The sequence below is a fragment of the Urocitellus parryii genome, chromosome 5, assembly GCF_045843805.1.
Source record: "Urocitellus parryii isolate mUroPar1 chromosome 5, mUroPar1.hap1, whole genome shotgun sequence".
Taxonomy (NCBI): Eukaryota; Metazoa; Chordata; class Mammalia; order Rodentia; family Sciuridae; genus Urocitellus; species Urocitellus parryii.
This window is the reverse complement of record NC_135535.1, coordinates 49,010,319-49,154,497: the sequence shown is the minus strand read 5'-3', so window position 1 is coordinate 49,154,497 and position 144,179 is coordinate 49,010,319. Positions and strand designations below refer to the sequence as shown.

At 39.0% G+C, this 144,179-nt stretch overlaps 1 protein-coding gene and 1 pseudogene across 5 annotated transcripts; both read left to right on the top strand.

Annotated features, from left to right (window-relative positions):
* The first annotated feature begins 37,680 nt into the window (after positions 1–37,680).
* Positions 37,681–85,598, top strand: Dyrk2 (dual specificity tyrosine phosphorylation regulated kinase 2). Of its 5 annotated transcripts, none has more exons than XM_026386689.2 (3): positions 37,681–38,111; positions 38,738–38,886; positions 45,677–53,742. In XM_026386689.2, exons 1-3 carry the CDS (start codon positions 38,063–38,065, stop codon positions 47,282–47,284), a joined length of 1,806 nt encoding a protein of 601 aa, XP_026242474.1. In that variant the 5' UTR covers positions 37,681–38,062; the 3' UTR covers positions 47,285–53,742. The 5 variants fall into 5 exon arrangements, 4 of the variants coding, with proteins under 4 accessions (XP_026242474.1, XP_026242475.1, XP_026242476.1 ...); XM_026386691.2 differs by lacking the exon at positions 37,681–38,111 and adding an exon at positions 42,248–42,284 and having other exon boundaries at positions 38,856–38,886; XR_003300572.2 differs by lacking the exons at positions 37,681–38,111; positions 38,738–38,886; positions 45,677–53,742 and adding exons at positions 66,540–66,813; positions 83,171–83,269; positions 84,150–85,598.
* LOC113181255 (small nucleolar RNA U3) lies at positions 84,604–84,689 on the top strand (annotated as a pseudogene).
* Positions 85,599–144,179: the final 58,581 nt, after the last annotated feature.

The window sequence follows — 144,179 nt, the reverse complement described above, 5'->3', positions numbered from 1 at the left end:
ATCTGCATGAACATGCCTTCTTCCCCACAAAAAAGATAGAGTTGTACCCCCTCCTGGAGTAATCAAGGCTAAGGCTAGATAAAGACAGAGAAAAATATGGAGACCTTTACTGCTGTGAGTGTCTGGGACCCAAATGGACCATGAAAGCCTGTTGTGATGAGGGTCTAAAAATGAGAAGCTTCCCAGCTTCTATTGGTATTTAATTCCTCAGGAAGACAAAAGGGATGGGGAAAATGGTGGACTATTAGGCCCTTATAACAGCACTCCAGGGTTTCCTGGTGCCTTGGAGACTAGTTTAAAACTGAACTGTGAACCTGGGAACTCACATGAGGGGATCCTGGCCTACAGATCCATCTGAGGAAGAGAACTAGTCTCTTGTGCAGATCCAAAATGGTAGAACAAGCTTTCTCAGAGGCTTCCAGCTTCTTCCATCTACCACCATAGACCTGGCCCAGAAACATTTCCCATTGCCCATTAGATTTTATGATACAAATTGTTTTCAGTGACACTACGTGTTGGTGGGAGAAGCTGTGGCAATAAATGTCTGACCTTGCTTATATGTGGAGGTCAGACAGGTCCTCTATTAGACTGTGCTTGCTCTGGGGGTTCTTTGATATTGCAAGAGAAAGAATAGTCTGAAGAGTAAGAGACTGAACTTTTTTGATAATCTGGTATGGGGGTGATTTAAAAAGCTGATGTTTAAATTTAATCTATAAAATAGAAGAAATGTATATGCATCACTGTGTGCATAGTAGTTATAGTCAGATATTCTTTAAGGCCAAATGGACTATGGTTTAGAAAGAACTCATGGTCTGTGTTCTTTTTCAAGGTTACTGATAAAAAAAATTCTTTTCCAAATGATGAATATGTTGTTCAATATAAAACTAAAAGAGACTGAAAATAATGAAATTCATTTCTGTATTTGATCTATTTGGGAACATCTCTTAATTCCTCTCTCAAATTACCTTCACAAATGAAATAAACAAGAGAAACATGTAAGATATAATTTTGCAAAGGAAGAGAGTTGATTTCACTCTCCATTTATGAATCTCTGTGAAAATGAAATATCTGAGAGCAAATGCAGTCAGGTTGATATTCTGATGAACAGGCAGGTATAAAATGTGGATACTAATGGACCATATTAATATACCCAATTATGTATTTTAAGATGGAAGTCAATTATGTTTTCTGCTGTTAAATGATTTGAACTATAATTTTTTTCCTCACCTTTGTGAACACAGAAACATTTCCAGATTTTATAATATTTCCCAATGAAAAGGATTTGGGGCTCTATTTGCATCTTCTTTTTATCTTTTGGTCTTTACAGTTTTTCACTTCCTTCAAATACACCTAAATCCCACTCCATAGCCCTAACTATTTTAAAGAAAATTTGTTGATCCATTAAAGAAGCATATATGGATTTGAATTATACTATGAGTAACCTTATAAGACCCAAAACATACATTTCTTATGCCTTTAAAACTAATCTTCTTGGCTGGATATGGTGGCACATGACTGTAATCCTAGCAACTAGGGAAGCTGAGGCAGGAGGATCATAAGTTCAAAACCAGCCTCAGCAATTTAGTGAGGTTCTAAGCAACTTAGTGAAAACCTGTCTCAAAATAAAATAAAAAGGGATGGCAATATTGCTTACTGGTAAACTGCCTCCAGGCTCAATACCAGTACAAAAAAAAAAAAACAATTTCTTTCCCAAGATTTAAAAATTATACATGTATTATTTATTAGATTGTCCATTTCTTCTGAAATGGCTCATTTTCACACATTGAAATAGTGTATACCCACAGTTGGCAAGGAATAAATACTGAGCTTTGTTGTTAAAACTCAGATAACCTATTAAAATAAGGAATAAACAAAGGAATAAAAAATTAAAACTTTCTGTTCTTTCTAAAAATCCATGTTTTCTTTACTATTTTTTCTTGCATTTTGTAGCTGGTGAAATGTTTGGCAATTGTAGATTTGGACTCAATAACTATATTTAGTACATGAAGGCCAACTGTACATAGTTAATTGTTGGACTGTTAACAGTAGTCTCATTTCTAACTGGAAAGGGGCCCTGGAAAATATTTTCAGCATCCAAGGAGACAACATTTTATTGTAGAACATTTAAAATAAAATATCCTTTTGTATAGATTATTTTTTAGTATAGCCTAAGCTAGGATTTACTCTCTGTAACACCATTAATGACAAGGTATCTTGAGCTTCCTCTTACATATTGGAAATGTCTAGTGGCCTTGATGAATCAATGTGATGTTTGATGGTGATTGACAGTTTACCCTGGTGCTGCGTTTTGCATACCTTTTGCATAGAACTGACCCACTGTGCTGTTTCTGCTTCCTCATGGGTGTCCCCTCAGGTGGTGAGCTCCTTGGTACTAGGCACTACACTTTATCCTGTATGCTTCTGCCTAACACGGTCTCTTCCTGCAGATATGTATTTGATTTTCTTTAAACATTTATTGAATATTAAGTGTGAGGCACAGTGCCAGACCTTTTATTTTGAGTTACTTCCTATCATCAGAACAACCTAATAGCATAGGCATCTAGTTATCCTCTTGTTTCAGGTAAGGAAATGAAGGCATAGAGTAGTCAGACCATGACAGCATAAGAGGCAGAGCAAGGCTCCAACCCCAGGCAACCTGGCTTGGAAGCATAGTTCTTCCTTACATGAAAAGTAGTCGAACGAATGATCTGGCAGGAAGATAAATGAGACCACAGTGTGAAGGAAAACCTCAAGACAAGTGGATTATAAGACATCTTCCCAAATCTTTAAACCAGATCTTTGCAAATTGCGGATTGCTCAGCCCTAGTTTTCATTCTTCCAGTCATTTTTTTATATCATCTGTGATTTATTTGAAATATCTGTATGTCCTCATTACACTCCCCAGGGGAACTTAAATAAGATCTGAAGTGCTTCAATCAGAGATCCATAGTCCATAGGCAATTAGTTGAAACTGAAAGGATCCTAATGAGTCTGTACTCCAGTAGCAAATGCATCCAATAATACCATACACACACACACACACACACACACACACACACACACACACACACATACAGATACTCCCAGAAGGCTGATTATGTAGCATATGGATATTAGAAATTGCTTTTTTGAAGGGTGGAGGGTACCAACAATTGAACTCAGAGGCACTCGACCACTTAGTCACATCCCCAGCCCTATCTGGTAGTTTTTATTTAGAGACAGGTTATCACTGAGTTGCTTAGCACCTCAATTTTGCTGAGGCTGACTTTGAACTTGTGGTCTTCCTGCCTCAGCCTCCCAAGCCACTAGGGTTACAGGAGTGAGCCACTGTGCCCAGCTAGGAATTGCTTTTTATTGGTGAATTTTTTATTATGTCTATAATAGATGATTTTATGTAAAGATTTATATTGAAAACTTCCTCCCTTGTATGCATAAGATATGTGAATCTGAGTAGCCCTGTAGCCAAATACCTTTGATATAGTCCCTACATTTAGAATTCCAGTAAGGCCTATGTCCCCTACTCCATCTCTATTGGAGGATTTTCTTGGGTGATCTACCTGGCTGATCCTGCCAACAAAATGTGTTGCATTCATATAGAGGAGCTATTTGCACACAAGGTGCTTATCTTTACTCCCACAAAGGTAGAGAACCATTACTTCTCCAAGCTAACAAGAACTGGTTGTAGGACTAGGATTTATACACATGTCAGAATCCAGTCTGAAACTTGTTGGTAGGGAAGTTGTGGAGGAGGGAACTCTGTTTCCTATCTTCCTCTGATTGTCTGAGGCATCCAACAATGATGAATTGTAAATGGCCAAGGTGGATTAAGACATTTCATAAAGCCTAACTTTCTTCTTCTACTGTCTGAGATAATAAAAATTGCCTCGGGCTGAGGTTGTGGCTCAGTGGTAGAGCACCTGCCTCGCACATGTGAGGCACTGGGCTCAATCCTCAGCACCACATTAAAATAAATAAAGATTAAACACAAATTGCCTCTAGCATTTGTGATGTTTTTTGTTGTTAACTATTCAAAAAATTAGCCATTACATGATGTCATTTACTATTGCTGAAATTCTCTTATTTTGCACAAGGTCCACCATCTTGTCTATGTATACAGAAATTTTTATGTATGTTATTTGCAAATATAAACACATGATATCAGACTTGTCCAGAAGGGTCTACAGAAAACATCTTGAGACTCAAATGTGCCGTTAAGTGACTCTAAAATGAATCAGGGTTAGACAGCTGCAAATTCAACCACTGAATGACAGAATTTCCAGTGTCGCCAGGAATCTTTCCGAGTTCCCTTCTCACAAATTTGATAGTAGAACACAAAGAAGGAATTTGAAATCTAGGGGTTTGATCCCAGTTGGAGAACTCCCCACCCATAAGATAGTAGCAGACACATTGCAATTTGCTTTTCATTTATAAATCATTCCAGGGATTAAGATTTTAATTGAGAAATTAGAAATTCTTATAGTTACTAGAAAAAAATAATATAGACTTCCAGAAAAATAATTCTCAAAAGAAAAAAATCTATGGTGTTCTAATTATTGACTACTTATTTGAGAAAGTCTTTAGAATTTGATCTTTTCTTTTAATGGGAAAGCCTTCAGGAGACTTAAATGGCTAAATTTATTCAGTTTCCCTGGCTTAGAACTCAATGCTAAGGAAGACTTTGAGACTCCTCCTTGTGGGCTTCTTTCTAAGGTCAAATGAAAAATATTTGGGAAGGATTGTCACTGACACTTCCTAAAGTGGCGTGCTGTATCCTCCTTTTATACCTGTAGAGAAGTCATATTATATGCCTGCTGTTCAGCTCCACTTTGACTCCATTCAGTGTCCAATTTTAAACTATGTCTCCATAAACTTGGACTGACTTACTGTCTGGCTTCAATTAGGTTGCATCAGGAAGAGTTTGCAAAGTATCTGCAGAGCTGTATTACTCAGTATTTACCAAGTAAACTTAAACATTGTATGACAGTGATGAGCTATGTGATCCAACCCACGTTTAGCAAATGTCTGTTAAGTACCAGGCACTCTGCCACACAGGGATAAATTGAATGTATCCCTGGCTTTAAAAAGAACATCCCTGTTGGTCACCAGGAAAAGGCTAAAGTCTGAAGTAAACAAATCCCACCAAGTTACGTGGAATGACTACATTTTAGCCAAAGAAACGGCAAACCGGCTTTTCAACATGCCAGTGTACATGTCTTGCTTCATAAATTTTTTTCTCTTTCTACTTGGCTAAGAGGAGAAAGAAGAACAAACTGAGAGCAGAGAATATAGAGCTAAGAGAGTACTATGGTTTGAATATGTTCCCCAGAATTTGTAGTTGGAAAATTAGTATTAAGAGTTGGTGGGGCTTAAGAGGTGACTGGGTCATAGAGGTCCCCGTCCTCAGGAGTGGATTAATGCTGTTCATGAGGGCTTGGATCAGTTACCTCAAGAGTGGGCTCTTATAAAACAACTCCATCCCTTGTTTTCTGTCTTCTGGATGCAAGGCTTGACATTCATTTTTCCGCCATGTTATGATGCAAAACAAGGCCCTCACCAGAAACCAAGAAGATGCCAATACTGTGATCCTGGGCTTCCAGCCTCCAGGATCAGGAACCAAAAATAAAATCATGAGGCTATTAAATTTTAAATATAAATTTACTAAAGTTAGATGAAATATTCAATTCCTCTACTATTCTATCCATATTTCACTGCATGGAGCTCCACATACAAGGGAGTCATGACTACTGTATTGTTGAACACAGGTCATAGTACACTGCCACCCTCACAGAGAGCACTGTTCGACAATACCATGCCACATCAGGCACTTCCCAGATGTCCTTATTTGAAGAACAAGGTGGCTCTGCTCTCCTTATTGCTCATTTGTGAGTGCAAGTCTCATAAATGAGAGACTGACACTAACATTTCCTTTTATGGTGGGTTCCAAGTATTATCTATGGAAAGGTGAGAAAGTGGAACACCTCAGAAACTGTGAACAGTGTTATTTTTCTCCCATGTCTCAGTTATTGAGGAGAAGACAACCCACTATCACAATGGCCCAAATAATTATCTTTGTCTCCAACTTCCCAACCAATACAAAGCTTGGATCCTCAGTCCATTCTATGTCAACATGGCTCACAGATTTATTGCAATAGCCACCAAAACTGCTACTTTCAATGTTGCTCCCATAATTACCCAACTCATGTTTCTATAGATCCAGAAATTGGTTGCTCTTTGATGTCAGAGGTATAAAAATTATTAAACTATTAGAACCACGAGAATAATAAATATTAAAGATATCCATAAACCTGGGTGAATGAGAGATATACCGGAGATTTGTGGCATCCTTTGTTCTCATTAAAATTCACCCATTATTTCAATTCTCTGGTGACTCTGTCTGGCATCTTAGCAATATTGTTTCTTGATCAATTTTGGCAGTAAAACATATCAAAATCTCCTTAGCAAAATGTATAAATATTCATAAAAAATGCAACAGAGAATAAAGGTTGCTTTTTATGTCCATTCAGATCAGGCTTTTCCATAAAATGTTATCAAGATTAGGCTGATTTTCTTACCAAATAACTTTTTATTAAAAAAAAAAACTTGATTTTTAGAGCTTTTGGATTTTGGAATTGTGGAGAAAGGACTGAAGACCAGTAGCTCTTTCCTATTTTATTTCAATATCTCTTCCTCTAAGAAACTTTTCCTGGGCTGAGGGTATAGCTCAGTGGTAGAACATGAACTTAGCATTTGAGTACAAAGGGATTCAATTCCCAGCACAAAAATAAACAAACCAAACAACAACTACCATAATCTGAAATCAGGAATTCTTTCATTTTTCTTTCATAGGTTCTCATCAGCCAAGTTTCTTGAAGGAAGCAAATCAGTTTCTTTCAGCTTCCTGCAATATTCCTCATACCCAGTTCAATGCTGGCAAATATAGAGGCTTTTTATATATTTATATACAGGCTGCCTAGCAGTGGACTCTTTCCTCTAGTATCTTTGTACTATAAGTTACCAGGGCAAGGACTGCTATGTGTTTACTGATGTCTGTTTTCTTTAGCCCAGACACATGGACAGCCTATATTTCCCAGATTCTCTTACAGTTAGGTTTGGCCACTGACTGACTTCTTACCAAAGAAGTGTGGGCAGATGACATGTCTGTTCCATAGAATCCCATATGACCTTCCATATGTTCTTCTTCATCTACTGGCCAAACACAGAAGTAAAGAACCCTGAGGTTATAGGTAATGGCAGAGCCACCAAATGAGAAGATGGACCTATGAGGCCATGCATTCATTTGGTAGAAATGCCAAAGAAGAGTGTCATAAATTGGGTGGCTTAACAGAAACTTACTACCTCATGGTTTCAGAGGCTGGAAGTTTGAAATCAAGGTTTTGGTGGAATGAGTTCCTTATGAGGGCTGTCTAGGCCTCTATCTTAACTTATAGGCAGCCATCTTTATGTTCATATCACATATTCTCTGCCTGTGTCCAATTTTATAAGGAAAGTGATCTTATTGGATTAGGGACCCACCTGCTTCAGTTTGACCTCATCTTAACTAATGACATCCATAACAATCCTATTTCCCAAAAAGTCACATTTGAAGGTACTCTACCAAATGAATGCATGGCCTTTAGCACATGAATTTTTTAATCCATAACAGACCACATGGAAGACCACCTGCCCAAGAAGGACACCCGCTTTAGACTTTGGTACTAAGTCACTGAAATCTTAGGGTTTGCTCTCATAGCACCTGGTATCTGTTATCGTTAACAAAGATACCATCTCACACTAAGCTCAGCCTTGAGAGTAACAAAGGTGATAATCTACTCACATGTTGTGCTTTGGGAAATGTTAATTTTTTTTAAGTAAGTTTAAAATTGTCCCTCAGCCTCCACACTTAAAATTTTCTCTGAAATTCCACATCCGATTGCTCCAGTAGAGGGGTCATTGAATGAAAAGAGTCACTTTCATTTGAATTGTGGCTGGAGAAAAGACCTTAAAGATGGAGAACCCAGACTTCAGTTCTGCCATTGCCCTTAAACAGCAGTGTGACCTGAAGATACATCATGTTTCCCTGTAAGCCATTATTTGTTCATTGGCAGAAAGAAAACAGTATTTCTCTCTTGTGGTTATTGGGAGAATTGATAATGTTTAATTAATCTTCACAATTAGTGCAGAGTCTAACATGGAGAGACAGATTTCTTATCTGGGAATTGTGAAGTCACCCTTCCTCATTGGTATTCAGTGTCCGAGGTACATAGGATTTGGCAGCTACATTGATGAAATAAACCGATGGGCTGCTATTTGAAGGAATGGCTTGTAGAATAGGAATTATCTGTATTATAGACGACTCTGAGAGACAGCTAGGAATTTTAACTCAGTAAGGAATTTTAACTCAGTAAGAAGAACTTTCTGTCACTCCCAGGTATCCAAAGGTGGGCAGCATTTTAAGGTGGAGAGTTTTCTGTTTCTGAATGTGTTCAGATAATAGGATCGATTGATGGAGATATATGGGGGGATTTAATCACAGAATGAGCAGTGGAAATAGTTTAACACATGAATTTTCATAATTGTAAGAATATCAAGGCATATTAATATAGAATTAGATATAGAAAAGGTACATTCTTGTGGGATATGTAGGGACAGAACATTATCATGAAAATATGCTCTGGGGAGAAACTCATAGTGGGCTATGGCCAGATGGTAATGAGGGAAAAGAGGAAAGAAACCTTCAAAGTGGAAGAAGAAGGTAATGAAGGAACTCAAAAATACAGTTAGACTGTCTTTCCTTTTTGTCCTAGTACTGGCCCTGCATCTGGCTGAGAAGTGACAGATTTTTTTTTTTAAGTTGTGTTCACTGTCATTGCCCTGCTCATAAACCATATGTTCTTCTTTAGTAATCATCACCCCGCCATTTAATGGAATAATTTATCTGTGTGTCCCCTACCCTGCCATGCTCAGCACCCAGAAAGCTGTCTACCACCCACCAAGGCTTGGTATGACCACTCTTTGAGCCATGGTCCAGGCTGCTGGGCACCAGGCTTCTTCCCTGCACCAGCTTCCTCCCTGAGCAACCAGAGAGCATGTTGTTGACCCCAGACTTCAAGACAGAGTGGGACTGTCTCCCTCCAACACTTGCTGGGGGCTAGTGGGGGGCATTCTTTGAAAACCCATCATTCCTTGCGCTCACTTTATCCTTAATTACTAGATGATACATAAGCTTCTCTGGTTTCTGTGCTTATCCATGATTTGCTTTGTGCTTCCTTTCCCCTCTGCAACTTCCAACTGCTCCTTTTCCCCTCATCATTTTTTCCTCTGTACCATATGGATCCTCTTACAACATGGCACATACAGTATGCTCCCCTCCTCCAGCTCCTTGGCCTGATAGGACCCTGGCTCTCAATAGGCCCAGCACTCCTCTTGCAGTTGTTCACTCTTGCACAGGGCACATAACACAAGGGAGGTGTGTCTAGGCACCAAGCACCACCCTCAATTCCACTTTCAGATCATTGCTCCACCGTAGGATAAGCAACCTTACTCCTGGGAAGGCAGATGCCATCTGGCTCTTCTTTCAGCTACATACTTAATTGCTCTGCAAATGGTAGAAAGGACTATTTTTAGCATTTCTATCATTTAACAAGTCACAAATTTAGCAGCATGAATTATTCCTATTTAATCTAAGTTAGAATCTTTGCCCCTGACTAGCTATTTGACCTTTGGAAAAGCTATTTAACCTTCCTGAGCTTCAATATCTTAGAAATTGAAGATAAAAATTACTATGGGAGAAGAAGACTGTGTGGACTGAATGGCGCAGTATATGTGAATTCAGCCCAATATGCATAAAATTTGAATTGAATTTGAATAGAAACATCTTTAATTGTGTAAATGCAACTTGCCCTGAGGTAGAGAGGGGTTAGTTATAGCTATTTCCATCATACACATAACATAGCAACCTTCTGGTCAACAAGCAAGCACATATATGACTGTGTCCTATAAGTTTATAATGGGGCTGAAAAATTTCTGTCACCTAGTGACAAAATAGCCATTGTAATGTCACATGCATTACATATGTGTTTATGGTGATTCTCTTGTAAACCAACCTACTGCGCTGCCAGTTGCCTAAAAGTATCACACATACATTTATGTACAGTGCATAATACTTGATAGAGTGACAACTATTCTACTGATTCATGTATTCATTAGACTATACTTTTTCCAGTTTTAGAGTGGACTCCTTCTCTTTTTATGCATAAAAAATGTTTATTGTAGAATAGTATGCAAGGTACACAGACAGAATATAGTATAGCTCATTATGCACTATATCCCTTGACTTCATGTCCAATGATCGGCCTACATCATCTAGGTTTGTATAAGTAATTCTATGATATAGGTACAATGCAAGAATGCATTTCTAAAAGTATACTTGTCGTTAAGCAAGACACAATTGTATTTTAAAAATTCTTGGTAAAACTATTCTGTATGATATGGCAATATATTTGTCAAAACCCATAGAAAGCACAATACAAAGAGTGAATCCTAATTTCAATTGTACTGCTTCAATATTTGCTCACCAATTTTGTAACAAATGTTTCACACTAATATGCAATATTAATAATAGAAAACTGGGTGGGGAGTATTTTAAAACTCTGGGCTTTCCATTTAATTTTTCCATGAACCTAAAAATAATCTATTAATTGAAAAAAATCTATGAAAAGTAGGTTTGTCCACGAGTTGATAATTATTGAAGCTGGTAATGGTTACATGGGAATTTGCTATACTTCCCTCTAAATCTTCCATGATAATGAAATTTTAAAAAATTCATTTGCTTAAACGGAGTCTCTTAGTAAGTAAATGAACTAGAAAGAGATATTTAACAACATATCCAAGTAAAAGGGATTCATTTCAAGTCATCTACTATTTTTTTTATTTTACTTTGGTTTTTCCCATATTTTTATTGGTGTATGATAGTTGTATATAATGGTGGATTTGTTGTCACGGATTTGTGCAAACACATAACAAAACAGTCTAATTTGCCCAATATCATTCCCCAGTATTTCCCCTTTCTCTCCCCTCTTCCCTCCCCAAGTCCCTTACCTCTATTCTACTAGTCTCCCTTCAAGTTTCATGAGACACCACCCATCTTTCTTTTTAAAGTCATCTAGCATTTATTAATGGTCTATCCATTATCTAACTTAGTTGTAGCCATAGTGGGGTTCGAGAACACTATGTGACATGGTAGAATCCTCTTTCAAACAGTTAAAGTCTTGTCACAGAGGCAAGAGTAGAGTACTTGTGAAATGAGTGGCACCAGAAAAGAACATACTGGAGAATTTGAATCCATGGCAACAAATAAAAGTTTTAGAAGTGGCCTGGGGAAAACTGAATACAATAACCCCAAAGTTCCAAATGTCTGAATGTCAGGAGCTCTGCCAGCAAAAATATTGGAGTTTTGACTAACTTCAAGGCATAGGTTGTTATATTCTGCTCAGCTGGGTTTTGTGTTTTGTTTTTTTTTTTTAAATCCCAAAGTAAAAGAGAAATGATGCTGAAACTATGCAGTAAGATCTCATTCTGGAATGGAAAGTAAGGAAAAGATGAAGCAATATTAAAACTTGCTTTAAGGGCTGAGCTGTGCCCAAATTTGGGCTGGATGCTGTCTTCTGAGCACAGAACAGAGCCAACCCTCGAGTTCTGTATGGAATGGTTGTTCGGGTGGTTGCCAGCCTTAGGAACATTAGTGTGGGCTCTGGGAAGAGTACAAATATGGAAAATGATTTTCTTTTCAAGTAGTTTAAAATAACATCATGTTTATGTGCATCTATGCTTTACAGATTTATTTTGGGCTTTATAAAAATCCTTGAGCTCTTATAAAGTACTTATGGTAAATTTTGCCTTCTTGGCAGATTAAATAATGGTTCTGCATAAGATTTTAATGTTGATTTTCAGAGAATTTATATAAGTCATTTATCAAAAATAGGAATGAAAGATTGTATATTTAGATTTTCATAGAGAAGTGCTGAAATTACAACTCCTTGAGAAACCCAGAACATTTGGGGCACTCTGTGTAAGGCTATTTGTTATTCTAAAATTAGATCTCAAAATTAAATTTCCTGAAACATAAAGTCAAAGGGGTTGTAAATTTTAAATTTTGGCAGCTTTTGCAGCACACAGGTATCTTGTGATGCCTTTTAATTTAGATCTTGGAAAAAGAGGGTAGGGATTTGAATCTAATTAGTTTCTCTCTCTTTCAACTGTGCAGTCTTTTGAATAGTAAATACACTTTTGAGAAGAGAAAGAACACAGACAATCCCTACTTTGGAATTGCCTTCTCTGATTTGGAGGAGTGTTTAAATCATTCTCTGTGTTCCTAACTGCTGCCAATTCCTAGAAATTTATTTGGTTTTAAGAAATAAATCTAGGAGGGGCTAGAGATTTAGTTAACTTGCCTAGCATGCACAAGGCTCCAGTTCAATCTCCTGGAAAAAGGAAGGAAGAAAGAAATGAAAGAAGGGAGAAAGGAAAGAAGGAATTAACCAATCCAGGAAACCCACATCTTCAATCTGAAGGGGGAGAAAGAAGGTACACTTGCTGAGCACACTTTCAAACCAGATGCAGTAGTCATGTTGAACACCAGGTGTGGTTGATTCTTTTACCAGTCCTGATTCATATGGTCCTATGACTGCTCTGTCAAAGAATTGACTTTATTTTTAGAGGAAAAAAAAAAAAACTGGTGCTCAGTCTGTAATGTGCTAAGTAGAGCTAGTATGTGGCTAAGGATCTGAATCTCATCTGCCCCAGCTTCACATCATGAGGCTTTCATATTACTCTGACCTTCATGGTCTGGGTCAACAATTTTAGCAGAGGAGGAAAAGTGGGATTTTTGTCTCATTCCATGAAGTCATTACAATTATTATTAAAAAGAGCCTCTGTGCACAAAGCAAAGATGGGGGCCCTCCTGGGATATCTTAAGAGACACCCTCTCCTGGTCCTAAATATCCTTCTTCCCCCCAGCCGTTGAAAGTGTTATACAGATGTACTGTTAGGCATTCTACCATAGCAAACTCAATTCTTTGAATTAAGTACTGTTTTTGCTCAGTTCCTCTTTTTAAAAGGGAAATATACCCAAGAAAGTGATACCACGTTATTAAGACCATAGTGTTAACAGTTAATCATGTATCTTTTCCCTTTTCCAAGTAGGCTGGGTACTCCAAAGCACTTGAAGAGGAAAATATGCTGTGGGTTACTAAAGGCACAGGAATAAGGCATCTAGGGAAAAAAAAAAAAAGGTGTTAGAAAACCAGTTCAATGTCAGAACAAAAATTGTGTGTTCACTCACAAAGGCTTTCACACGTTTAACAAAAGCCCTATTATTGCTTAAGTTGAAAAAACTGTGCAGTGAATTTTGTCCTACATCCTGGTGGTGAACACTGAGCACCCAGCTCACACAGGTGAGCTCAGAAGGAAAAGGGCTGCTGCGTGTGCAGTGAGCACCAGTGCCCTGACACCATGCTAGGGCTTTCTAGATTTAGTCACAGACCATTGTTACAATTAGATCTCAAAATCAAATTTCCTGAAACATAAAATCAAAGGGATTGTAAATTTTAAATTTTGGCAGCTTTTGCAGCACACAGGTATCTTGTGATGCCTTTTAATTTAGATCTTGGAAAAAGAGGGTAGGGATTTGAATCTAATTAGTTTCTCTTTCTTTCAACTGTTCAGTCTTTCGAATAATAAATAAATTTTTGAGAAGAGTAAGAATACATACAATCTCTACTTTTGGATTATAGCTAAACCCCTGTCCTCTGAAGGAGAGATTATTGAACCCTCTATAAAGATACTATTAACCTGTAGCCATGAGCATCTTTGATTTTAAAGTTACAAAAGGCTATATTATTCCTTAAGTAGTATATGTTATTTTGTACAAAAATAAAAACAGTGTTTGTTGGGGTGTCACTGGCATATGAAAAAGAACTGAATTTTAAAACAGCAAATTTATTTTCAAGCCTCATATTTTCCATTAACAATTTAGGCAACTCTAAGCTAACTGTTTTAATTTCAACCTCATTTTTCTTGTCTATGAAAAAGGAAGATTAATAACCTATCTTAACTTCCAGAGTTTTTCTGATAAATTGACTAGAGCAGTTTGCATGATTCTTATAGGAGTCCTGGGGGTGAGGCCCAGGAAGAGGGAAGCAGATTGTGAAGTATGCAAATTGAACCCCAGAAGAAACCCTTGACAGACCTTGCAGTCAAGGCCTGTTCTCTTTTACCTGAAATTATTACTATTATGTTTCCTTATTTGGCTTTGTCAGATCTCTATAAAAACATCATAAATTATAAGATTTTTTTAAAAAGCACACACTCTTGGTATTAAGATCTCTAAATTGTGTGAGCCACATTGTATCATCACTTTGAAAATCACAGTATCTCCAAATTAGCTGGAGGGAACTTCAGGTAAACATAAGCAAAACACCTATGAATAGAAATAGAAACTATCCATTTTATCAGTGTAACTGTATTATGCTGAGTGTCTTGATTCTGCACCAAATTAAAAAAAAAAGATAAAAAGAGGAGATAACCAAAAGGGACATGTTGTAAGATCAGCCAAAGGCTGGGGATGCAGCTCAGTGGTAGAGCATTTGCTTAGCATGCCCAAAGGCCTGGATTTGATTTCTAGCACAGCCAAAAAATAAAAATTAAATTAAATTGAAAATTTTAAAAAAGAGCAGCCAAACACTAGATATTTTCCTAGTACAAAGTAGACAATGTTTGATGAAATTTATAAGCAATGCTGAGGCTAGCACCTTTACTCCTGAACATTTAAGGCTTATAGCTAAACCCCTCTCCTCCATGTCTTCCCTGTGAATAACAGAAAGGAAAGTTTATTTCAAATACTTCCTTGTTGGATTCCCAAAGCATGCAGCTCCATGTAGGAGTCTGAGGTGGCTGCAAAGCATGCAGCTCCATGTAGGAGTCTGAGGTGGCTGCAGTGATATAAAGTTGCCCCTTTGTATCCAGACCTGGCAATTCTAAGAGGCCATTTAGAAGGTGAGCATGTCACTAGTCAACTAGCTGCAATCCTGGCAGCAGCAGGGATGCAGTCACCTGAGGAGCAACCACAGCTGGAGGATCTGCTTCCAAACTTGCTCATATGGCAACTGATTCATATTCCAAATTTATTACAGACTGGCTCTCTGCAAAGAAATTAGGAAGTGTGATTTCCAGGCGAAGTAAGGAGTTTAACAGAAAAATGTTTTTCTCTCCTTTCCCTTCCCTTTGGGTTGTTATTCATTAGCATTGTGTCTGCTTTTGACTTAGGGGTGCTCTGAGGTGTGAAGTATCTTGCTAGAGCTGGTGTAGGATTCATAGTGTGGCCTCCAGAGAATGAAAGACCTAAATGTCTGTGTGACAATTAGTAAGAAAATCTAATGTCCATCCCAACAAAAGGAAGACTGAAACAGAATAGCAAATTTGTATCTCATGCTAATTCCTGAGAGAGGAATATTCCAAAAAATACTTAAAAACACCTGCAGGGCAGAGCAGGATGAGAAACAAGCTTTGGAAGAAGAACTGCTCACCTGGGTGAACTAAGTGAGCACTTTAAGGAAATTATCTTTCCAAAGAATGCAGCAGAAGTCCTGCAAGTGTTCAGATGGCTTTGTTTCAAGAGCCTCTTCAGATTCCCTGCATCCTTATCACCAGGCTTCGACATCCACTCCTCTGAACAGCAATTTGAATTTCCACACTTTTAGCTTGTTTTTTTTGTGGAAAACGTTGAACAACTTGGTGTTTTCACTTTTTACATGGGCCACCAAGGTGCAGAAAAGTAACCCAGCCCAGAACAAGTATCCCTGAGAAAAGGCAGCCTCTCTGGGGATGCTTCAAACTCATTGAGCATAACTGCCTCATAATGAAATGGAGCACTAAAGACACTGATTTTCCAGAGTTTCAAGAGCAAAGACTTAATCGAAAACAAGGCAAAACATGTGTCCTTCAAATAACCAATGCCATTTTTTCCTAGTAATAAAATTAAACTGTTTGCCTTTAAAAAACTAGAAAGCCTCCGTCAGAAAAAGAAAGAAGATATTACTTATTTGTATTAAGCCTGACATTAAGACAGGATATCATTTAACAAAATAACAGAAGGACGGAATACCAAACTGAAAGGAAAAACAATAAAGGTGCAATGCTTATCTGCACAAATTTGCAACTCTAGATAGATTTGCTCAAATTTCTTTTCTTGCTTCCTGCAAGGTCATTTGTAGGTATATAAAATTTAGATTCTTACACTTACCTCCCTTTTCCTTGTTGTTTTTTATTTTTATTTTCTTTTTTCCCTTGCAGTGTTGGGGACCAAAGCCAGAGACTCACACGAGCTAGGTAGGTGTTCTCATCACATTGCCAGCCATGCATTGTTGACCTACTTGAACTATTTATCCTATTCATCTATTCCTTAATGACACCACTCTTAGGGCTTGGCCTATCTTATAGGTTTCCCAAAGCCACTTTCACTAATAATTTGGTAAATATTAAACTACCTAGCAGTTAGCCCCAGATAAACTGTTACTGATTCATTCTAGCCAGAGCAACATCAGACTAATGCACTGGTTTGACATCTAAGAAATGGAAAACTATCTTTGATTAGGAAAGATTTTACTTTTCTTTTTTACTGCTTAGCCATACTTAATATATTTTTATGCCATTTTAAAATAATTTTGGCAATTTGCATACTGAAAATCATGAATGATTCATATATTAAAATACATAATTTATATTAGAATAAAAACAGTAGAAACAATATATGTGGTATTTATTATAAATTCATTGCATTAAAAATATAAAGAAAAGTAAAAATTTGTATAATTTCAATATTCAAAGATGACTACTGTTACAAATTTAGTGTATTTCCACCCAGATTTTGTTTCTAATACATATTTTTATATGCCTGAGACCATGTGTCCAAACCATGTTTCATTGTGCATCAAAATATCTTTTAAATGTTTTCCCAAATCATGAATCTTTGTGCAATAGTCTTAAATATTTTAATGCACATTTAAAATATTTTAACTCCTATTTAAATTGGTTTTAAGGAATATAATTTGTTTGTATTTCTTTGATTACCAGTGTAGTTAAATATTTTTATAAGGTTTATTTGCTTTTTAATTTTCTCATGTAAACTATATTCTCTGGTTTACTTTTGAAAAAGCCTTAATGTGACTTTCCTTTTTGGCCAGTGACTAAACATTTCTAGGACCAATTCCAATAAATGGATACATTCCCTTTTGATTTGGTAAAAACTGACAAGAACCCAAAGTAATGTTTTCTCCACTGTTGATATGGTTCCAAAGGTCCACACAGAACATTTGATTCTCAGGTGCAGAAATGTTTCTTAGGATCATTATGCAGCTATAATTATAACTCTTATTCCAAAGCATAAATCTTGTGTCCTTCTTATAAGAGCTCATTTTGAAATAGTGTTAAAAACAGAATTTAAGTTAAATGTTTTTATTCAATTTTATGGCAGTATCCTAAAAATCAAGTTGGCTGTGAATTTGAGGGAAACCCTATTCACAGGTCATAATGTTCCTGTGTGCCAAGATTACTTGGCTGAAAGTCATTGGATAAGATTCAGATGTATAGGATACGATTTTTAATTTGGCACAGAAGTGACTCACAAGAAAATGTCCAAGGGATGTGAAAAAGGAAACTATCAATTAAGAAAGATCATTTTCTTGTTTACCAAAATAAAGCTTATTCCCCAAATAGTGCTTATCTATTCCCAATGTAAGCCAAATCATGTTACTGGAACTAACTAAGCAAACTCTCTAGGCTTTGCATTAATTCTTCTTTTTGTCTAAATGCTCTTCCCCTAAAACATCTGGGCACAACTTTGCTCAGTATTTCAAACACTCAGATATTGCCTTTTGGAGAGGGCTACTTGACTCCTTTATTTAAAATTGCAGCCTGCCCTCTTTCCTCTGTGAATAGTAAGTAAAAGTAACTCACATCTGTTTTCTCTTACTATATTATCAATGCATATCACTTCTGGTCACCATAATGGGTTAGGTTTTTTCTACACCAAGCAATTTTTCAATGAATATAACCTATGTGTCTTATAATTCAATTCAATTCTGACATTAACCAGAGTTAACTGCAGACTCCATAAGTTAAGGGCTCAGTTCCATAAGAGTGTCCCCCACTTAAATTCCAATCACAAGTTCCAAGTTATGAGATATAATTCTGATTAACTGGCCATAATTCTAGAGTTCCCACAGTCCCTCCCCTCTAGTTCAATAATTTGCTAGAATGGCTCACAGAACTCAGGGAAACACTTTACTTATGTTTACTCATTTATGAAAAATAAAATCACAAAGGATACAATGAACATCCAGATGAAAAGGTACATAGAGCAAGGTATGTGGAAAGAGGTGTAGAACTTCCAGACCCTCCCTGGGAAGGCCACCTGCCTGATAACCCCATGTGTTCAGTAGCCCAGAAGCAATCTGAACCCTATAGTTCAGGAACTGTCATGGGGCTATGTCAGAATATTGACTCAATAATCTATACCTATCTATCCATCTAACTATATTAGTTCTATTTCTCTGGAGAATTCAAACTAATAAATACTGACTAATACAGATATTGGTACTGAAAGTACTTTTAGAGGAACATAATTTTAAGGATGATTGTTCTGAATTGGTACTGTGGTTCCTGGAATTGATTTTTCTAATCTGATTAAAGATGCTAATGACTATTTTTAATAGTAAAGATAGCATTGATAACCATTCGCATGGTTTTTTATAGATATATGCAAAACACCTGCAATGGATATACCTAATTGATCCTTTATAAAAAGCCAGGAGTTAGGAAGCTTTATTTATGATAATTTCCAACATTTTTGTAAAATTAATGAGTATAGCAACATTGGTTCATTATATCTAATGTTGCTAGGAAAAGCTGTGAAAGGAAAGAATGGGGCCAGGAGTTTAAATTTCCAGTTCAAATGACATACAAATGACCTAAGAACTTCTGTTTGCACCCTGAAGAAGTGCCTTATCTCCTGAAGCTATAGAGCTGAAATTTCTGAAAATCAAATGCAGAACCTCATTGTGCAATGGCTGAATTACAATGCAAGTTGAATTCCCAGTCTTGAAGGATGTCTGCTGTTAAAGTGAAGGAATTGATTGGGATACAAAAGAATCCTATAAGTTGTGATATGGATACGTGAAAATATGAAAATATCCTTGACAAAATTAGGGAATTTAGTCCCTAAATTCTAATAGGACTTTTTATTCCTGTAGAAGAGGTTCCCCCAACCCAAGTGACATTTAAATATCAGATAGTGAGAAATCAATCCAACTAAAATTTAAAAAAACTTCTACCTCAGTGGAATCTCTAGAGGTCCCGTGACATGGTGGCATAAGAAGATATTCCTTCTAAGCTGAAGGATAATTTATTGTATCTTACAACAATCTTGTATCTTGTTTATCCTGCAACCTAGAAATAAGCACAATACCAAATGGGTATCTTCAGGTTTTGTAAGCAACATATCAAGTGTGTCACTCTGGCCCATTTCCTGAGCGATCTGAAAAGCTCCTAGTTTGGGGTGGGACCTGGAACAGGAAAAGTTTCTGCAATAGGTCCATACTGCTTAGCTCCTTGGGCCATATGGTCCAGCAGATACAATGGTACTTAAAGTGGCAGTGGCAGGGTTACTGTTTGATGCCTTTGGCTAGTTTATATAGGTGAATCACAGTACAAAGCTTCATAATTTTGGAGCAAGTTTCTACCATCACCCACATATAACTATTCTTTGAGGAATAACTCTTTGCCTGCTATGGGGCCTTAGTAGAGACTAAATACTTGACCGTGAACTGCCAAGCTAACATGTGACTTGAACTTTCTATTATAAGCTTGCTATTATCTGATATACCAAGTCATAACAATACTCCATTATCACAGCGAAGTATGATCTATCTATTAGATAGATAGATAGATAACCAGGGATGAACAAGCACTAAAGGTACAAGTAAGTTACATGAAGGGATAACCCAAATACCCATGGTCTTTACTTCTGCTACATTTCTCTCTCCCATCCTGCTTCTTTGCATCCTGAGAAGTTCCCTGTAATCAGTTGGCAGAGGAAGAGGATTGAACATGGTTTAAATGCAGTTGTGCACACTATGCAGGTACTATCCCCAAATGGAAAGCTGCAGTACTATGTTTTCTCTCTGGAAATCTTCAAAGGATAGTGGTGAGGGAAAATCTCCTAGTGGGCAGAACTTTGGGCAGTGAACCTGGTTGTGCACATTGCTTGGAAGAAGAAATGACTAGACACACAATTTATTAGACTGTGGCCAATAATTTGACTGAAAGATCAGAGACTTGAAAAGAACAAGATTAGAAAATTGATAACAAAGAAACCTGGAAGAGACTTGTGTGGATATACAGGGTTTGTGAATATATGCATATTGCATGTGAATGCTTACAAAAGGGTGACCTTAAAGTTGGGTGTGGTGGCACATGCCTGTAATTCTAAGGGCTTGGGAGACTGTGAGACCGAAGGATTGCAAGTTCAAAGCCCTTAGCAACTTAGTGAGGCCCTGTCTCAAGATATAAAAAATAAAAAAGGCTGAGGATGTGGCTCAGTGGTTAAGTTCCTCTGGGTTCAATCCCTGGTACCAAAAAAAAAAAAAAAATGACCTTAGTAGAGAAGGATTTTAATAATCAAGTATATGGGAAAACTTATCCTAAGGATACTGTCAGCTTCCTTCTCCAGCTACCCCAGTCACTACCCAATGGACTCATTAACAAAGCAGCCAGAGTGGCAGAGGTGGAGATTATACATGGATTTCAACTCACCAATGCCAACTTGGCTACAGTCATCACTGAGTGCCCAATCTGCCAACAACAGATCCTCTAACATGGCACTATTCCCCAGGGCAATTAGCCAGGAATCTGGTGGCAGGTTGAGTATACTGGACAATGTCCAGCATGGAAGAAGCAACATTTTTCCTTCCTAGCGTATGCCCGCCTACATTTATATGCAAAATTTGCCTTCTCCACATGTAATGTTTCTAACAAAACTACAGTATAGACTCACAGAATGCCTTATTCACTATCATGGTATTATTCAACATTGATGCTGATCAAGGAACTTACTTCACAGCAAAAGAAGGGTCACAATGCCCATTCACTGTTCTTACACACCATGCTGGGGTCGCCAATTTGATAATGGCAAATTGACTCCTTAAATACACAGTTGAACCATCAACTTGATGGTAGTGTGTTTCAGGGCTGGGTTAAGGTTCTACAGAGTGTGCTCTGAATCAGCATCCAGTATATGGTGCTGTTCTTCTGATACCCAAGACTCACAAGTCCAGGAACTAAGGGCTGAAGTGATACCATTCACTATGAACCCTGGTAACTGTCTAGCAAAATTTTTATTTCCTGTTCCCATAACTTTATACTCTGCTGACCCAGAGGTCTTAGTTCAAGGGGGAGAGATTCCTTCCAGAAACACATCAATGATCCCATTGAACTGGAAGTTAAGCCACTTTGGGCTCATTCCTCTGAATTAACAGACCAAGAAGGGAGTCATAATGTTGCCTGGGGTGACAGCTCCTAACCACCAACAAGAAATTGGCCTATGGCTCCACAGTGGAGGTAAAGAAGAGCTTATTTGCAATACAGAAGCTCCCCAGGGCTTGTCTCTTAGTGTTATAGTACCCTGTGATTAAGGTCAATAGAAAGCTACAAATTCAATGCAGGCAGGACTATGAATGGCACAAATCCTTCAGGAATGAAGATATTGGTCACCCTCACCAGGTAAAGCACCATGACTAGCTGAAATGCTTTTCTAAAGGCAAAGGGGAAAAAGAATGTATAGTAGATGAATGTGGTTATAAATACTAATTACTGCCACATGACCAGTTACACTAACAAGGACTATAATTGTCATAAGTACTGCATCCTTATTTTGAACATATTTTTGTGTGTATATAATAGATTTTTTTGTTTTCTTTCCTCTAATATTCCCTTATCTTATAATTTAAGATGATTTGACCTTAAATTTGTATGTAAGTATTGTTGATTTTACTCAAATCAACAAATCAAATCAAGGAAGAGTAAATATCACTGTAGAATTTTACTTCCTTTTCTGGAGAAGTGGTTTGTGCACTTTTGGTTGTATACAGGATAGTTCTATCATATTAGGTGAAACCATGATCTTTCTATAGTCATTATTCAGAGATTAAGTATGTTTAAAGATGTGCCTATATCTATATAAACTAACTTGGCAAGGCATGGACTTATCATCATTGATTTTATGTGTCAACTCAATTGGGCTAAGGGATACCCAGATAGCTAGGAAAATATTATTTTGGAGTGTTTTTGTGAGGGTATTTCTGGAAGAACTTAGCATTTGATCAGCAGACTGAGCGAAGATTGCTTTTACCAGTGTGGGTGGGCATCATTCAATCTGTGAGGTCCTGAATAGAGCAAAAAGGCAGACAAAGGGGAAACTTCCTTTCTGCTTGAGCTGAGATATCCATTTTCTCCTGCCTTCAGACATTGGCACTCCTGGTTCTCAGGTCTCTGGACTGGAACTGGGAATTACATCATCTGCCCCCCCCCACACCCCTAGTTTTAGGCCTTTCTGTTTGAACTGGAACTGTATCACCGGCTTTCCCAAGCCTGCAGTTTGCAGATAGCAGATCATGGGACTTCTCAGCTTCCATAATCACATGGATGAATCTATATAATAAATCTTTCTCTGTAACGATAGAAATATCCTATCCTATATTGATTCCACTTCTCTGGAAAACCCTGACAAATATACATCTAATCCAGGAGGGAGAAGTCAGAAAAGATTGAGATCTCCCCAGTGAGACCTGAAGGAAAGGGAAGTATCCAGGAGAAGGGGTGGGGAAAGTGTGCAGAACACATTTTGGTGAAGGAGGTAGCACATTCAAAGATCTGGAGCAATGTGACTCCTGCTTACCCCAGTTCTATGCTAAGGAATCCAGACTTCATCCTGAGAGCAGCAAGCAGGGAACCATGGGCCATTTAAGTGGACATATAACATGGCTAGATTTACATCTTAAAAAGAGCATTATTTCTGCTGATTCTCAAAGTGTGTGTTCAAAATAGGGAACACTGAATGAACCATTATTATCATCAAAATATTCTTCCTTTGTGCTTTGGGGAAAATTAGACCTGTGATATTTTTTTTTAAACTACACTGTCAACCAATGAGAACAGAAGTATTTAAAAGTTTTGAGTTTTCAAAATTAATTGTAATATGTTTACATTGGACACTAAAGAAAAATATTCCAAAAGCTTGCTGAGAAGGAAATGGAATACATTTACAACTTAAAGTGTTGGGAGACTTTGTTGTTGCTTCATAAGTGTGCAGCATAAGCACACTTATGTATCCTGAAAGCATGTTTGAGGCATGTGACTAGAATTTACAATGAGGCAAATCTGTGTTCTTTAGGAGCTCTGGGTCTTTCCTGCCTGGGAAGGACAGCTGTCCTGTCATGTTGGCATCGGTGCAGCTGGGGTGTGGAGAGCAACCCTATGCTGTACTCTTCCATGTCCAGTGGTATCTTTAGAGACCTTGTACTGACCGTCATAATAAGTCTCTGGGGAAGAATATCTAGAATATCCTACTATACCCTTCTGCCCTTTTTCTGATGTTGTATGATATCTAATCACTTCTGGAATTGGAGGGAGATGAAAGGCATTTTCATAAAAGCTTATGTTGCTTGGGGTTAAATTTTTGCATTCTCAAAGGATCTTCGTCTTCAAAGGTCGTTAAATTCTCAACAGTGCTTTTGACTCTGCAAGACTGGATTTTCTTATCTTGCATTTCCTGCAGAACTTGAATAAAAAGTTATAAATACTCCAATTATTTGAGTGCTGCTTATTATCCTCTTAAAATAACAAAAACAAAAACAAAAAAAACCCTGCAATAGTTAAGAAGATGAACTCAAAGATGATCGGTGTTCAAACAGCCACTGCAACTAACCAGGTGTGTTAACAAGTTATGTAACCTCTTTCTGTCTTAGTTTCTCCATTATTAATGGAAATAATCACATTCTCTTCCTCATAACACCATAGTCAGATACTACAGAAAAGCCCGTAGAACAATATCTGTACAGGGTGAACAGTTTGCAAATTGTTCCCCAGGGTTTTAAAGAAAAGTCAACATGAACATAAATTCCACAAAATGGGTAAATGCCAACTCTAGAGTTAATAATCAGATTGGACAGCTGATCACTTCTTGTTTTAACACAACTTCTTTGATGGCACATACAACAGTGACTACAGCCCTGTCTAAAGCAGCACTAACAAATCAACAGCGAACAGAGGCCTTAATGTGGCCAATGTGTTGTCCACTTTGTTTTTGTTTTATTGTTGTTGCCACTAAAGTGGCAGATGTTTCTGTTGTATTTGGCTTTTGTCTTTTTTTCCCTGAGGTTTTATTTGTTCAAGTTCAGAAGCAACATGCTACGTTTTAATAATCTAGGGCCAAGAGTTGGAACTTCTTAACCCACCGGCAGATTTTAAAACAAATGCAGCAGTTCATGGTGCTATCAAATTGACAGAGTAGAACTCAGACCCAGAAACAGCCAAGTGGCCTCAGCACTCCTCCTTTAAAGGCCCTATTTAAGACGCATTCAAATCCTGGATGCCTCTGACAAAAGTGAGCAGAGTCACCCAAAGATCATAACAGAACTCTCTGCCTTTATGGCATATCTCAACGTAGAGAACTTCCTTATAGAACCTCATGTATAGGGGTTCCACACCTTTGGAATTCAGCCCACAGGCTTAGTTTTGATAAATCAGGACTCGTGGGTCCTGTCCAAAGAATGTAAGAAATAAATGTTTTTATTTTGTTTCCTGTTCTTTTGAAGATGATATAAAGATGCTCCAGATTGGAAGCATGCCTCCTCCTTTAAAGAGTTTAATTCTGAAAATAGAGTTTAAATTGATGGCATTTCTACCTAATTTATTCATCAAATATTTATTGTGGGACTCTCAAGTCCCAGTCACTGTTCTGGGTATAAAACAACAGCAGCAGAACAAAGAATGACAAAAGTCCCTGTTTTCAGAAAGCATATATTCTAGTGGAGGGAGATAAAGAGAAAACAAGTGAGTAAAGATATATTGCAGACAGCAGTAAGTATATAAAAAAATACAAATAGGCTTCACAATTATAAATAGAGTGTCAGGGTTGAACTCACCTAAAAGGGGACCTGTAGGAGTGAGGCTTTCCAGAGGAAGAGCATTGCAGGGAATGAGATGAGTGCATGTGAGGGCATGTCTAGAGTGTTTGAGGTTCAGCAGCAAGGCCAGGATGGGTGAAAGGGTGAGCAAGGGAGGGTGGAACCAGACAGCATCAGAGAAGGACAGGAGCAGCAAGGAAATCATATAGGAGATTCCGGCTATTCCAGGCACTTTGGCTTTTACTTGGCTGATGGGAAACTAATGGAAAATTTTGAGATGAGGGTGACATAATCTTGTGTTTGAAAGAGATCTGTATGATTACTCTGTCAAGTTTAAAGGAGGCAATGGGGACCAAGTTAGGTGTCTATTTCTGTAATTCAGGAGAGTGTGCCTTTGATTGTGGAATATTAGTGACTGCAGTGAGAAATAGGTGACTTATGGATATTTTTGAGTGCAAAATTAACAATATTTGCAGATGAATGGGATGTGAGGTATAAGAGCAAGAGAGAAGTCAAGAATGTCTCAAAGGTGTTTGGCCTGAGTGATTGGAAGGCTGGAGACGCTATGTGCCGAAGTCTGGCTGGGCACCAAATAACGGAGCCACCACAAAAGCCTTGTAGATTCAAACAGCAACTCTTTATTCCTGAACTCTCACCGGCACTCTACACGCATGTTCTGGGGAAAATCCACTACCTCCACCAGGCTCTGCGTACCAAAATACCCTCTGAATCCTGAGAGAACTCAAGGGAAACTCAAGGAGCAGGCGCCTGAGGCAGCAGGATACGCCCTATTCCCAGCAGGATCCACCTTAAACCTGGAACCACCTTAAACCCTGATCGCCCTAAACCTGGATCCGCCCTAATCCCTGAGCAAGGTCACCTTTCATGCAAAGTCACTGCGAATGACCTGGGTCCAAGGCAAGCCCATTTCCACAGTGGAGAGTCCTCCCTCTAAGCAACATTGGGTAGGCTGACAAGGAAATTGCCATGCGTCATTCCTACTTGGCTAAGGCTCTCAGCAGCTATGTGCTGAAACACAAAACACACTGGGAAGAACAGGGAAGGAAGGGTAGAACTCATGCATTCAGTATTAACTACATGGCATTCAGGATATTTATTAGACATCTAAGTTGTGATGCTGAATAAGCAGTTTGCTTTAAGATTCATCTGTGTCCTGAATGTATTCCTTTCAGCTGAGTGCTACTGTAGCACTGAGACACATGTGAATCACTGCTTGATCCAAACCATGCTTATGAAATTCTACATGAAGTTGAAGACCATAACTACTTTCAGAAAAAAGAAAAGAAAATTAATAACTGTAAGAATATCACTTATGTGCTTAAATGTATAAAGAGTCCCAAAATAGAGCTAACTATCTACAGTAACTTTGTATTAGGTCACCAAAGGGCAGAACAGTGCATATATCACTGTATTAGCTTTTGTATAGGCAGTGGTCTTAGTGTCTGAACATTTTGGTACTAAGTAGAAACTGATTTGATTTTCAAGTACAAGAGGAAAACAATGTTTCTTGTGCCAGATATGTATCTATGCCCAAAACTAGTTGGAAAGGTCTCGGCATGAATACCCAAATCACAATTGACTTCTGTTCATTGTGACAGTAGTATCAAGAAATGGAATATAAGTGATAAAAAGGAAGAAGAGCAAGAATAAATTTAAAACCATAGAGTAGGTGACAAGGGCATTTCAGGAAATACAAAATTCATTGTAGGGTTTTACCAAAGTGCCTGGTGGAGAAAGGCAGGTAATGTCGATAGGTAAAGTTAGCCTAAGACACACACAATAACAGGAAGTGGTAAGGACTGCGGTGATCTGTAGGGCGCAAGGTTGAGGTGGGGGTTGAGGGGTGCAAGAAGGTGGAAGGGAGGGGAGGGTCCTTCACTGCCTTGCAAGACTGAAAGGGAGGACAGCACAGCTAGATTTTTGCCTTATTTCCAGAAAAGCCAAAATTGGTATTTATATTAAGTCTCACTTTCAAAATATTGGCATTGAGTTCACATTTTCAAAAGCCTTTTATAAGGCAAAGAAAACTTATTTATAAGCTTGCTTTGGGTCTATAACTTCTAACTTTGCCATTTGCACACAATTTTAATTATTAACTAACTGAACCATTAAGTTCCTACATAGTTATGACAATTACTTTTCTTACACAGGGGAAGCCATTCTTTTTGGTATATGATCTGAAATTTCTGTTTCAATATATAGAAGTCTTAATATTCAAAGACAAAAGTGCAAAAGCAAAATAATAATAGAAAAAAAACAAGTCCTTTTTTCAGAATTTAAAAATGACAGTTATCAATGGTTATTATTTTTTGCATAAATCTTCTCAAATTTAAGTTGTCAGCATTAAATTGAATATGATGTGGAATAAAATAGAGTCATGCTCTGCTGCTTCCAAATAGGTTGATATTTTTTTGTAAGACTCTCCTAGAATCTTTTTGGAAAAGACTTTGACCTTGGAAATTACACAGACTAATGGAAAAAGACTGGCTCTGTCCGAAATAAACACATGGAGAAATTTTCAACATGACTCTATTTTTCATAGTTTTTCCTAGTAACTAATTTTCTCTATCATTCTATCTGGAAATTTTCATTGATAAGCAAGAGTTTGGGAAGTATTGGATCAATTTAGCAGAACAATGATACTCAACTCATGTTGATATGCTAAGCAGGCTGCTGGACCCTGGTTCAGGCACTGTGATGGGAGAAGGATCTAGGAAGAGATATATCTTCCAGAGAACTTCCTGAGAGTTTCTTGCTCTGTGTGATTTCATTTCCACATATGCCCATAGATTTGAAGGAGGTGGGTCTCCATTTCCCTCTTCTAAAATAATTGAGAGTAAACAAGAAACACAAATGGCCAAGAAATACATGGAAAAAAAAGTTCAACATCATTAGCAATTAGGGAAATGCAAATCAGAACTAACACTGAAATTTCATCTCACACCACTCAGAATGGCAGTCATTAAGAATAATACTAAAAGCTGGAGAGGATGTAGGAAAAAAAGGAACACTTTTACTCTGTTGGTGGGGCTGTAAATCAGTCCAACCACTATGGAAATCATTATGGAGTTTCCTCAAAAGACTAGGCATGGAACCACCGTATGACCCGGCTATTCTACTCCTCAGTATTCATCCTGAAGACTTAATCTTATTACAGTTATACATGGATACCCATGTCTATGGTAGCACAATTCACAATAGCCAAACTACGGAACCAACCTAGGTATCCATAAACAGATGAATGAATAAAGAAAATATGGTCTATATACACAATGAAATTTTATTCAGCCATAAAGAAAAATGAAATTTTGGCATTTATAGGAAAATGGATGAAAGTAGAGACCGCCATATTAAGTGAAATTAATCAAACTCAGAAGGTCAGGGGTTGTATGTTTTCTCTCATGTGTAGTCACTAGAGAGGAAAAGGAAAAGAAAGGTGGGGGTGAATCACCTAAAAATTGCTGGCTGTGATGCTCTATGGCTTGAAGCTGCTATGCCTTCTGGATTCTTGCGTACTTTTGGAAACTTCTCAGTCTCTTTATGAAGTGCGAATTATCAAGGGACCTTTTACTAGTACCCTTCCACCTCTCCCGATTTACTAAAGCTAATAGACAATTGCCTGGGAATCCAGACTTCCAGGTTTACTAGAAAAGTATATAAAATAGTATTTACTTGTGTGTAGTATATACTTTCTATGTGCTAGGTTCTGTTCTGTGCATTTAAAGTAGATCATCTTATTTAATCTTATAGGAACCCTAATGGAGATAGTACTTTATGGATTAGAAAACTGTGATACAGAGAGGTTGAGACATTTACCAGTGGTCACACAATGAGTACACAGCAGAGCTTCGATTGGTACTAGGCCATCTGATCCTTGTACCATGTTGTGGATTGTTTTTGAACAAAAGTTTGAATAATTCTTCTATCAATTAAATGTCTGGATTATATGCTGCATGTGTTTTGCTACACCAGTTGTGTATATGTAGAATAAAACATTCCTTTCTTGTCTTCTGCTGTGTTCTAGATTGTTGACATTACCACTTGAAAGTCATCATCATAATATTTTAAATGTAGGAAAACATTTCCATGTCATTTTCTCAAGATCACTTTATATATGGTCCCTTAAGGCACAAACCAAAATTTCATCAGTTTCTTTAGGGAATTTTAAAAGTCTTCTATTGCTTGAGATGGAAATAAAAATCAATTTGGGGTTTAGAGAGATGAAGGAGAATTTTAGTTCGCAGTTCCCCACTCCTGCTTCATAGATAATTCCAAATCAGGAAAAATTTTAATGATGGAAATGATCACTGGAATACTATGGAAGAGGAAGAGAGATAAGAAAAACTTGACTCAAAGGCAAGCTGATGAACAGGTACAGTTGTCAACCCTTCAATTCAGTAGGCATTACGTCAACTTTGAGGAGATTTATTGACATAGGGTAGGAAGTCATAAGCTGCTCTTGAAAATTTGATCTTCAGCTGCGGTGGGCCCTGCTGCAGAGCTGGCTAGCCATATATGCTTTCAGTGATTTCTTGGGCACTTTGGAAGACCTTGCAGGATTTCAGAAAATCAGTGTTTCATAACAATCCCTTTAGACACCCTTCAGTGCCAGTTACTCCATGGAAAAGTCCTTTTATGAATTAAAAAAAAATGGAGTCTTTCTCTTTTCCATTTCTTTTTTTGAGGACCATTGTATTATTTTCTTCTTGTGAAATAACTGGATTATAGCTGTTCAGTCATCTAATGGGATCTGTGTTCTCAACTTACAACAACTTTACATAAAGGCTGTTTTCATCAAAAAAAATTGTGTTGATTTTTCATTTCTCAAGGAAGAAAAACTCAAGCAAGACCATGGCATAAAGATTTTTTGTTTGTTTGTTTCAAATATCTGAAATATGCAATAATGTCTTGGCCTTGGATCATCTTTCTCTACCAGGTTAGTTTATTCATCCATGTGCCCATTTGCAAATATGATGGTGCTTGAGTGAGTCTCAGCAGGAATATGCAATTCTAGTCTAGCTCACATGCCTGACATAGTATTTCTTTGCATAAATTCTTTGAGTTTTCACGTTTTCCCAGCTGCTGTCTTGATAGCTGCATAATTAGAAGAAGCAATTCTGTTCAAGAGATAGGCACATAAGGAAAAGCCAAATAAGGACCAAGTTGGGAAACAGCACCACAGAAACAGGCCTTCACTAAAAGAGGAAGAGCCTCTGGTTTCTGCTTGGATCAGCCATGCTGATGCAGCTCTGTATTGAAGGGACTCCTTCTCTTTTCCACTTCTCAGCCTTGGGGGAGGTGCAAAAGTATCACCAGAGAAACTGTAAGTGCCCCTGCAAGGTCAGATGAAAATGTGTGGCCAGAGAGTAGAAGACAGTGACCTGACCAACCTCCATGCCCTATAGCATAATGCAATCTGTTCTGGCTAAGGAGCCCCTAGATAATGTAAGCGTCAGGTATAAAGATGTGCATTATAAGAAAATAGCTTGTCTGCAGCATTCCAGTGATATTTCTTTCTAAGTTTTGTTTTCACCTTTATCTCATGCATGGCCTTACCTCACATTTTATCATGTTCCTCTTATAAAAATTTTTAAAGTTTCTCTCATTTTCTTCTCTCTTATTCTTGTTCTCTCTCCACACCAATTTTCTTGCTCTTCATTCTGTCTAGCACACCATGATTTATTTATCCATTCCTATTCTATTAGAGCATTATTCTCTCCAGTCTGCCAGTTACTTTATTTTTTGTTCCTTCCAGGTTATAATAAAATTGTTTTTTTTCCCTTTTCTCTAAAAAGGAATGATCACTTAACAAATTCCCTCTTACTCTCTTCTTCATATCCGTTATTATCTGCCGATCAGTAGTTCATTATGTCCTGGTTAATTTTTATTATCTGTGCCAGTTGAAGAGGCTGATCAAGGGCCATTCATCTGCACATGTGCTAAGCACAAGTGTTTGCTCTAGAGTTTTTGTATTTCAGAACCTTTGTTGGAGAATACTGCTGTGTGAACAATGAATCGATCCAGTACCATCTTATGAGAGATACTAACAAGCACAAGGTATTGTCTATAATAATATTTAAAGAGGCTTTTCATCAGTCAAAGATATTTTCTAAAAATAGTCCAGGACTATTTAACAACAATTATCCAACCTAAATGAACCAATATATGGTCAACCTGGTCTTTAACTTGAATAAGAGTATAGATATGGCTAAACGTCTGATTTAATTAAAAGCAATTCTCTCAGGTCCTAGGGAAATATGAATTACCCTAGGGGGTAGTCATGTTTAGAAGAACCCCCACTTCAACTGCCATGGACACTTCTTTTTGTTATTGTTGTTCTTTTTCCATTCCCCTGAGGCAAAGGGGGCAGATTAGCTATAATAAAACAAAGAGAAAACAATAAAATTGTATTTAATTTTTTTTTTGTGAATCTGGCCACGTTTATTCTTAAAGACCAGACTATAATCATTCCTGTGGCCACAAGAATTTTCTCCCCAAATCCCACAATATCAAAACTTGATCATCCTATGGTATATGTTTTTATAAGTACCTAAAGGAAATTTTGTAATAATCTAATTTGGGAGAGAGAAAAAAAAAGAAAATTTTGTTGGCAGTCAACAAATCTGAATTCTAAATCCACTCCTATCTATTGCAGGTCACTTAGCTCTTTTCATCTCACAGTTCTTATTTACAAAGTAAGCTTGCCCTGGGTCATAGACTGCTGAGGTTGACTGCACAAACATGAGGGGCTTTACCAAAGAGTTCATTTTGCGATGTGAAAAGTTATTGGTGGTGATAATGACATTGAGAGGATTATGGTACTGATCTGCCTGGTCAAATCTCTACTTAGTGCCCCAAACAGCAACTGCACAGATTCTAAAGACAGAACATTTGCATTGACATTTATTTGTGTTATGACCTTGGGTAAGTTGGTTAACCTGTCTGTGCTTCAATTTCCTTGTCTCTAAGATAGGACTAATAGTACCTACTATACAAAATAGAGAATTATATGTGTTTACATGAGTAGAGTCTCTAGAACTTTACCTGACGCAATAAGCACCACACATAAATGTCAGTTATTACTTTGAGAGGTCTCAGGCAGGTAAAGATGTTAGTGAAGACACTATTACTCTTTGGGAGGATTCCTTAGCCTTGATTCCTGCTATACCTGTTCCATCTAGCCCAAGTCTAGAAATCCCTCAGACCAGGCATAGTTTAGCAGAGCTATACTGATCTGGACTTTTCTGAACTTTCCTCGTAACAGATCTATATCTTAACATAGAATAAAATTAATGTCCTGTTTTTGTCCCACAGAAGCCTAGAGCTGGAGGGACTAAAGATGTAAGGATGGCTCATAACCCCAAACTGTATGGGGTTAGGGTTAGACACCTAGCCGGCATAAAAAGCAGGGGGTGGGATACACAGCCAGGGAGATAAACAGCCCCCAATCATTGCCAATGACTCCTTTGATCTCTTGCTGGTACCTTCCATTGGCCAAATCCAGCAAAGGAAGGTGGGTAAGAAAACCCCCTGCTTCTGTCTGTAAAGCCTCCTGTGGCACAGAGTGGGATGAAAGAGTAGAGAGTAGATCTGGGGGGCAAAAAGAAAGCACGCTGCACATGACCTTCACTGGGCTGTGGACATGTTCCCTGTACTATTGTGTTAGTATGTTTTCCCTCGCTGTGACAGAATACCCAAGACAAATAACTTAAGAGGAGAAAAGTTTTATTTAGGTTCATGGCTTCAGAGGTTTCAGACCATGGTTGGTTGGCCCATTGCTTTTGGGTCTGTGCTGAGGCAGCAGATCATGGTGGGGAGCAGCTGGTAGGCCAAAGCTGCTCATTTCGTGACTGCCTGAAGGCAAACAGCAAAGGGCTGGAAGCCCAATATCTGCTCTAAGGACATACCCCAAATCATATAACTTCCTTTCACTAAGCCCCACCTCCTAAAATTTATGCCATATTCCCCAGTGCTACAGGCTAGCAACCAAGTCCTTCGTGGGCCTCTGGGGGGCATTCAAGACCAAAATACAGCACCTACTTTCTAGTTTTCAACACTAATCCTGTCTTTGGAATGCAGCTGGAAAAACAAAACAAACAAAAAAGCAGATGAACTGATCTCAAGAAATGATGGAATAATTCACTGACATTTCCAAATATTTAACTTACTATAGGAAACAAATGCACTCTCTTGCATTTCCAGATAAAATTTAAGTTAATTCCTAATCTGACTCTTGCACTTAGTTTGAAGGAAACTGGCTCTGTAAGTGTGCTGACCAAAATACAGCCAATCTGCCTGGACACTTTAGATCACCAACTTTCTAATAGTACAGAAATCTTCTAGACTTACACATCAGGAGTGGCCATGGATCTACCCTCCAGAGGCAAGATGCCATTGGCCACTGGGTTCTGACATCTCTACCTTCTACATCTGAGGGGTTTACATTAAGGGACCCTAGGCCACGAAATCTTCATGTTCTCTAAGGGGTGTGGAAGGTACCATTAATTAATAGTGTTCTCCTAAAAAACATTAGACTCACATTACCCAGAGTCTGTGTTCCCCTAACACAGCCAGTTCCTTAGCAATTTACTTAGTTGCTATAAAAGTCCTTGTACTTTGTTTCTACATTTCCAGATAAAATTTAAGTTAATTCCTAATCTGACTCTATTCAGACCCATGTAGACTCCTTATCATCACCTTGGCAGGTAGGATGTCAATATAGACCCTTCAGATAACTAACTTTCTAGCAGGACAGAAATCTCTTCTGGACTTCCATGCCAGCTGTGGCCATGGACCCACCCTCCAGAGGCAAGGGTAGATACCACTGGCCATGGGTTTTGAACTCTATGCCTCCTCTCTCTGAGGGGTTTCCATTAATAGACACTAGGCTATAAAGCTTGGGAGGGACACAAAACATTCAGACCATAGGACCCCACTATTAATAATTAGATGCTTATATTTTTTTATTGCTTAAATTAATAAAAGAAAAAGTTGTATTAGATTGCCAGACTGAAGCCTAGCCCACTACATCTGATGATTCATTATATCTCCTAGGCCTAGACATACTAAATTCTTTGTAAATGTTTTGGGGATAAGGGAATTAAATGAGTGAGTGTGGTTTGAAGCCAGTAATTTTCTTGTTCGTTTCCAATTTTCTCTGTGATCAGTACTTTCCTTAGTGAAAAATCAACGTCCTTCCACAAGTCTCAATTCTGAGTTTCCCTAAGTTTCTTTCTCTCTACTTCTGCTAATTCCTGCCTACCTACTTACTATTTGAATCTGGATTTCATAAACATTACAGAACAGATACAGGATTTACAACAGGCAAGAAACAAAGAGCAGACTTACTAACTGAATGGAGCTCTCAAGGGGGTTGCTATTTAAAGACAAATCATTTCTGGTTATTTAGCAATTATGAAGATTAAACATGGTAATATTTTTGAGAGCACTTTATAAAGAGATAGTGTACTATACAATTATATTATACAGTATACTATGCAATCATAAGTGTAGATTATAATAATACAGTTTGAGGAAAATAACTCCCAGAATTTACCCAGTTCACTCTTCCCTAAATGCCCAAGAACATTTGTATATCTTTCTACTAGATATTAATTCAGGCTGAGGTCAAGAAATCCAAGCAATGGTTAATACTAGTTTAGAAGTCAGCAAGAATTAATATAATTTTCAAAGGTATGCTATTATAATAAAAATACTTAAGAACTAGGAGGCTGAGGCAGGAGGATTGCAAGTTGAAGGCCAGCTTCAGAAACTTAGCAAGGTCCTGTATCAAAATAAAAAAAATAAAAGGACTGAGGATGAAGTTCACTGATAAAGGGTCTGTGGGTTTCATCTTAAGTACAAAAAAAGAAAAAAAGGTTAACAATTGGGTTAACTGCCAATTTTCATTATGTTCGGTAAGCAAATAAATAAAATTGAAATTATTCTTGTAATTTAATGAAACAACATACCAAGAAAAGTTTCCTAAACAACATGTCTCATGTCTCTTTTAACTTAGTGATTCTTTTTTTTTTTTAATACCAGGGATTGGACACAGGGGCACTTTACCACTAAGCCACATCTCCAGTCCTTTTGATTTTATTTTTTGAATTTTGAGACAGGTCTTGCTAAGTTGCTGATGCTGGTCTTGAAGAGTGTACCACCATGCCAGACTTAATTAGTGATTCTTTATGTTTGTAAAAAATAAAACTTCATGTTTTTTTCCACATGTTTAATATACAAATTAATATTATTAATTTAAAAATCAAAGTAATCAAACACTACTAGTAATTAGTGTTTTTCTTATTCATGAAAAAGCAGTATACTCAGCTTCCATTGAGGTATTGTACAGATAACCTGCATACAAATGTCAGTTCATATTAAAATTTATTTATTTAATTTTTAAAATTTGAACATCAGTAGTATGGAATACTCATTTTTAAAAAGAGGAAAACAGGGGCTCGGGTTATATGTAGATCAGGGGTAGAGCACCTGCCTCACATGTGTGAAGCATTGGGTTTGACCCTCAGTACCACATATAAATAAATAAAAATATTGTGTCCATTTACAACTAAAAAAATATTTTTTTAAAAAGGAAAACAGTATAAATATAATTATTTTGAAAGGAGGAAGAAAGAACTTTCTTGAAATTGTAAGGTGGTATGATAGCAAGCATAGGGATAGCAGACCAGAAGTGAGGAAACCAGTACTAGTTTCATCTCTGCTACTTAGTAAACCTTTTCTTTCAGTTAATTCTGAACACTAAATACGTTTCCCCAAGTGCATTTAAATGTAATAGCCTTCAATGATAAGCATAGGGAGATATTCCTCACCAGGACCAATTTAGGTCAGCTTCTACAGCTTGTGGTTAGACTGATTGTTCTGCTGTGGTCTTACTCTCTTAGGAGGAAGCCCCAAGAGAATTTTTTGGAAAGACGTATTAGGCAAAATTCTACTCTTTGCAACTGATTCCCTCTGCCAAGCCCCCTACTCTTAATTCTATTAGAGGAGCCCAGAGACACTGGGAGGATCACATTACCTTGAAATACTCAACTTTTGGCTTTTTATGAAGCTGAAGGTGATCTCTGTGGGAGGTTGCTATGACAATTTGCAAACAGTAGAGGCGATGGAACTCCGCAGGAGATGGCTCCCTTCTCTTTGGAGTCTGCACTAGTTTGGGCCTGCAAGCTGGGTCCTGCAAGGGGCTTGAAGACGCACGCTGCTGGGTGGAGTGGAATGGACCTGTATCCCCAGGAGAACTTCAAAAACTAGATACCTCTCAGAAAAGAAATCCACAGCATAACTTTCTGCCCTGTCATCTGAGATTTGCCCAGCTTTCCTCTCACGTTCGTAACTGTTGAAATGGCAAAACCGGTGACCTTTGGACAAAAGCATACAATGTGCCACGCAGCACAAGGCGCAGGTGTGAGATGGGCAAGCAATTTTTTTGGTACTCATGGGAAAGAGAAGTAGTACATGGCCAATTAAAAGGGCAGAGAAATTTTTCACGTGTCTTGGAAGGGAAAGAATCATACCAGAGGACGAGAGAATTTAGAGGTGTCGCTCCCTCGCAGCAGAGAGCAGAGAGGAAGGTGTGTCTCTCCCAGTGGCCGCGTGGGGAAAAGGCTTCCAGTTGTAAGGAAATGGGAGGTGTCTCTGATGTTTATTTTTGCCTAGCAACCCACAGCCAACTGCTTCCCCAGATGCCGTCCACAAGCCTCTCTCTGCCTCCTCTTGTCCTAGCGACTGGAGAGCGGTCATTTGGTGTCAGTAAAATCGGGGAGGGTGTGTGTGGCTGAGGTTGAGGTGGGAGGGCAGCCCATCGCCATCGCCCACGCTCAGGGTCACCAGGCTCAGCAACGGCTTCTCCTCGGGGCTTGACTCTCCAGGGTGACCCTAGCACAACTAAGTTATATACATGACAAACTGGAGAGGAGGGTGGTTAAGTCTCTGGGACAGTGGAGTAGGGGACAGTATTGTTTGTGAGCAGCCATTAGAAACTGAAAATGCATTTGTGTTTAGGGGAGCGCTTGGATGGGGAGGGGTCTCTGCGGAGATTTCGGTAGGAGAGAAGCAATGGTAGGTGGAGTAGAAAGGCAAAAGAGGGGCGTTGCGGGGGGGTTAGAGAGGCCAAGGAGGGGAAAAGATCCTTGGTGGGGAAGCCTGCGGGAACAGGGCAGATGGCCGGAGGGGCAGGAGGAGGGCAGGCGGGGGCGGCAGAGTTTTGCAGGAGTAGAGGGGGTAGCTATGCAGAGGATCTGGTGTGGAACTGGGACTCCTGTGGGTGGCTGGGTGGGGGTGGGGTACGTGAGTGTGTGTGGCTAGGGCCGGGGGGAGTCCGGGGAGGGGCCTACGGCGGGGGCGGGGCTGCCCTCCCGGGCCGCGGCGCGCGCGGGCGCTGGTGTGTGAGTGTGCGCGGGGGCGCGCGCGCGAGCCCGGGAGGAGGCTCCCGAGCTAGTGGGTCCTCGCGGCACAGCCCGCTCCCCGCGCCCCTATGTGAGGGAAACGGGGAGCCAGCGGTGCGCAGGGGAGGGCGAGGCATGTGCACGGGCCGGGGGGTGCTGCAGCCGCCCGAGGAAGAGGAGGACGGCGGCGGCGAAGAGGAGAGCGGGGGGCTCGCGGTGGCGGGCCCGGGCCGAGGGGATGCAGCGGACTGTGTGTGTCTGGCTGTAGCTGACGCGAGGCGGCGAGGAGGCGTCGGAGACCCGCGTAAGGGGCGGCCAGGAGGCGGCGGCGGCCGCGAGAAGTAGCAGTGGGACCGGCGGCGGAGACGGCAGCCCTGAAATGCATTTTCCTCTCCAGCGGCCATGTTAACCAGGAAACCTTCGGCCGCCGCTCCCGCCGCCTACCCGACCGGTAAGGAGGGCCGTCCCGCCGCGCCGCCCCAGCCGGCCCCCACCCGGCTCCCGGATCAGCCCTGGCGGGGCGCGCAGCCGCTGCCCGCGGGACCTCGAACAAAGTCGGTGGTGAGGTGCAGGAGAGCTCCGGGCAGACCGTGCGCCCTGGCCTCTGCACCGCTGCGCTCATTGTTGCACGCGGGCCCAGGGCGGCCTCGAAGGGAGCCCTCCTCCCCGGCCTGGGTTCGACCTGCGAGGGCTCTGGCGGGGCCGTCCGGGCCTCCTCCCCTCTGGTCCCAAGCTTGGAGAGGCCGTTGCGCCCTCCTCGGCCAGCCAACCCCCCCTCCTGGCCGCTGGCCGCCTGCAACGTGGGCCGCGAAGCTCAGGCCCAGCCCGGCTTCCCCGCGGGTCGCGAACTCGCGCGCCAGGGCCCGACTTAACTTTGCAGCTGCCTGAGCCCCGCCCGTGGGTGCGCGCTGGGGAACCGGTCCCGACGCCCCCTCACTCCCCTGATGCACGTTTTTGCTGTCCCATTCTCTCCCTCCGTCTTCTGGGAAAGAGGATTCGCTGCCCATTGGGGTGGGGGATCTGGATGACTCTCTCCCCCCTGACCCTCTTTTGTCTCCTCCCGCGTGTGGCTCCCAGGCCGAGGAGGGGACAGCGCTGTTCGCCAGCTTCAGGCTTCCCCGGGGCTCGGTGCGGGGGCCCCTCGGAGCGGAGTGGGGACCGGCCCGCCCTCCCCCATCGCCCTGCCTCCTCTCCGGGCCAGCAACGCTGCCGCCGCAGCCCACACGGTGAGACCCAGCCCATGGGTGGCCAGGGGGGTGGGCGGCGGGAGGGCCCCCGGGAGAAGCACCGGGCTTGTGGGGTTCTGACTCTGGGACAAGTGAGGGCGAAGTGCGGGCAGCTCCACGCCCCTGGCCTGTGGCCTGTCCTCGACGCCGCCCTCTGTAACTTGGGTGAGCCAAAGCTGCAGCCACAAAGGAATACTTGTGGCGTGGGCCCCTCACTTCGCCTCCGGAGCCCGCCCACCCCTGAGATCCTCTTCCTTGGAACTTCCTCCTCGCCGCTTTCCTTCTGTCTTCCCTCTTTTTTTCATCCTTGCTTCCCAGAGCTCCCTTCCCTGACCCGATAAACAGCCCCCCCCCTCCCGTGGGTAGTGGGTATTTATAGAAACAGATATGTTAGGGGACAGCCAGGCCGCCTTGCCCGGAAAATCGATCCCCCAAAGAGCCTCTGAGGCCTGGCTCCAGCCAGCAGGGAGCACCACCAATTGTCCCCCGCGTGTGTAAGCATGTTTTATGAGTGCTACAGGTTTGAGCGCAGCAGAAATTGTAATTAACATTAACAAAAATAAGAGCCACAGCAGTAGTCAAAACAAAACAAGCCACCCCTGTAGGATTCTCTAGTTGGACATTATTCAAAAGGAAAGGGCTAGCTTTGTTTTGTAGGTGGCAAGGGAAGGGTGCCTGACAGGTGCTGTGGCCCCTCTGAGGGCTAAGAGGGAGTGGGGAGCTCAGCTTGGACTGGTGACTGCAGAGATCAGCAAGCTGGATTGGACTTCAACATGTACCTCTTCTCAGCGCCCAGCGATTGCCCTTGGATGGTGACTGGCAGCTTAGAGGAGGTGTGCACTTGAAGGAGGTGGTGGTTTCATAGATCTTTTTACCAGTTGGATCTTTCAGAGGAGCCCCCTAAGGTGATTAGGTGTGAGGGATGCATGGTAGGAATATGGTTTTGTTTGCCAAGTGAAAGTTTGAGTTCCTGTAGAAAAGGCCATTTGTAGCCTGTAGGGGATCATCATGTGTTCTGGGGGAACCTGTTTATTCCAGGAAAAATTGTGAGTGAATGTCTGGGTTGGAGTTATGCCTGTGTGTGTGAGAGAGAGAGAGAGAGAGAGAGAAGGAGGCACATTTCAGAGGAAACATTTTCTTGTTATTCATATTCTCTCTCTCTCTCTCTCTCTCTCTCTCTCTCTCTCTCTCTCTCTTTTCATGACATGTCTAGTCCCAGGGGCTAGGAGTTCACTACACAGATATTAACTAATCTGTATTGGACTGTTGATGGAAGGGAGAGAATCTGCAGGTAGGATGGATGATTCTGTGTATTGCCCTTGAATGTTATTGTCACAGATACTTCAGTTAAGGAACTACCATTGGTTTTAGGGATTTGGATTTTTTTGTTTAGTTTAGAATCATCTGACAGTTTGGAAAATATAACATCCAGTTTTTTTCCATGTGTTGATGTAATCACATGACATGATGTGAACTGAGAAAGAATACTTGGTTTGCATCTGGATTCCAGTTTTTTAAGGATGGGCTTGCTTGATCAGAGCCTCTTTGCCATTGAAATATGTGATGAAATTAGAGAAAACAAAATCACCACTGGAGGAGTAACCTGTGGTGTACCAGAAACGTGAATATGTGAGTGTATTTCCCAGTGCTTCTAATGATAAATATCTGTGTTTTGCTGTCTAAGTATGCGCAGTTTACTTGTTTTTAACTTAAGTGTAAACTTCAGTATGCTGTTAATTATTAGATGCTTCGTTTTGAAAATGTGAATTTGGGTTTGAATGTTGTTTAGTTTTGATACTATATGTATAACATCACAGATTTCATAGAATAAGGAAGTTTAAAGGACCACTGAATTTATGGGATTCTATTCCTTCATTTTTAGTTGAGGATGCAGACTCTACAAAGTAACTGGTTTGGTCAAGATTCCCTAGCCAACTCATATCAATACATATTGTACAGCCCCAAACCCTCATGAGACTGGTTTTAATATACTGCCTGGCACTATTAAGTCTAGGAAATTGTATTAGCTGTATTATAAATGCAAGAACCTTTGCAGATTCATATTCCCATATGTCTGTCAGGTTTTTACAAGTTTTTTTGATTTTAATTCCAGAGCAGTTACACCTGGGAAGAATTATTTTAGAATGAGTGGGGAGAAAAGGGCATTAAGGAGAGAAAAATGGCCTTGTCATAGGAGCTTGCCCATATTTTCCCTTATAAATGATATAGTAGACAGGTAAATAAGTGATTATAAAGATTATGATTCTTAGAATTTCCCATTGCCCCTTGTTTTCTGTCTCCTTTTATCTTTTTATACTTATTTAGTTTATTTGTCATTTAAAGTATGCCCAATATCTATCTTGATTCCCAGTAGCTCTTTTTAAAAAAAAAAAATATATATATATATATATAGTCAGGGAGATATTAATATATTTCATTTATAAAATTCCAAAATACTAAAATCTATCACTTTCATGACTTAATGCTTAAAGCACTCTCCAGTTACCTTTATGAAATAATTTGGAGTAAAGAATTAAAGTTCATATTTTAAAAATAATAGTATTTGGAAGAGGAACAAGTTGATATTGTGTAGACTCAGGGCTACATGGGCTGTCTGTGCTGAGGAGGAGCTAACATCCTTTTTAGACTCAGATTTATTCCCATAACAGCACACACAATAGTTTTAGGATGATTTTGGAGAAGTTTGTAAAACCCTGGAAGATATTAACACAGTAAAAAAAAATTGTCAAACTTGTTAAAAGACTATTGTTCTTACATAATTTTTAATACTGAAATATTTCATGGTCAAAGGGAGCTCTTGTAGGTCCTCCTATTTTAAATCCTCACTTATGGATATTTTAACCACTGCATTCAGCCTATGTTTTTAAATGTGACACACACTGTGCTAGACATTAGCAAATCAAATAGGAATAAGCCAGGTTCTCAGCCTTCAGAGGCTCGAGTGGGAGTGAGAGTTTTTTAATAAGTTTATGATGTAGTCCTGGCATAGTATTCTGGAAATGTTCTGGCTTTTCTAATTTTTCATACCCCCTCCACCCCACCTTTATAGATCAGTTAATTGCGCTTTTGAGTTTGGTTGTGATTTCAGAGTCCTGCAGTGTTTGAGGCTCAAATTCTTCTTTGACTTGAGCTCTCACATGAATCCCTTCAATGTCTAGAAAGTTTAAGGTTCTATGTGTGGCTTTTAGGTGTTTAGGTGTCTGCTACAGGTGTTTTTTAACCAACTGTCCTCAGCCTACAAGTCTCTGCTGATGTACTGAGAGCGTAACATCTTGAGACTTAAGTCACCAAGGGACATGTCCTAATGCCCTGGGTATTGACTTCATGTTTTCTTTTGAAGGTACAAAATATATTTCTCAAGAAAACCCCCAAGAAAGGTGAGAATTAATAGCAATTTATTGACATGTATTCTTGTATTCAGCAAATAAGTGCTTATTGTGTATCTGAGTTTATGTTAATAGGGACTTACAAAGATAAGAGGTGGACCCTGCCTTGGAATTACTTAAAACCAATTCTAGGTGGGTACATCTGATATTAAAACAATTACAGTAGAATGAAGTAAGTGTTATTAATTACATGTCAGCACATTTTAAGTACAGAAGGAGCTATATAGTAGGTCAAAGGAGAGTTGAACTAGGCATTGAAGGGTGAGTAGCATTTTATCACCTAGACAGTGGAAGAAGAAGATTCCAAGCAGCATCTGAAATGAACAGTCATAATAGTCTTGATGAAGTAGCTTTGTTACCTTCTCTCTGCAGACAACAACAGTAAGGTTCAGAGAGATTAATTGCCCAAGTTCACATGGTTGATAAATGGTAGAGGTGGGTTTATTTCATGTTTGTCTTACTAGAAATCCCTGGGCTTCTATAAAATGTGACCTCATTGAAAGCAAAGGAATGTAAAAGTGCTTGGTGTTTACATGGGTCTTGGGAAATTCAGTTTTCTTCCTTTTAGTCTAGTGGCAGTGGTAATTGAGACTAGAAGGGCTTAGATTATTGAGGCTCTACATTTTAGGGCCTTGTGTTCTCACTAGTAAGTTGCATTAGCTGTGGTAAGGGGACATAGTTGTGGGCCTTGAGCAAAAGCAAGAACACTCAGATTGACATGTGTAAATGTAACTCTAAAGACATTATGAAGAAGAGACTTAGAGAATTCCAGACTGAGAAACAAGGGTGCATATTATAGAGCTGCTTTAATTGTCCCAGTGAAAGGCAGTGGGTATGTAAGATGCTTATGGAAAAGGTATGCAAAGATAAACATGACTGGACCTCATGGTGGTTTGCGAAGATGGAGGGGGATGCCAAGAGGGTGTTCCAGCTGTGCCATTTCCAGGGCAGGAAATGAGTGACTGTGGAGGTTAAGACTTTTGTTTGTCAAAAATTGAGAATTATGAAAGGATGAAACCATTTTGGTAGAAAAATCACAAGTTGGGTTTGATGTGCCTCTGGATGAGAGAGCTAGCAGTTTGATGTGGGTCTTTAGCTCTGGAGACATGTATTCTGCAGGTCTGAACTAGGGCAGATAGGGCAGACATCAGCCCAGGAGTGATGCTGAAGCCTGACTGAGGTCAGGATGAACCAGGGAATTGTGGGAGTGAGCAACCAAGAGAACTGAGCCTTGAGCCCTGAAGAACCCTGGAACCAACTTAAGGACAGGCAAACTGACAGTTGATACTGCCAAAGGAGACCAACAAGAGAAAGCAGTTGGAGAGGTACAAGATGGTCTGGTTCATGGGGAAACTGTCTAGTTGACTAAAATGTTTGTGATCAATTTTTGAAATATTCCAAACATAAAAATTGCTATAGCAAAAATTAAAGTGAATTTCTGATGTTCAAAAAAAAAAAAATGATGGCTATTATTTTAGAAATCCTTAAACCTTCAAGGTTGATGTGGCTTTAAGTTTAATGAAGCATTTCTTATAGCATGTATATAAGTAAGGTGTACTTTCATCCTGCCCTTAAGAGAACAGTTGTGTAGGAGGGATATGTTTTGAATTCCAGGTGTTTTACTGCTAGCGTTTGACAGACCATAGTGGGGAGGAAGGGATGCAGAGAAACAGGTTTGGGAACAAAAGCAGTGAAGACTGTATTAATTTTATATATGCCAAAGGCTTTCCTAATGCATTTTTATGGACTGTCCTGCTTTTGGTGTAGAATGAAGATAAACTAACCTGTCCAGCCACCCTAATATAATACAAGGTCACCTAGCATGGAGTATCAGTATCATATCTGAGTTTAATAAAAAAGATCAACTATAAATCTTAGGAAAATCTCTCTGAGAAATAAGATCCCTGAATCTATGAAGTCATAGACAGGTCCAAGTACTGCCTTCTACTTTGCTTTAGAAGCAAGCTGAGAGAAGCCTCAGTTTGCAGATAATCGTAACACATGGTATGTCTGTCAGCTTAAGAAAAAAGGAAGGGCTTGATCTTCTAGTAGGAAGGATTTAAAATTTCATTTTATAATTCTGGTGTCCCAGAGCATTTCTTGACTTCTTATGTTACAACTACAGGCACTTTTTTCCCCCCCTAGTGGTATAAAAAGCCCCAAAGGTAGACTTTAGCAGGGGATAATAGAAAAAAATACTGATGACAAAGGCCTTCAGCTAGTTTATTGTAAGCTCTTAAAGGGCATCCCACCCTCCCAGTTTTGTGGCTAGACCTCTGGCAGTACCAGGTGAATAAATGAGGTGAATTGTGAGTGATAAGTTGGTGTTTGAGATTTCATATAAAAATCACTAGCAGGCTGCTTTGAAGGAAATCAGGCATGTTCTCAGAATGCCTAGCCTCTTGGTTTCCCAGACCAATTTTGTTTAGACAAGACAGTTCAGGGGTGCACCTGTGCCTGAAATAGCAGTTGCTTTTTTGTATTCCCTATTAGAAAGTCAAGTGTCCCAGAAGCCCATAGAAATAAATGTCTTCTGAGGGTAGAGCCATTGACCAAAGCAAGGCCCCAGACATTGTGGTGGTTGCTTGGTTTGTTGAGCTGAATGGCCTTAAATGGTCATTACAGTTAGTAAAGCCCAGAAACTTTTAAAAATAGATCAGAGGCTTACAAGATAACCGTGGTACATATCTTTGTGAGGATCTTTCAAGCAGAGTTTTGCTTTGTCACTGAATCATATATATGTTCCTAGATTTCCAAGGAGAAGGGAACACTGATGATTAAGCAGTTTGGGACTAGATCTAGATATTGGAGAAAGAGTATGTAACTCTTGTCCTCATGTTATAAAGAAACTGCTGTGTAAGGTATGGAAGATGCTGTGATCCCAGGGTTGGGAGCCAGTGTAAATTCTGATGTGCTAATGCTTTTCCAGCGTCCACTGTCATTTTTATGTTAAGTATGAATTGAGTGGAACACCTTTGATAGGCCAGACGTGGTATTAAATGTTAGGGGATAATAGAAAAAGATGAACAAGAAAGATTGGTCTCTGCCTCACAGAAGAACTTACTATAAGGACTCTAGCTTTGCAGAGCAACCTGCTTATCTGTTAGATTTCACAGTTGTGAGGTCCCTCTTTCCTGTGTTTTCTAGCCTTACTCAGTCACCTGATTGCTTTTTCTTTTATTGTATCAGAGCCTGTTAGCATCATCTCCATTCTCTGTCAGTGTGTTCATGGGGTCTCTCCATTTAGTAAAACTAATTCTGGCTATGGATTCAAACCAAAGTGGATTTTTGTAAAGTTAGGGGATGGTGACTGACTTATAAAATCTCACATTTGAACAGGCAGAGCTCTTGCATTCTATTTATGTTTCCTGTCTCAATTCCAGATTGGTGGCAGTAAGCACACAATGAATGATCACCTGCATGTTAGCAGCCACAGCCACGGACAGATTCAGGTTCAGCAGCTGTTTGAGGATAACAGTAACAAGCGGACAGTGCTCACAACACAACCAAATGGGCTTACAACAATGGGCAAAACCGGCTTGCCAGTGGTGCCTGAGCGGCAGCTGGAGAGCATTCACAGACGGCAGGGGAGCTCCACCTCTCTGAAGTCTATGGAAGGCATGGGGAAAGTAAAAGCCACGCCCATGACTCCTGAACAAGCAATGAAGCAATACATGCAAAAATTAACAGCCTTTGAACACCATGAGATTTTTAGCTACCCTGAAATATACTTCTTGGGTCCAAATGCAAAGAAGCGCCAGGGTATGACAGGTGGACCCAACAATGGTGGCTATGATGATGACCAGGGATCATATGTGCAGGTGCCCCACGATCATGTGGCTTACAGGTACGAGGTCCTCAAGGTCATTGGAAAGGGGAGCTTTGGTCAAGTGGTCAAGGCCTATGATCACAAAGTCCACCAGCATGTGGCCCTGAAGATGGTGCGGAATGAGAAGCGCTTTCACCGACAGGCCGCAGAGGAGATCCGAATCCTGGAACACCTGCGGAAACAGGACAAGGATAATACCATGAACGTCATACACATGTTGGAGAATTTTACCTTCCGCAACCACATCTGCATGACATTTGAACTGCTGAGTATGAACCTCTATGAGCTCATCAAGAAGAATAAATTCCAGGGCTTTAGCCTGCCTTTGGTCCGCAAATTTGCCCACTCGATTCTGCAGTGCTTGGATGCTTTGCACAAAAACAGAATAATTCACTGTGACCTTAAGCCCGAGAATATTTTGTTAAAGCAGCAGGGTAGAAGCAGTATTAAAGTGATTGATTTCGGCTCCAGTTGTTATGAGCATCAGCGTGTCTACACATATATCCAGTCACGTTTTTACCGGGCTCCAGAAGTGATACTTGGGGCCAGGTACGGCATGCCCATTGATATGTGGAGCCTGGGCTGCATTTTAGCAGAGCTCCTGACAGGTTACCCCCTCCTGCCTGGGGAGGATGAAGGGGACCAACTGGCCTGTATGATTGAACTGTTGGGCATGCCTTCCCAGAAACTGTTGGATGCATCCAAACGAGCCAAAAATTTTGTGAGCTCCAAGGGTTATCCCCGTTACTGCACTGTCACGACTCTTTCAGATGGTTCTGTGGTCCTCAATGGAGGCCGTTCCCGGAGAGGGAAACTGAGGGGCCCACCGGAGAGCCGAGAGTGGGGAAATGCACTGAAGGGATGTGATGATCCCCTTTTCCTTGACTTCTTAAAACAGTGTTTAGAATGGGATCCTGCAGTTCGCATGACCCCAGGCCAGGCTTTACGGCACCCCTGGCTAAGGAGGCGGTTGCCAAAGCCTCCCACTGGGGAGAAGACTTCAGTGAAAAGGATAAGCGAGAGCACTGGTGCTATCACATCCATTTCCAAGTTACCTCCACCTTCCAGCTCAGCTTCTAAACTGAGGACTAATTTGGCACAAATGACAGATGCCAATGGGAATATTCAGCAGAGGACAGTGTTGCCAAAACTCGTTAGCTGAGCTCAAGTCCCCCGATGCTGGTAATCTGAAAGATACGACATAGCTGAGCCTTATTGGGTTGAAAAGGAGTAGCTCAGACCTGTTTTTATTTGCTCAATAACTCAACTCATTTGTATCTTTTCAGCACTTAATTTTAATGTAAGAAAGTTGTTTGTTTTGTTTTTATAAAATACATGGGGACAATGCTTTAAGTTTTTATACTTTCTGAAACTTTTTGTTTTCTACAAGTACGATGAGCCTTACTGTATTTAGTGTGGCGGAGTAATAACATCAGTGGCAGGCCATTGATTACTTCATGACTGCCACGCATTTACAGATTGGTCAAAGACATTCACTATGTTTTTATGGTTCGTATTCTCCCCTTCTCTCTCCACACTCCAGGTTCATGCACAGGTGTAGCATGTCCTGCTTCTTTTTTCCATAAATAAATCTGGGTGGTAGTGGTGGTGGGAGGACAATGGTCAGGATGAAAATGATATTCTAAGAAAAACTGCACCTTAGAGATTTTGTTCCTGAAGTAATGATCAAACAAATACAAAATAAGATCCCCAAGTTTTAAATTGCCCAGTTAGCATTCTGACATTTTAAAAGCTGGCAAGGCAGCATTTTGGTGGCTAAGTGGAAACGGAAACGTGTGTGTTCCTCCAAATTTTCTACTCTGATCGGCAAGCTGTTTTGTCAGGAAGCCTCCTATTTCAAGATTGGTTATGCACCTAATTTTAGAAATGTATTCCATGACTGTTCCTCACTTCTCTGCTCTTCTCTCTGTTCCTCTTTCACCACACATCTGTTATCTGCATTTAGTTTGTCTTCTTTCTTCAGCTGTACATCCCAGACTGTTAATTCAGAAAGAGACATCTCAGCTGTGTGATTGTGACCACCACTTCATATTCCAATTTTTAAAAGAACAGCAGTCCAGCTACTGAAGGTGGGGATTTCCATAGTTCCAAAGAAGATTTAGCAGGTTAGAGTGAGTTCACACGTTTCAGGTGCCACTGCAAGGTTCCCTTAGCCTGGGAAAGTATCAACTCTCTCTTTAAAGAAAGAAAGAAAAAAAGCAGGGTTGAAAACCCTCTTGGTGAACAGAAATCACTGTGGCCATTCAGTAAGGCCAGCTTTAACAACACATTTAAAGGAAGAGAAGTTCAACCTCAAGTTAAATGGTTTGACTTATTCTTTGCATCTTTAGAAGAACCACAGAATTTGCATTCCTCTATTTTATTTTACTTTCTTTTGGATTGCACTGATTGTTTTTGTGGGAATGACACTTTACCTGGGAAAGTAACCGAGAGTTAGGTAAAAGAATATTTTCTTCTCTGAATAATAATTATTTTCACAGTGAAAATTTCAGTATTTTATCACTAATGTATGAGCAGTGATATATATCAATTTCAAGGCACGTGGAAAAATTTTTTAGTATGTGCAATTTAATATAGAAAGATTTCTGCCTGTTTGGACAATAGGTTTGGGGTAGTATAAATTAGGATAAATAACCTTTTATATGCACAGATATTATTGTATTGCCTGTAAATTGATTTACAAGTACTTAAAGCATGGTCCCCAGTGAGGCCAAGAAAGTTTCCGGTTAAGTTCTTTTAATATGAATCCTACAGTTTCTTTTACTTTAAGATAAAAAAAATTGTAGTTTTGGAAAAAAAAAAAAAAACATTTTACTTATCTTGAGGCTTTGCTGGTTGATGGTGGAAAAATATGCTCAGGAAATATTTCAGATATTTGCCAAAAAAACAGTAATAAGATTAGCTTATTAATAAGATGGTGATATTGATATTTGCTTTACTATTTAAAGGTGTCACTGATAAATTAATTTGTACTTATGTATTTAGAAATTATAGCTTATTTCCCCTAGTCAAATTTTTTAGCATATTGTACACATTTATGTGTAATCTGTGAAAGTGCAATAATATATTAGTAACTTGCATTTTAAATAATGCTCATGTGATGAAACCCCCAATCAGTGGTTTATAGGACTTAAACATTTGAGTATTTATTGAGATTTTGGCTTAAAGGCTTAAGAAGTAAAAGACTTGGTTTGGTGACTTTGTAAAACCATGAGTCTCTTAATGATGGTTAGCTTCTTGAGGTCATTAAAATAAATAAAAACACATAAAGGTCATATTCCCCTTATAATTCTCCTCTTCCATTTCCACTCTCATTTTTACATTTTGGCTCAAATACATGAGACTGAGCCTGCCGTTATTAATTTTCCTATAAAATGATTATACATATGAAAATTTACATTAAATAGTAAAAATAAAAGTTTGTCTTTTCCCCACCACACAAAACTGGTTCTTAAGATGCCAGCAATGCATTTGTGACTATCTTTATTCACAAATGCAACCGGAAACTTTTAAGCCAAACTATAATGTGCAGTGCTATGGGGCTTTTTTTTTTTCCTCCTACCCAAATACAGTGAAAGTTTCTATATACATGAGAGCCGCCACGTTTAAGTGTTTAGTGACAGAGCTGCTTTTAAAAAATTCTAGTTGGATTATACTATCAGAAAAAAAAAATGTTGCATCTTTGTGATTTTTCAAAACCTAAAATATAAAGGGCTCTGTTAGCTACTAGGAATCGGCTTGGAAACAGTCCTTGGTCTCACAGGTTACCATTGTCTAGGGATGTCTGAGCTGTTGTCAGATTTAGGAATAGTACAGTGTTGTCTTGTCTTTGGTTGCAGTCTCATTTGGCTCCGTTTCTTGCACCACCAGAGTGTTCATTGCCACTTAAGTGTATTGCTACAACGGTGGAACAACAGTGATGCAAGACCGTGTAGATTAACAGTAGAGGAGAAATTGTGCCCTTAGTGTTAACAATGTGCCTTTTGTTCTGAATGCCATGTTGTAGGGCATGCATTTTTTGGCCTCTTTAACTCTTTGAATGCTAGGCAGTAAGGATGGAACCCACCTCTGCAAAGATACATCTGTCTTAACTATCTAGTTACAGGCCTTAATAAACTATCTAGTTACAGGCCTTAATAGAAACCATAAGGCATGAATCATCATTGGGTGTTGAACAAGATAACCATTGGCTAGTTACACAGGGAATCCCTGTGTTTAAGGGGTTAAAGATGTCCTTTGTTGTATCTTAACATCAGACTGATTTTTTAAAGGATATTTTTTTTGTTATGCTAACACTAGACAAAAATCAACTGTATTTGTAAAAATTTACCTCAAACCATTTAATTTTATAGTGTGATTAATCCCAGGGCATTTGGTATGAACCAAAGTGCATTCCTTTTATATGTGCCTGGCTCTAGTAAGGATGGCCAGGGATTTTTACAATATGGGTGCAAGGCACTTAAGCCACTTTTAAACTTAATGGGTGGTTTGGAGTCATGTTAAATGACTCCATCAGAATGTTAGAAAACACTTTAGGCATCAGTAGCATTGGGCCATATTGGAATCTTCAAATACAAGTGTGAATTATTTTAAAGAGAGCATTCATTTTTGTAATTTTTTTCATCAAAAATATTTCTGGTAAGCAGAAGACTTTTTAAAAATCTGATTTGGTTGGTAAAGGTTTTAATATTGCCCAACATAATGCTGTGGTAGCATTTAAAAAACAAGTATTTGTGAACTCTTTCTTTCTTAGGGGCTTGTACATCTCTCTGCTATGGACATATATAAAATTAATTGTAATTATACTCAGCTCAACTGCTACAGTTATGTCTAGGCAGTGGCTTGGGTTTTTATCGAGCAACAACTTAGACACGTGACTGTAATATGCTGCAACTGTGTGTACTGAAAATATGTGAAAATGGTTGAATGTGGACTGTGTATATATGTATGTAAAAATTTCTGTGAGATGCTGCTGTCGCCACTTAACATGAAATATGTTCTAGTGGATTTTAATCCTAGTGGCCAGTTCTATGATACTGTATGTATTGTACAGCTGATGACAGGAGTAAGACTGTTTAGTGAATATTTGTTAAATTTTATTGTTGTGGCCAGAGATAATTTCAGAATAAAATTTTAATGTCCTACCTTACTTTTCTCCCCTTTTCTAACTATAATTTAACTCCTGATCTATTGCTGGTATCATTCTTGGTCTGCTAGTCTGGAGAGAGTTTAGAATGTTAAACAGATAGTTCTATATCAGTGACTTGAGAAGTTAAAATAGTCCATTCTACTGGTTTGTTCATTGGCAATAATTATTAGTTTAATTTAGATGTGCAGACTTCAAGTAAGAGAGATTAAATATTTAATAGGCAGTTCTTGGTATTCTCAGAATATTCTATTTTTTTTACATTCAATGTTTTTATGTTACTCTTTCACATGGTATTAACCATATTCTACCATGCTAGAGCCTCAGATCTTTTTTTTTTTTTTTTTTTTTTTTTTATGCTCTAGAGTGGCAGTTGAGCTATGGGGACAGAGTCTGTCCATTCTTCCCCACCAATCCTCATAATTTCCTACGCACAATATCTGGTAAATTATTAGTATGTGCTCTCTCCTGCTCCACCCCATGCTTTTTAATGTGAATGTGTTTGCAGTTTTTGTACTTGGTGTTCTCTGTAGTTCACATTTTGGGGTTTTAGTGTCTCTTGTCATGACTGGGTCAGAACTAAAGCCTGTGAACTACAACTGGCTCATGGAGTGTCAAGTTCAGTTAACACCAAGCTAAGAGTTTACTCACAGATGACAGCAAGCAGATGCTCTGGTAATTTGTCAGACATTGCAGGGATATTATGTAGACAAATATTTCCCTCATGTGGAAAGAACTACCTCACATTTGTATTTACATCCCTCCTGCCACCAGCAGCCGAGGAATTACTTGGTGTGTTTTCCTGCATCAGTAATGGGATTTGCTCAAACAAGGGAATAGTGTGAGAGTTCCACAGCCCAGGTTTTGTCTTATTATAAACTATGCTATAAATTTCCTTTTTTTTTTTTTTTGCCTATTTTGCCTTTCAAAGTTCATGTCCAATGCAAAAAAAAAACAAAAAATAAAAATAAACAAACCCAATTAACCAGACAACCTAAAGCAAAACAATACAATTAGAGATAAAAAATTTAAGAGATAAGCATTACATATAAAGTTGGAAGTTAGTACTAAAGCAGCAATTGTTTTCAAATATATTGTCCATATCTGACCCAGGGGAGATGATAGTTCCCACTTTTATTCAAATCTTTCAGAGCTTTTTCTAAAATTGATAAATGTTATATTCTTTTGAATCTCTATAATCACTTCCCTTTTGGAATCAATAGATATACAAATAAATATTTTTGGAAATTTAAAGTTGCCAGCACTAGAGCATGTTCCTAGCTGAGGTTGAGTCTTTTAAAAAGGGGAAGTCGGTTTGATTACCTTTTTTTTTTTTGAAAGAAAATTAAGAGGAATCTGAAGAAAGGTTATTTGTAGCATTGTTTCAATGTTTTAAGTTTGAATTACATTGAATTTCCTTTGGGCCATTAGGCAAATAAACACTTAGGGATACTTAATGCAGTTCCAAATGGAAAGTGTGTCACACACGTGGGAGAACTGCATCTTCCTGCAAAGTCGTTGCTTTGTGTCCTTGGTTTGACTCTCTTTGCTATGGTCACATTCTTAATATCTGTGGTGTATTTCATATATGGGAGAAAAACAGAATTGCCATTTCCTTGCATCTTAAGAAGGTTTAGTGAGGAAGCTAATGAGTAGATATTTACTTTTCTGAAGAAAGCTGACATTTTAGGAGTATTAACTCTACATCGATGATAAGCAGCAGCAAGGATGTGTTATAACCAGATCACGTGTTCCAGAGAGCACTGCTCCTTAGGAAAGAAAGTGCCACAGATCTCATGGTGTCCTGTGAACCTCAATTCATCCTCACATGTTCCTTTGAGCTATTATTATCCTCACTTGATATTTGAAGGAACTGAAGTCACTAGCTTCAAAGTGACTTTGTAAAAACTACAAAGTTTGGGGTCCAGGTTTTAATCAGGTAATTTTGGTCTTGGACATTAAAGGAAAATTCCAAACTACATGTTACACAGAAAAATTTAGAAGGTAAAAGGGAATTTGTGCTAGCAATTGGTAGAAACTACCAAAAGAAAAAAAAAGAAAAAGAAAAGAAAGAGGATTACAGCATCTTTTTTCTCTTCAGGGGCACCCAGTAATGTTAAATGCACTTGCACACACCCTTGGTATATTTGTAGAAGAGTAACGTACATTGCCATTTAAGGGGAGGTAATTATTGTAGATGATTCTTTATTTTCTGTGTTCTTAAAATGTTTTTTAAAAAATATTTGAGTGTATGAAAATATTTTTTGACACTACTAATTCTCAGGGATTAAAAGTTAAATTTTTACTGACTGTAGCAGTAGGTGAATCTTACATTCAGACTTACTCAGGTTTCCTATCATATGCCTCTATATTTAAGAAAATATAGAATGCCTTCCAGGGAAATATATAAAAATAAAAATTTCAGATACAATTTTAAAATACCAAATTGTAAATAAACCAGTTTTACAAACTAAAATATTGTGTCTTTCCTTGCGTTATATTCCAAATTATTTCACTTCCTGAGTTTGAGGACTTTTAAATATCAAGGCTGTTTCTTCATTTGCACAAATGAAGTGTGCTGTTTGTTAACCCAAGCCCAGGAATAGGCCCAGATCACTTAAGTAAAAGATTATTGAATTGTTTTTAGTTGTTTGGGGGGAAATGTAATGAGTTATAAGCAATTTATGTAGATGGTCAGTAAATTTAAGTGTATGAGTAAATTTGGGCTAATTTGTCGTCCTTTACTTGAGAAGAATATAGTCCTTAATTTTCCCTTTCTCTAGAATTCAATTCATTGGAATTTTGGCTTTGATAGGCTTAAATTGAAAAATAGAGAAATTCAAGTAATAGAACTGTATTAACATCTATTGCAGATGTCATTCATTTACCAAATATTTATTTAATTCTTAGTATATGCCAAGTTCTGTTATAGGCACTAGGAATACATAATGGTGAACAAAACAGACATGGTTCTTGTCTTTAGGGAGTTTTTAGGTTGGTTGGGAAGGCAGGTATTACATAAATCATTATATGAACAAACACATAATTGCAGATATAATAAGTGCTGTGAGGGAAAAGCACATGGTGTTGAGTGTACACAGTGACAGAGGTGGTTGTGTGGTTCCAGGGTGGCTTCCCTGGGATATAGCTTTTGAGTGGAAGAAGGAAGAGCAGGCAGCTAGGGGAAGCTAGGTGAGCAACTGAAGTATGAAATGCAGCTGATAGGTAGTTGAGCACCGGCCATGAGAGGCCCTATTAAAGATTTTGGCCTTTGTCCTATGTGCAAGGCAGCAAACAAGGGATTTTAAGGAGGAAAAAAAAAAAATTCTGTTAGTCACTTGGCTCTCCCTGGCTGTTTTTAGTAGATCATACCAAGAAAAGTGAATAGAAGAAAAAAGGACATTTAGAAGTGTTGGCAAGAAATGGCAAATTGGACCATAGAGGTAAAATGGATATTTAAAGAAGTTATATTTGAGGGCATTTTAGGAGGCAAAAATATAAGGTAATAACAGAGGTGTTTCTTTGTTTATGAAAAGTAGCTTTAGCTATTTCTCATTTGCTACATTGCATGGGAGGGAATTGCAGTATCCAATTCATTTGAGGAAGGAAAGAGTTGAAAATCAATGTCTTTGGCAACAGTGTAAAGTACTGGTAAACTATCTCCTGATAAATGGTTGAAGCCTTTGAATAAAATCTTATTAATTCATTCAAAAATATATATTTTAAGAAAATCTTAAAAAGTGATTGGGAAAAAGTGAGGGAGGGAGGGAGGATCATAGAGGTCAGATAAGCCAAATTCTCCAAAGTAGCAGTCCCCTTTGCTAGGTTGCCTGCCTCTCCCTCTTTCCTCCTCCTTTCCTTCCATGGAAATTAAACGTCTCAGGCATGATATACTGTAGTCTAGTTCCCCTCTCATCTGCAGGGAACGTATTTCAAAAATAGTGGATATTTGAAATCATGGATAGTACTGATATGTATGTATGCGTGTGTATATACACACACACACACACACACACACACACACAAACATATCATGTTTTTACATACCTATGGTAAAAGTTTATAAATTAGATACATTAAGAAATTAACAATGGCAAAAATAAAAAAGAATGATTTAGTGTAATAAAATTGCCAGGATCACTGGTCTTATACTTTGTGGCCATTATTAAGTAACATAAGTGTTACTTGAACACAGGCACTGTGATTCTGTGACAGTGAAAGATGAAATGGTTCCTAAGTGTCTAATGGATGGGTAGTATATACAGAATGTACACACTGCAAAAAGGGTTGCTTAATGTATCAGGTGGGACAGAGTGAGGTTTCTTCACTCAGAATAATGTGCAATTTAAAATTTATGAATTTTTCATTTCTGAAAATTTCCACTTAATATAATTTTCAGAAAATGGTTGACCGCAGGTAACTGAAGCCATTGGAAAGAGAAAACGTCAGGTAAGGGGATACTACTATATTTGGATTTGATGGGTTTGGTATACCAAAACAAAAACCAATAAGAAAAGGAAAAGGGGGGGGGGGAAGAGAAGTAGGTTCCTCCCCTTGAGGACTTTATATTTAATTGGGAAGTCAAGATTAGACAAAATTAGAAAATATTAAACAATTAGAGAACAACAATGAAAAACGATAGCATTCAGAATAGTAAAAGTCATTTGTGTTGCTACTGGGTGAGGATAGCTTCAAGGAGATGTATTTTCAGCCAGGTCTCAATTCAAATGCATAAAAGAGAAAAAGGATATTCAGGGAGGATTGTTTTCATTTGAGGTGTATGTGTATCATTCATTCATCTGGTCACCAATATTTGACTTATATGTATAATTTTGGCATAACGTGAGGCAGAGTGAAGGGGTGGAAAGTACTTCACTTGGAAAGGTAGGGTTTGTCATTGTGTGGTTTCCTCAAAAGTGCTTGATTGTCCCAGCCATTTCACACATGCCGTCGTCTCCTCTAGAAAGACTTTCTCCGTGGCTGCCTCATCCTATGGAACTCAGCTCAGACCAGATGTGGATTCCCTCCATAGAGCCCTCCTTTGCTTAAGATTGGGCTAGGTGGCCATTACCAAGAGCTAGCATTGGCCTCTGTTTCCCTGCACCTGGGAAGAATTTATGCTAACCAGCTGCGAGGTGAGTAGAACTGAGTGGAGTAAAGCAGCGGGACCCTCTCCACTGCTTCCCTTTGGACACAAATTGGCAGACAAAAAACAAGTGTGTGGAGAGACCATTTTAGTCTGGAAGGTGGATTCTGAACAGGTAAACATGAAAAATGTCAGCTATGAATTGTGAGATGTGCAGGGAAGAGGGAATGTTGTGAGAAAGGATAAAGAATTTAGAGGAGGGAGAAGCCCACTCTTCTGGTAGAGCGAGTGTTTTGAAGGACGTGATATTCTGAAGGGTGTGGATGCTCAGAGGCCTAGGGAAGAGCAATCCAGAGTCTGGGCTCTAACACTGAGCCTGGTCATCTGGAGCTTGGTGAGCCAGGGATGGGCAGTGTAAAATGTGGAGGGGAGAAAAGCAAGCATGGGCAGGCCAAACAGACCTGGTGAGGGACTGGTGATGGGTTCTGATTACACCAGAGGGCCACGGATGCATTTAAAGTAGATTTTTAAACAGATATCCTGTTTTTTCTGTGGAGAAAAACTAGATAGGAGTCAAGTGGAAATGGTGACACTTCATGAAACAGAGGAGTCCCAACTGACTGGGCAAAGTAAGGGAGAGAGAATTTAATAAGAATATAGGTGGTACCAGACCAGGGATTCTGCTTAGGGAGTGAGGAGAAGTGGGTTAAGTTGGTGCAGGACATGTTCCTTCACTGTGACCATATACACGTGAAGATTTTTATTAAAGCCTTGAAGGTTTTTAACTGTGAAATTTGGGAAGACCATTTGCCTACTAAACCTCAAGGTTCACAATTGCATTTGAATTAATCTATTAAGGACATTTTAAAAAACTAAGACACTTAGATAAAAAGTAGACAAAGGCATGTTCAAAAATTTACATCAGAAACAAACCAAAAAATAAATAAATAAAACCGAATCAGAGCAACATAAATTAAAGCAATATGTTTATTTTTAACCCATGAAGTATCAACAATTAATGGAACAGTGATGCTCGATGCTCACAAGCATGTGGTGGCACCAAAGGCTCATTTGCTGTTGCTGGGGTATAATTAGTGGAAGCTTTCCAGAGGGCACCTTGGCAGCCTGGACTGTCAGTTCTAGGAGGGTTCATTTGTTTTTATACTACTTCAAGAACACATACCAGAAATAATCTGTGGTATAAACAAAATCCGTGTGCAAAATAACCATACAGCACAAATTTGAAGAAACACTTGTATCCATCGACAAAGGATTGCTTAAGTTTATGCACACATTGTAATATTAAGCAACAACAACAACACACCCAGAAAACAAAACAAAATCCCTGAAAACACACATACACACAGACACAAACACAAAGACCCAAAACTGAACGTCTTCCCTGTCTAACAGGAAGAAGCAAAGAGATGACATCAGAAAAACAATGAGGAGGAAATTCTCCAATGTTTCAACAGGTAGTCGATTTTAATTTTCTTACATATTTTCATCGATTGTCACAATGAGTGTTCACATTTTAATAATATTTTAAAAAATCTAATATATCAAAAGTAAAAGGAAAGATACATGGAAGGAAAGGAATAAAACTAAAAGATTTTAATGCAGCAGGGGAGCAGAACATTTTAGTACAGGGAGGGAGCTCATTCTTGTCCTGCTGAACCATGCCGAAAGGATGCACCTCTTGTGCACTGTCTCACCTCCAGTTTCTGCCACCTGGAATACTGTTTGTTTATAGGCCTGCGTAACTCCAGCAGTCTTTAGATCTCCGGTAGCCAGTGCTTCCTCTGCTCTACCTGTTTCCCACCTCACAGCTTTCTCAGACCTTATTGTTCCTGCTATGGTCTTTGATGATCATCCCAATACCCACTTTCATAGACCATAGCCTCCGGGTCAGGCTGGGTTAATTGTTAATCCAAGATTCCAAGAAGGCAAAATATTCTCTTTATGGCCTCATATGCTATACTTAGGACCTCAATAAAAATTTGCAAGTGTGTGAATGGAGTGCTTGGAGAGGGTCCAAGAGTTGTGTACAAAGGAAGCCATCATTGCTTTTATATCAGTATAGCTAACCTGTGTAGTGTTCAACATCTGTAGGTGTGTATGTATCTTCAGTGGGATAGGAGAAAGACCAAAAAGTATTTTCTTTCATCTTAATCTCCTTTCTTCTACACTTTGGGGTGACATCAGAATGGTAGTCAATTCTGAGTAAAAATCCATTAACAGGCCCTTGGCTATCACTAAGAGTGACCTAGCACTGACGGCAAGGTAGAAGGGATCTGCAGTTGTTTTCATATTTCAGATACCCACTGTCTCCTTTCAGGCTTGGAATCTGCAGGTTTCCTACTGCAGGGCTAATAATTTCCTCTTGACAACAGTAAGACCTTTTACCAAGATGGCCACATTCTTGTGTGTCTTGATCCAGATGATGAACAATGGGCTGATTAACTCAGTGACCTTCAGGAATAATAAAAAAAGAATATAAAGATCAGAGATTTTTCCAGTTTGGGAGATCAGCTTTTCTCTGGACTTGTTTAAGACACACTCCTTTATAACAAATAATGCATTGCACTTTCTTACCTCTTTCATGTGTCACGCTATCTTGAAATGTGAATTTTAAAACCTGACTTGACCCATAAGCCCCTGACCACATTCTGCTCATCATACACCATTTAGTAGTGTTCAAATGAACCTTAGGCATCCAAGAGTCACTTCAGTGTTGCAACTGTCATGGCCCCATGGCTTAGAAAGCCTGGCATCTTGGCCACTTCCACCTTTTACTCTTGAGTAAATGCTCCTATTGATCTTCCCCGAAACAATGCCAGAGAAAAGGTTTGATTCTCTGTTTGGAAGTGGTCTAAGCTTCTATTATCACCATTTTGGGAAAAATGAAAAAAAAAAAAAAAAGCCAGAGTGCAACTCTGAGTTCAGTCTCACCATTGTTCCCCCATTGGAACTCGGAAGTATATCACTACCATGGGTCTAAAATTCAAAGTACAGCATTGCAACAGACAGAGCAATTGCAATGCCTCTGTCCAAATGCCCATGTCCTAATCCCCAGAACCTGTAAATATGTTAGGTTACCTGATGCTATGGGCCACATTATGTCCTCCTCAATTCCGGGTATTGAAGCCCTAAAGCCCAGAGTGACTAGTTTAGAGTTAATAGCCTTCATAGTAAAGGTGGTGCTCCAATCCTATAGCACTGGTATCCTTACAAGAAGAGGAAACATCAAAGCATGTGCACATATAGCACAAGCCATATGAGGACACAACAAGAATGTAGGTGTTTACAGCTAAGGAGACAGACCTCACCTGAAACAACCTCTGCTGGCATCTTGATTTTGAACTTTCAGCCTCCAGTACTATGAGAAAATAAATTTCTGTTGTTTAAGCTACCACTCTGTAGCATTTTGTTATGGCAGCAAGAGCACATGGCAAAGGGGAAATAAAATTGCAGATGGAATTAGAGTTGATAATCAACTGACTACAGAATGAGGAAATTGTGTTGGGCCACCTAGGTGGGCCAATGTAAGCATAAGAGTCCTTTAAAGTAGAAGGAGGCAAAAGGAATGCAATCCTAATGATACCTTAATTTTAACCTAGTGTATCAGTCAGAATTCTCTAGTGGACAGAACCGACAGAATGAATATATAATAATAAGAGAGGATTTATTAAATAAGCTTGTATGGTCAGAGTTTGGCTGGTCCCACAATGACTATCTGCAGGCTGGAGAATTGGGGAAACCAGCAGCTGCTTGGTCCAAGAAGCTGGAAACTTCAGAACAAGAAGGACCAGTGCAGTCCAAGAACCAGGCTGAAGGCTGTGAAGACTTTGGAGAGTCACTGATGCATATTCACATTCAAAAGCTAAAGAATTAGCAGTCTGATGTTCATGGGTGATGTTCATGAGTGATGGATGGCAACAGGGAAAAAAGTATCCACATAAGAAAGGAGCTTGCTCATGTGTGTGACCTTCCGCCTTCTTCCACTTTTTGTTCTGCCTGGTCTCCAGTGCAAAGGTTGCATGGTGCTACAAAGATTAGGGTAAGTCTCCTCCATTGGATTCACTGGTCCACATGCCAGTCATCTCTGGAAACACCCTTACAGACATACCCAGAGTGAGATTTATCTATTTTCTAAGCATCTCTCAATGCAGTTGACAACCAATTTTAATCATCACATCTGGTGAGGCCAGTGCCAAACTTTTAACCCATAGAACTGTGAGATAATAAATTCATAGTTTTTAAGTCACTAAATTTGGAGTAATTTGTTACAACATCAAGAGAAAATCAATTTTAATCTGTTAAGGTATTACATCTATTAATACTTTAAAAAATAATATTTTGGAGGGCTGGGGTTGTGGCTCAGTGGTAGAGCGCTTGCCTAACACGTGCGGGGCCCTGGGATTGATCCTCAGCACCACATATAAAGAAAATAAAGGAATCGTGTCCAACTACAACTGAAAAATAAATATTTAAAATAATAATAATAATAATAATAATAATTTGGATATATATACATATTGGGGATTCATTATTTCCTAAAAGAAAAATTGACATAGAGAACAATTAGGTGACAAAGTATGTTCTATCTGTATCCATGAAAGTTGCTGCTAAGAGAGCACTGGGTAAAGTGAATCAAAATATATATATAACTTTCATTTTTACTCCATTTTATTTTCTTGGTCAAAATCAAAATTCACAATAAGCAAAACTATTACAAGACTCTGGATTTAAATTTAATTTATTATTTAAATAGAGTAAAATTTGAGATAACATTAATACCTGCGTACAAAGAAGTATGGAATAAAAGCTAAGTCTCACCATTATCTATCATTACTTTTGAAAGTGTAATGTGTAGTGTGTGTGTGTGTGTGTGTATTATGTGTATGTGTATTCATAGTGTATTTGTGTGTGTGTGTGTGTGTGTGTGTGTGTGTGTGTGGTTTGTCCAGGGATCTTTGGGGGAACCTCTGTGTTTCAGGACTCACAGCCACTGAAAGCAGCTTGCAGCTTCCCCATTCTCCCTGACTCTTCTTTCTTGCATAGTCTGTTTTTATTAGTTGTTAAAGAAACTAGCCCCCACTTTCCTTCAAAGTGAAGACAATACTATCTATGCTGATATCTGGAAAGTCCTTTCTTATTACTGACCAACTTTCTAAGTACCCACAGTTCCTTATGTTTCCTTATCTCTTGAGAAAATAAAACAAGAGTGGTCATAATCCTGGGCCCACATTCTGCTTTTCTCCTAGGAAGGAGAATAATTTCACCCTTCAACTCTCTCTATTCTTTGACCCTCTGTGCTATTTGTAATATGTGTCAATTGCTTGCATTTATTCTTTAAAAATACCTTTCTAGGCCAGGCACAGTGGTGCATACCTGTAATCCCAGCAACTTGTGAAACTGAGGCAGGAGGATTCAAGTTCAAAGCTAGCCTCAGCAACTTAGCAAGGCCCTAAGCAACTTAACAAGACTCTGACTCGAAAAATAAAAATGGATTGGAGGTGTGTCCCAGTGGTTAAGTGCCTCTGAGTTCAATCCCTGGTACCAAAAAAAAAAAAAAAATTAAATTAAATTAAAACTTTTCTATCTATAGAACCCCTGAGACTTAAGATGATTGATTATATTCTTGTAGGCAGATGTAAATATTGCAGCTGTGCTTTTTTATTTTATTTTTCCAGTAATGTTAGATATTTTTAGCAGTGATTAGAACTGATAAGTGCTGTGAACAGGCTTAATGGTGGTATCTTAAAATTTCTTAACTGTGTACTTACTGTATAAAAAGGGTAGCATGAAACAATGATCTGATTCAGAACGTCTCCCCTAATTTTTACAACACACATATTCAATTTTCAGAAAGAATTTGGCTGAAGTATTTAAGCTTTTATGGTTTTGAGTTGTTTAAATGTTGATACATATTTCCAAATATGACCTCACTGGAGAGTCAGAGTATTTGGATAATAATTAAACAAGGCTTATAGGATTTTTTAAAAAGAAGCAATCCATGCTATAGCCAAATTTAAAAAGGAGCATTTGTGTAGAGAGTTACTTGGCTTACTTTTACTGGTTTCTCTTCTCTGACAATAGGCCTACAATTTCATCATTTTTTTTTTTTCTATTTGTGCTTTTGGGCAAATGAGCATGTGTTGAGGCTCAATCATATGAACATTTAAGATTGTGTTCTCTGACATCAGTCATTCATAGAAACCACCTGGGTATAAAAAAAAGTCTACATTGATGGTTTCATTCGATTATGATTTTGCATTATCCAACTACTAAATATTTGTTAAGTACCTTTGTTCATCCATTGCATCTCAGCCTGGAAAAGGAATAAGATTTTAAACTAATAATTCCTAATAATTAGGAACATTAATTATGTGCTGGGCACAATTTCCTATAGCCCCATGATGGAGGTGCTACTGTTATTACCATTTTACAGATAGGGAAGCTAAACCACAGAGTGTCTGAGTCAGCTAGGGCTGCTATAACAAAATGCCAGACACAGGATGGCTTGGATAGCAGACATTGATTTTTCACCTTTCTGGAGGTGGGGCCTCCAAGAATCAAGATCCTAACAGATGTGGTTCCTGGTAAGAGCTTTCTTTCAGGCTTTCAAACAGCTACCTTCTCACTGTTTTCTCACATGGCAGGCAGGGTGGGGTGGGGGAATGGTGGGGAAGAGAACAAGAATTCTGGCCTCTTCCTCTTATTTATAAGGGTTTCAATTCCATCATGGGGGTTCCACCATCATGACCTCATCTAAACCTAATTATCTCCCAAAGTTCCCACTTCCTCATCCGTGCCGCTGGGAGTGAGGACTTCAGTATATGAACAATAAAGATATACAAACATTCAGTCCTTAATACCGAAGAAGTAACTCACCCAAGACTAGTAAGCAGTAGTGCTGGAATTGGAACTCAGGCCGCCCACTCCAGATTCCATGCTTTTAAAAACTTCTGTGTTACGAAGTTGGTGACTCAATAGCTGAGCAAAGCACCGGTGATCCCCACAGTTCTCAGCATGGAATGAAAACGTGACCAAAAAAAAACCAAAAAACAAAAAACCAAGAACTAGATGGAAAATGCTTGGAAACTTCTGGCCTGTTTAGGAGTATTCCATATTCTTTCTCCTGCCACTCAACAAACATTCCCAGTGTCCCTCTGCTACACTGAGGTTGAAGGACCTTTGCACACACTCCTGGATATCAGGACAACTGAGCCCCTGAGTGCTACTGAGTTGCCATATAGGCAACTATGTTTGTAGACTTTTGAAAGTGTGGATGAAAGACTTGGAAAAAATGTGAATTCTTATAATTCAATAATTATTGTTTTTATAATATTATTGTCCTGTGGAAATATTTGCTGTCAATGTACTTTGTTGTTCCTGGTCTACCTCCTGAGTTTGTAAAGTAGGTGAGAAGCAGATGTGATTACTAAGAATATAACACTGACCTCTATGTAAAATTCATAGGTTGTAACACACAGGGCTGAGGCTTTTGATCAGGATCTTTGAAAATATTCTATGCACATGCTTCAAGTAAAAGATCATTCTCATTATTTTAGAGTCATACTATGCATGAAGGATCTTTGTAACAGAAAATCTTTAATAAGTTTTTATTTACAAGTTTTAATTTGAAACTTCTTCTTACTGCTTTCTGAATGATTTTCACAGTAGCACAGTAGGGACCACAGTTGATCTAAGCATGAGATTTTAAGTTCATGCCATTCAAGGGTGTGAAAAAAGAGAAAAAGGATGGAAAACAGCATTTACTGAGTGCTGTCCTTGTGCCAAGCTCCCTATTCAGAGACTTTGCCTTCCCCATTATATTTAGTCCTAAAGCAGCCTTTCAAAGCAAGTATGTGTGTTTTATAGATGAGAAAAATGAAAGTTCAGAAAGTTTGCATAACAACACATTTGGCAAAGCTAGAACAGAGGTTCACTTCCTGGTCTGTCTTTTCTCACCTTTGTGGCTAAACTCCACTGAACTAACCACCCTGAGTCAGAGAAGTCTGGTTAGAGGAAGCAGTGTCTGAGCTGAGCCTTGAAATTTGAGTAGGAGGACTCCAGGTAAATGAGGAGACCAAGGGCATTTCAGGCCAAGAAAAGGAACTGTGACAGAATATGGCACTTGGTGAACTAAAATAGCTGCTCAGGGCAAGAGCACAGGATTTATGAGGCTTACAGGAGATTCAGTTGTGAAGATAGGAGACCCCAAAGGGCCACTGGTTCTTGGCATATCACTTGGCACCACACAGCTGTAGACACTGGAGTGCTTTATCTCCAGATTCTCATTGATTGAAAGAAATAAGGATGAGATCATTAAATGATTTTTCCTGAGAGGGCTTATTCCAGCTAACTTTTCATCTCTGAATCCTTCTTGTTAACACTCCATAAATGTTACTGACATTGTCCATTTGGCCCAGAGAATGGAAAACATGGTCAGGCTTTTTGATTCTAGAGGATGGCACACATTTGGTGTGCATCTGAATCTACCTTTCTGAATCAAAGTGTGGAAAAAAGTGCTTAAACAGATTGAAACTTTAACCCTTGTGAGAGCCGCAAGAATAGCAATAGCAAGTTTTTTCATTGTATCATTGAATCATTAGTTCTTGGCCCACAACAATTTCTTAATTCTTATAAGTAAATAAATACATACACACAGAATAAATAAACAAACAGGATTTGAAGACTTCTATTGAATTACTATAAAATGTCTGGGCCTCTTTATATGTCTGAGAGAAAAATTTCCATATATATGAATATATTAAGAATGCTTTTTCTTTTACAATTCACAAATATGTGTTTGAAGGAACTGGGGACAGAGAGTATTCCAAGGAAGGCACGACAATCAGAAAAATCTTTATTAGTTGAGAACTGCACCATGTAAATTTGTCAGACACTGTTTTATTTAGTTTTTTTAAACATTGTTTCCTATAAATGGATATTACCATAGTTTAATACAACACTTGTTACCTGATTAATATAACACTTGTCTTTGTCCACTTTTTAGTAATTTTTAAACATTATAAATATGATAATTAGTAGTGATTTTACAACAATATAAAGCTCTTAGAAAGCATTCAATTTTGTTTGTGAGAAATGGAAATATCTTGGAGTTTTGAAATTTCAAGTGACTGAAAAAATAGTATATATAATGAATTCAACTGCATTCTTCAATTGATTTAGGAATAACTTACCTGAGTTTTTTTTTTTCTCAGCGCAAAGTATCATCCTTTACCAAATGACTAAAACTAAGAGTTTTGAATGACTTTTATTCAGATGATAGCATAATTATATACAAGTTAGAAGCTATGCTAGAGAGCCTGGAAATTCTTGGTTGGAAATGCTGTCTTCCCACAATTTCATGGCTTTTTAAATATGTCACCGTCATACAGCGTCTTCACAGCAGCTGCTATACCACTAACTTTGTTTGCCTAGGGCAGGGAGGTAAGAGCAGCTGGCTGTTGTAAATGTGTGATATCCTAGGAGGATGAGGCTACTATGAACCAGCTCTCAGCACTGGTCCCCTACCCATTTGAATGTTTTTAGGAAGATAGAGGACTCTCAGAAGAAACTAATCAGAATGATACGACAGTTCAGTTAGCCATGGTTAGGGGAACTATAAATATTTAACTAGGAGAGGACAGGAGAATAGAAAACTCGTTTCAAATATTTGGAGAGCTGAAAAGTAGAAGAGAAATTAAGAAATTGTTAGTATGACCCTGTGGCCCTATGTGGAAGCTATAAAGAGACTTTTGTCCCCAAACAAGGAGGAACTCACAAATATGTACAAAGATGTGATGGAAATTCTTGTTCAGGATGCCAGATAGTCATGCATATAAATGCTTTCTGCTCCAAAATCCCATAGAAATAATGATAAAGAAAAATGTAGAATAATAAGCAAAAGACCCTACTGGATATAGGAGAAGGAGTATCAGGGAACTGGAAGTATAGAGAGATTTCTTAAAAGTGGAAATACTTGGATTATATTAACAGATTAAACCACATTCATAGGAGAAGGCTGCAGTAGGGGCCAGAGCTATTTTTCCTGGCAGCAGACCCAGAGAGACTCAAAACTTGGAGTATGAGAAGGGAGTTGGAGATGATTCAACTGTGGAATAACTGTGTGAGTCATAGTCCACATTCTCCTTCCCTGTGTCACATGCTCAAGCAAAATCCAAAGGACGAATCTTTAAAATGATTGAATAGTCTTCATGGGAAAGAGCCCTAGCAGGGGTGATATCCCATCTGGGTGACATTCTCCTCAGTTTTGGTATAAAGTAGGAAAGGTGAGAGAGGAGCATCCTGCTATGTCCTCTTCCATCACAGAGCCAAGGCTTCCAGGGATGGCCACCCGTGGAGAGAAGGGGAGACCTGGGCAAGGCAGAGCTAGTCATCTTGAACAAGCTGGGCCTCCTCGATTGTGAGTATGAATCAAAATCCAAGGATCATAAAAACTGGAGGAAAAATAAGGATTAAAAATAAAAAATAAAAAACCCAGGTTGAACATAGGCTCTGGAGGAAATACATAATGCAGGAAACAGAACTAACTTTGAAGTGATTCTATTTAGCATTCTCATAAAGAAAAAAAAATATTCCATGAAAAGTGTTTGTAGAGTAAAAATAGACTGTCAAGAAAAAGAACAGTCCAAATCTAAAAGTTCTTAAAATGCAAAACTAATTGCCAAAGTCAGAAATTCAAAGGAAGCCTAGGAGAAAAAAAAAATTGAAAATGCTAGAAACAAATGAGATCAGAGAACAGTTCAAAAATGCTAATATCCAAAAGATGTTCAGAAAGAGTAAACAGAACAGAAAGTAATAGGAGAGAATATTTCAGATGTGAGGAATGAGGACTTCAGATTAGAAGAGTCAAGAAAATGCAAGATAGGATAAGGAACAAAACTACCTCAAGACGTTCTTATGATGTTTTAGATATTGAGAATAATGGGAAGATTCTAAAGGCTAAAAGAGCATGTCCCTAAAAAAGAAATGAGAATCTGATTGGCATCATATCCTCAGCAATTGTAGATGTTAAGGACAAGAACACAAGAAGCATGGCTTCAAAATGTTGAAGGAAATGTTTTGAGCCTGAAATTTTTTACCCAGCCAAACTATCAATTCAGAGTGAAGCATTTTAAAACATACAAGCATTCAGACAATTTGCCACCCACAAAATATTTCTGAAAGGACTACTTAAGTGAAACAAAAAAGAATCCAGGTAAGAGGAAGTCATAGGTTCTAAGGGAATGTGGATGTTAACCAGCTTTGTAATGAAATGTGATTCCAGGATGACAGCCCTAAGGCAGGCATAGAGAGAAATTGGTCCAAATTAGAACTGGAAGTTAGAGGCTCTGTGAGGAATCCCTTTCAGGAGATGGTAGGCCATTATGATATGCTGCCATCCTAACCCTCTTGAAACTTTAATTTTTTACTTCCATTAGCAAAGGTTTATTGAGGAGAGTTTCATTGCCTCTAAACACTCAGTAGGATTTTCTGCTGTCATGACACTGAGCCTTTTCCTACAGATTCTACTGTATGTGATTACTACTTTTTGGTTTTCAGTTTGAAAAATATCAATATATGGACAATGCCTCAGAAATTATAGTTACAGACAAACGTAACAACAGTAATATGCTGGGTATGTAAAAACATGGATGTATAAACCGATGTGATTCTGCAATCTGTATACGGGGTAAAAATGGGAGTTCATAACCCACTTGAATCAAATGTATGAAGTATGATATGTCAAGAGCTTTGTAATGTTTTGAACAACTAATAATAATAATAAAATAATAATATTCTGGGATGGAGGTTTGGAGAGATTTGAAGAGTAGAAGAAAATGTAATGATATTGGATTTCTTCATCAAACTTAAAGGGAAAATTATAAGATCTTATATTCACATTTGAGAGTTTTAAGGACATTATTTAAATTGGTTAACTTGTGACATCAGGCTGAGTCAGTAGAGCATTGTTATTCAGAGCATGAATCTTAGAACTAGAATGCCAGGATTTGAATGGATCTCCATACTATGACTTGGGCAATTGCTTATTTATCCCTTGGTATTCTTGGGAAAAATGAGCACAAAAATAATTAATATTTCACAAAGTTATTCTGAAAATAATAGAATTTAATATAATTTTCAGAATAATGTCTGGCACATAAAAAGTGCTACATGTTTTCAATGATGATGATGTAGGAAAACAAACAGAACTAAATATTAAAATTTCAGTGAGCAGAGATTGAAAGTGCGAGGTAGTAGTTTAGAAAGTCTATTTTCTAATTTTTTTTAAATGAGAGGTCAAAAGATGCTGTTTAAAATTCACAAATCAAAAAATAGAGATATAATTATATTTAATGTTATGTAGTCAATTCTCAAGAGAAATTTTTAAATGAAATATATTAAAAATCAATTATTACTGGAGAGTGGAACTCTGGGTGGGGGAGGGAGAACTTTCTATTTTGTCCTATTTTGATATTTTTTTTTTATTGGTGCAGTATAATTGTACATAGCAGTGAGCTTCATTTTTACATATTTGTATATGCATATAACATAATTTGGTTACTTGTTTTGAGAATTTTATCCATACTTATGTATTGCTTTTATTTGGATTTTACCAACTTTACTAGGTGTAATTGGCATTCAATAAAGTACACATATTTTAATGTATCTAATTTGATAAGTTTTGGACATATGTGCATATTTCTGAAACTGTCAGTGTAACCAAGGTAGCAATAACATCTATACACAAAAGTTTCCTCAAGCCCTTTGTAATCTCTTCTTCTTGCCTCTTTTTCTAGCAAAATGGTGTTGTGTTTACAAAATCATCACTCTAGTCAGCATTTGAAAGAGTACTGTAGGTACTCTCATGTGTGGCTTCTTTGTTCAGCATAATTATTTTGAGATTCATCCACATTATAACGGGCATCATTACATTTCTCATATAGATAAGCTAAAATTTAAAAATGTACTTGATAATGAATTTTTCCTCAGTACTTAACTATTAACCACAGAACTGCAGAGAACATTTAGGTACAAGACTTCATATGGACATGGTATTTTCTTTCTCTTAAATAAATACTTGAAAGTGGAATGACTATTTCATATAAAAGGCATATGTTTAAATTGTTAAGAAACTGTCACATTGTTTTCCAAAGTGTTTTTACATTCCTACCAGCATTGTCTGAGAATTCCAGTTTTTTTACATCATTGTCTTAGAATAGTATTTTTTCAGCCATTCTAATAGGTGTACAGTGGTATCTTATTTTGATTTTTATTTGTATTTTTCTGGTGAATATTTTTCATAGCAACTTCTCATATTTTTATTAGTTATCCTTCGTGGAAGAGCATCTGTTCAAATACTTTGGCCATTTTTGAAAATTTGGTAGTTGTTTTCTTATTGAGGTTTGAGTGTTCTTTATGTATTCTGGATACAATTCCTTGATCAAGTATATGATTTACAAATATTTTCTCTCAGTCTGTGGCTTATCTTAACAGTATCTTCTGAAGATAGGATATTTTTAATTTTTATCATGCCCAGTCTTTGACTTTATATTTTCCTTATATGGGTTATGTTTTGTTGTTGTATTTACAAAATCTTTGCTCTGGTCAGAAAGGTCTTCTCCTAGGTTCTACAGTTGATTAGCTGTATTGAACAAAATCATTTTTTTTTCCATGTGTATTCCAGCACCATTTGTAGAAAGATTATTTTTTCTTCATAGAATCACCTTTGTGCTTCTGTCAAGTATCAAATAGGTACGTCTATTTATGGACTGTATACTCCATTGACATGTTTATCTTGGATCTAACACTGTAGTATTGATTGTCTTATGAGAAGTATGGAAAACAGATACCATTGGTCCTCCAACTTAGTTCTTTTTCAAAGTTGTTTTGGTTATTATAAATTCTTGATCTTTCAATGTAAATTTTAGAATTAGTTTGCTAATTTCTACAAAAACCCCTACTGGAATTTGGGTTGAAACTGCATTAGCTCTGTAGATAATTCAGGAAGAACTGACATCTTAACAATATGGAATTTTCTTACCCATGAACAAGATATATATCTTCCATTTATTTTGGTCCTGAATTTTTCACAACAGTATTGTTAGTCTCAATGAACAAGTCCTATATATATATATATATATATATATCCCTAAGTGTTTCATATTTTTCATTCTACTATTGTTTTAATCAGCTTTTTATATCTGTGACTGAGCTACCTAATAAGAACAACTTAGAGGGCTAAAGATTTATTTGAGGCCCATGGTTTCAGAGGTTCAGTCCATGGTTGGCCAACTCATTTGCTTTGGGGCTGAGATAAAACAGAACATCATGGCAGAAGGGCATGACGGAGGACAGCTGCTTACCTGATGGTAGCCAGCAAGCACAGAAGAGCCAGGGGACAAGGTATAATCCCCAAAGGCATGCCCCTAAACCCTGCTTCCTCTAGCCAAACCCCAGCCTACAGTTACCACCCAATGCAGAAATCCTTTAAAATTTTTAACCCATCAAGTAGATCAATCCACTGATTAGGTTAGATCTCTCATAATCTAAACATTTCACCTCTAAATATTCCAGCATTGTCTATCCCATGAGTGTACTGGGGGACACCTCATAGCCAGACCATAAAAATTATGTTATTTTTTTTAAAATTTCATTTTCTAATTCTTTGTTGTTGTATAGTATATAAGAAACAAAATTGATTTTTTAATATAATTATGTATTCAGTAACTTTGCTAAACTTACCTCTTCCACCAACTTTATTTTGAACAGATTCCATTGTTTTTTCTACAAAAATGATCATGTTGTTATTATAGAAAGATAGTTTTACCTCTTACTATCCAGTCTGGGTATTATTAATACATAGTATTGATATTTACTTATTTATTATCTATTTATTTATTTTTATCTGATTACACTAGCAAGAGTCTTCAATGTAGTGTCGAACAGAAGTTTGAGAATGAATATCTTTTTTTTTGTTCTCAGAGGAAAAGCATTCAGTGTTTTATCATTAAATAGGGAATTAGCAGTACTTTTGGTGTATGTACTTTATTATGTTGAGGAAGTACCCATTTGTTCTTAGTTTGGTATGAGTTTTCATCAGAAATTGCTGTTAATTTTGTCATTATTTTTTCTAAATTTACTGGTATATTTCATATAGTTTTTTAAAAATTCTTAATATGGTAAATTACACTGACTTTTGAGTGTTAAATCAATTATACATTTTTAGGATAAGTCCCCTTTTGTGTATTGTTGGATTTAATTTCTTAAAATATTGCTTTGAAATTTTATATGTGTGTTCTTGAGAGTATTGGCCTCTAGTTTTGTTTTGCATTAAAACAAATTTGTCTTAGGGCATCTAGTTGATGTCCTGACAATACCAGCCATATATAATGAGATGGAAAGTATTTCCTTCTCTTTGATTTTTGGAAGATGTTATATAGAGTTGGTATTATTTTTTCCTTAAATGTTTGATAGAGTTCTCCAATGAAACTGTAAATCTGAAGTTTTTATTTCTAGGGAGATTTTCATCTACAAATCCAATTCTTTTAAAAGTATGGTGTTATTCACATTATCTCTTTCTTCTTAAATGAGCCTTGGTAGTTGGGTTTTTTTAAAAAAAATATTCTATTTTATCCAAGTTTTCAAAATTTTGGTATAAAGTTGCTTATAAGATATACTTATCCTACTAATGACTATAGAATATGGAGTGAAGTCGCCTTTTTCATCTCTTTTTTCCTTCCTTCCTTCCTTCCTTCCTTCCTTCCTTCCTTCCTTCCTTCCTTCCTTCCTTCCTTCCTTCCTTCTTTCCAGTAGAAGTTTGTCTGTATTGGTCTTCCCTAGTAGTCAGCGTTTGGCTTCAATGATTTTATCTACTGTTTCTCTAATTCATATTCCATTGAATCCCACTCTACTCTTTATTACTACTTCTTTGTGGTTTGACTTGTTTTTTGTTTATTTGTTTGCTTTGTCAGTTTCTTAGGGGAAACTTATGTCATTTATTTTGGAAACTTTTTTCTAATGAAGGCATTTAGTACTCCAATTTTTCCCTACAGTACTGTACTTCCTTAGTGGCATCCCATAAATTTTAATGTTTTTTTCACATTTTTAATTGGTTCAAAATACTTCCTAATATTCCTTTTGGTTTCTTCTTTTATCCTCTGGTACTTAGAAATGTGTTATTTTGTTTGCACAAGTTTGAGAATTTTCCAGAAAACTTTTTGTTATTGATTCTAACTTAATTCCAATAATGGTGTAAATAGTTATTTCATTCATTTTGAATGTATTAATGTTCCATGTGCACTTGGAAGAATGTGTATGTAGCTGTTGTTTGGTGAGGTATTCTGTGTCAGTTAGATCATGTTGGTGGACTGGTTTGCTTTTCTTTACTAATTTTTTCTCTATTGTAGATTGTGGGGAAGTATTGATATCTTCATCTATGCTTATATATTAGTCTACTTCTTTTGCAGATATATGTTCTTTTCTCTTCAAGTATTTTGAATTCCTGTTATTAGCTTTATAAGAATTTAGTATTGTCATGAGTTGACCTCTTTTTCATTATAAAATGACCTTTTTTTTTGTCCCTGGTGATATTATTTATTCTGATATCTACTTTTTCTGACATTAATACATTCACTTAATCTTGTTTTTGATTAGTCATAGCATGTGAATTAATGGGTTTGGGCTACTATAACAAAATAGCAGAAAATAGCACAGGCTCAGGGTTTTAAACAATAGAAATTTATTTTTGTATATTTCTGAAGGCTGGAAGTCTAAGATCAAAGTGCTAGCCAAATTGGCATTTGCTGAGGCCTCTCTTCTTGGCTTGCAGATGGCTGACTTCTTGCTCTGTCCTCACATGGCCATAACTCTTCGGGGGAGAATGGGGGGGGGGAGAGAAAGTGTGTGAGAGAATGAGAGCTAGCTCTCAGGTGTCTCTTTCTCTGTTTATAAGGATACCAGTCCTACTGGACTAGGGTTCCTACATTTATGACACCATTTGACCTTAATGACCTTAAAGGCCCTCTCTCTAAATATGATCACACCCTGGCTAGGGCTTTAATATATGAATTTTGAAGAACATAATTCCGACCATACATGGATAGTTCTGTTTATGATATGACTTTTCCATTAGTTCAAGCTTGACTTACTCATTTGTTTGTATGCAAAGTGTATTTCTTGTAGGAAGAATACAGTTGAATTTTGATTTTTAACCCACCCAATCCTGACAATCTAAATTGAAGTGTCTAAATAGTAACATTTAATGTGATTATTAACATGCTAAGGCTAAAATTCCTCATCTTGCTCTCTGCCTTCTATTTATGTATTTTCTGTTCCCTTCCCCTCTTTTTCTGCCTTATTTTGGATTGAGTTATTTTTATGACTCCATTTTGTCTCCTCTGTTGGCTTGTTAGCTTTAGGTCTTTGTTGGTTTAAAAATATTATCCACACACACACATATGATTGACTTAGGCTTCAGATATACATCTTTAATTTATGACAATCTATCTTCAAGAGATAGTATTCCCTTTCCTATAAGATATTTTATATATTTCATTTTGGATGGTTCTCTTGTTATGTCTTCAGGTTCACTAATCTTGTCTTTTATGGCTTTTAACATGCTGATAATCCCATTTGATGTAATTTTGTAAATCTCAAGCATTTTTTTTTTATTTCTAGAAGTTTGATTTGTATCTTTTTAATATCTTCCACATCTCTACTTAAACTTTAAAAATGTATCAGATTCAGCTATAGTAGCTGTTTTGATATTCCTGTGTGTTAATTCTAACATCTGCCTTAGGTTTGGGTGATTTCAATTGATTTTTTTCTTCTCACCAGTCTCATATTTTTCTGCTTCTTTGCCTTCTGCTAATTTCTTTATTGTATGACAGACACTGTATATTTTTCCTTTTTGGGGTTGTTGGATACATTTTATTCCTATAAATATTTTTGAGCTTTTATGGGAATGCAGTTAAGTTACTTGGAAACAGTTTTATCCTTTCAGGTCATCTTTGGAGATTTGTTATGTAGGAACAGAGCAGTATTCAGTCAAGTACTAATTTTGCCCCATTACTGAGGCAAGACCCCTCTGAGTATTCTAACCAGTGACCTATGAAATATGAGATTTTTCTAGTCTGGCTGTTGGGAATGATTGCTATATGGGAGAACATTATATATTATCTCCCTAATACTTTTGAATGACTCTTTCCCTGGTTTGGGGTTATTTCCTCATATGTATGCACCAATCAGTAGTCTGATGAATACTTGAGAGAGATCTTTTACAGATCTTGCCAGTCTATCTTTGTATGTACTTGAAGAGAATGTGAGAATGTCTCGCCTTATTTGATGAAAAGCTTTATTCTTGACTGGGACTTGGCAGTCCTGTTTACCACATTTCCTGTGTTTGGGCCATAACTGCCAACTTTCAGGGTAGGATGAAGATGGGTTGGCAGTTTCTGCAAAATTGTTGAATGACTAATTAGAAATGCCAATTGCCTTTTCTCTCTGAAGAACACCATTGTTTAGGGTAGTGATCTCCCTCCCCCCTCATATTTCATTTGATTATCTTTCAACTAATTTTCCTAGACCAAATATATTTTACTTATGTATTAAGAATATATATATTTTTTTAAATAATCTGAACAAAATAACACCCACCAAACATTACCATCTGCATCACTCAGTCCGTGTTCTGGCTGTCTGCCTATGGGCTGTGGGATGGCATGGCCAGGACTTGCAAAGGCCTAGACCTGAGTGGGCAGGAAGGCCCTGGGAACGAGCCCACCACTTTCCTCTGCAGCATGACCATGTGCCTCTTCTCTTAAGCTGCCATGTACCATGTGTCTGTTTTCCTCTCCAGATCAGCAGGAAGAGCCAATCCCAGTCCCTTCAGGACGAGACGTTCTGGTGTTCAGTCTTGTTTCTTTTGCCTCAACTCCTATCCAGATTTTCCTCTCAGAATCCCACAGACTGAGTCTCCAGTGTTTTTTGTTTTTCCTTTTGTCTTGTTATTCGTACTCCCTGTACCTGCTTTATTCTGTTTTACCCATATTTGTGCCACTTAAATCAGCCCTGTAGAACTTTGAGCTCATCTTGTTTTTTTCTTTCAGTAGTGACTGCCAGTCACCACTTCCACTCATCTCCACTACTCCCCACCCACCCCCATCTTCTTTTGTGGCTGGAATCTATTATGATCAAAAGTATTACCTCATTCTCTTTTCATTTTGTTTTCTCTTTTTCTTTGGAGTTATATTTGGGGATGCTCCCACTCCTTATAGTCCATGCTTACTGACGTCGGGCAGAGTTAAGGAATCGGAGACACAGCAGCCTGATCTTCCTCTGTGGAAGGAACTGCTGGCCTCTCTCCTTCGTTCCCAGTTGCTGTATCGACCCTGCTTCTGACTATTTAACATCCAACTTATAATCTATGTTTCCCTTTCTTCACCTTTATCTTAGAGCTGTAGAATAGAGCTCAATGTGTGGTGCATATTTAATAAGCATCTGATGAGAGAAAGAAAGAAAGAAAGAAAGAAAGAAAGAAAGAAAGAAAGAAAAAGAAATTTAGATCATTACCACCTCAGTTGTTGATTCTCTACTTTTAGTTCCTAGAAGCTGATCCAACTGGTTCATCATTGTTTACTGGGAATATTTTTATGTGGTTTGCCTTACCTCATTTCCCATAGAGACCACACACTTCTCACTCTCTACAGGAAGTACTGTTGCAGCCAGACTTCTGTATTTATGATTTTTCATGCCATGTGTGATGATGTGTTTTTCAGTATTTTTGAAGTGGGAAGTTTTGTGCATAGAAATAAACTATTTATAGGTGTTTAAGTATTGGTTTGTCAAAATACATGCTACTGTCATGTACATCTAAAAAGAACAAATAAAAACATAAAATCTGAAAAAAAATAAAGTGGTGTTTCATTAAGTTGAAGGTTCAATACTGTAATTTTCCTAGAGATTTAAGTTCACTTTGTAATTCTGATTTTACTTATAAAACAGGGAATTTTTATGTAATTTCAAAGACCATTTTTCTACTTATTTGATTAATTCAATTAAATAAGCCATCAATTAAATTTCTCTGAAATTTTAAAAACATTTACAATTGATCAATCAACTCATGCCTAACAAGCCTGATTTAAACTTTTACAAGCAAAATCAAAGAGCTTATAAATTTAAAAATTCATTTTAAAGCTATAATGAATCAAAACATTCCAATACTTTCTATAAACATTCAATTATCCAAATTTTTCAAGTTAAGATAAAAAGAATAAAACCAATTACAGAATTGAAGTTGAAATCACGCATTGAAATTTGTCAGATTCTCTAATATTAGTTTTATTTAAACATTACTAACACTTTAAACACAAATTTTAACTTCTGTTTCTAAACTTATTTAACAGTATAAATATTATGGCTCTAACTTACTTATGATCTTTATGTTTAATTGTAAGCTTTCCTATACTTGTAAAGTCATTTCCCAGTGGAGGGGAGCAGTTTTACTGCCTCAGGTGGGCTGTGGTAACAGCTGAAAAACTGCAGTACAGTTACTTATACTATCAGACCTTCAAGACCAGGATGTGGGTCAGACGGCTGTGAACTTTTACCCAAATCTGTTGTAATATCTTAAGACATGTATTTATTTATTTACTTTTGGGTAGACAGAATAACGTATCCCATGTAGGTTGCCACAAATGGCCCTTATCATTTTGGGGTCGTAATTTTTTTTTTCATATTTTTCCTAATTGATACTTTGGGTTATAAATGAAGAATTCAATTCATAATAATAGTAACAAAGATAGAAAATAATAATATATCTGCTTGAATGAAAAGTCCTGAGAAGTGGCAGGTTCGGGGATATCTGAATCAAAGAATTAAAACAGTCATATGGTATCAATAGGAATCTCTCTCTCTCTCTCTCTCTCTCTCTCTCTTCCTTCCTTCATCCCTCCCTCTTTTTCCCTCTCTTGCTCTCTTTCTATTCCTCTTCTATCTATGACTCTTTTTTGATTCTTCTTGCTTAAGTTTTCATTGAATTGTTAATTTTGTCCCACAGAGGACCGACAAATTTCCAGGCAACTCTAGGGTTGTATGGTACTTGACAGCTAGGATGCTTGGGTTATTTGTCTTTCTCTGGCCCAGGAAATGAGGTATTCCAATTGGACCCTCTTGGGGTTCAAACCTACTCTTGTGGGGAAGGTAGGACTCATTGAATAATAGAATCATGAGAATCACACAGAGTTGGGAAGGGGCTGTTCTCCGCACTAAGGGATGCCAGACAAATAAAAATGTAGCAGATGCCCTCTGCAGTACAGAATAAATTCAGATAATTTTATGAGACTCTTGTACATCAAGTCTTGTGCCGCTCCTGCTGCCAGCTCTAAACCCTGTCTATCCCAAATGGAAAAGCACTTGGCAGCTGATTAACTTCATCCCTTCTTCCTTGGCACAGCTAGGTTTCATTTTTGTATTGCTTAGTTCCAAATCTGTCTTCTACTTTTCCTGGAACTGCTAATACATTACGGTCTTTATCCAAGTCACACAAGGTCTCCTGTATTTGTTTTCTTTTTAAATTTTTTTTCAGTTGTAGATGGATACAATACCTTTATTTTATTTATTTATATGTGGTGCTGAGGATTGAACCCAGTGCCTCACATGTGCTAGGCGAGCGCTCCATCACGGAGCCACAACCCCAGCCTCTGTATTTGTTTTTTTAATATAGAATTATCACCAAGTTTTTATGGAATTATGTCCTCTTTTCTGTAGATATGTGTTTTCTAGGATAGCTCATGTTTCCTAGCCGAGCCAAATTTTTAGGGATTTGAATTATTGAAAAGATGTTCCGAGGGGCTCAACCTGATTCAAGCAATAAAGTCCTAGTGCATAATTTACAGTCAGCTGCTTTTAAAATGAATCCTTATTAGGTTTCCCTTCAAGAGGTCTTTCATGCTTTTTATTTATCTATTTATTTTGTTTTGTATTTATTTGTCAAAAGATGCAGAATGGCCTCTTGTTTCCTGACCTTCAGGGATGATGGTGGTAATGACTAGTATGGTAACTAATAATCACTCAGCAGTTGGTGCTGTGATTGTGTTAGGGATGTAGGTGCAGTATCTCTTTTAATCCTAACAGTGTGCTGAGAGGCAAATGTCAGATCCTATTTTTAAACGGAGGGAAATGGGCTCAAATGTGACTTACCCAAGGTAAACGGAATATGTATAATTTGAAACCAAGTCAGCCCAGCCCCCAGTACCATGCTCTTTGTCCTGTGATTAGAAACATAGAAACCCTTTTTTCTCTTTCCTTATCCCTCCTCCCTCATCTATTAACTTTGCTTTTCTTTCTAGCCTGCTCCAGCCCTTCAATCTTCCCTGCTTGTCTCTTCTACAAGTTCCATTTGCCTTCCCCATAAATGGCACCCAGTAAGTTGTTGTTCATAAAATAGTTGTTACCCACTTCTTGGACAGTTTAAACTCATGTTTTTACAATGATGATTATTTAACCCTTCAGAATTCCCTGTAAGGAACGGTGTTGTTGCCATTTTGCATGTAAGAAAATTAGACATGGAAAATGAACAAATAAGCAGACATGTGGGATCATCTCTCTTTTGGAGAAAGAATGGTCAACACCATTGAACAGGTCATGCCAAATTGACTTTTGAAAACTCAAGAAGGCAAATAACTGGTCTGTCTCAGAGTGAGTGACAAGTCCTTCTGGTGGTCAGAGCTCTCTCTTTTTGTCCTCTTCACACTCTGTGGACTCAGAGGCTCAGGCTGCTCCTCTGTGTGTCTCTGCCTAGAAAACTCTTCACCCAGGAACTGGGCAGGTCTTCTCCCTACCTCCTTCAGGTCTTTGCTCAAATGTCTCCTTATGAGACCTTCCTTGGCTACTATAGTGAAACTCAATCCCCACATCCTCCAAGATTCCCTTTTCCCCATTCCCGTTTTAATTTTCTCTATAGAACTTACCACTTGTTAAATTAATACCATTATGTTTATTTTTCAGAGTTCCTCCACTGGAATATATGCCACACTAGGACTGGATTTTGCGCATTATGTTTACTAGTGCATAGTCAGGACTCAATAAGTAGTCATGGAATGGATTAATAAATAAATAAAGACCTTTATTCATTCATTTATTCAATAGACATTGAGTAGACATTGAATGAGCAGCCCCCATACTATGTATGAACACTTGGAGGAGGAAGGATAATAAATGCCCAATGCAAATATGAAAATAAATATCGTAGTCAGGAGGGCAATATAGAATAGTATAAATTAGATGTCCTAATTTCTATGCCACTGAAGAAGTCCAGATTGAGACAAGGAGAGATATGTAAGCCAGCATCAGCCAGGAAAACGTAGGTAAGGAATTCCAGAGACAAAATCGAGTTAGGACTAAGCAATACACACTGGTTCTTGATTCTTATGCAACTTTTTTGCATGTTTTGGAGTAAATTCTATTAATATTTCAATTTGGTCATATAATAGTTTAAACTACCTAGATCATTTAAACTTCCCGGTGTTTTATGCCTAATGCTGGCAGCTCAGTTCAGGAGGTCAGTTAGGTAAACAAAAGGAATAACACTGCTCATCATTAGTGCTTAACTGTGTGGCAGCTGACATGGGGTGCTTTCAATTCATTTATTTGTTTGAAATTTAAACAAAATCCTGATTAGGAAATGTTTATTAAAATCTTAGGGAAACACCTAAATAAAGGAAAGGATTATCACCATCAGCATCAGTTGGAAATGAAGTCATTTTTCAATGACTTGAAAACATCATACTGAGTCTCCATAAGTCCTACACTTTGCCTTCAAAATTACAGTCAGTACAATGCACATTAATGCCAGCAAGATTAAAGCAGGAGCTAATCCTGAAAAGAAGTGACACTGACTTTGTGTGCTGGAGTTCCTATAAGGGGGACTGAGTGTGGCAAAACCGTAAGCTGAAGGTTGACAATGCTCAAGATTCAGCTGTGCACTTTACTTTGTTCCATGCATAGGCATTGAGAACATATTTTTACCCACTGATCTGTTTCATATTAATTTTATTGAGACTTAGAAAAATAACCAATCCTTCAACAAAGTTGTAAAGTATCTACCCTTATAAATATTTTCTCATGAGAACATTCATTTTAATTTTAACTTTACAAAAAAATACCACAACTTTTCAGATAAATTAGCAAACAGATAGTTCAGGCTGAATGTCTAGGAGGAACCTTTATATTGCAGTTGCAAATATATCCATCATCCAGATCAGAGGTCCACAAACTGTAGCTCCATCTCACAAATGTGACTGCCATCTACTTTTATAAAGGTTTTACAGAAACACTGCCATTGCTATTCATTGGTGTGTTGTCTATTGTCTAAGCTGCTTTCACTGCAATAGCAGGGTTGAATGGTCGAGACAGGGCAGTGTAGCCTACAAAACTTAAGATACTTGCTATCTAGCTCTTTGAAAAAAAAAAAAGTTTGCCAGCTCCTGAGCTAGTAGAAGGAATTCCTGTTACAATGTCTGTAATTTTGTATACTCTTTAGCTGGTCCATTCCTCCAAGATAGCCTGAGCGATAGCATCCATAATACATTACTGAAAAATGTCAATGTGGTTTTGTGATTATACATCATTCTGATTGTTACCATTTCCCCCTTTATGCTAACTTCTGCTAAATGAAGATGTTACTCTGTAAAATAGAATTATGAAACAATTTAGACAGCAAGTGTGACAGCCTATGGCAAGATGATGAAATCCAGTGAAAGTAAAGCGGCTAATAAATTGAGGGTGGGGTTAAACTGACTGCATCTCCTTAAGTCCATATATTCCACAGCTGTGGTGCTAAGAGACAGATTGCCTGCATTGCCACAGGGAGGCCAAGCCAAGCACAAAAGAGAGCATGAGGAAATTTTTCTAGTGAAAAATATTTTTCCTTACAAATTTGAAATATTTTCCTTTTTATGTTATATTCTCCTTCCCCCTTCTCCTTTTTCCTTTCAAAATAGCATGGCTTCATTCTCTGCCAAAAGTATTTTCTCCTTTTTGGTTTCCACCCAAATAAAAAAGAAATTCCTTCACCTGGTTCACATGGACTGTTTCACCAGCTCAGCGTGCATGGTGAATGAAAGAAGTAGCAATGTTTGAGTTCTTTCCAGTGGATGAAAATGGAAAAATTGCCAAACTGAAATTAATTTTTAAACATTTTTCCCCATAATTAAAGGCAGAAGCATCAATAAACCCAGAAATTTTACAGCAATAGAGAGGTTGTCAGCCTGTGGACCTTTGTATACTTCATGAGATCCATGCTTGGCCATTTGGTAGTTCTGTAAGCTGGGACAGGTCACTCTACTTTTTTGGGAGGTAAGGGAGGTTGTTAGCAGGAATCTCTGACTGGAGTAGTAATTGTAGTTGGCAGGGCTCTTCTGAGGACTGAAAGGGAATGAACTGAATTGTAAATCCCCTCTAAGTGGAAGATGTTGCTGTTGTCATCAAGACCTCCTGAGAATCTGCACCAGAGCCCTGAGACGGCGACAGAAATGAAAAGTAAATTCAAGAATTTCTGTTACTCTTTAAAAGCCCCCCTAGGCACAAGTCTTGTAGGGTAAAGAGTTAAAATTAAATGAGGCTTCTGGTGTTTTTCGGGCTTCAGTGTCAAATCAGCCCAAGAGCTATAATCATTTTGTCCCTCTCTCTTAGCAGTGGTTACACTCAGGTTGGCATGAGATAACATCTTGCTGTGCACACTGAACTCAATTGCCCATTTGTCAGGGTTACTCCAAAGTTCAAGTGCCTTGGGCCACTTTCATTTAAAAAAAAAAAAAAAGTTCTCGGTATGTTCAAAAGTGAAGAAATGAAAAATAGGGTTACAAATGTCATGTTACATTTTTAATGTTTATATTTAAGAAATTAGTACTTTTAGCACATGGATTCAAATAAGTATGATGTATAAACATGACATACACAAACAATATGGAGGGTACACTGTAGGCAGTGGGACCCAAGCTAAAGCTTGTGTGAGGATGACTCCTTCCGGTCCTATGAGTGAATGTTGCTACACATATAATCTCATTCAGGAATGATGCCAAAAATCTGTATCTGCAACCCTGTCTGAAAACTCCTGCCTTTCCTCTTTCAGTTCCTCATTCCATCCTCACTGTGACAGACCCTTAGTCTGCAGTTATGACTCTGGGGAAGCTGGGAGGAATGAGACAAAGAATGGTAGAGAGGTACATTGTATAATACTTTCTCAGATATTTTTCAAAAGCTTACTATATGTATAGATAAGAAAATCACTGCTTATAAGATTTAAAAGGACTTATACAGTACATATAAAGTTATCAGAACAGTGCCTCCTTGCACAGTGAACAAATATGAAAGTTCTTGCCCTCAGGAAACTTAAACTCCAGCTCCCTCCCATTTTGCTATCCATCCTCCCCGCCCCCTGCCTACAAACTCATCTACCTGAAACAATTGCCTGGCAATATCTAAAGATATTGGGTAAAACATGGGGGAATGCTACTCCACTGGAAGAAAAAGATGATCTGTACTAAGGAAACACTCTTAGGAATTCATTAATCAACTATTCAACAAGCAACAGTATGTGTTAGACTCTAAGAGCCGCTTATATTGTAATGAACAAGCTAATGTGATTCCATACTCACAGATAGGAAAGATATTACATATATAAATTATTTTGCATAATGTGAAATTTTCTGCCGAAGTATGAAATGCATGCATAAAGGGCATAAATAATTAAGTGTTCATCTCCACTCATTTTCTCACAGTGAACACATATATGATTAGTACCCGGATGAGTAATCAGAACCTCACTAGCACCCCAGATGCCTCCTTGTTTCTCCTTCCTCTCCTTGTAACCCCTGTGGGTAAGTGCTATTCTGATTTCACAGATTACTTTTGTCTGTTTTTAAACTTTATAAGAAGGAGATCATGACATGTTCTTTTTTGACTGACTTTTTTTACTCCACATTATTGTGAAATTCATTCTTCTTTTGTGTATAGCTGTGGTTTGTTTATGCTCATTCCTTTATATTATTCCTTTATATATCCTAGGAAGATACCATGATTTTTTTAATCCATTTCACTGTTAATGGATAGTTGGATTTTTTTCCAGCTTGGGAATATAATAAATAATGCTGTAGTTAGCATTCATGTAAATGCCATTTGTTAGATAGATTCATACATTTCTGTTGAGTGTATACTTAGGAGTGGAATTACTTTCAATTATGGGTATGCCCAATTTTATTGGGCATGAAATAGTCAAACAGTATCCCAAAGCAGTTGTAATAATTTTCACTCTGGTCAACAAAGTATGAGAATTCTGGTTGCCCTACATTGTCTGTTTCTCTATTTCAGCCATTTTGGATGGTATGTTGTATTTTTTGCATTAGGATTTTAATGTGCATTTCCCCACTGGCTAATGAAGACAGGTGCCTAAACATATAATTATATATAAACATATAATTATTTTCTGTTTAGGGATATTCTCTTGTGGAGTATCTATTATGATACTCGCCCTTTTTTTCTATTGAGTTCTCTTCCTTTTTCTTATTGATTCAAAGGAGTGTTTCCTATGCTCCTTGTAAGAGCCCTGTGTCAGAATATGTATTGAAACTCCCTTCTCTCAGTCTATGGTTTACCTTTTTACTCTCTTAATGGGTTTTGAAGAACTGAAGTTCTTAACTTTGATTTCATTCCACTGATCGATACCTCTCCCCTTGATGGTTATTGCTCTTTGTGTCTTAGGAAGTCATTTCTGCAGGAGGATCTTGTGGAAGTGGCCAGCTCAAGGCTGAGGGATTATTATACATCATGTTACCTACAGCAGCAGACAGCTCAGTTTGTATGCTAAAGTGACCCAAGAAACAGCAAGGCAAGAGGTCTGCTTGTGCCTTCTCTATGAAGATATATGGAAGTAGCAATACAAAAAAAATCCAGAAGCCCCTGAAAAAGGCATTTTCCAATATTGCTATGAAAGGTGGAGTATAATGTATAAGAAAGAAAAATACAAATTTGATGAAATGGAAAGTAGTCTATGAACAGGGTATGAAGGGCTGTAGGCCAGCTAAGGGAAGCAAGGAGCATGATCATAATACCCCAGATATCCTTATACCTCATCTGCCTTCTTTCCTTTTCTACTTTGACCTCTGCCCAGGATCAAATCCAAAAATCAAGATATTTCCACCTAAGATGTAGCCAAAAGACTATACTTTCAGGGATCATTTCTATAGTATGTTACGAAGATGTAGCCAAAAAACTGGTGGCAGTGTGATCAACTCCTCGAGTGCTCCCATAAAGATGTCTCACCTGTGAATACAGCCTTGTGATTGTGTCATATCTGATGGCAAAGTTGGCCTGAAGATAGGAGAAGCTAACCTGGGTGGGTCTGATTTAATCACAGGAGACCTTTCAGAGGGCTCTTCCAGCTGGAGACCAAAGGTAGAGAGATATGAAGAGTGAAGGGGATTTGACTTGAAGATGCAGGAGGCCACACAAGAAAGAATTCAAACAACCTTAAAGAGAAAAGCATCCTGGCCAACAACCATCAAGGAAGCAAGGCTGTTAGTCCTATGACCACAAGAGACTGGATTCTGCCCATGACCTCAGTGAGCCTGGAAGTGATGTCCATTCAGAGTCTGAAGATGAAGGCTCAGCTTGGCTCACAGCTTGAGTCTCTCTTTGTGATCCCTGGAACAGAGAACGGAGTGACACTGAGCAGGACTTCCAGCCTACAGGACGGTGAATTAATAAACAGATGTTGTTAGAAGCTTCTAAGTGTATGGTAATTTGTTGCACAGTGAGAGACACATAAAATGAGAAGTAATTTGAGTGATAGTGAAGAGTCGATCTTATGAGCCAGCAAATGTGAAGAATGTCTGAGAAGGATGTTGCCAACTGTGGTCTAAAGGAAAGTGAAGGGATAAAGGGATCATCTAACATTTTCTGGGGGGAAGAGGGGGAGAAGTGGAGGAGTAAGAAGACGAATATAAGAAAGAAATCAGGAGCAGGGAAATAGGAGTAGAATGAATGAAACCACGTGTCTGTCTGCATGTGAATATATGTAGGACAAGTGCAGGAAGAGTTGACTGCCCTTACCTAGTTGAGTTCCATAATTAGGAGATGATCACATTGTAATCTTTGAAGTGCTTGGAAACTGCAAGTGGTTTCCATGTTGCTTTCAAGGGTGTCACAAGCAAGCAGAAAAATCTTATCAGAATCGTCTAGGTTTCTAAATTGTCCATTTTCATTTTTAAAGTGAAAAGACACTCTTGTTGTCCTCCACTTCGTGAACATAGAAATCCATGTGAGAGGACCAGTAACATGTTTCTGGAATTTTAAGCAATTTATTTGACAGGTAATGTTATTGATTAGAAATCCTGAATTCTCGATTGTACAGGTTTATAGTTTGTTAAAAATAAAAAGACATTGTGCTCGGTGGTGTGTGTGATACAGTGGGAAGTAGCGCATTTTTGAATTGTAATTGTGTAAAGTTATGAGGAAAAAGAAAGCTATTTCAAGAAGGAATATTAGGGATCTCCAGTGCCTTGTCTTCTGTGGAAATGTTTATATTTGTCATTGGCGCACCTGAGCCTTGAGTGCAAAGGCAGGATGTAGCAAGAGAAGCCAGCCACTCAGCGTCTGACCCTGCTTTCCCCACCAGTCCTTCCTGTGTAACAAGTAACTTCTCTAGGTCTCACTTTCCCTGACTCTGGCATTTATTCTTCAGCTCAAAAGAATGATCTTCTCAAGTGCTTTAAAACTTTGGAACAAAAGGCAGCCTCTGGCTGACTTGGCTCATGTAAAAAGAGGTCGTATATAAATTCCCTTAATACCTTTAAAATAGTGTGTGTTTCTTTGAAAACCCAAGACAGTATTCCCATAGGGCCACATAGTCCCTAAAGCTACCAAGTCATAATCTCTAAAGAAAGGATATGACATTTGTCACTCTGTTTTCACACAATTTTTTTCCATGACTGCTTCCGGCAGCTTACATATGAACGCAGATTTATATAAGCAGTCATTTGCATAAAAATGAAATCAAAAGTCCTAGGTTAATACTATTGTAGGATTAACTTGATAATACTTAGTGTCCTAAGAAGGAGTAGAGTTCAATGTTACTTTTTTTCTGTCTCCTGCTTGAATTTGCAACTGATAATGCCATGTGATCAAAGAAGGAATTTTCATCCAGGTGAAGTGGTATAAACCTGTAATCCCAGTGACTCAGGAGATTGAGGCAGGAGGATCACAAGTTCAAAGCCAGCCTCAGCAATGGCAAGGTGCTAAGCAACTCAGTGAGACCCTGTCTTTAAATAAAATACAAATAGGGCTGGGGATATGGCTCAGTGTTCAAGTTCCCCTGGGTTCGATCTCCGGTACCCTCCCCTCACCAAAAAAGGAGTTTTCAAAAACAGCTCAGGGATGGATGAACATGGAGGCAGGCTGGCCATCTTTATCCTTAGATTAAAGAGAGGGCTGAATTGTGTCTCCTGCCAGCTGTCTTCCAGCTGATGAAATTGTGTAATTGTGTAGGACAGCAGGGACTTTAGAAAATCTGAGTGATCACCCCTTTGGGAGAATAAAATGCATAAATAATTAACTGAAATTCCCTTTTAAAGTAGGGTCAAAAGAAAATGAATGCTGTCTGGATGGGAGTCAACATCCAGAGATAACCTCCACTAATAGAGGATATGATGGCTCAGAAGATAAACAAGAGAGAGTGTAGGAGAACTACAAGAAAAACAAATGAAGCGAAATAGGGAGGGTTACCAGACAGGATGAGTTGGGAGGAAACAACTACTTGGGGACCAGCCAGGGAAAATTTGGCAAGGAGGGGAAGAACATAGAGAAACACACACACACACACACACACACACACACACACATACACACACACGCACACACACACTCAAAACCATAACCTTGTGTGAGGGCCAGGTTTGGGTGTGGGGGGATTAGCACTCATGAGAAAAGTACAAAAGCATCTTATGCAAGGGATGGAACTTTGACTTCCACATTTAAGGCAAGGGAACACCATGTGAGGGGTCTGGTCAAAGAAAGGAGCAGAAACCACCATGCAGAACAAAATGGCCCCAAACAGAAGTGCCAGTACTACTGCAGGAGGTCTGTCAACTGAGTCCCCACTTTCTCTCCATCCTTTGAGTTCTCATCCTTATCCTTTCATATCCTTTTTTTTTCAGATTTTTGTCCTGATTTTCCATTTTTTTTCCTGGTACTTTGTCATTTTTTTTTCACTTTTGATATTTCTTACTCTATCCAATTGCCCTGAGGAGTAGACATTAGAAATAGAATAAAATAAAAAACAAAGGTGAAGATATTACATATTATAAATAGCTTATTATTTGCTATGTAATACATAAACGTTCTGTAGTCTACATTTTACATGTTCATGTGTAATATTCGCTTAGCAGATGGAGATGACGTATGCCATTCTTGAGGGTCTCTTATGTTTATCATGAGATATGAATGGACTCTGGATTTGAATTTTATCTGGGCACTTGTGTCTCACAGTTATTTTATTTTTACTTTTTTGGCACCTGTTCTCACTAACTTGCCCAGGCTGGCCTAGAACTCCTGGGCTCAAGTGATTTTCCCTGTCAGCTTCCTGCATAGCTGGAACTACAGGCGTACACCTCAAACCAGCTACCATGTGTGTGTGAATGTGTGTGTGTGTGTGTGTGTGTGTGTGTGTGTGAGGCCTCATGCATGCTAGACATACCCTAAACTATAAACCCAGCACCAATTCCAACCATTTTTAAGACCAACTTAGTAAGAACCTCAGCAACATAGCAAGACCCTATCACAAAATAAAAAATGAAAAGGGCTGGAGAAGTAACTCAGTGGTAAAGTGCCCCTGGATTCAATCTCCAGTACTTTTTTTTTTTTTTTTTAACTTGAGAGAGGGTCTTGCTAAATGGCCCAGGCTGGACTTCACCTTGCCATCCTTCTGCTTCAGCTTCCTGAGTAGCTGGGATTATAGGCATGTGCCACCATACCCAGCTCTGGCTACTATACTTTTAAAGGTATCTAACTCTTGCTGGATTTCAGAATATTCATTCCCAAATCTGTATAATTATTATTATTTTGAAAAATTAATTTCCTATAGTATAGCATGATGAAACTGTCAAGAAGGTTGTAATCATAAATATAATGATACTTGGTACTTTTAAAGTGACTTGCACTACTGGAGCCTGGATTTCTCAAAGATTCTTGCAAGCTAGACAAACACTATGAACTAGTGATTTATAGCCCCCCAAAATAAATAAATAAAATATAGAGAATTTAGGAACTTGGGCCAGTGCCTTACAGCAAGTCAGAAATAAAGCTGGAATTTAAGGGAAATATGTTGTACTTGACATTGGATTTCCTGTGCTGGGAAACATTATGAAATAAAGGAGAAAATTATTAATTAGAGTTAGGAGGTATTTAAATCAAGTTTATATATTTACCCAATTAAAAGCTAATATTTCATAAGTAATGCCATTTTGAATAGTACTATTAAAAAGAAATGTGGTTTTTGTTTTAATAATTTGCTTTTTGATCTTTCATAATTAAAATTTGTCCATAAAATTATAAATTTTCATTGTTTTAAGTGTAAGAGTGGAGAAAATGAAATGAGCTTAAGGATGACTATTAAACTTGTTTTGTTCAAGTGCAGATTTATTCTGGCAAATTCCATACTACCTGTCATCTATCTTTTTGGAAAGAAGACAGATTCGTTAAGATGACATGTACAATTTTCAAGAGGGTTTTAAGTTGCTATTAAAGATAGAGCTGTGTGCTTTATATTTCAAAAGGTGGTTGTGCAACAATCAGGTGTAAGAAAATCAGATTCCTGGGTCTTCTAAGAAGGCAAGCTTGAGGGGAGATTCCTAGGTTGATGGAATTTTATTGACCAGTCTAGAAACTGATTGAGAAATGAGATATCAAGCTGTTACGAAGGATGAGGAGGCAAAGGAGATAGTGAGTAGGGATTAGGGATCTGGAACTTAGTCTGGTATTTGCTCTAAAGTTATGTCAGAGCCAGAGGCATAAAAACAACCAATTAAAATAGACTTTTGATATCCCACCTGTCACTTTCCGCCTACACTCATGAATTCTAGACTGCATATGTAAAGTTCTGTGTCTCTTTGCAACCCACAAGTCTCAACAGCAGGGTGTACTGATGTTGGTTTGAATTTTTCATCCTGTACTGTCTGAGTGGCTTTCAGTGAGGCACTTCACCTCCGTGGGCCCAAGTTTGCCTTCTATACAAGGGAGAATCACCTTAACACCCCATACAATTGTCACTTCAATTAAGTGAGATACTGGATCTGGCAGAGGTACTTTGTAAACTATAAAGTACAGTGGAAATGTAGTTCCTCTTCAGTAAACAGATGATTCTCAGTGTCCTTCCATCACAGTTACCCTGATGCTTCCTCGCCTGGCCTCCCTTTTGCTTCTAGCAGCAAACTCCAGAGAGAGCTCTTCTTGAAGCTACAAAACACTTCATCTGTCACCAGGGCCAGCTTAATGGGAAGCTGTCATAGACTCTTTACTTGGTGACTGTAGGCTGAATTTAATGTCTGCTCTCATCTTCATATTCTTAGGAATTTTTGAACAAGGAGCCTGCATTTTTATTTTGCACTGGGCTATACAAATTGGATAACTAATGTTGCCCATTATTTCTTTCTAATTTATAACAAAATATCTAACTTTAAAATTCCTTGGAATTTGCTTTATTTTCATCATCACTTTGATTATCTTTATATAGTCAATAATCTAAATTAAAATTTCTGATTAAAATTGTATATGTAGGCTGGGTACGGCTCATCCCTGTAATCCCAGTGGCTCATGAGGTTAAGACAGGAGGATTGTGTGTTCAAAGCCAGTCTCACCAATGGTGTGGTGCTAAACAGCTCAGTGGAACCCTGTCTTTAAATAAAATACAAAATAGGGTTGGGAATGTGGCTCAGTGGCCAAGTGCCCCTGAATTCAATCCCTGGTACCAAAAAAAAAAAAAAAAAAAAAAAGAATTATGTGTGTTTATAGAGAGACTACATTCTACATAAAGTAGAAAATAAAATACTACTTCAATGGTTAGAATTTGCTTTTCTTCTAGACCATCAATATTCTGAATTTACGGGGGAAATATGTTTTATATTCCTAGCACGTTACTGGCACGAGGCAGATTGTCAAGAGAGAATAGTGGAATGAGTGAACTATATCACATACAGTGTATCATCTATTGTGAGAGAAATTCTCTAGATGATAAAAACATCTTTATAGGGTGATTTATGGTTTTATTTCATTCAGTGTGCTTTATAGTACCTAAGAGTATTTGACTTTCAAAAAAGTTGCAGCTCTTCAGATTCTTTTGGTGTATCCCATTAAAACAGATCCTCGAGAAAAAAAATCAAATATATTTTATATTGGGTTCCTAATTATACTACTGTAGGCTCAAACCTACATTATTAAGAAAAGTTAGATTGTTTGACTTTGTTAGGTGTGTCATTTGACAATAAAAAATGTAGAAATGTAGACTTTTATGTGTGTGTGTGTGTGTGTGTGTGTGTGTGTGTGGTGCTGAGGAATGAACCTAGGATCTGGGATAAGTGTTCTACCACTGAGCTATATCCCAATGCTCAAGCATTTTATAATTTGTTCTCAATTACAAGGAAAGTTAGTTTACCTAAGATGGATGTCAGCTATACATTTGGGTGTGGTGGGAATCTCTGCAGGGGTAGATAGGTAGTGGCAGATAGGAATGGAGAATGTGTATGAATTAATCTATTTCTGCATAAAAGTTGGCCATAAAATGTGCCCGTCTAGGAGAACATTTGTCTTTCACGCAGGAATCTGGCAGCAGTTTAACCAAGTCATTCTGTCTTTGAGTCTCTCACAAGGTTGTAGTCAGGCTATTGGATGGGCCATTGGGCCACCCAAGGGTCCACAGATATGGGTCCATGCCTTCATTAGAGTGAGTGACCAAGAGAAAGCAAGACAGAGGTTGTGAAAACCTTTATAATTATAATCTGGCCTCCAGAATGACATACTCTCATTCCTGTGTTCTGTTGGATACAACTACCAACCCTGATCCAGTGTGGGAGGGAACCATGCAAACGTGATGATGTTGGGAGGGAGGAATATCAGTGGAGCTATTTTGGAGGCTGGCTATCACAGAATTAGGTGTCCATGGGCTTATTCCTGAATTCTACCTGAGTCCCCAGTGTTTGGCTTTTTGGAACAGAGAGTAAATCAAAGGCATGAACATTTATCAGACATCTACCCTGGTTATTTTGATTCAAACCCCACATGACCAAGAGAGGTAAGTGTCATTTTCTCTTTACAGAAGTAGATTTTGAACCCAAGGTTGTTTTTATCCAAGGCACAGAGTATTTTCATAAGACACTCCACCACCAGCACTGTCATTGTTACAGTGATTCAGGTGAACCCTGTGAAAAACAGGCAGGACTCTCTGGTGACTCAGATGGGAGGAGGAAATCACACTGTGTAACTAGCTTGGAGCCACTGGATAAACTTCCTCCTTTCTATTCATAGGCCTAGAAGGAGACTTTGACCCTCATAAAGGCACAGCTGTCCAGAAGCTCCACCCGACTCTTCATCTCAAGATCCACCCATGGGAACCAGGCCCTGGCATGAGATGTCTCAGGAGTACCCTGCAGGAAAGGGGAGGAAGGGCTCATCTCTGCCCTTTTCAGATCGTGTCAATATTGGCTCTCACCTACCTTAAGTGAAAGAGTGATTTCTCTTATGGTGATGAGAGTGGCAGGTAATAGAAGAGATGACAGTTACACAGACAAGGTTAAAGGGGGGACCATATCATCAGTGGAAAATGAAAACAAAGAGGTATTTGGTGCTTAGACAGTGTGGTATAGAAGAATCTGGACAGCCAGGTTTGAATTCTGTTCTACTCCATGATTTCTGACTTAGAGCAGTACAGGTAAGCTCAAGGTCTTACCCATTAATGTGGTGATGATGCCCATCTCACTAGAATACTGTATGAATGGAGGGACCATTAATTACCACTATGGGTAGCATATATAGGTGCTACATAGACTGTAGTATATGAATCAGGGTTCTGATGGGAATAGAACATAAATCTAATTATAGGAGGGAATTTTTAGATTGGTTTACATGATCATAAGGTAGACAATCTCACAATGGCTGCCTGTGTGCAGGAGAGCCAGGAAACCAGAAGCTGCTCAGTCTAAGAAGCTGGGAGCTTCACAACAAGAGGGATCAGTGATGCAGCCTCAGTTCAAGATCGAAGACCTGCAAGTCCTCTGGAAAGTTTCTGGTGCAAGTCATGTTCAAAAGGTGAAGAATATGGAATCTGATATCTGGGGGTGACAATAGCAGCAAAAAAAAAATCACACCTGGTCAAGAAGATTTGATGGTACATGAGCTTTGCCTTTTCTCCCCTTCCCCTTCCACCCACATTCAGCACAAGTCTTCCCCACTCAGTTCACCCACCTACCTTCCAATAGGTGGAAACATCCTCTCAAACACACCCAGAGGGATGCTTTACCTGTTTTCTGGGTGTTTCTCAATGCAGTCAAGATGACAACCAATATTAACCATCTCGAGGTTAACCATCAATGTAGTGACATTTATTAAAACAGGTTATTTCTCCAACAAAAGATTTCTAGGGATTGCAACTATGTAAATACCACTTTTCATTCTTAGGTAGACACCCCTTAATGGTGAGGTATTTATTTATGTAAGCATGCAGACCACATCCTTAGTTACATCATGGGAGAGCAGCTGTGAACTAGGCAGTAGGCAGCTGCAGTAAATGTTTCCTAGAGTTGGAAAAATGAGAGAGAGAGAGAGAGAGAGAGAGAGAGAGAGAGAGAGAGAGAGAGAGGAGGAAACAAGAGCAAGTTGAAATACTATTATTTTCTGCTATAGTGATAACAAGCTGGAAGAAACTGGGAATAATGGCAGTGTGTGGGGGAGCAGGGGTATGTATATATGGTACAAACTAAAGCTGAGACAGATGCTCCAATGTACTGATACATTTGAAGGCACTTTGTGAGAATATGCTGTGCACATTATCATCAGGGGCTCACCTTGAGTTATCAGTGTGTCAGGGGCAGAAAAGGGAGAGTGGAACACAGAGTTCCGACTCCCATCCCTGGGCTTTCCCCGCTCCACTTCCCTGTGGGGAATATGCATGCCACGTCTCTCTTCTGACATTTCCTGGTTATTTAGACATTAGCTCCAGCACAGCCTGTACAGGTCTAGTGCCTTGTGGGAGAAAGTCAGTTAATTAAAGTCCCCTCATGCCATTTTTCATCACTTCACTATGATTTTCATAATAAGGTGAAGTCATCAAAGAGAAGCCAAGATTGCTCCGTGGAGAGATGGTGGGGGAGGAGAGATTCAGCCCTTAAGAGAAAAGCTCAGGAGGGTGGAGATTTGAGCCAACAAGAGCTAGGCCTGAGAGCATTGCAAAGCTGCCTCTGGAGAGGGACAAGGAATATCTGTGGGGTATGTGCTTGGGGTAGAGGATGGGGTATGTGTTCAGCAGACCAAAAGGAATCCTCTTCAGTTTCATTTTCACTCTGAATGTGGAGTAGAACAGCATTGTTTAAAAAGATTGATAGATTAATTATAAATAGATCTATCTACTTATCTAATTACCTACATACATAATATAATAATAAAGAAAACTACAAACTTCCCAGGGAAGAGGGTTGAAAATTTGTCACAACTGCTTTCTGGCTATGCCTGAATATTTTAGAGATTTTGGTTTAAACTAAAGGTAACAAAAATGCCTACAGTTTATGCTATAATATTGGTTTAGTTTTCATCAACTGAAATTTGTATTCTACATTACAGAAGATAGGTTTAAATATGAACTATTTATTAATGAGACTTATGAACACATGACACCAAAGAATATTTCCAGTATGAACAAGGTAGAGTACCTGCATCAACCACTTTTATGTTTATGACATCATTCTAGTTTGATTATGGAGGCCAGGTAAAGACAATTTTTTACAGAATTTCCTTAATTTAGAGCTATGCTTTATACTGCCAATTTTTGGGGCATGCCAGAGGAAAACATAGCAGGAGAAGGCCCAGTGTTAACCTAGTGTAGAAGTATGCATTCCATTCTCTAGTCTACATCATCTGTAGGTTATGTTTTCTGGGACTGTAATCTGTGTTTAAGTAAAAAATATAGGAATTGGAGATTAGGTCATTATCCTCTTTGTTTGCTCACTGTAAACAAACCATAAAATAATTCAAACTACAATATCTTTGTCTCTCTGCAGGTTCATCTGTCTGAGCACATGAATCATGCTCTCACCCTTCACCTTACCTTGCTAGAGCAATATGAATTTAATGGTGTCCAGATGTCTTGGACAGATTTGCTTCCATCACTGTACCTTACACTAACAGTAAAGATAAGGCCTTGATAGTTCTTTTTATTTCTTAAACTCAAAGTTGATTAATCCATAAGGGCAAAGTGTTTCCAAAACATATATTAAGAAAATAGATGGATGTTACATTTCAATCAAATGGGCAATCCCAGGAGAATTTTAGGAAGGTTTTGGAGATTGGGGAACTGAGAAAATAATATATATTTATTAATAGAACTTTTGTAGCTTACCTACAAGACATTTCAAATATTTGCCCTCAAAACAAGAATGATTGCCTAGCACATCTTGTTCTGATTTATAAATGTGAGTTTTGGGAGGTGGAGACTCACATGAGATAGGACTCTACCTAGGGTTCCCCAGATGGCAAGGTGCTATCACCTGCAGTAAATTCTAATTCCATAGCAAAGGTCATCTCTCCTTAGGGTTTATCCTCCTGGGGTGCACAAAGCTTTCCTCTGGTCTGCCTGAAGGGCTTCTCTAAAGAGAAGATGGAGTGGTCCCCAAAGAGTGAGGCCCTGTCAGGGAGATTCTGCATCCCAAACATGACAGAGATGGTTTACAAGAGTCTCCTGGAAGACATTTTCTTTGTCTTTCAGGAAGATTAAGCTTCATCCTCCCTGGTGCCTAAGTGCTGGACAGTGGATGTAAACAGAAATGGTGGTCAGCTTCTGAGCACCTTTCCTGAGGGACAGCCATCGATTTCTTTGAGTCCTCTCCTCCTTTGTTTCTTCCTCACTTTATAGACTAGAAGTTGGACTACACTAGAGATGGTGGAGACGGACACTCAGGCTGGATCCTCAAGGACTTTCTAAAACTGCCATCATAGCTCTGAGTTTGCTATAAACCTTGATTTCTTTTAGGTAAGAGAGAAATATATTTTTCCTCTTTGGAAGCAGTTTCTTGATCCATGTCAGTAGGTGACCGAGTTCTCCCAGGTATCCTTCAGGACCAGCTACTCTTCGTAGCTGTTAATTCATAATGATGAATAACATGTGAGCAACTTCTTAAGATTCTTTTTTCTCCTTATTTCTAAGACGAGTTAAGTGAACTTCATAGAATTCAAAATGGGTTTTGCCCTTTGAAATAGTATAAAGGGAGAGTTAAGCATGATACAAATAATCCAAGTGGATATGCTTAAAAGAGGTCAGAGGAAGCAGAAAAGAGTCCAAGATTCTCTAATTATCCAAAATTTATTATACAAAATTTATAAAGAGAGCAGATGGGAAAAGTAGAGACCCGATTCAGAAAAGATAAGCTCATCGAAGATTGTTGGCATAGTGGCAAAACCCCAGTTCATTGCAAGTTTTGCTATTTCTTACACTCAAGGACTTTTGTACTAATTAGAGCAGAAATGGTTCTGTCTCAGTTTTTCTGAGATGTTGACTTGTCATTGAACTCTCAGCCTCAGTTGACACCTCATCCCAGACTGGGAACTTTTCTTATACTTCATTTAGCACAGGGGGTGGGAAGCCACAGCTCATAGGCCCAATCATGGTCTGAGGGTTAAGAATGCTATTTATATTCTTAAATGGTTCAAAAAATTAAGAGGAAAATAGCATTTTGTGACAAGAAAATTACATGAGACTAACATTTCAATGTCTATAAATAAAGTTATATTTGCACATAGCCATGGCTGTTCATTACGCATTGTGTATGGCTGTTTTCACACTATGATGGCAAAGTTACATAGCTCAACATAGCCTGCGTGGCTCACAGAGACTCAGGTAGTCATTATCTGGCCCTTTACAGAGACAGTTTACCAACCTCAGATCTAGCACTATACGCCAATTTGGTTTTGGAATTCAGAAATAAAATCCTAAAATTTGAGAGTAGAAAGAGGATTTAGAAAGTCCCTGTTGACATCTCTGATTCATATCTAGCTAAGGCCAGCAGACTTATTTTTTTGTGCAGTTATTTTGTTCTTAGATATTTACTTAATATCTAAATATTGTAGTAGATATTTACTTAATTATTTACTTTAAATGTTTAGTTAAGAGGAAATGGTCTGATGTTCACTGGTCTTAATTCTATTGAGCATGACCAAGGATTGCCACATAATAAGTGCTTTAAGATATTTAATAATTTAACACTTACTTAGCATTTACTATATGGCAGGATTGTTCTAAATACTTGACAAGTGACTCATAGAATACTGAAAGGTCAGAGAACACTTTACAGAGATAGATACTGAGGTACATAGAGGTTAGTCAAATTTACCAAGTACACATAGCTTGTCGGAGGCAGAGTTGGGATTACAACCCAGTTTGACTTTGGAATCCAGGATCTCTGTTGCTCCATTTATTTAAGAGTGCATGAATAAATTTAATAGCTGCAGTCTTTCAAGTATGTGAAGATAACTACCAAATTCCTAGAAAATAAATACATTTATAGAAATTCCAAAAGTTAATACTTACAAAGTATTATACTCTATATAATACTTACAGAGAAACACAAGAGAATATAGTCTTATAGTACTTTCTGCTTTCTCTACCTAATCATTCTAGGTACCAGCAGAATGGTAAGGGGTTTGAAAACCACTTAGTATAAAAAGAGATTGAAATATTTAGGATATTTAACCTGGAGAAGAGAACTCCTGTTAGGAAAATATGGGAGCAGTTCTAGGCTTTCCATGGCATCCATACAGCTGGAGGATGCAAGGACATTTTCCCCAGAACCTACTTTCAGAATAAAGAGGCATACTTTCTAGAAGCTTCCAGGAAAACTGTTTGAGGCAGGTCCTTTAAAAACCAGCTACCAAGATGAGATTTTTATCTGCTGGGCTTTCATGGAGAAAAACAAGTGTGGAGTGAAATAGGGAGCTGGGAAGGTTGACAGAGCAGTCAGACAATGAGGGAATGCTGATGTGGAGTGAAGGAAAGAGGGCGAGAGGTTGGTGGAAGTGCTTGTACTGTGCGGTCTAAGCACAGTCTTAAGGGAATTCTTTAGCCAACATCAGCTGACTTAGAAATTTTGTCTCCCAGGAACCAATCTGTGTGCATATTCCTTCAGATCCATAAATTTGGGGTTGACTGCCAGACTGCAGCACCTGGGTCCTTGATCAGTTGTGCCACTGGAATGAATGGAAGGGATAAGGTTTCAACAGGAGAAGTCTTGATTTGGTGCTTGCTTCTCCATATGGCAGGGGTCTTACAGTAAACAGGTTTGATTGGCATTTTGGCAGTCAAATCTCTGAAAGTCTCCACGGCTATACTACAACTTGAGCAGGAGCTAGAACAGGGTGCCAACCTGAAGTAAGCATTCTCAAACTAGGGGTTTCCACCTGGGAATTCTTACAACGGGGCTTCCCTGACTAATGGCTTCAACATAACTCAATTCACGCACAGCTCAGTTCACATATAGGTCAGGATGGCTTCCGGCATACGAAGACATTAAAGTCTTAGGGGGTAAAGTCTTAGGGGGTTAAGAAATCTTCCTGAGAACACAACAGGTAAGTAGGTGGCTGGTTGATTGCAAAGTTGTAGCATCTCCTCCACTTCAAATTCTTACCATGGCCATCTCTCTTCCAGCTTGCTTCAACAAAGCATTTCAGATTTGCTTTTCAGGATTTTTCAGATTTGCTTCTTATCTTCTGGGTGAGACTGGAAGAGCTGTGTGTACTCTTAGGTACAGTATTAATGCATTCCACCAACACCGGCTTGAGATGGCAACTGAAGGCTCTGAGGCTGGCACAACACCAACCAGAAGGTCAGGTTGTCCTTAATGTCCAATAATTGCAGGTAGCCAAATACAGTACAGTACTCAGGAATAACAGCACGTGGCTGACCTTGTAAGGAAAACTGTTTAATGTATCTATTTTGGTTGCTTAGTTATATGCTGATACACACCAAGATCATGTGAAGCCTGGCACTTTAGGGAGCCAATGGAAAGACAATGACCAAAATAACAAGGGCGGTGGAGAGAGTTTTCAAGGGTCATCTCAGTGACAACTCAGACAAAGTAATCTTTACTGTAGGTTTGCCCTAATTTAAGGAATACAAATTAACAACACAGATAAGTAAAGAAGTGAGTATGTATTGAAAAGAAAAGGCATAATGAATTTACAGAAGGATTCAGTGTAAGAGCCCCTTAAATATCAATGAAGTGCATTTAAAATATAATTCATTATATATAATATCATTTACTATTGTTTTCAAGAGTACAACCATTGGTTTAAGGGCTGTTCACCTATGCTTTGAAAAAAATACAATTCAAATAACTTCCACAAGAAGTTTAATACATTTTCTTACATCTTTAATACATTTTCTTATGTCTATATATTCAAGAAATATTCATGAAGGCTTTATTATGTACAAGACACTCTCCCGAACTCTAAGACACTGACTTGGTAGATCTGGGATGAGGCCAGATTATGCATTCCTAACAAGTTCCCAGACCACACTGGGTAGAAAGGGCTTCTGGAGATTCAACTAGAAAAGGTGAGGCACTGAGTGTCAGAGCCCAATACCACTGTAGGTTGAGTCAGGGAAGGATGCTGTTCCCATCTGATAGATGGATCTCTGACAACAGCACCTGCACCAGCACCAATCACAGCATGCCCTTGGCTTCCGTTGCCACTGCTGGTCAGTGGGTTTTGCAGTGCCTGAAGCTGGAGTGAATTCCTATTTGCAGGAATCTTTGTAGTCTCAAAGACATGAAGGAGAGCAGATATCTTCTTTCTGCCTCTGTGGTGAGAGGCAGGCTGTGCTTCCCACAATGACTCACCATAGGAAAAATTGATCTTCCTCAAACCTGGAAGGAAGATCAGAACTGGGCAGCCGAAATATGATAATGTCTACTATAAGAATTATGTCAACTTATATATAAAAAAACTCCACTTATTGATGTGGCTCACCATTACATGATCCACTATACAGAGATAAACTTCCCAGGAACCCATGCAGTCACATGGCTTTAACCTTGGATGTGTCAATCTTCCTCCAACCTTGAATAGAAGGAACAGATATTCTGCATTAACATGTCATGCTCATATGGGCTTTTCCTTATTTGCAGTAAAAAAAGCTTCACATTCCAATTCTCATTTGCTTTATTTTTCTTTTTACTGATTTTTTTTTCTTGTGTTAGGGAATATATCTCTGGATTTAGTTTATGAGGGTCAATGAACTCCCAGAGGCATTCAGTTCATCCTCATGATGGATTTCCAGGGCTATTTCTCCAATATTAAAAAATAAAGGTAAATCTTATGCTGCAGTTAAGAAGAATGAGAAATGTCAAAGTGTACACCAGTTTGTTCCCCTTTTAGGATCACTATCCCCATCCAAATTGTAAGCTGGCTTTCATTAAAATGTGACATTTATCTTTCCAAAGTGAATTTGTCTTCCTCTGATAAGAAGAGAAAAAAAATGTCACTATTTGCTGCTAAATAAATAAATATAGGAACAGACACATGATTATTTTAATTAAAACCATAATTTGAAAACAATATCTTTCTTAAATGTACAGTACACTAATAGAGGCAAAAATTGGCATAAGAATTCAAATAAATTCTGGGCTGGGGGTGTAGCTCAGTGGTAGAACATGTGCTTGGCCCAGCAGCACAAAAATAATTAAATAAATTCTATCATCTTCCAAGAAGATATGGACAAAGATGCTTATCAAAATTGCAATATAGACTTTTGTTTCCACATACTGTCTCTCTTTGCTGGTCAGTGAAGGGCAGGAATCATAAACAGGCATTTTCTGTGTAGGAAAGAAGATAGTAGGTTTAGACTGTTGGGTTAGACAGAGAAAAGGGATCCAGGAGACTCAATCACCTGACTGAATTATCCACTACTGAATCAGGTATAAAACAGCACATCAATGAGGGGCCCAATTGGTGATTCAGGCACAAATTCTCAGGGGCTAGACAGATTGCCCCAGACCAGGCCTGACACCATAGGATAGGCAGAGAACCTGTGTTATCTTTTCATGTCTGGACAAACAAAAGACTTAGCTCATCTAATTTTAAAACTAACAATGGGGATCTTCAACATTTACTTCACAAATACAGCAAATTGGAAGTGCATTGGTCTGGAGGCCAGTCCCAGGGCTTAATTTTAATTCTGTTTCTGACACTCTTTCCTCATCTGAAGAATGAGAAGTTTGGAATAAATGACCATAATGATTTTTCTTTCCTGGCATGTCAATCAAAAGACTAAAATGATTTCTGTCTACGACATGCTCTCTTAGAAGGAGAGGGATGGGATTAGGAAAGAACTTTAGAGGTGGGGGAAATGAAAAACTTGAAGAAACACCTAGAGAAAGATGAGAAATGTGGAGAGGTCTTCAGTAGGTAGTTAATAAGAGGAACTCCATCCCCTGGAGCTGTGGACTAAGGAAGAGTCTTTGACATAATCATTAAGCCCATCTGATTGTTCCCAGCAGCTAATATCTGTTTCTTCAGTAGCTTTATTCTGAATGAGATAGTTACAGCAACTCACCAGGAGGTGAAATGATTTTTTGGTGACTAGCAGAGATAGCCAGAATACTATCACTCCAGGAGCAAGATATGAATCCAGTTTAATATTGAACTTCATCATTGATCTTGAAGGTTCTCTCTTGAGTAAAGGACCCCAAATCAGTGCATTTGGAACCATAAAATGTAATTCAGAACCCAGGAGGAGATAAGCATCAAATTCTTATATGCTTAAACCGAAGATTAGCCACTGTCATGGAAATATCTTAATGAAGGTGGCTGGCCTTTTGTTTTTCTACAAACAACATGTTGAAAAAGGAAAAGAGAGAGACTGGGTTTAAGAAAAGAATTTTTTTTTTAAGTTCTCTGGTAATTGAAAATTGGCTGGATTTATTTTCTGGTTTGGGTTTTTCTTTTTTGGTTTGAACTGTGAAAAGGAGCAAGCAGAAAGAAATTTTATTCTGCTTTGACACTGAACACAGTAGCTACACATAACGCTTTTTAAAGTCCTACCATATGCCCATCTATCACACACATAATTTAGCATTTGCAAAAACTCTGAGAGTCTGATGGTATAACCCTTGTTTTGGATGGTGATCCTGAATAGGAATTTTGAGGTGTAGGGGAGATCCTCAGAAGTTACAAATGAGTTCGGCTAAGGTCTCTTCACTTCAAGTCAGATGTGCTTAGAGCTGCTACTCAGCTTCTGGAATCATCTGGTAGGCAGCTTGGCTGTGAAAGGAGTATATTTGGCTCAACTGCAGATCAAGAGACCAACCAGCCACAGCTTAAAAACAGAGACTTGCCCAGCCCTGAGGTCATCAATGTGTTTTGGGACTACAACCTTACAATTGTCCCTTCTGGAACAGCGTTATACACCTCACAGCATACTGGTTGAATAAGTGAGTGAATGCGCTTGCCTCTTTGTCTGCAAGAATTGACTATGACTGACGATACAGAAGTATTTCCCCAAAGAGTGAATCTTCCTAAACACAAAAACCTGAAATGTTAATATTCTGAATTGGTCTCTTTGTCTTGTTTTCTAGAAACGAATTTCAATGTCATCCTGTAACTTGGGTCTATTCAAGTTCGGAGAACTGCAATATAATAGTAAATGGCCAAGTTGATTGTCTTGAGTTTATTGACCTGTGAAAAAGAGACTTTTGGGGGGACTTGGGGGGATGAGCCTGTGTACTCTTCTTTCATTTGTCAGAATTACCAAAAGAAAAAGTAGGATGTAAGTCAACAATTGTCTGTCAGTAGGTAAACCTTGAATTATTTGCTAAGTAGGAAAGTAGGTTAAAAACAACTCTTTTAAAATAAAGATTTTATGTGCTGTAGGCAGCTTTATACATTATCAAGTAGCAGCAGACTCTCTTTCTTCTAAATCAAACTCAACAAAGTATTCAGAGTGGAACAGAACTAGAATTATCAGCATTCACTTTCTCAACTGTAAGATGTTTTGAACCTAGATAAGAATGGAGCTTAAGATGAAAATGGTACCTACAATAGATTAAAGATTTTAAATTTGGAAAAAAAAAGACCTAACAAATCTGCAACTATAGACTATCAGAAACAAGTGCCAATCATGGAAGGATAAGGTGAAAACAATACAGCGTGTCACTACAGCAGAGATTGTCACAAAATATGGCAATAGATGGAGTGGCTCTCCAGCCTTGTACCTGTTTCCACAATATTCCACATATACATCAAGCTCTTCTTATCCAGAAGAAGAAGGACATAATGAGAATCACAGATGCAGAGCTATATTTGTTGGCACAGGAAAATGTCCAAACATATTGCTGACTGGAAAAGCCAGATTCTAGGACATTATGTAGAATTACATCTATATGTGCACATTCATAGAGAGATGTCTCCAAGGATATTCAGCAAAATGTAAATGGAGGGTGGGATTTCAAGTGATTTCTACTGTCTTGTTTGTACTTTTCTGTATAAGCAATTTGATTGTGTGTGTGTGTGTGTGTGTGTGTGTGTGTGTGTGTGTGACTGGAAATTAAACCCAAGGCCCTGTACATGCTAGGCAAGTAAGTGCTCTAGTAGAGAGTTATATCCCCATCCCCACCCCCTTTTTATTTTATTTTTCAGAGAGGATATCTCTAATTGGCCTAGAGTAGCCTCAAACTCTTGATTCTCTTGCCCCAGCCTTCTGAGTAGCTGGGATGACAGCAGTGTGCCACTGTGCCTGGCTACTAATTTGAATTTTTACATTTATATTCAGAACAAAGAAATAAAACTAGAAAGCATTTTTAAAAACCAGAAAGCAATACCATAATCATTAGTAGCAATAACCAGAAATTGGTTTAAAAATGTGAAACCAATTTTTATTTCCAAGAGGTGATAATAGTTTTCTTAAAGCCACCTCAATCGGGTGGTCTTTTATACAATCATTTAAATTTTGACCATTTGCATGGTTTGTATATATACAGGCTCTAAATGGAATCCACCAAGATATTCATATGAAAACAAAATCAAAATACACAATTTAGGCCAAACACCTGAAACTTTAGTCTAAAAAATATCAAATATTTAGCTGTTTTCTATCATGTAGAAAAAACCTGTAAATGATGAAGTTTGCACTCCTCATGCAGACATTGTTAGAAGTATCGAGATGCAAGTCTAGAGAGAAGGGGAGGAGGCAAGGGCCTTTGGATCTACACAGGTCTTTTCAGGGACATTTGTATTCAGGAGAAATAACAGTGTCAGTAACACCTCAAACACAAAGGACATTGAAATGTACAGGACACACCAGAAGTAGTGACATAATTCAAATAGCACTCCATTGTTAGATTATGCCACTCTCAAATATTCAAGAGATACGGAAGTGTTTTTCTTATCCTTCCCCCTCTGGTCTCACAGTCACTCACTCAACATTTCTGACACTCTGGGTGTGCGGGTGTTTTCCCAACTCACACCAGCTATAGCAGTTCTCCAGCAGATTCTCCAACAGACATCAGCTGGGTGTCCTCCGGTGCAATTCAATTCTGCCACTCTTTACCTGGAGACAGCTTCGGATCCCATGGGTCAAGGGCACAGTGCCACAGACTGCCTCTCTCCCTTCAGATACCAGTGGCAAGTGTGACTTGTGACCTATGCTCCTGACTGGCTTTACATCAGGGTTCCTAGGAACCCTTCCTGCATTCAATTAATTTGTGAGAATGGCTCACAGATCTTAGGGAAATACATTTATCATTTTTTTAATAAAGGATGTAAGAAAGGATGCACTGAACAGCCTGAAGTAAAAATGCACAGGGCAAGGAATGGACAACAGGGCTTGGGTCCCCCATGCCCTCTCCAGGTGGCACCCACAGGAACCTCCCTCTACATGCTCACTTATCAGGAAACTCCCCGAGCCCAGTACGTAGGGGTATTTATAGAAGGAAGCTTCATTACATGGCAGGATTGACTAAATCAACTGAACATTGGTGATTGATTCAATCTTCAGCCTTTCTCCCCTTCCTGAAGGTTGTGGGCAGAAAATTCCAAGCTTCTAATCATGACTTGACTGGTCCTGTAAACAATCCCAATCCTGAAGCTAGCCACCAGACCTCTGACTAGCATCTAAAAGACACTCTTCCCAAGGGTTTTAGAAGTTGTGCACCAGGAAAAGGACTTAGATCAAGTATAGGTTATTTTATAATAAACCACAGTATCTTAAGAGGTTTAAGGTTGCATGGTTCTCCTTTCTTATATGTTGAGAAATTTGACATGTGGGAGTTAATATTGAAAGATCAGTGGACAAATGGAGAGAACCAGATTTTGGATTAAGCAGGAATGCATCTCTGTACACTTCTTATTCTCTGCAGCGAATTCGTGTTGGCATTAGAAGGCTGAACTGCACAACACATACAGAATATTAATATTCAGTAAACAATCATGATTACAGTCACCAAGTGCCGAGTATCTGCTGCCTGAGAGTTTCCAGCCTCCTTTTAAAATAGTGCAGCTGTTACATTAATGGGTGAGGATCCAGGGTAATAGGAAGGAATAAAAATTGTTGCATTTGATTAGTTCTAGTGGATGTCATCTTCAAAATGCGACTAATTTGATAATACCAGAGCATTTCTGAGGGAAGAAAGAAAATAAGAATAATGTTGTGTAAATAGATACATTATTATTTTCATCTCTTTTGAAGCAAAATGACAGTGAGGAAGTGAGAAATAAGTGAAGCAGCCTTTTCTGTCTGTGGATAGTTGCATGATGGGCTGACAGTTCTGGGCCAGAGGAGCAAGAGTGGGTCCCATGCAGACTGGCTTTTCCCTTGGAATTGTTATAGCAACTCAAATTCAAAGAATGTTTAATATGTTCCTGGTCCTTTGCTAGCAGCTTCACATAGATTAGAGCATTTAATCTTCACCACCAACCTGCAGAGTTAAGCACTGTTATCACTGTCATTTTACAGATGTGAAAATAGAAGCCCAGAAGGTCAGGCAACTTCTCAAGGTCACAGAACCAGAGGTGGTGCTAGCATCTGTACTCAGGCCTGTGGCTCCCTCAGCTACTGTGATCTGTTGTTTTTCAAAGTGGACTGGCTAGACAAGGAGGGCCATGTCATAGGTAACCCACCAGGTTACTGGTCCTCAAGTTTTAAATCAGCTTTTGGGGGAGGAAAAATTTAAAAAAATTAATTTTAATTTTATGCTTTGAAAATAGTTTCCATCAAGCCAAGTTGAGGCCATTTTTTCACTGTGGTCTTTGAAATGCTCTGTCTCTTCTTGCTCCTTTTCCCATGTTCCTCGGTTTGTAAAGCAGGTCTACAGAAGAATCAAATTCACACCTAATTAGGAAGGAAGGAAGGACGGAAGGAGGGAGGGAAGGAAGGAGGGGCCTGGAAATGCTTAGAACTAAAATTTGGGTTTTGAACCTACTGACATTGCTATGGCTTGGATAACTCTCCCCCAAAGACTCACACAGTAAAGACTTGATCCCCAGGCCATGGTATGTTTTGGAGGCACAGGAACCTTTAAGAACTGGGGACTAGTGCAGTGCGAGAAAGTTAGGACATAGAGGGAATGCCTCCCAGCCATGAGGTGAGCAAGGGGCTTTACCAGGGGCCTCCTGCCATGACGTGCTGACATGCCACAGGCCCAAAGCAACAGGGACAACTGGACTGGAACCTCTGAAACTGTGAGCCAGTATAAGCATTTCCTCCTTTCATTTCTTCTCTCTCTCTCTCTCTCTCTCTCTCTCTCTCTCTCTCTCTCTCTCTCTCTTTTGTACTAGGTATTGAACCCAAGGGTGCTTAACCATTAAGCCTGCCATTTTTAATATTTTATCTAGAGATGGGGGGGGTCTCACTGAGTTGCTTAGGGCCTCACTAACTTGCTAAGGCTGACTTTGAACTCACAATCCTCCTGCCTCAGCCTCCTGAACCACTGGGATTATAGGAATGCACACCTATGCCCAGTTTCTCTTTTTATATGTTTGAGAAACTCTCCCTATACTGCATCCACGTCTGAGGGAAAACAAACTTTACCTTAAGCTCCAAGGAAAAATCCTGATTCATCTAATTCTATACCAATCCTAGCAATCCTGTCCTTGCTTCCCTCCCCTCCCCGACGATTCACTCAGGGAACTGGACTGAGGCCAATGAGTAGATGGCAATTCTCCAGAAACTGATATAACAACAGGCACGTGCCCTACGTGGGTCCAAGAAGGCTAAAAGGAGAGACCTTTACTTCATACTTAGGCATGAGACTTCTACTTGTTCCCAGCTGATAATGGCAGCAGACAGGGATGCTGATGTGGAGACAAACGGATACAGACAGGCTGAGGCTGGGGACCAGGGAGCTGTGGAGTGGGAGCCCTGTGTGTATTGGGGCTGGGATTTGACCTGCCTCTGGATCTCCTGTGACGTGAGACAGTACATTCCCCTGATGTGTAAGCCCGTTAGAGTCAGGTTTTCTGTGCCTTCCCGACACACCTTCATCCTAACTGCCTATAATAGTAGAGTGGACACATGTTGCTTGCCTTCCTAGCACCTGTTCCCCTTTTCCACCCAACAACAGTAGCCTGGATTTTTTTTTTTTTTTTTTTTTGCAGAGATCCCTCCCTTACCATCTTGCCATGTGGCTTCAATGGAGAGTCATTCTTTGGGGTCCACGTGGGTCTGTTCCCTGGATGGTTCAGCCTAGTCACAGAGGTAACAGGAAAGTTGCTGAGGCTTCTGAAAACAAGCCTCTCCTGTTTCCCGTAGGAGAATCAGGTGCCCAGTTCTCTTCTGTCCTGGACAGCAGGTGAGCATGGGGCCTGTGTGAGTTCCCTAGGCCTGCTGCAACCAGTCACCATGAACTGTGGCTTCAGTCAGCAGAAGCATATTCCCTTGCAGTGCTGAGAACCCAGAGTCCAAAAGCAAGGTGCTGACAAGGTGAGGCTTCCTCTGAAAGCTTTTGGTAAGGATCCTTCCTTTCATCTTCCAACCTTTCCCTGTGTGGCTCTGTGTTCAATTTTCTGTCTTTTTATAAAGAACCAGCCATTGAATGAGAGCCCATCCTAATTCAGTATGACCTCGTCCAAACTTGCTGACGTTACAAAGACCCTATTTCCAAACCACATTCACAGGTCCCAGGTAGACGTGACTTTTGGAGTAACACTATTAAATCCAGTAGAGGACCTAGGACAGTTGCAGCCGTTTTTGCTATCCTGAAGGAACCCAGCCCGAGAATGAAGTGAACACACAGAGCCATGCTGCTCAAGATAATCTCAAAGCAAATGACATCATGCTCTTCTGGATCAAACTGTGCCTGAAGCAAACTTTGGAATTTTAATCTACTCTAACCTAGAATTTCCTGTTTTTATTTAAGACGCTTTTTGCTGGGTTTTCTTTTACTAGTTACAGTCAGAATTCTCATGAATAGAAATTGATCTGAATATGTTGAAAGGAGGAAGAAGTTCACGCTGAACAATCAGGATTGGCATGAGAAAAAAAAATGATCAAAAGAAAAATAATAGGAATATTGGTTACAGGAGAGTAGCTAACTAGAAGAGCGGAGAGGCATACAGTGATATAGGTTGGTTAGTGTAAGTTTTTGGAGGTCTGTACATTTCAAGCTAAATAATTGAAAAATTTCTATAAATACTTGGCTTATAAGAATTTTTTTGAACAAGGAAGCTGAATCGATTCATGAGGCATTTTAGGTTTATTTACAGTGAAGTGTAGGTTATATTAAAAGGGGGCAAATTAGAAGAAGAAAAACTAATTAGAAGAAGCCAGAAGCAAGACCAAAATTTGATTCTGTTGATGTTTCCCAGTTCATTCAAGAGTAGAGGGATGGCTCTTAACTTCTGGATTTCCCAAACCCAGCTTCCTTCCTCTTCCCAGAACCATTGTACTCTTTCTGCATTAGGGACTCTGCGCTGGCTGTCCCCACTGCCAGAAATGCTTCTTCTTCCTAATCTTTACACGTCCGAATCCTTATTCAGTTCTCAGCTCACCAGTCGCCTCCTCAGAGGGGACTTCCCAGACCAGTCAGGGGGGCAGAACCACTTGTCCCTGTCTGTCATACCTTGCTAGGCACCTGTCCCTCTCTATCATACTGCCCTATTTAGATTTTCTGTAGCAGCACCAGCTGATATTTTCTTATTTATTTATTAATTCTTGGAGTCCCTTCTCCTCCCCAGTTACAAAGCAAGCCCCGTAAGAGTTGGATGGTAAGAGTTGTTGACCATTTCAGTGTTGTATCACCAGTACCCAGTAGAAGCTCATTATATGACTGAATCATAAATAAATTTGGCTTTGAAGTTTTAAGACTGGTGAAGTATAAAATCATTAGGTTAAATGAATCTTAGTGGATCAGCACAATTTAATAGCTGCTAATTGAGTGATAAAATATTTTAAAAATAAATTTTACTCACACAGCACACAGAAATGGAAGAACTGAAGTATGTAAGTATTTTTCTCAGTATTTCAAAAAGTTATGGGTAATTTTCAGAACAACACAGTTGTCTGTTTCCACCAGAAATGCCTTGGGCATGAAGAAAAGCCCAGGGGAAGTGTGAAGGAATTTATTTAAGCTTTCGTTTCCATTTTCCCCAGTGGTAGTTTCAAGACCTGTGTTGTATAACTAGCTTGGGGTTTCTAGAGCAACTGAGTCTCTGAAATGATTGGGAATAAGAAGCATCCTCTATTTTATTTTAACTACCACAGAACCTTCTCGTCCCCTGACTTGCTCTCGAGTAACTAGAAACCTCTGTGTTACTTGCCTAGACAAAAGTGCTTTTGACTTCGGCATGAGGCTCTCTCACTATTAATAATTGTGTTCTTTTTTCTTGAAATATGCCACAGTTCACTTTTCAGTCCTTTATGAAAAATATTTGTTGCATCAAATGAAGATCAAGCCTGAGCAAAGGAACAGAGGGGCACATTCCGCCATGCCGAGAACTTTCTGTGCCTACTTTCTCCACTGGTTTCCCAGGCTGCTGTCATTTGTAATTTACCATTGTGACTTTTTCTGATATTACAATGAATGGGCTTGTATGTAACACCCATTTTCCTCTTTTGACGGAATTGACTAGCCAATTATTTGAAGTTACCTCTTGAGGCCATGAGGGGAAAAATGTCAGTGTTAGCTAAAAGGAATTGGCTGGTCTGAGTAAATGGACTACTAAGCTCAAATTACAAATATAATAATAGCTCAAAAGAAATACATATATATCTTACTGTCAATCAAGTTTGGGAATGAAATGCTAAGGAACTGATAAATATTTCTGAAATATTATTGAAATTTTTTAGTGAATTCTGTTTTTATTTCTCTATATTTTTTTTTTCCTGTAACAGAATATCATAGACTGGGTAAGTTATAAACAGAAGTTTATTTGGCTCATGGTTCTAGAGGCTGGAAAATGCAGGATCAAGGACTATCATAACATGGTGGAAGACCACAAAAAAAGAGAACATATAAAATAGAAAAATCAGGGGCAAGGGAACAAACTCCTCACTTTTATAACTAAACCACTCCCCCTACAACAGCCTTACTCCATTCACAAGGCTGATGTCCTCATAAACTAGTCACCTCTTAAAGGCCCCACTTCTTTGCACTGTTGCCTTGGGGATTAAGTTTCTAATACATGAACTTGGTGTAGGGGTTTTTTTTCCAAACCATAGAAATCCTTATGCGAAATGATTACAATATTGACTGGCATCTAGAAATCTTTTAATCATAAAACGTTCTTTATCTTCTTCCTTTCTTTCTTCTCTTCTTTCTTTCCTGACTGCCTCTCTCCCTCTGGCCTCCTCTTGCCTTTCTAACTCTTCCTCCCCTCTCTTTGTCTTACTAGTTTTATTATTTATAATGGAATTAATCAGGATTTCTTTTGAATGATTGCCCTTTTAAGGAAGACCTATTTTTAAAGTAAAAACTTCAAAAGAATTAATAAGGCCATAAGACAGCAAATTAACTTTTATAACTATTTTCATAAATTTAAAATATTTGACTCAGTACCATACACTTCCAAATTAAGCAATTTAGGCAAACTTTTTTTGTGAAGAATATATAGTTCTCTCATAAATAATTTGTAAAAATTGTAAAGAACCATTTTTAATTAACTGAGATACATACTGGAAAAGTTAATGTGCTATAAAACTAAATATGTATAAGTTTATTTTAAAATATTCTTGAATTTTAGAAATCTTAGCAAAATTTGTATATGTAGTTGAATAGTCATATTGAGAAGCTCTTCATTTACTTCACTAATGGAGTCTCTTTTGAAACATTTTGGACTGTCTCTTTGGAATTAATTTAAGAGCTTACAACACATCCTTTTGAATATGTTAATGGCAGATTTTCTTTCATTGGAGACTGGTTTGAATTTTGGAAATTGTCAAAAGCCATTTGTTTTTAAATCAGTTTCATAAAATAAGTGATCAATTTACATTATAATCTTTGGAATTATAAAACAAAGTAACAGGAGAAGAAGGAATCTAAAGCAATTTGGTTAATTTTCTTGCGTAGTTCAGAGTGCATCTGAAGTCATGTTTTGTAGTACAATAAATATTTTCGTTTTCTATTTAGTTGCTATTTAATGATTTCTACTCTCCAGAGGAAAAAAATGTTTTGAATTGTTATAAGTAGTTTGGCTTAATTAGTCTTTTGGAGCTGAGGAATCCCTTCTACCATTTCAACACAAGGAAGAGGGCATGTTCAGGTATTCTGGGATGCATTTTAAAGATGTTTCATCTCCTACACTGCATTACTCAGATGTACCCAACAGGAAGATGAAGAATACCAAATAAGAAAGAAACATGATTGGTGAACTCCATGTCCCCAAGATGAAAATCTGTCCCATTTGTATGAATTTCAGAGTGTTCTACAATGAACACAGATGGGTTTATAGGGGCCCAAGACTCATCATTAGTGGAACAAAGAAATATTGGTAAATTGTGGATTTTATGCATAAAAACAGAAAAAGACTGTACTTGAATAAGGACAAGAACAACCACCACTTTCTTCATCCTGGTTTGACCAGCCTCCTTGGTTCATTTCTCCAAAAAACATGTATCATGTGTCTCCTGGATGGCTGGAGTGTTCTAGGGGCTCAAGTTCTGTGATCAAATACATCTTTCTCTGTCCTCATGGGCCAGGGACATTGGGTGACAAGGGCAGTATAATTAATATGTGGTATAATTATGAGAGAGAGAGAGAGAGAGAGAGAGAGAGAGAGAGAGAGAGAGAGAATAGTTTTAAGTTCTGATCAAATCTACAAAGAAAAGTCCAGTAGAGCAGAAGTCAGAAGACAGTGATGGGGTCATTGCTTTAGAGAGGGATCTTGGAAAGGTTGGCAACAGGTTCAGGAGGTTTGTGAGGTGAAGTCTGCATGGCATTAGGGAGTCCTCCTTATCAATATCTTTCCAGGCAGAAGCAAACAAGCAGACAGAGGTGGAGGTGTGCTTGGAGTATTTTGAGGGCAAGAAAGGATACCATGGTGGATGGAGTAGGGAAAGCAGGCTGGGGCCAGTAGGGGGTGAAACTGGAGGTCACAGAGGGCTCAGGTCCAGTGGGGTTTGTGTGGTCTTGCAAAGAACTGAAATTTTTTTTTTTAAGAGTACAAATGTTGGCCATTGGAGGGATTTTAGCCAGGACCGTGAAGCAATCCAATTTCATTTTGTAAAAGAACCCTCTGTTAATTTTTTTGTACTTGTTAGAAATTCTCTGCTAACATTTACGGGTTGCCACGTGCCAGACACTATGCCAGCCATTTTCCACAGTAAAATTACAATAAAATCCAAACTCCTTGCCCTATCCTACCATTGCAGCTTAAGTTGGGTCCCCTAGAAAGATCTGTTGAAGTTCTACTGTCCTGTTCCTCAAAGTGTAAACTTAGTTGGAAATACGGTCTTTCAAAAGGTAATCGAATGAAAATGAGATCCTTAGGGTGGGCCCTGATTCAATGTGACTGATGTCATAACAAGGGGAGGTTTGGGCACAGACTGATATGTGGAGACTCGGGGAGACCCTGTGAGAGTAGAGATAGGAGTGACAATTCACTGGCCAAGGAACCACAGAAGTCAAACCACAGAAGCTGGAATGGGGACCTGGAACGATTGACCCTCCCCTCCCTTGGAAGGAACCAGCCCAGCTGACACCCTTGTTTCAGTCTTCCAGGCTCCAGAATGAGGAGGAAAAAAATTGTCATTTGAAGGCAGTCAGTTTGTGCAACTTTGTCTTGGCAAAGCCCAGGACACAAATAACCACTCTTTCTCCCTCACCCACTGCAGTCAGTGCTGCTGGTCTTCTCCAGTCCTGCTCACAGCCCCTGCACCTGCCCTCCCTGTGTGGAGTGAGTGCCTCCTGATTGGCACATGGCTGGCCCTTCCTGTCCTTCAGCGTGCACAGTGAGCAGCAACTCCTCAGCCAGGCCCTCTCTGACTTCTGATCTGAACTGGCACCCTCATCCCTGTCCACCCACCCACCCCTGTGCTCAAGGACAGGGAACACATATCCTGTTTTACGTTTTATGTTTGCGATACTTTCCACTCCCTGAAGCAATCTTTTTCATGTACTTACTTGTTTATGGTCTGTCTCTCCTCTGTTCTTGTTCCAACTCCCACCTAGAAAATAAGGAACAAGAACAGAAGGCTTCTTGACTCCAGTGCCTGTAAGATATCCTGAAACATAATAGACACTCAATAAATGTCGGCTGAATGAATAAGTAATCCAGACACTAGTTACTCTTTGAGATTTGATTGAAATTGTTGGAGTCTTCCTTAGAGTACTAGAAACTTCCGGGCACTGACATTCGATTGCCTGCACATTGCTCACCCACCTTACTCCTGTGGCTGGGGCCCTTTCTCTGCTCTGCACAGCTCAGATGGGCCTCTTTCCTGGTTTTCCCTCTTAAGCCACTCACCCATGTGTGTGTGTGTGTATGCATTGGACCTATCTGAAGAGTGGTAGCAACAGACAAAAAAACCTAACAGTGGTGGTGGACACCGGTGTCCTTGTTAAAATTCATGGGCATCTCACCCCTGGGAAGTTCTGATGTGGCTACGGTTCTCCTGAGACTCCCAGCTTTCTTCTTCACTCTCTTTATTCCCTTTCATCTATGCTCTTCCATGCTTTCCTCAATCCTTGTTTATTTTATTTTATTTTCCAGAGGAGTCTACAATTTCCATTGTTTCTTCACATTATTTCATCCCTTAATCCCAGCCCCACTCCAAACAGCTTGGTAAGTTATATTACTACAGAGATACTTTCATCTCTTAGTGTAACTCTGATGCCAGTGGGTAAAGTTATTTATAATTTTATTACACTTTGGAGAATTATATCATTTAATTGCTACAATAATAAAACAGTGAAATGAATCCCACTATGGTCTCCATTACACATGAAGAAAAGGAGAATTATTAAAAATTTTAAATGATTTTTCCAAAGACAAACATCAAATGATGGTGTTAAGGTGTGACCCTATATTGTGAGTTTGTAACATAAAAAATGTGTTACATACATACATAAGCATGTGTATAATATAACTACATAATATATATGGATGAATAGATATATTTGTGTTTTAATAAAATGTCTAAATGTGTATGTAATTCATCTCAAACATGAGTTGAGTTTATCTCATTTATTATTTCTTTTGTTCGTAAAAAGTCTAAAGTTATATAACAGTACTTTCAGATATTAGATCTGAGATAATCTAATGGGACTTACAGTTTCTATCCTGGTGTCAAGATTGAGGGCACCAGATAGTCTTGAACAATATTGGCTCCAGAGTTAGACATACTTGGGCTCAAATATACATCTGGCCCTAGCACTACTTGGGTATGTGACTGTGAGCAGTTCTCTTAGGCTTTAATCTCAGTTTCTAAATCTATAAAGTGTGTGTAACAACAGAATCTATCTCTTGGGGTTGTTGAGAGAGTTAAAGATAGTGCAACAGGATGATATAAAGCACGCAGTCATGTTTGAGAAATGGAACACCCTACACATGTAATATGGGTAACCTTGGTCAGAAGCTCTGGGAAATAAAAACTGAAACATCCTTCTTAGCATCAACAATGACATCCTTAAGAGAAGCAAATCAAAATCAAATTCAGAAAATGTTACTTTTCAGATGTCGGGAACACACACACACACACACACACACACACACTCACACACACTCCCACACACTCCCACACAATTCAATTAGCTGGCCTCTCCCCAAGTCATTAATTCCTTGTGTAAGCTATAGCATTACCTGTTGCTTAGCAATAGCATCCCATGTCATGCTCCTCAATCAATCAAAGGCAAAGCCATCACCAGTAACACCTGGTGTCTCTGGGAATAGAAATCTCATTTAAAAGGGAAGAGGCTTTCTTTCATATTTAAGAATTGAGGTCACCGGGATATTGGAGAAGCTAATGGCGGTTTTGGTAGCAAATCTTTACTTACTTTTTATGTTTTTATAAAAAAAAAATCAACAATACTTCACAGAATTCATAGTATTTATTCAGGCAAGGGTGAAAAATTCTTATAGAGTTAACCCTCTTGCATTCAAAACTCGTTATAAATACGTGTCATGGAATTATCATTTATTTTACTTCTTAGTTTGATAGATAGCCTATACTCCAAACAGCTATTTTAAAATATTTATTTCCTGTGAAATGTAAGAAATAACTGGGGAAATGATTTGATGGAGACAAGTGAGATCTAAGAGCTGGAAATTTACTTAACAAATCCAGATTTTCCCAGGATATAATGGAGTTTAAACCCAATTACCAAAAATTTGTAATATGTTACTGAATGATCCCAATATTATCAACAAACTGAAAATTTATCCTTATTGAAATCCAGGATCTAGGGAAAATGATCAGTGAATGTCTGTCCTCGTTTTGTCTAACCTCACCATGGAGAAAATGCCAATGAGCAGTAACAGGGAAGGAAAATGGAAGAGACTAGAGTTCAACTCTGGACACCAGCTGACTACATGGTTAATATAGTAAATGAGAAAGCATGCAGTAGAAAGTGCTTTATAAATCATAAGGACCTCCTCATTATTGTTATTATAATTTTTATTACACTACCTTGAGTTGTTCTTTATTTCAGCGAGCAGATTAAAAAGAGACAGGATTAAAGTAGTGAGTAAAAATGAGGAAACTAAGCAATAATTTTTTTAATATGAGGTTTGTTTAAATAATATGAGTAGTGGCAACCTCAGAAACATAGTCTTTAAATGTCTTCACCATCTGAGTCTTTCAGGACTGTTAACTGCAGGCTCTGCCGAAGACGGAGACCACTTTCTAGGGGGCAATGAACTTGTGTGGTTCAAAATCCTCCAACTCATTCAGAATCCAGGTATTTGCCTAGAATGCCAAAATACTAGAAGACCTGGAGTGGTAGTTTATGTTGGAATGCATTTGCAAACCCCGAATCATCAGTTGCACAATACTCAGGAGACTCTCTCTACAGCAGTCAGTAATCTTATCTGCATTAAGTGCAATGATGGAAACATGCAGTTATGGAGAAGCCCTGGCTTCTCATAGACAATGAAGTTGATACACTGTTCGCACATGCCCATATACTACTGTAAAACAGTATTACATGGCATCTCTCAGGATTGTGCTTTTTTTTAAACAAAGTTCTTATAGTTTATGAATTCAGCCAATATGTATTTAGTAATGACCATAGTAAGACCGGGTTAGGAATTAAAATGAACAAAGAATTCAGTTGTGAATCCCTTTCTTAAAGAACTTAGTCTAGTCCAGGATTTCTCAACCTTACACTGTTGACATTTTTTTTTTTTTTTTGTAACAGAGTGGGTTTTTCAAGGATATTTAGCTGTATCCCCCAGACCCAATCTACCAGACACAAGTAGCACCCTGGTCACAAGTTGTTGCAACTCAAAACATCTCCAGATATTGCTGAATGTCCCCCTGGGGACAAAATTGCCTCAGGGAATCACCAGTCCAGTTCAAGTGATAAAACATGGATACACGACACAAAGATATCAAGTGATGCCTAACAAGGAAGAAATACAGATAAGCACTATGGAAAGTCACAGGAAGTAAAGGTCACTTTGAGCTGAAGATTTTCTGGGAGAAGGAAATATTTAAATAAGGCCATGGTGAATTCCTAGGATTTAAAGATGCAAAGAAGGGAAGGACATTCTAGGTAGAAGGAACAGCAAATACCAAGAAATTGAAGAATAGATGAAATAGCTGGGAATTTTGTAGAAATCACATCAGATGAGTAACAAAGACCACTCATAGATCCTATGATCAAGCAGGGTTTACCCTGTTGTGATGGGAACACAGTGATAGGAACTTCAGCTCTGACTAGCACAATCCCTTATGGATAAACTGCAGATAAGATGTACCGGAGGTGGGAGTAGGATGTTAGGAGCCAGATGGAAGCATTGGCATGAACAGTGTATCATCCAGAGAGTTCAGGAGAGGTGGATAGGAGATTATGGACCTTACAAAAGTTTCAAAGCAAACTCAGTAAGACTAGGAGAAAAAAAAAAGATTGAATCAAATATGACCTAGATGTCTGGAGCTTGGAGGTATTATTAATAGACATAAAAAGTGGTGAGAACAGTAAAGATTAGAGGGAGGTAAATTCACTTGGGCCATGCTCACTTTGAGACTCCAGTGGCATACTGGAGTGAATATATTCATGAGGGAGTTGGAAAAGTCATGTCTGGGGTGTGGGAGGTAGATCAGAGTCAAGGGAGGATTTTGGAATTATATACTCTTATGACTTTTTCTTCTCTCTCCCACTATTCCTTATGTTTCTTTTCTAGTCTTCTTGTTTTTTGTCTTTGAATCTGTTGTTGACACTTGTTATCTCTCTCTCCAGTTATTCTTTGAGTGACAGCAATGATAATAGCGATAGTAATAATAATTAGTAATGATAATAACCAACAGCTATCACTCATGAAGTGACTGTTACATTTCAGGCAAGGAGTATAACTGCTTTCTGCTTGTCTTTTTTCCTTCCCTCCACAAGAACATTCTTTCAGTGTACCTCCCATTACCTGGCCTTTTTCATTTCTCAGAAAAAAAATGCTTTCATTTTTAGAGTTGCTTTTCTCGATTAATTTTTATATAGCAACCACATAAGGTCAAAAACTTTTTTTTTCCATTTTCATATGAGAAAATAGAGGTCAGAGATGTTAAATTAGTTTCTGTGGCCTTTGACTCAGGACACAGACAATACTCAGGCTCATCACACTGAGATGATTTCTCTTTTCACTAGGACAGCGGTAGACAAATCACGGTCTGGAGACAGAATCTGACCTTCTACCTGTTTTTCTATAGCCTAAGAGGTAAGAGGGGGTTTTTGCACTTTTAAATGGTTGGGGGGAAAAAAATCAACGTATAATATTTGTGGCATGAGAAAATCATGGGAAATTCAGTTCTCAGTGTTCATTAACAAAATTGTATTGTGACACAGGCTGGTTTGTTTATGTATCATCTGTGGCTGCTTTTGCTCTGCAATGGCAGAGTTGACTAGAAGAAATCGAGACTCTATGGCACATAAATCCAAAAGTGGTTGCTATCTGGTTGCTATCCTGTGGGTTTGGTTTGAGTGTATCCCCTAGGGTTTATGGGTTGAAATTTAATTTCTGCAGTGAGGTATTAAAAAAATAGAAACTTAATCTAACAATGGGGTTTGGAGATGGGACTTTGAGAGACTATTAATGTTTTAGTCAGCTTATTCACTGCTGTGACTGGAAGATCTGACCAGAACAATCATAGAGGAGGAAAAGTTTATTTAAGGGTTCATAGTTTCAGAGGTCTTAGTCCATAGAAGGCTGGCTCCATTCCTCAGGGCTGGAGGTGAAGCAGAATATTATGGCAGAAGAGTGTGGCCTGATCATCACATGATTGGGTTAAGTTCTCAAAACCCAAATATTTCTTTTCTGAATTTTCTTGCATTGTCTTACACATAACCCTTTGTGGGACATCTCACATCCAAACCATAACAGTTAGGATTAGATAAGGTCATCAGCATACAACCTCTATGATTGAGTACTGTTGGCTTTGGAAAAAGATTAGAGGAGACACATATATATATACACACCCACATTCTCTGTCTCTTGCTATGTGCTACCCTGTGTCTCCTGGAGATTCTGTGAACAAGGCCATCACCAGATGCAGTCCCTCAGATTTGGACCTCCAGAACTGTGAGCCAAAATAAACCTTTTTGAAATCAGTTAGCCTACCTCAGGTATTTCATCATCATTACAGAGAATGTGCTAATACATTGGTCCTTTTTGAAAATGTTTGTTGTTCCCTGATGTTTCCATTCAGTATGCTTCTTCTGGACCCTTAATCTAATTTTCTGGACTCTTAATCTAATCACAGCCTGGAGTGAAAAGAAGAAAGGGAGATAATGGCACTCCCAACCATTCTCAGTTATAATAGTCCCACTAATAAAGTCCCAACCATCTGGATAGGAAAACTTTACATCTGTCAAAAAAATGAAAGAATATGAAACAAATAAACTCAGCTAAACTAATTATGACCCAATTTATCAGTGAGGCACTGAAAACATGGTAGATTTTTTTCAAGATGCAAATAAAATCTATAAAACTCATGATTACTGAAAAAAAATAAATCTCATTTCAATGAAGTTGTAGGGATTAACAGATTGCTTGAGTGTCCCCACACTGAAAATACAAAGCACTGCCAGAAATAAAAAATATTTGTTGAAGAATAAATGAAAGAATGTATGAAGGCAGAAAGATGGGGGGGGGGCCGCAGGGCATGCTAAACCAACACAGAAATCAAAAGGGAAAAGAATTTAGGAGGTGAAACTCTACTCCTAGGACCTTCTTTTTCTGAGGGATGGTGGAATGCTGGTAAACTGCGAATAGGATAGAAGGCATGTTAGTGTGAATAGGAAGAGGTAATAACAAGCCCCAATATTCCAAGAACATTAATATTTCAGAGTTTCTGAAGTTTGCCTCCCAGGCAATAGTGTACTTCTGTGTGCTGCTTCTAATTTTCCACTTTTTCTCTTCCTTATCTTCCTTCAGTGAAGACAATTTGTTCACCATTTTCTGCAAGTGAAATGACAGAACGCAATGCATAGGCACATTTGAAAAACATTCATCCCTAGTTTTAGGATTTAGATAGCTAGGATCCTGGGTTAGCATCTTCCTCCTGCAAAGTAGAATCATGGTAAGGGTTGGGTACATCATATTTACTGAAAAAAATACATTGTGAATATTAATTGATATTGTTACTATTTTATTATTGTCCTTAGCAAATCTGTTGCCTACTTTAATAACTGATATTTACTAATAGATTTATTTATTGTTCAATTATTTTCCTAGAGAACCTTTAAATACTTTGACAGAATCTATCTTTTGAAAAAAAATAGCATAGGCTTATTTGCGGAGACCTCACCATGTACTTTAAGATAGGTGGCCCAGACGCCTGTGTGAGGCAGAATAGACTGGAACCTTTACCACCTCTATGTTTTATGTGGTTTTCCTCAAATGTATCTTCTTTCCTCCTTTCTAATCTATTGTCTTCCTTTCCCTAAATCCTCTCCTCTTTCTGTTTCTTTTTCCTCTGTTTATCTCCTTAGTGAAGGGATGTTGTAATTCATCTTTTCATTCCACATGTAGTTGCTCAATAAACATTTGATATAATGAACACTTTTGCTCATCTCTTATTGGTTCTTCTCTTTCCTCAACTTCTCCCTTTGTATTAAGAGGGAATACCTACTAATATCTACTAAGCTGCAACCCTAAACCCTTACTATGATTCTACTTTGCAGGAGAAGAATGCTAACCCAGGATCCTAGCTATCTAACCTTTTCGTCACACCAAACTTCTCCCTACTAGAATCAAACTTTCCTATCTTCTAGCCACAATCCAACATTTCCCAGTATAAGTTCTACAGAACAGTAATGAGATATTAATTTATTTAAAGTAAAAAAAAATTCATGGTTAGGTTAGTTTGAGATATACCTACTAAAACTCTTGAATAGATTCTTAGAGTGAAATGTTTCAAAGCTTTTAATATGCCAATGAGCCGTGAAAATCTTCAAGAGCAAGCATAAAATTCAATACTTTTTAGATGTTTTATCAAAGAATTTCTCTCCCTCCTCTCCCGACATCAAATACACTTTGCAAAACGTAGCTCTTGCCCACTTAGGAAAATCTTTGTCAGACAGTGCTCCTCACTTACGACACAGGCATCTGCTGGACCACGTTCATCCCCTGTTGGGAGAGGAACTGTTATTGATATTTGAGAAGGGAATTGATCTATATTGATGATTTCTTCTACTGCAGACACTATGCTAGTTAAGGACTTTGATAATATTGATAAGAAGAATTAAAGCAATAAAAACATCCACTGAGGGGCTGGGGATGTGGCTCAAGTGGTAGTGCGCTCACCTGGCATGCGCGGGGCGCTGGGTTCGATCCTCAGCACCACATAAAATTAAAAAACTAAAGATTTTTTCCCACTGGAAAAAAAATCCAGTGATACATTTTATCTCATTTAATATAGTCTCCCATTAAAACTATGAGGCTGGTGCAGTTCTCTTCATTTTATAGATGGCAAAATTGTGGCTCAGTTGGTTGACATGGCCTTAGCCAACTAGCTAATGAGTACCAGACCCAGAATTACAGGCCATGTCTAAAACTGATGCCAGAACCTGTTCCTTTCCAATTACCTGGGTAATTGTGGAGCCATCAGCCAAACTGTCTCATAAGTAATCATAGAAATGGGCACAAACCCACTGAGAAAAAAAGACTTAGACAAATTGTAAAAAGGGAGTTAGTAGAACTGTATAAGACCACTGTGGTTGTAGAGTTAACATACTGCACCATTGCGAGGGGAGCAAGGTGATTGGCACTCCCTAAAATAGGGCATGGTTCCATATTAGCAGCTGTCTGTGCCAGTGATGGAACAGACAGAAATTAGAAAAGGTAGTCAAGTATCACTGTCTTTTGAGTTTTCAGATGCAAATGTCAATTTTGAGCAAGAACTCAAGTCAAAATGATAATCAGTTTTAGGAAAATATTTGCACATGAAAACTCACTAGACAAAATATTAGGAACTAGTATAGCATGGACAAGGGAGAGCTGATCCTTCCAGATAAAGTAACATTTGGAACATCACTTTGTCAAATTCATAATGATGATTTTCCTCAGATCAGTGGATTCCCTTTCTTCCTTTGTTTTTCCCCTTTATTTTTTTGTATCATCTTTGTCTTTTCTAAATATTTCTGTTGAGCTGTTGTGCTCCCCCACAGTTGGCTGAGCCAGACCTGACCAGAGAAGGAGGGGTTATCAGTAGCCTCAATGCAGCAGCTGTTACAGTCTGAAAGTCATCCTTTGACCTTTTGCCCAGAGTGCAATGTGCTGGAGACATAGCTCTGAATCACGGCCCTTCCCTTCTGCCACACTGGCCCAGGCACAAAAGGGGATTCCCTGCCCAACACATGAACTCCTTTCTGCAACTGGCATTCTGCTCTAAAACCAGATTCCTTGTGAGAACTTATCCCTAGGGAGCCCTTGCCTAACTTCTGCCTGGAACTGGAATATGATATGCATACCTTTCATTACTGGCCAAGGTTTCCATTGTGCATACTGAAAAGCATAGAAGCTTTGGTATCAGACACTCCCAGACACAAATTCCAGCCTTATCAATTACTAACTGTAAAACCTCAGGCAATCTATGAAAAGGGAACAGTAAGGACTTCTTCACATGAGATCATCTACAAAGGGCTTTGATTAGTTCTCCCTTCCCTCTCTAAGAAGAATTTGGGGTAGATATTGGTTAGGATTTTTTTCAGTTGCAGGGGATGGTTACTCAACTGAAAGTTATTGAAACAGTGAGGATATTTATGGGTTTATATGAAATAAAGTCCAGAGGCAGGAAAGCATCAAGTCCTGTTGATCCTAGTGTCTAGTTATGTCATAAACAAGCAAGGTTTCTTCTGTCTCTCTGCATAACCATCCACAAAGAAGAGCTCATCCTCAAGAAAATTCTCTACTTGGTAGTATGGTGGCTTTGAGGAACAATTGGTGTTATATGCTTCTCTATTTACTTTCAGAGGCAAGGAGAGCATTTCTTTCTAATCTTTGGAACTGAAGTTCTTCTTGTTCATTGCTTGAACCAATTTAAGTCATATATTCTTACGTGGATAACTTTTATGGAGAGATGCTAGGTGCTAATTGGCCTAAGTTCCTGAACTACATGAGTCAATGAACTACTATAATTGACTAAGAACCATAAAGGCCATTTCTAATTCTATGGAAAGTACCCAATGAGGAAGGGGTGGGATGAATGTTGAAGATAAGACTCTTTAGGGTGAAAAAGCCTATACACTTGTTCACTTTCCTACTCTACAAGTACCAGTGGAGTTATCTTTTCTGAACTTCATTTTATCCATATGAAAATGACGTACAAAAATAGTACCTGTCTCATTGGCTAGTTTTGAAATCTGTGAAACCCTTAGCATGGAGCCTAGAAAATATCTACAAAATTCTAATTTTTACTATTTCACTATACACTTCAAAATGTGGTAACACTTCCCGCAAGATTTGGCTGTCATCCAATTCCTGGATTCCTACCGTGGACCCCTTTGCACAAGAGTGGCTAAATCACTATTTATTTCATACCTTCTCTACCTTGTACCTGTGATTGTTCAGCTGCTCATAAAAGGTAGCCTGGATTTGTTCTTTCTCTTCCTGCAACACTATCCTATCAAATCTTAACTATTGAAATCTCAACATGTTTAGTGCCTGAGTAAAATGATTGATGTGGGGTATCAGCTTGGCTAAATTAAGGGACACCCAGATAGATAGCTAGCTGATAATGCATTAATTATTCTCAGAGCTTCAGTAAGGCATGAGTCCTTACTGAAAATATGCTAATCAATATCCAACCAGGTGGGATAAGCCCATCCCTTTTTGGCTGCAAGAGATACCCAAGTGTTTTGACATTTGATTAGGATGATTGAGCTTCCTCAGGTGTGTTTGTGATGTGTTTCTAGAGAAGATTGGCATGTGAGTCAGTGGACTGAGTGGGGAACGTCTGTGCTCAGTATAAGCAGGGAACATCTAATCAGCTGGTGGCCCGGCTGGAACAAAAGGTGGAGAAAGGATGATTTCTTACTGTTTCTTCCAGGGCCAGGGTGTCCTATTCTTCCTGACTTTGAATATTGGAACTCCATATTTTCTGGCCTTTGAACTCTGGGACTTGTATCCATGGAACCCCTGAATTCTTAGGCCTTCAGACTGAAAGTTATGCCACACTGGCTTTCTTCTCTACCTTGCAGAAGCATTGACTGAGCAAGCACTGAGTCATGCTACCAGCTCCCTGGTTCTGTAGCTTCCTGGAAGCCTAAGGTAGCACTTCTCAGCCTTCACAATGAACTGAGTTAATTCCCTCCTCATGTATCTGCATAGATCCCGTCAGTTCTCTCTCTCTGTAGAACCCTGCTGGAAACAAAGAGCAAACTATCTTGATCATTTTCCTGGTAACCAAGAAATGATGAATAATAAGTATTAGCCACTGTCTGTTTATGCCAAGAGTAAATTTTAAAACGTCTTCTATGGTTTTTAACTGCTAAGATGCCTACTACCAGAATTGAATATTTGTATTTGAGCTCCACATTGGAACTAGGTCTGCGTGATTACTATGCCAACCAATATCATTACTGCATTGCTTGGAGTCTCATTTTGTCTTACAGAGAGATACTATTCAATATTATACATCCTTCGGTGTTTTAAAATTTCAATGGGTTTTACCGCTTTTCTAAATAGGGGCTTTCCTTTTCTGCTATATCTTTGTTATCCAGAAATATTAAACATATTCTTTTTTACTTTTTCTATTTGCTTTCTTTGATAGCATTCAAATTTTTAAAAGTTTATCCATTTACATCCTGAAAGGTGTGATGAATTCCATGGTTTTATTAAGTTCCCATACTTTGCTTTCTGATCCTTTCTTTTCTCTTCCTCGCCCTTCTCCATAAAAGCCTGGAAGTGACACACAACTGCAGCCCTTTGAAAAAGTGGACTGTGCTGTGGTGGCAACCACGAAGGACAATCGCCCTTGGTTATTCAGACCTTTCCAAGAGGAAGTTGAAGGCCAGTCTGTCATAGAAGCCCAGGAAGACCCAAAGGCTACAGTGGCAGTTTCAAACTGGCATACGGTTAGTAGTAAAGGTTGAAAACAGATGGTGACTGGAGTTCGAAGCAAATATTTTCATTTTCCCAACAGCAGACACAGCGCCAGGCCCCTAATGGCAGAGTATCACATTTCAGTGAGAGAAACCTGAGCTCCATGGTAGGCTTTGGCTTCACCCTCAGAGAGGAGTAGCATGTTCCACAAAGGCAGCATTTGGGAGGAAGGCCCCCCTCTTCCCCAGGCCATGAGCACAGATGTGCTCTGCTGGCTGCGACCCTGCTGGCTGGGACACAGGTCTGAGAGGAAAACAACATCCAAAAGCTAGGCCCTGCCTTTGGCCACAGATTATAGCCATAAGTGATACCAGACGAATATTAAAAAGAAAATGCCTCATCCACAGAAATGGGCTTTAAGGATGACTCATCTTACTTGTGTATATATGAAAGAAAAAGGTTGAGATCTGGGTGACAGCTATTGTTGAATTAGGGGACCACCTCAGCACTGATCTTAGTGTATTGGTCTTACTTCCTGCAACTCACTCACGACTGTGTGCAGCTACCCCCAGGAGGCAGAGGGGGCCGGGAGCCCAGGGCTGTTGAGGAGAATCCCAGCTGTGTGCTTGGATAAAGAGGGACTTGACGGCATTTAGGGCAGTTGGAGCTGTGCAATTGGCTGTGCACAGGTGTGGGACACACTTCTCAAAAGGGAGCAGGGTGGAGAACAGAGCACGCGGCCCTTTCCCTCAGCTTTCTTTAAGGCTGTGCTGCTGGGATGCTTCTTTCTCCATGCTGATTGGAATCTATCAACATTCTTGGTCCTTGGCATTTCTACCCCCAGGGTCTTTGCTTAAAGGATTTTGCAGCTTATTTTTCTCCTTCCTGATTGCACATGGTAGCCCCTCTTCGGCACACGTGTGCACCAGGGCTCAGCTTCCGTGACTCCTGCCCTCCAGCCACTGCTGAAGATATGAACCTCTGGGAGGGAGCAAAAGGATTAAAGGGACAAGCCTCTGAAGTTTGGATGAATTGGAGCACTTGAGGAGCAGAGCTTGATTGACATTGGAGCTTTCTCACTGACATATTCTGGATCCTGTTGGGAACTTCCGCTGCCCTCTTTATTCTCAAGGTAGCTATTTCAGAAAGTTAATTAACCTGACTATGATATTTCGCTCTTCTGGAGCTCAAGATAGGCCTGGAATTTGCCCTTTAAAAATGACCCATACCTCGGGAAATGTGGCAGACAAATTTTCATCCCTTTGTTTTTTTTTTGTTTTAATAAGCTCATTTTTTTTTCTTTCATTCACTTGATAGTTACTGATTTCACTCCTCTTCTTTAGATTCATTAGTGTACATATTTACTAATTGCCCGTTTTGTACAAATTATTGCATTAGGCACTTAGAAGAACACAAATAAGTAGAAAACTCAGTCTTTGACCTTAATGAATTTACAGTCTCATTGGGATTATGAGACTTTAAATGACTGATTGACACACTTCAGAATATTTAGATCTTAATGGCTGAAACAGGTGGTGATATGCTATGAGAATTTCAGCACATATTTTTCTTTCTGTCATCTTGGTCTTTGGAGGTAGACAGCATGGGTCTGAATCCTGCATTCACTGATATTAGCTGTGAGACCTTGGACAAATTGCTTGCCCTTTCCGTGCCTCAGTTTGTTCATCTGCAAAAAGAAGGATATAATATATACTTCTCAGGAGTTGAACAGACTAAAAAGCCTTATTAAAAGCATTTAATGCTATGCCTGGCACATAATGAGTGCTCAATACAAATCATTATGATTATTAACTAGCTGGTGATGTAATTCACCCCTCAATGCTGTGAACAGGCAGATGATGGAAAGCTGCATGTCAGATAGAATGTTTATTTTTCAGAGTATGTGATGACATCGTGTGCAGTGTATCTAAGACAGTATTCAAGCTCACAAATTCCTTATTTTCCCACTTCTATTCATTAATCACTACAATAGATATGAGGCTAGGGATATGATGCATGGTTGACCTAAGGTTTTGCCTAATGAAGTCACTCAGACCCCAGACAGCTTAAGTACAAGGACAGAGTGGTGGGGGAGGTGCATCCTGCTCAGCAGAGAAAAGATATTCCAAGAAATCAGCACCAATCCCAGGTACATGGAGGGACAAAGGAAGAAAAGAAACATAGAAGGATCCCTAGACCTTATTTCTAACCTGTAACCTGTTTTCTTTCTTTAATTCAGTAGGAAAGCTCTCCACTTGCTCTCCAGGGAGTACAGATACCCCAGGGATAGGGCCTGTGAGCACACAGATTACAAATGCTGATATGTGTATAAATGAACACTTGCCAAGCCTGTGTTTTTAAAACCTCCTTCAAACTCACCACCCACCCATGTCTAGTTCAGAGCTAGGCTTGGTGACTGATGGCTCCATGAGAAGATTTCAGTTTGTCTGCAACGAGTGTTTTTCTGGTGAGTTTGGGGAACACTTTGCTTCCTCTCTCACCACCTGTGGTTAGGTCACTTGCTTGCCACAGGAAACGTCAGCTGCAGGTGGGAAGGTGGGGGTCTGTGAAACTGACTATGTTGGAGCTTTGTGTATTTCTCCCTTTAAAGCTGCTGTGGAAGAGTTCATGTTGGAGGCTCTGCAACCCTGTCGTTAGTTTAAAATATGTTTCAGCCTGTGAAATTGTTTCCAGGCTACAGGGTTTTCCCCAATTCTTCCCAGACTGTGAGCCCCAAAGGAAGGCCAACAAAGGACAGAGCTCAGATCATGCTCCCTGCCTGTTTCCACGATGTGGTTTCTCCATGACTTACACAGTTCACTTAGGACCTGTGCTAATTGTCCTACTGCTTTATTAGCATTCACCTGAAGGCTTCTCACCTGGAGGCTAGAGGGCATTTGTTACCAACATCATGAGCATCTCCCATCCAGATGTTTAATACAATTTCCAGATGAACTTCTAGCTAGAGATATAGAGATTCAAGAACAAGACCAGAAGATGTTTATATGTCATTAAACTAGTGAAACAATAACAACCACACTGCCCACGGGGGCGAGAGGTGTTGTATATGTGTATGCACCCACAGAATTGTACCAATTTCATATGAGTAGCACAATTATATTACATGGCATGGAGGGTCTAATGGTATTATGTGGTTAACTACTGATAATGTGAATCATAGCACAACTCTTGTAATCCTGATTTTGTATTCTTTTCTATTTGAAATACAGGATGCTTGCAGCCTCAAAAACTGCGAGTGATCTAAGACCTCTCTTTTTATGTTAAAGAGGCTTCAATAGGCCCCAAAAGCTGCCACGAGTTTTAATTGTGCTGATTAAAACCAGAGTACCATGTACTGATACTACAGGTGTAAGGGTATTTATTATCACAACAAGAAAAATCTGAAGAAACTGGAATCATGTTAGAAAACCAAGAAGTCATGTTAATGTAAGTATAGATGTTTAGAAATTTCTTCTGCAAGTGCAGCTTATTCTATGATACCCAGGAGAGGGCTCTTCATCCTCTGTCTCAGCATTGGCAGGTCATTTTGAATCTTCACAATCATGTAATTTTACATTCATTCATTCTGCATTTTATAATGCCGGCTAAGCACCAGACACAATGGATGTAAAAGTAACGTGTACATTGTTTGGTCCTATTAGATGCAAATATCATTATTCAGAATTTGGTACTGGATCACATCCAATGATGTAGCTATGGTGTGGAGTCCTTTGTGCATAGATGAAAAAATCCCAAGAGACTAGACCTGGCAGGAAGGAGCAATCTGTGACGCCCAGGTCTTCTGACATAAGACTAACCAAAACACTAACAGGAAAAGCTGTTTGAAAACAGCCTGGAGTTGAGGACTGTAGTGTTTGCCCCTTAGGTGCAGGAGGCTGAGGCTTTGGCTCTGAGAGGTGTTTCGGAAATATTTGAATTGGCCTGAATTCCCACATGGGAGGCAGGACCACGAGCCCTTGATGCGAACTGTTTGTTGTGGTTGCAGTTGCCAACGCGGCTTCTCTAGCTTTCAAAGTCCTGTTAGCAGATCCTACTCTTGCCTCCTGTGAGTGCTAAAAGGAAAGGGCAGCCTCAGCAGTGAAGAGGTTGAATGAGGGCCTATGTGTCTGGGAGTGCCGAGAACAGAGGGAGGGCTCTGACAGGCCTCCCTGATAGAGGTTCCTTCTTCCTTTCCTGACAAGAGATAAAATGCCTCCCAAGAAAACAATAGATCAGCCATTACGTCTGCCAAGATGCCTTCTACCAAGGGAGGAAGTTCCCTCTGTTCAGGGGAAGTCAATTTTGGAAAAAGATTCTGACTCCAATTGTTGCCTAGGCCAGTTCCTAATTTCAACCTGCAGTGGAGCAGACCTGTGAGCCTCCCCGGGTGTCAGTGAGCAGAACTCCATCTCAGAAGAGTAGAGATCTGAGCCACAGCCCTCTGAAGTAATCAGTAAGATTACATGTTCTGGAAAAAGTTGCATTGAGCCTATGAATAAGACATAATAGTTACATACTTGGAGAACTAAGAGAGAAGGAGATTGGCACATTTACCCTGTTATAGACTTAGTAACTTCTAGATAATCTAATTTAATTTCTTCTCTCCTTTGGTCTGCCTGCCTTCCCCCGGTCTTCTCACTGAAGAGTGAACTGGGGTCTTCTGAAAATTACAGTTAGAGAATCTAACCACTGTCCTCATGGAAGAAAATACCTTTCCAGAAATCTTCTCAGGAGCTCAAGCAAGTGGTTTTGAGACTCTACATCAATACCATTCTCTTCTCCACCCCCATCTTTAACCTCCAAATTTCTAGAGCAGTGGTTTTTCAAACAGTGATCAAATAATAACCATGATAATAGAAGAAGCAAATGATAATGACTCAGGGATGAAGAAGCCTTAGTGCTAGAGCATTTTCCACCTGCAGAACAACTTCAGCTTGGATGCCTGTAGGATGCTATCTTGGAGCAGGACATTAAAAAATTTTTTTAATTATTAATAATGTAACTCAAGAATGAGACACTAGAATATGTATCCAGTCTCTGTTAACCATCCTACAGAGAAACAGAACACTGAATTCCAGTACTGAATGTATCATTTAGAGTGCTACATCAGCTCTTCAAAGAAAAGCATAATTTTGAGGGCTGCGGCAAAAGCAGTGAAAATAACAGTTCACATGGAACTGTTTGATCGCTGCCTTGGTTCAAATGGGTCATTCTGCTCATTTTGTTCTTGCTGCTGTTTTCCTTACTCTGCCAGGCTGATGGTCAGCTGTCCCTGTGTGTGCTTGAAGGGGCTATTAATTCACTCATTTGCACTTTGGTGTCTGTGGCATGCCTCTCCTGGTCCAAAGGGCCAGGGCTATGACCTGGAGCCACTTATGTTCTGCACAATCCTATTGCACAGGGCAGTACCATTGCCAAGTTTAACACAGCTCTTAAAACAAAAGAAAAGAACAACTCTTGTGAGCAGGAGAACAGATCAGGTTAAATAGTCACCAGGTTTTTAGATAAGGTTTGTTAGAGGGAGGAGGGAATCTTTTTATCTTTGTTGGTAGGCGTGAGGGTGATCTTTTTTTTAAAATCTTTATCTTATTTATTTATTTATTTATTTATTTTTATGTGGTGCTGAGGCTCAAACCCAGTGCCTCGCACGTGCTAGGCAAGCACTCTACCACTGAGCCACACAACCCCAGCCCCCTTCGATGTGATCTTAACAAAGAATCAAAGGAAGATGTTTCTAGGACTTGGGTAGGACCAAAGCAAGGCAATTTCTATTGCCATGGGTACAGACCCAAGAGTTTCCAAAAGCCCAAGGTAGCTGTGGAGCACTGGGACCTGAGCTGTAGAGGTTGCTCTCACTGTCCTGGGTTACACCTGATCTTCTTTTCTCTTTGGCTGTGGACTCCTGGGTTTTGACTGTATCAAGCCACTCCCTTTCAGGAGTAGAGTGGCCAGAGAAACTAAAAAAACACCCATTCTCTGCATAAGCTTAGTGTTTTCTGCATTTAAGGTTTCACCCAGCTTTTTATAGATTGAATCATGCAACCTCACTCAAATTCGGCTAGAACTTTTAGGTGGTAGCAGAGATTCTAATGTGATTCTGGAGGTTGTATCTAGGCATCTGTATTTTTAAAACACTCTCAGTTGACCCTTACATTTGTGTTTAGGGTGGAGCCAGCAAGTGAGCTGGATTGGAATCTAGACGGCTGGTCTGGGGCTCTTTACTTTCCACTTTCCATTCTGTACTCTTGCCCATTTTGTGTTGCCAGCACACTCTCTCCCCCGCTACCCCCCTTTAGTCATCCCAATTCTTCACAAAATTCTACTGGACAACTTTTAGCAGGACCACTGTAGAGGCTAGAAATCTCTCTCAGCAACTAGAAAAATACAGATGGCAGAGGGTGGATCGTTCACCTGAGCTAATGGCCTTCAGGTGACCTGGTGTTCCTCTTCTGGCACAGGCAAACAAGAATGGCCCTTCCACAGGACTTCCATTTCACTTGGTGCCACCAGGCAAATCACTGTATTTAAGAATATTATGAGGCCTGTGCCTACTCAAACATTGTGTGAATTTCAGTCTGAATGCCTCCGTGGAATGCAGCATTCACACTGGGTATCAAAATTGACAAGGGAACTGTCTGTCCACAACATGATGCTCAGTCTGGGTGTACAGGGAAAATGTTCAGAGAGTGCAGTCTGCTTGCTGTTTTGAGACAGATTCTCTCTGGATTGCCCAGGTTGGCTTTGAACTTCTGACCTCAAGCCATCCTGCCTTAGCATCATGAGTAGCCTGGACTACAGGTATGCACCTCTGTGCCCAGCAAGAATGCAGTTTTGCCAGTGAGATGAGCACCCACAGATATTACAGGAAGTGGAGCTTATTAAAGTTGGGGGCCAGTGGCCAGAATGTTGGTGGTTGAATGTCCAGGAAGTAGGCACTAGGTCACATATGGAGACTCAGGGTCATATGAGAGATCCTGCAGATCAGAACATCTGTGATCTGTACCTAGAGCCTCGGAGACCTTTGTCTCACCCCTGTGCCATGAATGGCCGTCTCCAACCCTCTGTCGGCTCTGCTCCATTTGTGCGCTCTGTCAGAGATAATGAAATCAGACAGGTCCACAGAGACTTCTTTTCCCTCCTCACAAATTTTTAATAAAACTCTTTGAACAACAGAGCTGGGCATCTCTGAAGCTTGAAATTAAAACGATAAGATGGGAGATTACTCACTTGTCAGTCTGCACCAAACTGCACCACCAATACAAATTCCAGGGGAGTTTTTCTAAATCTGCCGACAATGTGAGGCTCTCCATCTGGAGCCTTTTCTTTTTATTTTTGTATGAAGAAAACCCAGCACCAAGGAAAAGAGACGCTTCATTCTCTGCCACTAGCAACATGAGGATCAGCTCTGAAACAGGTTTCAAGAAAAAAGAAATGTAATTTTTGGAGAGAATTGCTTTTGAATAAATAAGTGTCTTTGATGCAGAGTTCCTGAGACAAAATGTAATCACAGCTGTTTGGTCCACCCCACTCATCCATCTGCCTTTCAGGAGGAATCACCACTGCAGGTTTCTGGCCTTGCCGGGTTCCCCTGCTTATGTGACTCTTGAAGCTCACAAAGCCTGACTCTGGTGCATCTGCATACAGCACGCCTGGCCCCAGGAACTGCATTTTAGAGGGCAAGATCAACAGTTCACAAGCACACATGTACAATGGGTAGTGCCACATGCGTTGAGATAAAAATAAAGCAGGTCGCAGGACAGTGGGTTGTAGCAGAGTGAGGAGCGTGGAGGAGGTATCCAGGATGGTTGTTCAGAGGTCTCAGTCCAGGTGGCAAATTAAATGTTGATGTAGGCTGGCCCTTGTTTCAAAGCAAAAATCTTGGCATTCATTATTCATTCTGCAAGTAAAATTATTCCATTGTCCAAAAAAGAGAATTTGTTTAACCCCGGGTTGATCCTGAAGAATTAGTAGCTGTCTCCTTTTTACCCCTTTCCCATCCTTTGAACTCTACCTTTCCCTGCTTTTTTTCTCTCTGTTTTTTTCTTGATTATCTCATAACCTGGGAGAAAAACAAATGCAAGATTTTTATAAATGGTTATAAATGGTTCTTTGGGGAATATTGCTAGAAACATAAGCTCTCTTGACACCAAATGTAAAACTTGCTACAATTCCCTCTGCTGTTTCAAACTGGGGGTTCCTAGTAATGGAAATCTTATCGTGGATATCTTCGGGGTCTGGCCCAGACCTTCTAGAATGAGCTCCCGTTGAAAATGACTCAAGAAAACAATGAACTGCCAATCTGAGTTCTGTCCGAATGTGATTATTTTCCACATTAAGGGATTGAATCTAAATTGGGGACCATTGCACACTGTGGCCTTTTGACTTAGAATAGAGTTGTAGTCTTTCTTGTCGAAAATGCATTTGGGACCATGTGGGTCAGTGTTGTGGCAGGAAAAACAGCCAAGCTCAAGAGGTTTAAGTGAGGCAAATGTAGAGAAGTGGCTGTCAGGAGAGGAGTGGGGAGGGGAGCAAAAGGGCTGGTGAGGCAGCCAGAGATCAGTGAGGATGAAAGCCATTATCACCAGCAGCATTGAAGGACAGGGTGTCAGGGGAGAATTGTGTTCTCAGAGCCCACTGAGGACTATAGTGATGGAGGCAGTGACCTGAAAGAATGCTGACATGTCAGAGATAAGCAGTGGAAAGAGAGGACAGAACAGAGAAGAAATACTCAAGCAGGTCTCTCTTCCCACTTGGCAAGCATGAAACCCACCCCGAAGCCAGGAGCACCTGGAAGTTTGTAGGGGTCAGGCCCCAGGGTGCAGAGCAGGACAGGGATAGGCTGAGAAGGGAATGTGAGGTGGGCAAATGCAAATTGAGAGTACAGTGACCATCCCTGCTGCCCACCTGCTTATTAGATGCTTCTTCTATGTGCATATCAATGGCAGTTTCTACAACAATCGATTCTTTGTTTCTTCCTTCAGCTTAACAGCCAAATATTGAGCAACATCACACTTGGTAAATTGTCTCCCTGATCAAAGTGCTGAGGTGACCTAATTAAATCGATGGCTTTTAATTTAATTTTTTTCAGCAGTTGGCCTGTGAAGGCTTTATCTGACCATGTGTCCAGTTCTTTTTCCTCCCCAAGGCCCTCTTTTATACTTTTAAGATAAAAGATAATTTCAAAAGAGTTTAACTATTTTCTCTCTAAATAAACTCCAAAAGAATTTCCCCTTCTGTTCAGTTTTTAGGCCTGTCCATAATTTTCTTATTCCCTCCCAATATTTTCTTTCATAAAGAAGTTCAGAACTTGAAAATCATCTCAAGGTCATTTTCTTGTAGTAAAGGCCATTAAGATTACAGAACAGCCATTTGGAGGGCCCCTCAGCACAGCCTGGTTCTTACCGACTGAGGCCTTTCCAATGACTGTGCTTTTTGGCTCTGGCTACAATTATTCCATGGGTTACATTACAGGCCATCAGAGTTCCTTTCTTAGCTAAAAGTTTCCTTGGCCTTTGCTGACAGGCCTTTTCTTTTTCTTTTTCTCCCCCCTCTCATGAAAAAAGAACAACCTTTGAGAACTTTGCCAAATGCACACATTCACACAAACTCACCCAATAAATCTGTGCTTTATAAAGTAATGGTTCAGCTAATGTTTATTGTGAAAAATGGCCATTGTCTATATATGTTCACTCACTTCTGAAGAAATAGATCTCCCTGCTGTTTCCTAGGAAGAATTCTTTCCTTTGTCGGGTTCCATGTGTGAACAGAGAGAAACAACCTTTCAACTGATATTGATCCAGTGGCTTTATCAACTCAAAGCCCTACAAAGGGCATGTGAGCTCGTCTTAAAGCTGAATAGCATTACTAATTAGACTTGAGATTTATGCTTCTGTTCATGGAGTGCTTCCACTAACCCTCTCAGTAGCCTGAGATTAAGGACGGCATGCATGAAAGAAATCTCCTGAATATTAAGTGATGTTTTATTGAGACCCATGAGGCTTCACTGTGGCATGGGAAGCATGTCATTTTTTTCATTTGGAGCTCTTGAAAGTTTAGGTGTCAACCCCAAAGAGAGCATATCTACCCCAAAATATACATATTCATACCATTCCAAGTTAAATACAGTCAGTCCCTGCTTTTATTCCCTAAGTCATCAGAAGCTATTTAGACGTGGGCAGGTAAAAAATCCAGTGTAGATATTTCATTTAAGAGCTAATGAGCTATGGTATCAGGAGCTATAAAAAAGCCATCAAGATAGTAGCCAAAAGCAGAGGAAAGAAAGTTCAACCAAAGGACAGCTACTGAAGTCATTGTATTTATGAACAATGTGTTTCCAGGCCTGATGTCTGAAATAGGAAACATGCTTGTCTTTACCAGTTTAGCTTTCTTTGCTTCAATCCTAGAACCTGAATTGTGGTACCAAGGTCAGAGTCATAGGTCTTCCCTGTAACTTGGTGGGTCAGTTCATTTATCTAGGTTGGTAGCAGGGGCTGTTGATTTTCTTGGATATAATCAGAGGGGAAGATCCTTACTGGTTTCTGACCCAGAGGGAAAAGAAGGGAACATTCCTCTGTGGTATTCTGCAATGTGGGTCAACTCCTGAAAGGACTCAGGTTGCTGTGATGCAGAAGTTTCAAACTTCAAGAGACTGGAATTTTAAGAGCCTCTTGAGTTACTGTGATGATATGGGAACACACAGCAGGTATCTGGGTACCTGCATTGTCATCATTTGGATAATAAAGCTACTTAACAATTATTAGAACACTCTATAGAAATTGTTGGCATTTAGCCTAGAATTCAGATCATATCCCTTCCCTGGTAAAATCTCATTTTTTTCCCCCCATAGAAATTAGAATAAAAAATTCAACCTCTTTGTGGTCTTTTCTGGCTCTTACCTCCTAACCAATCTGATCTCTCTCCCCCTTTTTCTTGCTTGACTGTCTCAAGTCATGAAATGTTTTTTTTTTTCTGTTCCTCAAACATCCTAAACTGACTCTTGTATCAGGACCTTAATATTTTCAGGCCTATCTTACCTCAAAATGTTCCTTTTTCAGAGAATTCTTTTTTTTTCAGACCATACTTTCTAAAATAGTGTCATTATTGCAAGTATTTTCTAATTTATCCTGTTACCTGATTTATTTTTCTTCACAGTAATGATCAAAATTAGTATTGTTTTTTTTTCTGTATATTTATCCAACGAATGCTTCAAAGGGTAAGAACACTTTGGTTTCTATAGTACCTCCATTGGCTATAACAGGATGATATATAGCAGAACTCAAAATAAAATTGTATGGAGCAAATTAATCCCATTGGTTAATATTAATTTCCAATATAAATCATTTGTAAATAGAAGCATGTTAGATTTATGTTTTGTATTTTTTAGGGTCTGGCACTACTGGTACAAAGCACCCAAACCCTTGCTGTGAGCGTCTCCCCATCTTTGGGTGGTGGTGTGGGACTGGTGTTCTGAAGTCAAGATGTAGAATTGATGTTATGAGTTAGTGGAGTACACTGTGACCACTTTGTTCCCTGCCTCTTTTTAAAAATATTTTCCCTTGGGTTACAAATATGCACAGTTACACAAGTTCTGACAAAATAATATTTTTAAATCTATGCTTTATTGAAAACAAAGTGATGCTTTTAACTTTCTCTTGGTGTTCTGCCAATTGGCGACCATTTATCCCTTTTGTAATAGAGTCTATGAGATTGGTCAACTGGTAGAAGATCAGATCTTATATATTGATTTCATGTATTTCTTTCTTCCTGATACTTTGGGTAGCTGCTTGAGGCTTCCACGTTGATTTAAGGAGAATTTTAGAATTACTGTGTCCAAAAACATAGGGCAAAAAAAAATAGAGATAGTTTGTTTCTTTGATTTACAAGGGGTTTCCTCTAAACCCAAAGCCAAGACTCTGAGGTAACTGAGCATCCTGCTTAGGAGTTTCTGCAACGACAAAGATCAAAAAGAGAGCAGTGTGTGACAACGGTAGGGCTTGGGGGTTGGGTAGCAGACAGATCTGCCCACCCCATCCTGGAGACACAGACATGTAGGCAGGATGTGACCTTGAAGGCCAGGTCTGGGTTTCCTGGAGGAGGAGAAAAAAGAACAGAGGTGGCAGAGGCTATCCCGGAAGGCACAGAGCCACCCAGAGCCCTACCAAGGCTGCAGGTGGTGATCTTATTTCATTCATCATTCTATCTTTATTCACTACCCTAGCAAAGCTAGGGAGGCCATGTCTGTATGAAAGGAGTGAGATTTTCCCTACAGGTTTCCACCTGGCCCTCAGCAAAGGACACCCCTATGCAGCCTGAAGACTGGGCTGCAAAGGGAGCAGACACAGAGCTGGGTGGGGGTGGACAGCAGAGAAATTCACTCCACAAACACAACCAGATTTCACTAGGGAGAAAATGGTAGCTGGCAGAGTTGGGTCCTTGCTAGTTGTCACAAATCACCCCAACCACTGTCTCAGTTCAAATTTAAAGCCTCCTCCAATGTGCCTTCTGGAGACTCTGACCTTGACAAAGAATGTGGAAAGCAGTTTCTATAGTATAGGACTTCAAAGCAAACAGGCTCAGTTTTGCTGGCCAGCAGTGAGGAAGAGGGCCAGCCCATATTCAAGAGTTCTCCCATTTGAACCCTTGATGGAATAAAAACTTGGGAAGAGTCCTTATCCTTCCCATCTTCCTGTAGACACACTGCCAAAATGATGGGAGCCTATGGGGCACTGAGAAGAACCGGCATGATGTACATCCATTTTTCATATATATCACCCCTCTCAGTTAGAAACTTGCCAGTCCTGAGAGGCTTCATCCTGGGGAGGAAGAAAGAGATTTTAACATTTCACCCCAGTGGTACTGAATTATTAGGGGGAATGAGGCTGCCTTTTCCTTATTATTCCTTCAAAAATCATAGCCCTTCAGCTCTAGATAAACCCTTAGAAACGCAGGACTGTCCCAGGCTTTGGCATGGTGGTGCCCCCAAAGGGTTTGAAGCAGACTGAGTGGTCCATCCTCTGCTCTCTGCTTGAATCTGTTGTGAAAAACCTGCAAGGACACCTGTTTTCCTCTTTGTCTTGGGCAGCAGCTGCTGTCAGAGAGCAGACAACACAGGGAGGGAGTGGCTCACCCTTCTCAGTCCCCCTGCTATCCCTGTTTCTATGCCTTTCCTGCTCCTGAGTATGTCTTCTTCCCTGCCTTTATTTATTTTTATTTTTTTTTCTGTTTCATTTGGATGCCCTGTGGACTTGTTCATATTGCCGTTCACCTTGCCGTTCACCTTGCCCTGTTTCCTTGATCTAATGCTTACCCATTGTAAACACTTTTATTTGGGAAGTGGACTGGATTCTCATTTCTAGATCCTGTCAATTTTTTTTTAAAATTTGTAATCAGAGAATCTGCAACTACCAGTGGTCAGTGTAGCTTCCCTTCTGTCGTCCACAAAAGGGTTAACCTTTGGAAGGGTATGCAGCCCTCACTGGCTCCCAGGCTGCCAGGCTGCAGGGCTGACCATATTAGGAGTGTGTGAAGTGAAGGCTGGCTCCTGGTAGAGCAGCAGGAGCTCTCCTGTCAGTCTGAATTGCAGGAGCTATATTTAGTAACAGGCACTAGGGAATAGCAGCTTCCACTTCCACGTGGGAGTGGGTTGCTGGAATGCAGATGTGTAGTGAATCTCTCTACTCCAATCCCTGTGGAAGGTTATAGCTAAAGTCTTAGGACAGCAGAACTCCCCTTCCCCACCTCCTCCAAATTGTCTGGATGGTATTCTTTGCAAGTCTAGGAAGGATAATTTAGTCCCTTTGATTTCTTTTTTCTTTTTCTTTTTTTAATATGGAGGAAAGAAACTGCAATTGTTGAATGAGTCGTCACTCAAAATGCCATAAACAGTGATTTTTCTCTCTGAATTCAGTCCTCACCTCCTTTCCCATGTCATAGTAACTAACCACTAATATGATGAATGGAATACTTTTATTAACACATGAGTTCTCTACTTAGAAAATTTAAAATAAATAAATAAATTTCCATTTGTTTTGCAGGAAATGTATCCTTGGTATTAGAAGGATTTTATTTCAGGTTATGGAGGTCCTCAGGTCTAGAAATCGATGTCTATAAAATACAATTATACAAGCAGAACCTAATCATGTATGAATTGATTTTGTTCATACAAATTTATACAAATTCTATGAAAGTAAAAAGGAAAAATACTCATACTGATAAAATTGTTAACATGCTTGATGATGTGAAAGAAATGCCTCTTTAATGGACTCGTGGTAGCTCTTTTTTAAGAGAAATTTACTTATTCAGCCAGGCATGGTGGTGTATGCCTGTAATTCCAGTGGCTCAGGAGGCTGAGGCAGGAGAATGGCAATTTCAAAGCCAACCTCAGCAATTTAGTGAGGCCCTAATTAACATAGCAAGAACTGTCTCAAAATAAAAAGTGTTGGGGATGTGGCTCAGTGGTTAAGCACTCCTGGGTTCATAAAAATGTTATTTATCCAGAAGCCACTTCTATGTCTTTGCATTTCCCTTCTCCCTCTTTCTCCCTTTTCCCCTATATTTGCCATTCAGTTGACTGAGGGTTTTGTTTCAATGAATCGATTGTGGTCATTTCTAATTCTGAGACTTGCAAAATAAATATTTAGGTATGGATTCTACTTGTTTCCTCATATTTACATCTGCTGAAAATTCACCTAATTTTCTCAGATTATTTGGTAGTGGTAGTAGAGTGGAGAATTCTAGTCAAGAGATCAAATAGCACCACATCAATAGACTTAAAAATAAAAACCATATGATCATCTCAATAGATGCAGAAAAAGCATTCGACAAAGTACAGCATCCCTTTATGTTCAAAACTCTAGAAAAATTAGGGATAACAGGATCATACCTCAACATTTTAAAAGCAATCTATGATAAGCCACAGGCCAGCATCATTCTGAATGGAGAAAAATTGAAGGCATTCCCTCTAAGATCTGGTACAAGACAAGGATGCCCTCTCTCACCACTTCTGTTCAACATAGTCCTCGAAACACTGGCCAGAGCAATTAGACAGACGAAAGAAATTAAAGGCATAAAAATAGGAAAAGAAGAACTTAAATTATCACTATTTGCAGATGATATGATTCTATACCTAGCAGACCCAAAAGGGTCTACAAAGAAGCTATTAGAGCTAATAAATGAATTCAGCAAAGTGGCCGGATATAAGATCAACACGCATAAATCAAAGGCATTCCTGTATATCAGCGACAAATCCTCTGAAACGGAAATGAGGAAAACTACTCCGTTCACAATATCCCCCCCAAAAATAAAATACTTGGGAATCAACCTAACAAAAGAGGTGAAAGATTTATACAATGAAAATTACAGAACACTAAAGAAAGATATAGAAGAAGACCTTAGAAGATGGAAAAATATACCCTGCTCATGGATAGGCAGAACCAACATCATCAAAATGGCGATATTACCAAAAGTTCTCTATAAGTTCAATGCAATGCCAATCAAAATCCCAACAGCATTTCTTGTAGAAATAGATAAAAGAATCATGAAATTCATATGGAATAATAAAAGACCCAGAATAGCAAAAACAATGCTAAGCAGGAAGTGTGAATCAGGCGGTATAGCGATTCCAGACTTCAAACTATACTACAGAGCAATAGTTACAAAAACAGCATGGTACTGGTACCAAAACAGGCGGGTGGACCAATGGTACAGAATAGAGGACACAGTAACCAATCCACAAAACTACAACTATCTTATATTTGATAAAGGGGCTAAAAGCATGCAATGGAGGAAGGATAGCATCTTCAACAAATGGTGCTGGGAAAACTGGAAATCCATTTGCATCAAAAAGAAGCTGAATCCCTATCTCTCGCCATGCACAAAAGTTAACTCAAAATGGATCAAGGAGCTTGATATTAAATCAGAGACACGGCATCTGATAGAAAAAAAAGTTGGTTATGATCTACATACTGTGGGATCGGGCCCCAGATTCCTCAATAGGACACCCATAGCACAAGAGTTAACAACTAGAATCAACAAATGGGACTTACTCAAACTAAAAAGTTTTTTCTCAGCAAAAGAAACAATAAGAGAGATAAACAGGGAGCCTACATCCTGGGAACAAATCTTTACTCCACACACTTCAGATAGAGCCCTAATAACCAGAATATACAAAGAACTAAAAAAATTAGACAATAAGATTACAAATAACCCAATCAATAAATGGGCCAAGGATCTGAACAGACACTTCTCAGAGGAGGACATGCAATCAATCAATAAGTACATGAAAAAATGCTCACCATCTCTAGCAGTCAGAGAAATGCAAATCAAAACTACCCTAAGATACCATCTCACTCCAGTAAGATTGGCAGCCATTAGGAAGTCAAACAACAATAAGTGCTGGAGAGGATGCGGGGAAAAGGGCACTCTTGTTCATTGCTGGTGGGACTGCAAATTGGTGCAGCCAATTTGGAAAGCAGTATGGAGATTTCTTGGAAAGCTGGGAATGGAACCACCATTTGACCCAGCTATTCCCCTTCTCGGTCTATTCCCTAAAGACCTAATAAGAGCATGCTACAGGGACACTGCTACATCGATGTTCATAGCAGCACAATTCACGATAGCAAGATTGTGGAATCAGCCTAGATGCCCTTCAATAGATGAATGGATTAAAAAAATGTGGCATTTATACACAATGGAGTATTACTCTGCATTAAAAAATGACAAAATCATAGAATTTGGAGGGAAATGGATGGCATTAGAGCAGATTATGCTAAGTGAAGCTAGTCGATCTTTAAAAAACAAATACCAAATGACCCCTTTGATATAAGGGGAGTAAACAAGGACAGGGTAGGGACGAAGAGCTTGAGAAGAAGATGTACATTAAACAGGGATGAGAGGTGGGAGGGAAAGGGAGTGAGAAGGGAAATCGCATGGAAATGGAAGGCGATCCTCAGGGTTATACATAAGGACATATAAGAGGAAAGGAGGGGTAAGACAAGATAATACAAATCGAAGAAATGATTTACAGTAGAAGGGGTAGAGAGAGAAAAGGGGAGGGGAGGGGAGGGGAGTGGAGGGGGGATAGTAGAGAATAGGACAGACAGCAGAATACATCAGACACTAGAAAGGCAATTTGTCAATCAATGGAAGGGTAACTGATGTGATTCAGCAATCTGTATATGGGGTATAATTGGGAGTTCATAACCCACTTGAATCAAATTGTGAAATATGATGTATTAAGAACTATGTAATGTTTTGAACGACCAACAATAAAAAAAAAAAAGAGATCAAATAGGCCTGAAACTTTGGTTGGAAAATTCATTTGAATAAAACTAAAAGCATCACGTGTTTAAACACCATCCACTAGAGCTGGAACACTTTTAGTTGAGTCCTCCAGATAGAAGGAAATGATTGGGCTATTTAGATGGCTTTGGTTAAAACTAACAAATTGTAGTAGCATCCAATATGTGTGATTATATGAGGATCCACAATCCAACAGGGTCAGCACACTCTCTTGTGTGCAGTGATAACCTGGTCGTTATTGTTCAGCACAAGTGTCCTACCAGATTTAAGACCTGCATCATGGTGCACCTGCCTAGCAAGTACAAGGCCTTGGGCTCTATTCTCAGTGCCACAAAGAAAAAAAAATGCATGTTATAGCCAGAGTTGAGGAATAGGGTAAACCATGACACTTCAAGACAGACTAGAGGGAGCTGGGAATGGGGAAGATATTGAACATGGAAACAGATTTGAGGAGAAGGGAAGGCTGAGTCTGGGTACAGACAGCCGGGAAGGAAAGCCGGCAAAGAAGCTGGAGTCAAGAGGAGACCCCACCAGAGATGGCAGTGCCCACAGAGGCAGGCAGGTGGAGCATGGTGACTGGGAACTTTCACGCAGTAGTGTTTAAAGATGCAGGCAGATGGTGAAGAGGAGTGAGATTTGCTAACCAGTGCCAGTCTCCTACCTTTGGAAGAGCAGGCCTCTTGGGGAGGTAGTATGGATGGGAAGGAAGAGAAGGCAAGGCAGAGATGCATTTTCTGAGCAAATACAATGCTTATAATCTCAAGATAAGGGTTCAGACATAGACACATCAGCAAGAATCTAACTTGCAGATAATTAGGATTCACAAGACTGATCATGGTAACTTAACTAATGTTTGTCACCCTTTATGTGCCAAGCACTGAAAACACTGACTTAAGCATATATTGCATCCACTGTCTCATCCAATATTTACAGTAAATACAGTAATCTTATGAAGTCAATTATCTTATATTTATCATTAAGCATATGCAGTAATGCAGGGAAAAAGAGGTAACTGAGGTGCCACTTGACTGATGAATGGTGGCACCAAGTTCCAATTCCAGGTCTCTAACTAAGACCCCCAAACTTAACTACTTCATATACTAGCTTTCAGAATCTTAAAAATCTATAGATCTATAGATCTTGAAATAGTTTGGGGTTTGATCTTAGGGAAAATGTAAAAAGCGTCTTTCTAGATCTGTTGTTTTTTCCTACAAGTTGGATCTGATGCTGTTATTTATCAAACATAAGTGCTTTTCAAATGCAAGGCATTGTGTTAAGTTCTAGGCCTCCAGGGATAAATTGGACACAGTCCTTCAGTAATATTGTGATAGACAAACACAGAAATCACAAAATAACATGGCAAGAGCTGGTAGAGCCCAATATGAAGTTCTGGTGGAGAAATTAAGGAAGGAGGGGATCAAAGAAAACATGAAGAGGTGATATTTTGGAGTCCAATAACAATTCCTCAGGTGGTCAAGACAGTGAAGGGTGTTATAGATGGAAGAGGGAAATTTCTTGGAAGTATGAGTTGTGGGAGAATCTATAGGTAGTGTAATATAACTGGAGCAGTAAGAAAAGAACCCGGGAGAATAGCGAAAGAGACATTTTAAAAAGCTTCCTAGCCAGAGTAAGGGGGTTGGGAACCACTGAGCTCTGGGTTAGAGCTCCTAGAATCTCCTTGTACTAAGGTCAGGATTGATGATTCTGTGACCATTCCCAGAAGTGATAGGTCAGGGCAAGGAGAGATTCCCCAACAAGTAACCAGCAGATCCTGATAAGATCCAGATAGATAGGATTCCAGTCAAAGAATCTGCAAGGTCACAGCTGTCTTGGAATAAATCGAGAAGCCATCCTCCTACTTTGCCTTTAATACTCTTAGCTGTTAGTCTGAGCTTCTGATGAAAATATGTCTCAGTACTCACTTGGATTTTCAATTTCCTTTTTAACCTGTAAGAAACTGATTAAATTAAGCTCTATTGACATCCAGGCTCTTAAAATAGAAACCCATTTAAAACGATCAGCAGTCAGAATAACACATAAGGTCACCCTCTGGTTCTACTTTCT

What these genes read in the sequence shown, in the direction of transcription:
- Dyrk2 (XM_026386689.2), top strand. Translation starts at nt 38,063, where the DNA reads ATGTTAACCAGGAAACCTTCGGCCGCCGCTCCCGCCGCCTACCCGACC. An exon ending in TCCCGCCGCCTACCCGACCG is followed by an intron (nt 38,112 to 38,737) that starts GTAAGGAGGGCC and finishes TGTGGCTCCCAG; the next exon opens with GCCGAGGAGGGGACAGCGCT. An exon ending in CTGCCGCCGCAGCCCACACG is followed by an intron (nt 38,887 to 45,676) that starts GTGAGACCCAGC and finishes TCTCAATTCCAG; the next exon opens with ATTGGTGGCAGTAAGCACAC.